This window comes from Schistocerca americana, chromosome 1, assembly GCF_021461395.2.
Source record: "Schistocerca americana isolate TAMUIC-IGC-003095 chromosome 1, iqSchAmer2.1, whole genome shotgun sequence".
Taxonomy (NCBI): Eukaryota; Metazoa; Arthropoda; class Insecta; order Orthoptera; family Acrididae; genus Schistocerca; species Schistocerca americana.
Window position 1 is genome coordinate 705,806,171 of NC_060119.1, and position 139,121 is coordinate 705,945,291.

The 139,121-nt window shown below is 39.9% G+C and overlaps 1 protein-coding gene across 1 annotated transcript; it reads left to right on the forward strand.

Moving 5' to 3' along the window:
* The first annotated feature begins 60,107 nt into the window (after positions 1 to 60,107).
* Positions 60,108 to 120,018, forward strand: LOC124609813 (adenylosuccinate synthetase). The gene is made up of 11 exons (XM_047140104.1): positions 60,108 to 60,234; positions 60,344 to 60,545; positions 67,006 to 67,108; positions 68,828 to 68,958; positions 85,363 to 85,511; positions 91,715 to 91,920; positions 101,450 to 101,604; positions 107,597 to 107,721; positions 109,742 to 109,868; positions 114,594 to 114,714; positions 117,539 to 120,018. Exons 2-11 carry the CDS (start codon positions 60,366 to 60,368, stop codon positions 117,589 to 117,591), a joined length of 1,350 nt encoding a protein of 449 aa, XP_046996060.1. The 5' UTR covers positions 60,108 to 60,234; positions 60,344 to 60,365; the 3' UTR covers positions 117,592 to 120,018.
* Positions 120,019 to 139,121: the final 19,103 nt, after the last annotated feature.

Genomic DNA, 139,121 nt, shown 5'->3' on the forward strand with positions numbered 1-139,121 from the left:
AACTCCCGCTTTTATCACACTACTTCTGAAATCCAAGTGTCAAGGCAGTTAGGTAGATTCGGTATTTCTTCATTTCTGAAAAGCATTGTACTCAGTTCTAGACTAACGTTTTTTAATGAAATTACTATCTGTGATTTATTAAGGGGGGTAGGACGTCAAAAGGGCCGACTTGGAGCAGGAGAGGCACCACAGAACATTTTAATTTCCACTGTCTATACTTTTACAAGTAAATTCATAAAACTTTGTTAGCATGACCAGGAAGGATTCTGGATTCACACTCGTAGCATCGGAAGTTCAAAAACATAACAAAATAATATTTTTAACATGTGAAATTTCATCATTTTTTTCGCTTACTATTGGCTGCATTTGTTCCTATAGGTAAACTTTTCTTCATAAGTAAGAGAGACTGTTCGATGAATTTTGCACAGCATACAAACCATACTTACAGATGTCTGGAACTCTAGAATCTATTTAATTTATGAAAAAATGAATGAGCTGTTACGTTTCAAACTTTTTGTTTAGAAAAAAATCAAATTTTGTAGTTAATTATCTCAGTTTTTATCATAGTTTTTAATAGATTTGGAAAATTCTAGAGTTTCATACACCTGTAAGTATGGTTTGTATGCTGTGCAAAATTCATCAAAGAATCTCTCTTACTTGTGAAGAAAAATGTACCTTTAGCAACAAATGCAGCGAACAGTAAGTGAAAAAATGATGAAATTTCATATCTAAAAAAAATAATTTTGTTATGTTTTTGCACTTCCACTGGTATGAGTGAATCCTGAATCCTTCCTGGTCATGCTGACTGTGGTGTCACCGCCAGACACCACACTTGCTAGGTGGTAGCCTTTAAATCGGCCGCGGTCCATTAGTATACGCCGGACCCGCGTGTCGCCACTGTCAGTGATAGCAGACCGAGCGCCACCACACGGCAGGTCTAGAGAGACTGACTAGCACTCGCCCCAGTTGTACAGCCGACGTTCATAGCAATGGTTCACTGGCAAATACGCTCTCATTTGCCGAGACGATAGTTAGCATAGCCTTCAGCTACATTTGCTACGACCTAGCAAGGCGCCGTATTCAATTGATATTTATTATATGAAGCATGTATCATCAAGAGCGATGTTCAACAATTGTGGATTAAAGTTAAGTATTATATCAACTACGTACTTTATTTGCAATTCTCAAGATATTGTCCTGTTCCAGATCTCACGCCAGTCAGCGTGTAATTAAACGCGTGCATTTCGGCCTCCTCTAGAAAAACAGTGTTGGCTCTTCTGCCAACACTTCACTGACAAAGTTTTACGAATTTATTTGTGAAAGTATAGACAGTAGAAAATAAAATGTCCTGTGGTGCCACTCCTGCTCCAAGTCGGCCCGTTTGATGTCCTACCCCCCTTAAGCGAAATTTATGACTGGATTGAGAATTTCTTGGTAGAGACTCGTCGAAAGATGTAGAAGTAACGTCTTGCGTGCCCCAGGGAAGAATGTTGCTACACTTGCTCTACACGCTATACGACGATGACCAGCCACGCATTATTAACATAGCGTCAGAATTTTGTAGGTCATGCTGTTATCTATAAAGAAGTGCTCTCTGTAGTAAGCTGCACAAATATTCAATCAAACTTTGACAAGGAATGGTGAAAAAATTGGCAACATGCAGGAATGTAAAACTGTACATTTCACATGACGAAAAACTTGGTTATCCCACGACAATAATATCAACGAGTGTAATTTGGAATCGGTCAACCCACACAAATACCTACCTGTAACACTCTGTACGGATATCAATGGAATAAGCGCATGGGCCAGACTTCGGTTCATTAGCAAGATAACGGGAAAAAATGAAATCAATGTACAAAGGAGATTGCTTACAAAGCACTTATGTGGTCCATCATAGAATACTATTTAATTGTGTGAGACCCCCATCAAGTCAAACTAACATGATACACTCTGCCGGCCACGGTGGCCGAGCGGTTCTAGGCGCTTCAGTCCGGAACCGCGCTGCTGCTACGGTCGCAGGTTCGAATCCTGTCTCGGGAATGGATGTATGTGATGTCCTTAGGTTAGTTAGATTTAAGTAGTTCTAAGTCTAGGGGACTGATGACCTCAGATGTTAAGTCCCATAGTGCTCAGAGCCATTTGACCATTTGAACCATGATACACTCTAAGATAGAAAAAAAGAAACACAACAAAGGAATTATCTGAATCGGACGGAAATATATAGATGTGATGTACACGTACAGACAAACAAATGATTACAATTTCAGAAAAAATGAGAAAAAATTGGATAATTTATTCAAGAGAAAGAGCTTCACAAATTGAGCAAGTAAGTAACGCAACGTTCCACCTCTGGCCCTTAAGGAAGCAGTTATTCAGCTTGGCATTGATTGACAGAGTTCCTGGATGTCCTCCTAAGCGATATCGTGTCAAATTCTGTACAACTGGAGTGTTAGACCATTAAAGCTCGAGCTGGTTGGAGGGCCGTGTCCGTGATGCTCCAAAGGTCTTCAATTGAGGAGACCTTGCTGGCCAAGGAAGGGTTTGGCAAACACAGAGACAAGCATTAGACAAGACAAGATGAAATGTAAGCCCAGGATGGGTAGCCACGAAGGGCAACAAAACGGGGCGTAGAATATCGTCGACATACCGCTGTGCTGCAGGGTGCCGCCGATGACAACCAGAGGAGTCCTACTGAAATGAAACGACACCCCAGACCATCTCTCCTGGGTGGGGACCGTATGGCGGGCGACAATCAGGTTGTTATCCCACCTCTCTCCGAGGCGTTTCCACACACGTCTTCACTGGTCATCGGAGCTCATTTCGGATCGTGTCCGCCACGATAGCCGAGTGGTCAGAGTGACGGATTGCCGTCCTATGGGCCCGGGTTCGATTCCTGCCTCGGTCGGGGATTTTCTCCTTTCAGGGACTGGGTGTTGTGCTGTCTTCATCATCATGTCATCCCCATCCAGCCCGCAGGTCGCCCAATGTGCCGTCGATTGTAATAAGACCTACATCAAGGCGGCCGGCACTGCCCCGCAAGGCCGGCCACGGTGGCTTAGCGGTTCTAGGCGCTTCAGTCCGGAACCACGCTACTGCTACGGTCGCAGGTTAAAATCCTGCGTCGGGCATGGATGTGTGTAATGTCCTTAGGTTAGTTGGGTTTAAGTAGTTCTAAGTCCTAGGGGACTGATGACGTCAAATGTTAAGTCCCAAAGCGCTCAGAGCCATTCGAACAATTGGCCCCGCAAGGGGCCTCCCGGCCAATGTCGCCAAACGTTCATATCCATTTCCATGTCAGGTCGAGACTCATGACTGTATCTTGCCGCATACACCGTATGAGAGCGGAATGCATTCTTTTTACCCTCCCTATACACAATGAGGACGTTGGCTTTCGCTGCACTGATAAATCCCATCGTCCATTCACGATCTCCTAATATACTCTACTTTTAGTCTGTTAATGCCAATACACAGACAGCAAGGGACCTAGAAGAGCAGCTGAACGGAATGGACAGTGTCTTGAAAGGAGGATATAAGATGAACATCAACAAAAGCAAAACGAGGCTAATAGAATGTAGTCGAATTAAATCGGGTGATGCTGAGGCAATTAGAATAGGAAATGAGACGCTTAAAGTAGTAAATGAGTTTTGCTATTTGGGGAGCAAAATAAGTGATGATGGTCGAAGTAGAGAGGATATAAAATGTAGACTGGCTATGGCAAGGAAAGCGTATCTGAAGAAGAGAAATTTGTTAACATCGAGTATAGATTTAAGTGCCAGGAAGTCGTATCTGAAAGTATTTGTGTGGAGTATGTATTGAAGTGAAACGTGGACGATAAATAGTTTAGACAAGAAGAGAATAGAAGCTTTCGAAATGTTGTGCTACAGAAGAATGCTGAAGATTAGATAGGTAGATCACATAACTAATGAGGAGGTATTGAATAGAATTGGGGAGAAGAGAAATTTGTGGCACAACTTGACTATAAGAAGGGATCGGTTGGTAGGACATGTAATGAGGCATCAAGAAATCACCAATTTAGTATTGGAGGGCAGCGTAGAGGGTAAAAATCGTAGAGGGAGGCCAAGAGATGAATACCCTAAACAGATTCAGAAGGATGTAGTTTGCAGTAGGTAGGCCTACTCGGAGATGAAGAAGCTTGCACAGGATAGAGTAGCATGGAGAGCTGCATCCAACCAGTCTATGGACTGAAGACCACAACAACAGCAATTCCAATAGGCACTGTTCCATTTTAAAAGTGTATGTTTAAAAAATGTATGTTTGCACAAAAAATACACTTTCTTATTACTGTTTGTTTATTGGCTAACAATACGAGCTCCTGATACCAAACATTCTGTGAAAGTGGAACATCAATAGCACTTTCCATTTCCTCAATATTTGGAGTGCAGGTTTTAGTTGATTCGCCTTGTATATTCAATTCTTTGAAGCGAGTCTACGTGAAGAGCACAACTGAAAAGAAAACTTTCGGATTGTTTCCTTCACTTTGGTATTCATTTCACCTCTTCTTTGAGTATCGGTCACCTTATAGTTTTCTTCTCTGCTTTCAGCTATTCTAATTAATGTGGTTATATCTGGGATGTCGTGACAAACTAAGAGATTCTGCAAACAAAGACCTTTTCCTATCAGATCAGTGTTTCCCTTCTATATTTCCTTCAGTGATGAGTAACATGAAGTCGTGCTACACACCTCGGAGGATATGTCCAAAATACGCTGCCTTCCAGTGGTTGATGGTTCCAACTTCCGTATCTTTACTATTATTATAAAGCACATCATCAGGAGTCACATTTTATTGTATTACATGTTAACTGGGGCCTAGAAACGTCCCCGCAGCCGCAGTGGTCCACAATCCCACGACGACTACCGCAATCCACTTCACCCCTCCGCCGCCCCACACCGAACCCAGGGTTATTGTGCGGTTCGGCCCCCAGTGGACCCCCCAGGGAACGTCTCACACCAGAAGAGTGTAACCCCTATGTTTGTGTGGTAGAATAATGGTGGTGTACGCGTACGTAGAGAGCTTGTTTGTGCAGCAGTCGCTGACATAGTGTAGCTGAGGCGGAATAAGGGGAACCAGCGCGCATCCGACGAGGAGATGGAAAACCACCCAAAAACCATCCACAGACTGGCCAGCTCACAGGACCTCGACACAAGTCCGCCGGGCGGATTCGTGCCGGGGACCACGCGCTCTTCCCAATCCGGAAAGCCGTGCATTAGACCGCACGGCTAACCGGGAGGGCTAAGGGTCACAATTTATCCATAGAGTATTTAGCTTGCGACGGTACATCCGTATCACAAAAGCGTTCACAGGGTCCAAGGTTCTATTCCATATAGCAGTACTGAAATTCGCCGGCGTATAGGAAATTGAATATTGCATCTACAGCCATAATCCTTGATGTCCTTCGCAAACAGGGACGAAACTTCGAATTTTTCAACCCATCAGACTATAGCATATTAGCCAGGAAAATTTTAATACGTTTTACAGTGTTTCTTGTAGCCGCGGTCGTCTCGCTAGTAGCATGACAGCTTGTGTGATCGATCGCCAGCCCACTTTCGTATTATCGTCCGCCAGTATATCAACAGTATCGTCGCAAGAAAATGGATAGGAGCAGGAGGTACTATTTTAGAGCCCGCCCGATCGCCGTTCTTAAACCCTCTGAGCAAGGATGGGGGGGGGTGGGGAGGGGGGGAGTGGAGAGAGGGGAAAGCACCAACCAAAAATCTTGTGTATTCTGGCTCGGTTCCTGATGTGCAGGCATTTGAAGTATGTCTGTTTGGCCTGCATATTCTGAGTCATACTAGAATATATGGACGAGAGAGACTGCCCTTGATGCTATCTATAGAAGTTCATACCACATAGCATGAATGGCATTTCGAACATCTATATCCAAGTCTGTACTCTTCAGACGATTGTGAAGTGCATGGCAGACGATACTTCCCACTGTACCACTTATTAGGGCTTCTTCCCGTTGCACTGATGTATGGAATGCGGGAAAAAATGATTGATTAAATCACTCTGCACCACTGCAATCTTACCTTCGAGGGGTTGTAGTATATTTACATATTCATTACGTAATGCTGATTCATGTGCCTTTGTATGCAGGTTTTCGAAGATTATTCTATCTGTAAGCGCCTGCCAGTTCAGGTTCTTCAACATTACCGTAATGCTCTCAACCAAACATGTGATCATTCGCGTTCCATTTCTGTGTACATGTTCAATATACACTGTAATACAAAACAAATAGATGCCGGCCGGGGTGGCCGAGCGGTCCTAGGCGGTACAGTCTGGAACCGTGCGACCGCTACGGTCGCAGGTTCGAATCTTGCCTCGGGCATGGACGTGTGTGATGTCCTTAGGTTAGTTAGGTTTAAGTAGTTCTAAGTTCTAGGGGACTGATGGCCTTAGAAGTTAAGTCCCATAGTGCTCAGAGCCATTTGAATCAAAACAAATAGATAAATAAATAAACGACGCATCACGAAGGACTTATCCAAATGGGACGGAAATCGGTAGATGTGATGTACATGTACAGACAAACAAAAGATTACGATTGCATAAAAACTAGATGATTCATTCAAGAGAAAGAGCTTCACAAACTGGTCAGCATCCACGTAGCTGCCGCGCGGCATTAGCCGAGCGGTCTTAGGCGCAGCAGTCATGGAGTGTGCGGCTGGTCCCGGCGGAGGTTCGAGTCCTCCCTCGGGCATGGGTGTGTGTGTTTGTCCTTAGGATCATTTAGGTTAAGTAGTGTGTAAGCTTAGGGACTGATGACCTTAGCAGTTACGTCCCATAAGATTTCACACACATTTGAACATTCTACGTAGCTACTGTATGAACTTGGGTTATTCCTTAACGCTTGCTATCACAGGTATTGTAGAAGTGTCCGTGTGGGAAATTTTCAAAATACGATGTATCGTAAACGACTCGCACTAGAATCCTGCAACGAACACAACTGACAGTGTAATTTACCCTTCTTTTAGTCTGTTAATGTCTATAGGCATTGTCCCGTTTAAAAAAAGTGTATGTTTGCGCAAAAAATACACTTTATAAGTATTATTACTATCTGTTGATTGGCTAACAAAACGAACCGATGGCCTCCAATCCATATATATGGTCAGCGAGAATCTGATGCCAAAGGAAGAGATGCAGGGAGAACTGTACAAAGAATGACCCTGAACGCTATTGAGTCGTCAAAGATTCAACAATTGGCGTACGCAGTTTTTTGACATGGAACTTAGATTGAGTAACCGTGTTTGAGAAAGCCGTGGTGCAGAATGGGACTTAGTCTAAAGTAATTCAGAGAAACTGGAAATAAGGAAAAAAAAAACCGGGATGGCCAGAGGAGGAATGAGATCTACCCATCGTCGCAACTAAAATCCACTATATCTCTTCCATTTGCAACTGAAAGCTTCAACCCACTCTTTACCTGCATAACTCCTACTCTACGCGCCTCCTACCACGTACTACCTACCGCTATCTCTTGATTCATACTGATCCATCTCACATACTTCCTCATGGAGCTTCCTTTCCAATCTACATCTACATCTACATCTATACTCCGCGAGCCACCTTACGGTGTGTGGCGGAGGGTACTTATTGTACCACTATCTGATCCCCCCTTCCCTGTTCCATTCACGAATTGTGCGTGGGAAGAACGACTGCTTGTAAGTCTCCGTATTTGCTCTAATTTCTCGGATCTTTTCGTTGTGATCATTACGCGAGATATATGTGGGCGGTAGTAATATGTTGCCCATCTCTTCCCGGAATGTGCTCTCTCGTAATTTCGATAATAAACCTCTCCGTATTGCGTAACGCCTTTCTCGAAGTGTCCGCCACTGGAGCTTGTTCAGCATCTCCGTAACGCTCTCGCGCTGACTAAATGTCCCCATGACGAATCGCGCTGCTTTTCGCTGGATCATGTCTATCTCTTCTATTAATCCAGCCTGGTAAGGGTCCCATACTGATGAGCAATACTCAAGAATCGGACGAACAAGCGTTTTGTAAGCTACTTCTTTCGTCGATGAGTCACATTTTCTTAGAATTCTTCCTATGAATCTCAACCTGGCGCCTGCTTTTCCCACTATGTTTTATGTGATCATTCCACTTCAGATCGCTCCGGATAGTAACTCCTAAGTATTTTACGGTCGTTACCGCTTCCAATGATTTACCACCTATGGCATAATCGTACTGGAATGGATTTCTGCCCCTATGTATGCGCATTATATTACATTTATCTACGTTTAGGGAAAGCTGCCAGCTGTCGCACCATGCATTAATCCTCTGCAGGTCCTCCTGGAGTACGTACGAGTCTTCTGATGTTGCTACTTTCTTGTAGACAACCGTGTCATCTGCAAATAGCCTCACGGAGCTACCGATGTTGTCAACTAAGTCATTTATGTATATTGTAAACAATAAAGGTCCTATCACGCTTCCCTGTGGTACTCCCGAAATTACCTCTACATCTGCAGATTTTGAACCGTTAAGAATGACATGTTGTGTTCTTTCTTCTAGGAAATCCTGAATCCAATCACAAACCTGGTCCGATATTCCGTAAGCTCGTATTTTTTTCACTAAACGTAAGTGCGGAACCGTGTCAAATGCCTTCCTGAAGTCCAGGAATACGGCATCAATCTGCTCGCCAGTGTCTACGGCACTGTGAATTTCTTGGGCAAATAGGGCGAGCTGAGTTTCACATGATCTCTGTTTGCGGAATCCATGTTGGTTATGATGAAGGAGATTTGTATTATCTAAGAACGTCATAATACGAGAACACAAAACATGTTCCATTATTCTACAACAGATTGACGTAAGCGAAATAGGCCTATAATTATTCGCATCTGATTTATGCCCCTTCTTGAAAATGGGAACGACCTGCGCTTTCTTCCAGTCGCTAGGTACTTTACGTTCTTCCAGCGATCTACGATAAATTGCTGATAGAAAGGGGGCAAGTTCTTTAGCATAATCACTGTAGAATCTTAAGGGTATCTCGTCTGGTCCGGATGCTTTTCCGCTACTAAGTGATAGCAGTTGTTTTTCAATTCCGATATCGTTTATTTCAATATTTTCCATTTTGGCGTCCGTGCGACGGCTGAAGTCAGGGACCGTGTTACGATTTTCCGCAGTGAAACAGTTTCGGAACACTGAATTCAGTATTTCTGCCTTTCTTCGGTCGTCCTCTGTTTCGGTGCCATCGTGGTCAACGAGTGACTGAATAGGGGATTTAGATCCGCTTACCGATTTTACATATGACCAAAACTTTTTAGGGTTCTTGTTTAGATTGTTTGCCAATGTTTTATGTTCGAATTCGTTGAATGCTTCTCTCATTGCTCTCTTTACGCTCTTTTTCGCTTCGTTCAGCTTTTCCTTATCAGCTATGATTCGACTACTCTTAAACCTATGATGAAGCTTTCTTTGTTTCCGTAGTACCTTTCGTACATGATTGTTATACCACGGTGGATCTTTCCCCTCGCTTTGGACCTTAGTCGGTACGAACTTATCTAAGGCGTACTGGACGATGTTTCTGAATTTTTTTCATTTTTGTTCCACATCCTCTTCCTCAGAAATGAACGTTTGATGGTGGTCACTCAGATATTCTGCGATTTGTGCCCTATCACTCTTGTTAAGCAAATATATTTTCCTTCCTTTCTTGGCATTTCTTATTACACTTGTAGTCATTGATGCAACCACTGACTTATGATCACTGATACCCTCTTCTACATTCACGGAGTCGAAAAGTTCCGGTCTGTTTGTTGCTATGAGGTCTAAAACGTTAGCTTCACGAGTTGGTTCTCTAACTATCTGCTCGAAGTAATTCTCGGACAAGGCAGTCAGGATAATGTCACAAGAGTCTCTGTCCCTGGCTCCAGTTCTGATTGTGTGACTATCCCATTCTATACCTGGTAGATTGAAGTCTCCCCCTATTACAATAGTATGATCACGAAACTTCTTCACGACGTTCTGCAGGTTCTCTCTGAGGCGCTCAACTACTACGGTTGCTGATGCAGGTGGTCTATAGAAGCATCCGACTATCATATCTGACCCACCTTTGATACTTAACTTAACCCAGATTATTTCACATTCGCATTCGCTAATAACTTCACTGGATATTATTGAATTCTTTACTGCTATAAATACTCCTCCACCATTGGCGTTTATCCTATCCTTGCGGTATATATTCCATTCTGTGTCTAGGATTTCGTTACTGTTCACTTCCGGTTTTAACCAACTTTCCGTTCCTAATACTATATGCGCACTATTTCCTTCAATAAGAGATACTAATTCAGGAACCTTGCCCTGGATACTCCTGCAGTTTACCAATATTACGTTAACTTTTCCTGTTTTTGGTCTCTGAGGACGGACGTTCTTTATCAACGATGATAATGTCCTCTCTGGTAAGCCGTCAGGTATTTTATCGTTTCGCCCAAGGGGGGGTCCCTCTAACCTAAAAAACCCCCGTGTGCACGCCACACGTACTCTGCTACCCTAGTAGCTGCTTCCGGTGTGTAGTGCACGCCTGACCTGTCTAGGGGGGCCCTACAGTTCTCCACCCAATAACGGAGGTCGATGAATTTGCAACCATTATAGTCGCAGAGTCGTCTGAGCCTCTGGTTTAGACCCTCCACACGGCTCCAAACCAGAGGACCGCGATCGACTCTGGGCACTGTGCTGCAGATATTAAGCTCAGCTTGCACTCCGCGTGCGATGCTGGTTGTCTTCACCAAATCAGCCAGTCGCCGGAAGGAACCAAGGATGGCCTCAGAACCCAAGCGGCAGGCGTCATTCGTGTGCTACTATCTGCAGCCGGTCACACCCAGTGCGTTCAATAGCTGCTGGAAGGGCCTCCTCCACATTACGGACGAGACCCCCCGGCAAGCACACCGAGTGCACACTGGCATTCTTCCCCGACCTACCCGCTATTTTCCTGAGGGGCTCCATAACCCGCCTAACGTTGGAGCTCCCTATAACTAATAGGCCCGCCCTCTGTGACTGTCGGGACCTTGCCGGAGAATCGGCCACTGGCCCAACAGGCGAGGCATCCTGTGGTGGCTCGGAAACGATGTCATCACCACTAGGAAGCACCCCGTACCTGTTGGAAAGGGGTAAGGCAGCTGCCACGCGGCCAGATCCCACCTTCGCCTTTCGGCCAGGCACGCGCGAGCCCACCACTGTCCGCCATTCACCCTGGAGTGATGGCTGACCGGTATGATGCTCACTGCCGGAAGACGCAGCGACATCAGGGGTTCCATGTGATTCCAAGGCCACCGAAGTAGGCATAGGTCTCACCACAGTTGCCCCAACGCCACTACGAGCCGACGCCTGCGCCTCGAGCTCGATGAGCCTAACAGACAAAGCCTCCACCTGCCCCCGAAGAGTGGCCAATTCTCCTTGCGTCCGCTCACAACAACCACAGTCCCTACACATGACTATGTTTACCCTACTCTATACGGTGACAAATTCCCAAGATAATCTTCTGATGAGCTACTCTGATAATCAAGAAACACTCACTGAAATACGAGACGCGAAAACTACGCTAGGTTTTCCCAGAAAAACTATTTAAAAGCAAAGCGCAGCAAATAAGTACAAAAACGCTTTATACAAACAGTACTCGCTGCTGCTGGTGCTCTCGCTCTGGCTGTCACAAGACAACTGCTGATTCAAGTGACTAGTGGCTAACGGCCGCGAAACAAACAAAAGACGGTTTTAGGGCGCTTTCTGTTCTAAACGATCAAGAAAACACTAAGAAATCTATCACGAAAACTACGTAAAGTTTTATCAAGAACTGTTAGTTACTATGCAGAGCAGATAAACACAAATAGAATCCCTTCCTTAGTGGAAGGTCGTAAACAAAATGCAAAATAAACGCTTTATACAAACAGTACTCGCTGCTGCTGGTGCTCTCGCTCTGGCTGTCACAAGACAACTGCTGATTCAAGTGACTAGTGGCTAACGGCCGCGAAACAAACAAAAGACGGTTTTAGGGCGCTTTCTGTTCTAAACGATCAAGAAAACACTAAGAAATCTAACACGAAAACTACGTAAAGTTTTATCAAGAACTGTTAGTTACTATGCAGAGCAGATAAACACAAATAGAATCCCTTCCTTAGTGGAAGGTCGTAAACAAAATGCAAAATAAACGCTTTATACAAACAGTACTCGCTGCTGCTGGTGCTCTCGCTCTGGCTGTCACAAGACAACTCGCTCTCTATCCAAATCCCTCACCTGGGAGGGGCCCACAGTACTATCATCCACGCAGTTTCAATATACACACATAATCTCATTAAGATAATTGCTTGTATTTTTATGAATGAATATTTTTGTATTTAATTGTTTTAATTGAAGGCTGAAATGCGGCGTACGTCTGTTGCGGAACGCAAAAACCGATAAATAAATAACTTCATATATACAGGGTGCGTCAAAAAAATGTATACACACTTTGAACTGTCATAGACAATTTATTTCCCGTTCTACAAGGTTAAATATCTGTGAGAAAGTAATGTTATGTTTCTTCAACAGGTGGCGGCAGTGGCAAGGAAGTAACTGCAACATGGCGGACGTGCGTTTGAGCTTTGAAGCGCGGAAGCAGATAATTAAGTGGTACTGGAAGTTTGAGATTGTAGCTGCGGTTCGAAGACAGTGGAAAAGTGAGTATGGTACAGAACCACCTTCAGGGTTAACAATTACACGTCTACGAGACAAATTCGAAACTCATGGAACAGTGGGTGATGTGCATAAAGGTCGATTAGGGCGACCTCGTACAGCTACAAGTGATGATTCCACAGCTGCGGTCTTGGAACTGTTTCAGCGTTCGCCCCAAAAATCTTCAAGGCAAGTGGCACATGAGAGTAATGTAAGTGCTAGTAGTGTGCTACGCATTCCGAAGAAAGGCAAGTTTCGTGTGTACATTCGAAGGCTGGTGCAACAGCTAAGTGACGACGATCCGGATCGAAGGTTAGAATTTTGTGAATGGGTTCAGGAGATGGTGAGACGTGAACTGGGATTTATGCGTAACATAATTTGGTGGGATGAAGCCCAATTCAAACTCAATGGAACTGTCAATAGGCACAATTGCGTGTACTGGGCTGAAGATAATCCTCACAGTACATTTCAAAAGTCTGTGAATTTGCTTGGTGTAAATGTGTGGTGTGGTCTATCTGGAAGGGGACTCATTGGGCCTTTTGCGCTTTGAAGGTACTGTTACTGGAGAAACGTACCTAACAATGCTTGGTGACTCCATATTCCCTGCCATTCGTGCATTATACGGTAATGATGAGTTTTATTTCCAACAAGATGGTGCCCGCCGCACTATCATAGGGACGTACGAGCATACCTGGATCACAATGTGCCAGGCCAGTGGATAGGATGCAGGGGACCAATCGAGTTTCCTGCACGCTCTCTAGACCTCACGCCGCTGGATTTCTTCTTATGGGGCACAGTAAAAGATGAGGTGTACAAACGTAAACCACGTAACCTGGACGCACTTTGGAATGAGATTCAGGCAGTGGGCGCAGAAATCTCATTGGACACTTTGGTACGATGTACGGAATCAGTAGTGACTTAAACTCAGAAATGTATTGATGCTGAAGGCCACCAGTTTGAACATTAATCACATTTGCAAAGCACATTTATTTTTCCAATTGGACTTAAAGCTTTCCATTTCCAGAAATTTAATATTGTAGAATGGGAAATACATTTTCTATGACGCTTCAAAGTGTGTATACTTTTTTTTGACGCACCCTGTATAATGTATAAAACGGAACATGTCGAAAATAGAGTTTTTAAAGCATTTCTACCGGTAACGTGACATGGTTTCCCTGTCTTAAGTGACCACTGATGAGAGGTTTCTGTATTTGTGAAGCAGCGTGGTTGACTAGGGTCGTCCGTGCACTGTCATTAAACAAGGCAAAAATAAAGTTAATTAAAATAAAATGAAGGCAGGAGACGGAATGGAACCGTTACAGCCGGTACCGCGTACCAGCTCGCTCTGGTCGAACGGAACAAATCAGATTACGGCCTCCTGGCCCCAACTGCAGAAGAACGTCTCAAGGCCACACGCGTTCGGCTCAAGTTCGCTGCACAAACCTCTGACCTTCCGGCTTATTGTCCGCCATAAATATGGGAAATTAAGCAGCCTGTCACAGGGCAGCCGACATCGATAAAGCACAGATTGCAGAAGTGCTGTGCGCATAGTAGGGGGTAGGGGAGTGAGTCGAAGGGTTACAAAAGGGAGGGGGGGTGGGGGTGTCTTGCAGTGAGAGGTGGAGACGGCGCGGTTCCCAGCACGGCACGCGACCACGCCGCTGCCACCGCGCACAGTTCCGTCGCAACGTTTGCAATCTTGTCCATCAGCGCCGGGCGCTGTCGCAGCAACGTACAGCGTTTCTCCCGCTTGCGCGTCACGACCTTCTCCGATACGCGCGCTAACGACCGTTGTCTTCTTCTCCGAAATTAACGGCAACTTAATTGTTGGGTACACCTCATGCAAAACGCGGTGTCTTATATGAGTTCAGCCTAAAGTATTCCGTCACTGTATCGGCGACGTCAGACTGTTTGCAGTAGCCTCCCACGGTGCTGCCCGCTTGTTAAAACGACCACCATCTTACATCTCCCTGTCCTGGCAGTGAAAAAGATATCAGGTTTCTCTCGAACTGGCGGGCGCTATTTACCTTGACCTCTAACTCAGTCACTCTGGTTATGATGAAGCTACAACAGAAATTTATGACAGAGGAGGAGATTACACAGCTACGTATATAAGAGTCTTCTTGTTGAGATCTTCAGTCCAAAGACCGGTTTGATGCAGCTCACCATGCTACACTACTGGCCATTAAAACTGCTACACCACGAAGATGACGTGCTACAGACGCGAAATTTAACCGACAGGAAGAAGATGCTGTGATATGCAAATGATTAGCTTTTCAGAGCATTCACACAAGGTTGGCGCCGGTGGCGACACCTACAACGTGCTGACATAAGGAAAGTTTCCAAACGATTTCTCATACACAAAGAGCAGTTGACCGGCGTTGCCTGGTGAAACGTTGGTGATGCCTCGTGTAAGGAGGAGAAATGCGTACCATCACGTTTCCGACTTTGATAAACGTCGGATTGTAGCCTATCGCGATTGCGATTTATCGTATCGCGGTATTGCTGCTCGCGTTGGTCGAGATCCAATGACTGTTAGCAGAATATGGAATCGGTGGGTTAAGGAGAGTAATACGGAACGTCGTGCTGGATCCCAACGGCCTCGTATCACTAGCAGTCGAGATGACAGGCATCTTATCCGCATGGCTGTAACGGATCGTGCAGCCACGTCTCGATCCCTGAGTCGACAGATGGGGACGTTTGCAAGACAACAACCATCTACACGCACAGTTCGACGACGTTTGCAGCAGCAAGGACTATCAGCTCGGAGACCATGGCTGCAGTTACCGTTGACGCTGCATCACAGACATGAGCGTCTGCGATGGTGTACTCAACGACGAATCTGGGTGCACGAATGGCAAAACGTCATTTTTTCGGATGAAACCAGGTTCTGTTTACAGCATCATGATGGTAGTATCCGTGTTTGGCGACATCGCGGTGAACGCACATTGGAAGCGTGTATTCGTCATCGCCATACTGGCGTATCACCCGGCGTGATGGTATGGGGTGCCATTGGTTACGCGTCTCAGTCACCTCTTGTTGGCATTGACGGCACTTTGAACAGTGGACGTTACAATTCAGATGTGTTACGACCCGTGGCTCTACCCTTCATTCGATCCCTGCGAAACCCTACATTTCAGCAGGATAACGCACGATCGCATTTTGCAGGTCCTTTACGGGCCTTTCTGGATGCAGAAAATGTTCGACTGCTGCCCTGGCCAGCACATTCTCCAGATCTCTCACCAATTGGAAACGTCTGGTCAATGGTGGCCGAGCAACTGGCTCGTCACAATACACCAGTCACTACTCTTGATGAACTGTGGTATCGTGTTGAAGCTGCATGGGCAGCTCTACCTGTACACGCCATCCAAGCTCTGTTTGACTCAATGCCCAGGCGTATCAAGGCCCTTATTACGGCCAGAGGTGGTTGTTCTGGGTACTGATTTCTCAAGATCTATGCACCCAAATTGCGTGAAAATGTAATCACATGTCAGTTCTAGTATAATATGTTTGTCCCATGAATACCCGTTTATCATCTACATTTCTTCTCGGTGTAGCAATTTTAATGGCCAGTAGAGTACTTTATCCTGTACAAGCCTCTTCATCTCCTAGTTACAACTGCAACGTACTTCCTTCTGTATCTGTTTAGTGTATTCATCTCTTGGACCCCCTCTACCATTTTACCCTCCACTCTTCCCTCCAATGCCGGCCGGAGTGGCCGTGCGGTTCTAGGCGCTACAGTCTGGAACCGAGCGACCGCTACGTCGCAGGTTCGAATCCTGCCTCGGGTACGGATGTGTGTGATGTCCTTAGGTTAGTTAGGTTTAATTAGTTCTACGTTCTAGGCGACTGATGACCTCTGAAGTTAAGTCGCATAGTGCTCAGAGCCATTTGAACAATCTTCCCTCCAATATAAAATTCGTGATTCTTTGAGGCCTCAGAACGTGTCCTACCAACCGATCCCTTCTTATAGTCATGTTGTGCGACAAATTCCTCTTCACCCAAATTCTATTCAGTACCTCCTCATTAGTTGCGTGCTCTACCCATCTCATCTTCAGCGTTCTTCTGTGACACCACATTTCAAAAGCTTCTGTTATCTTCTTGTCTAAACTGTTTATTGTCCGTGTCTCACTTTCATACACGGCTACACTCCATACAAATACTTTCAAAAAAGACTTCCTGAAAATTAACAAATTCCTCTTCTTCAGAAACGCTTTCCTTGCCATCGCCAATCTACATTTTATACCCTCTCTATTTCGACTATCATGAGTTTTTTGCTGCCCAAGTCGCAAAATTCATCTACTACTTTAAGTGTCATTTCCTAATGAAATTCTCTCAGCATCAACTGATTTAATTCGATTACATTCCATTACCCTCGTTTTGCTTTAGTTGATGTTGATCTTATATCATCCTTTCAAGATACTGTTCATTCCATTCAACTGCTCTTCCAAGTCCTTTGCCGTCTCTGACAGAACTAGAATGTCATCGGCAAACCTCAAGGTTTTTATTTCTTCCCCATGGATTTTAATCCCCTACTCTAAATTTCAAGCTATAAAGGGAGATGCTGTCGATGTTACGAAGGCAGCAGAAGTTTTAGTGTTACAAGAGCGGTAGTGACTCTGAGACTCTGTTGAGGTCAAACTTTCGAGCTATCGTCGGAATGTTAATCAATCAAGAGATGGCGGCTAATAGGCACAACATACTTCCGAAGCTTCAGCACTCAAGGACACTGCTCCAACATGGCTCCTAAACTGTTCGTGCAAGTGGCCTCAGGAACAGTGTTCCAGCACGGCGCCAAAGTGTTACTCCAAGTGGCCTGGAGCTTGATTGTATCTTCCACTGAAACGTATGTTGTCTCCTTTATGGCAGGCTGAAAAAGTGAGGACCACTGACCACTTTAATTGCTGTCTAAAACCTCGGCTCTCAAAGAAAACAGCAGACGGACGAAAGTGGCACCACGTTTTATGCCTGAACAAATTGTGAATTTTGTAGCAGTTTTGGAAAGACCATTCTGGAATACTGTGCTGTCAGGCACTGGCATCTCCCTAACCCTCAACTTCACTTTGCAGGTCTTCTCCTATACGTGAACACACAGACTTTCTTGTAACGGGAATCGCCATCTTGGCGATATTTCATACATTTTAATACATCTAGTTACCGACTTCTAAAAATTAGAGTAAACACACCTGTACCCATGTGTCATCATTATCTGTTTCTCATCTAGCGCTTGAATCACAAGTAAAATTAATATGCACCTTTCCCCACTCTTTGACTACTGAAGTTTCTGAGTTAACTTTCAGCCTCTTTAGTCTAGCTATTATAATTGTATAGACTTATCTCCATCCTTTGTGATTCTGACTTCGTAGGTTGTTTCTACTTGTTTTGAAATCGATGTTAATATTTGTTAGATACCTCACACTGCTTGGTTTCATAAATGTTCTACTTCCCTATTACACGACTATACGGGGAGATAAGTGGGTAGTAGATTTCTAATGTATAAATACACAGCTACTGAGTGTCACCTTCAGCAAATAGGCATCTTAAGAAGCAGTTCGAAAAATGCATACCTAATTTTGCTATCATTTCTTGACGATAGGATATGGGGAAGTTACCATTACTTATGACATGGCCAGAATGTCTGTAGAATATAGTTAGGATCAATGATGTGTAAATAAGATAGATGAAAAACTGGATATATTGTTATACTGAAATAAAAAATGTTTCCAAAAAGATTTAAAGATACTCAAGATAGTAAAAAAATAGCACCATCAATGGAATCGTTCATCCTACCGAGCGAGCAGGCACACTCAATAAGACACGACAGGAGTATTAGGCAGAAGCAGGTTTCAGATCCCTGCTCGTCTATCCTGACCTAGATGTCGTGTTGTACTGCTGCCCCGCAGATGTCTCCATAATGCATCTGCATCAACCGACTGCCAGCATCAGTAGCAACAGGAGTAGTGCGTCCACTGCAGTTCCGCCATCTCTACCAGCAACAGATCCTGACAAACACGATAAAATCTCACTATCGAGTCAGTCTGGTGAAGCGGTAGGTGACGACTCAGTCTTAAAACCAAGAAAATTTCGGAAGTTAATTAGGTTAGTTTCTATGTGGGGTTCTCTGTAAGGACAGTCAGTTTACGAAGAGACATCTTGTACCACAAAACATGATAACGCCAGATTTCTTATTAAGACTGTTTAGTGGTTGTACGCTACATACTTCAGCACCAGTGCTGCCGTACTCGAGCCGGAGGCAGCCGGTTTAAACCGTGGAGGTGTTGGATATTTTCACGGCAGCATTGGTCGCCTGTCGCCTGTGCTGTGTCCTATACTGCTTTTTCCGCAGTGTCTTATGGCGTGAGAAAATTTGACACTGCCTAACAAGAAGAGGGGGCAGGATGACAGAACATCTGTTAAGACCTCAGGGAGTAACTTCCATGGTATTAGATGGAGCCACAGAGGGTAAAAACTGTAGGGGAAGACAGAGATACAGAGACTGGAAAACATACAGCAAATAATTAAGGACATAGGTTGCAATTGCTGCTCTGACAGGCAATTGCTGGCACAGGAGAGGTATTTGTGGTGGCGCGTCAGACCTGTCAGAGGACTGATGACTCATAAAAAAAAGAAAAGAAAAAGAAAGAAATCATTGTGTCTGTAGAAAATTTGAGCTTAGAGGTGCCCTGACGCTGTCTGAGATGGTACTCCTACTCTTTTTCATTCAATACTCATCGATAACAAGACAATAGTACACTGCATAATCACTTATGACAGTCACACACACCTCTTACCGGTAGTTAAACTGTTGACACTTCATAAGACGTTAGTGGAAGAAAACTAAACGCTACCTCTACGAGGTAACGGTTATCCGTGGCAATCAGACGCTTTAATGCACCAAGGGCAACACATAATATGTCAGTGAAGCATTGCGTGATATACAGTGTGTCGAGTCTTTATACGTAGTAGAAAGTATAATTGACACTTGTGTTTCCCCGAATCATATGGTTTCCAGTTGATCTAACACCGATAACGGAGCGGTATTTCTTTACATAGCAACTGACTTTTGTAATTAACTTGAAACCGGTAGACCTTCAAGGGAAATAGGAAGTACCCCAAGTCTAATGGCTAAAACGGAATGAAATTTGTTTTAAAATACGGAGATGTGTCTCTTCTACCACCAATCAAGATCACTTATCTCTAAACCTACGTACTGAATGCGTTAACGTAGACTGTATCAAGCAAATGTTTATCTCATTTTCCGTAACTGTCGTAACAGTCTGAACAAGACTTTGTTCCTTCATTGACCTGTGATTGTGTATTCTATTGAACACTGCACCTTCAAACAGGGCCATACCGTGGGCATGGGGCTTCCGCCAATGGAGCAGGCACGGAGGCGGCGCAGATCTGACAGCACAAAATAAGACACAAACAAGACGGTTTAAGACTTGACCTGGAGAGATATGTGAGTTGTCCACCCCTTGTATTCACATCTTCTGCTAACGGGAAGGGGCTTTAGACTTGGCTTGCGACTGTAAACGCATCCAAAAACATTTTCACGATCATAAAGAGAATATCTATGATGCCTTGCTGAAATCTGACTGGAAAATATCGTATTCGAGGCTCTTCTTTATTTATGGAACAAGTGAAAATCGCAGTGCCACTTTCCTAATCTTTTTTTAAAGAAAACTTTGTTGACTTCTTAAGGTTTCGCTCGGAAATGAGTTTACATTCCAGTTATGTACTGTATTGATAAAAATGTAGTATCATTTCAACTGAACCATGGTAAAACAAACCTTTTACTGGAAGATGTCCCAGGATAGAGAAGTTGTAACCATGCGTTGCTAACAACAGCTGGCCACAAGAGAGTATCAGTATTAGCCTCGTTAAAAATACTGTATGCCTTTAATGAGTATGCGAACCGATTCCATTCGTATCTACATCCGTTATCTTCGTAGAGCACTTTGGCACACTTACAGAGAACGCGGAGGCGGGCAAGGCTAGCCTTTAGTCGACTGAAGTTTCTATAAGTACCTGACACGCTTAAAGTAGACGAACGTTACTCGCCAGTCCTTTGGATTCATCCTTCGGACAAATTATTAGGCATCTACCAAACAAAGGTAGCTACGCCCAATCCGTGCGAAAGGATTTTCATTACAGAAGAATTTTCCCCTTACCGTTCTTAGGTACTCGTCCACACACGGCCATTTGCGTTCTGATAGTAATGTCGCTCTATAGTCTGGAAAATCAGCCACACACCATTCCGTGTAAGTAAACAGCCTGTAAAAAAATCCTGCAGCATCTTCAGTGTTTCAAGGAATCTTAGGTTTTGGATTATGCATCAAAGCTGTTACAAGTGCCGTAGACACACAAATGAAATTGACAGGAATGCTTGCACTGTACTCTGACTTGGTAGCCGAGTGGCTCTCAATATTATCACAACTACTATTATTATCTTTATTATTTTATTATTACTCTGTCTTTACTTCCAATATTCGCCGTTTTTTGGTTTTGTTATTGCTCTGCTTTTTTTTAAACTGTTGTTGTGGTGGTAGACATCAATCTGAAGACTGGTTTGATACACCCGTCCAACCTAATATATCCCTGCCAAGCCTCTTCAGCTTTGCATAAATACTGCAATCAACATTCTCTTGAACCTGTTTACAGTACTCAAGCGTTGGTCTCTCTACATGCCTCCACATTTCTATTTATTACCAATTTTGTACCTCCTTTATTCTTTACTATGCGTCATGTCAACTAATCCCTTCAATTGCTCAACTTGTGCCATAAACATTTTTTATTCCCAGTTCAGTGCCTGCTTATTGGTTACTGGAACTAATCTTCAGCATCTTTCTAGAGGACCCCATTTCAAAAGCTTGTACTCTCTTCTTGTTTGAACTGTTTATACTTCACATTTCACTTCTTTTTCAGGAACATTTGTCTTGCTGTTGCAGGGCTGCGTTTTATTTTGCCTCTACTTAGGTGATCGTCATTTATTTTGCTGCTCGTATAACGAAACTAATTTATCACTTTTCGTGTTTGTTTCCTAATCTAATTCTATCAGTATCAGCTGATTTAATTCTACCATATTCCATTTGTATAGTTTTATTTTTGTTGATGTTCGTCTTATAACCTCCGTTCAGTACACAATCTATTTCGTTCAGCGTCTCTTCCAAGTTTTTCGCCGTCTCTGATGAATTATTGTTTACGTTTAGTGTCCTTCGACTCTTGGAAGTGCAATCTGGTTTCTGCGCAAGTTGTAGGTAAGCTTTCCTTGCTACCTTCGGAATTCCAAGAGTATATTCCAGTGAACATTTTCAAAAGCTTTCTTTTAATCTACGAATGCTATAAATACAGGATTGCCTTTCTTCCATCTGTCTTCTAAGATAAGTCGTAGGATCAGTGTTGCCCTGCGTGTTCCTACATTCCTCCGGAACACAAACAGATCTTTACCAAAGTAAGCTTATACCGGTCTCACAAGTCTTCTTTAAATAATTTGCATTACTGTGTTACAACCACAACTTTTGGAATAATTAGATTCTTCTCGAAGTCTGAGGATATTTCGCCTTCCTCGCATATCTCGCATACACAGGAGGGATAGTTTTGTCACGGTTAGCTGTCCCAAGGGTCTCAATAATACTGTGGGTATGTCGTCTACTTCAGATTCTCTGTTTCGACTTAGTTTTTGTAATCGTAATTAAATGTGAAAAACTGTTACTGGATCAGTTTCTGATGTACTGTAGTTGGATCATCCGTCTAAGTGATATAATATCACCGTTTATAATTACCTTTGAGCGAAGAATGAACGAGTTCATGACGAGGGGAGAGAGCGACGAGTGACAAATGCGCCATTCGTCTTGCGCATCGAAATATCCAGAGAAGGGCCCTGCCGAGGCTGTACTGGATCGCTTTACCGATCTCTCCACTCAGATGATACAATTACTGAGAAGTTCAAAGAAAACTTAAGTTTAATTTTAAACATGTGCCCGACTCATACAATTATAGTTGCTGGTGACTTCAATTTACCCTCGATAAGCTGGCGAAAATCCGGAGGTACGCGTAAAACATCATCCGAAATTGTGCTAAGCGCATTCTCTGAAAATTATTTCGAGCTGTTATTTGATGAAAAAACATGTATAGTAAACGGTTGTGAAAAACTCACTTGAACTTTTAGCAACAAATCATCGTGAGATGATAATGAGATCAAAATGGATACAGGGATTGGTGAATACAGGGTTGTCGTAGCGAGACTGAACAACGTAACTCCCAAATCCATCAAAAATATACGAAAAATATATCTATAAACGAAAAGCAGACAAAAATTCACTTGATGCCATCCTGGAAGACAATATCGACTACATCCAAATTAGCATTGTAAGTGTAGATCAGATGCGTCTTGATTTCAAACAACTAGTATCGACAGCAACTGAAAGATTTATACCAAATAAATTATCAAACGTCAGAGCTAATCCTCCATGGTACAAATAAAAGGGTCAGACACTGTTGCAGAAACATCGAAAAATGCATACCAAATTCAAAAGAACGCAAAACCGCGAGATTCACGACCTTTTATACAAGCTCGAAGTTTAGCGTGGACTCAAATGCGAGATTCTTATAATAGTTTCCACAACAAAGCTTTGTCTCGAAACGTGGTGGAAAATCCGGAGAAATTCTGGTCGTATATAAAGTATTCTAGCGGCAAGAAACAAATGCCTTCTCTGCGCAATAGCAATGGAAATACTATCGATGACAGTGCTGCTAAAGCAAAGTTAATAAACACAGCATTCCGAAATTCATTCACTAAAGAAGACGAACGAAATATCCTGAATTTGAATGAAGAACATGAGTAAAGTAGATATCTACATCTACATTTATACTCCGCAAGCCACCCAACGGTGTGTGGCGGAGGGCACTTTACGTGCCACTGTCATTACCTCCCTTTCCTGTTCCAGTCGCGTATGGTTCGCGGGAAGAACGACTGTCTGAAAGCCTCCGTGCGCGCTCTAATCTCTCTAATTTTACATTCGTGATCTCCTCGGGAGGTATAAGTAGGGGGAAGCAATATATTCGATACCTCATCCAGAAACGCACCCTCTCGAAACCTGGCGAGCAAGCTACACCGCGATGCAGAGCGCCTCTCTTGCAGAGTCTGCCACTTGAGTTTGTTAAACATCTCCGTAACGCTATCACGGTTACCAAATAACCCTGTGACGAAACGCGCCGCTCTTCTTTGGATCTTCTCTATCTCCTCCGTCATCCCGATCTGGTACGGATCCCACACTGATGAGCAATACTCAAGTATAGGTCGAACGAGTGTTTTGTAAGCCACCTCCTTTGTTGATGGACTACATTTTCTAAGGACTCTCCCAGTGAATCTCAACCTGGTACCCGCCTTACCAACAATTAATTTTATATGATCATTCCACTTCAAATCGTTCCGCACGCATACTCCCAGATATTTTACAGAAGTAACTGCTACCAGTGTTTGTTCCGCTATCATATAATCATACAATAAAGGATCCTTCTTTCTATGTATTCGCAATACATTACATTTGTCTATGTTAAGGGTCAGTTGCCACTCCCTGCACCAAGTGCCTATCCGCTGAAGATCTTCCTGCATTTCGCTACAATTTTCTAATGCTGCAACTTCTCTGTATACTAGAGTATCATCCGCGAAAAGCCGCATGGGACTTCCGACACTATCTACTAGGTCATTTATATATATTGTGAAAAGCAATGGTCCCATAACACTCCCCTGTGGCACGTCAGAGGTTACTTTAACGTCTGTAGACGTCTCTCCATTGATAACAACATGCTGTGTTCTGTTTGCTAAAAACTCTTCAATCCAGCCACACAGCTGGTCTGATATTCCGTAGGCTCTTACTTTGTTTATCAGGCGACAGTGCGGAACTGTATCGAACGCCTTCCGGAAGTCAAGAAAAATAGCATCTACCTGAGAGCCTGTATCTAATATTTTCTGGGTCTCATGAACAAATAAAGCGAGTTGGGTCTCACACGATCGCTGTTTCCGGAATCCATGTTGATTCCTACATAGTAGATTCTGGGTTTCCAAAAACGACATGATACTCGAGCAAAAAACATGTTCTAAAATTCTACAACAGATCGACGTCAGAGATATAGGTCTATAGTTTTGCGCATCTGCTCGACGACCCTTCTTGAAGACTGGGACTACCTGTGCTCTTTTCCAATCATTTGGAACCTTCCGTTCCTCTAGAGACTTGCGGTACACGGCTGTTAGAAGGGGGGCAAGTTCTTTCGCGTACTCTGTGTAGAATCGAATTGGTATCTCGTCAGGTCCAGTGGACTTTCCTCTGTTGAGTGATTCCAGTTGCTTTTCTATTCCTTGGACACTTATTTCGATGTCAGCCATTTTTTCGTTTGTGCGAGGATTTAGAGAAGGAACTGCAGTGCGGTCTTCCTCTGTGAAACAGCTTTGGAAAAAGGTGTTTAGTATTTCAGCTTTACGCGTGTCATCCTATGTTTCAATGCCATCATCATCCCGGAGTGTCTGGATATGCTGTTTCGAGCCACTTACTGATTTAACGTAAGACCAGAACTTCCTAGGATTTTCTGTCAAGTCGGTACATAGAATTTTACTTTCGAATTCACTGAACGCTTCACGCATAGCCCTCCTTACGCTAACTTTGACATCGTTTAGCTTCTGTTTGTCTGAGAGGTTTTGGCTGCGTTTAAACTTAGAGTGAAGCTCTCTTTGCTTTCGCAGTAGTTTCCTAACTTTGTTGTTGTACCACGGTGGGTTTTTCCCGTCCCTCACAGTTTTACTCGGCACGTACCTGTCTAAAACGCATTTTACGATTGCCTTGAACTTTTTCCATAAACACTCAACATTGTCAGTGTCGGAACAGAAATTTTCATTTTGATCTGTTAGATAGTCTGAAATCTGCCTTCTATTACTCTTTTTTTATATTCCTACTAACTTCCATATTCAGGGATGCTGCAACGGCCTTATGATCACTGATTCCCTGTTCTGTACATACAGAGTCGAAAAGTTCGGGTCTGTTTGTTATCAGTAGGTCCAAGATGTAATCTCCACGAGTCGGTTCTCTGTTTAATTGCTCGAGGTAATTTTCGGATAGTGCACTCAGTATAATATCACACGATGCTCTGTCCCTACCACCCGTCCTAAACATCTGAGTGTCCCAGTCTATATCTGGTAAATTGAAATCTCCACCTAAGACTATAACATGCTGAGAAAATTTATGTGAAACGTATTCCAAATTTTCTCTCAGTTGTTCTGCCACTAATGCTGCTGAGTCGGGAGAGGTCGGTAAAAGGAGCCAATTATTAACCTAGCTCGGTTGTTGAGTCTAACCTCCACCCATAATAATTCACAGGAACTATCCACTTCTATTTCATTACAGGATAAACTACTACTAACAGCGACGAACACTCCACCACCGGTTCCATGCAATCTATCCTTTCTAAACACCGTCTGTACCTTTGTAAAAATTTCGGCAGAATTTATCTCTGGCTTCAACCAGCTTTCTGTACCTATAACGATTTCGGATTCGGTGCTTTCTATCAGCGATTGAAGTTCCAGTACTTTACCAACGCAGCTTCAACAGTTTACAATTACAATACCGATTGCTGCTTGGTCCCCGCATGTCCTGACTTTGCCCTGCACCCGTTGAGGCTGTTGCCCTTTCTGTACTTGCCCAAGGCCATCTAACCTAAAAAACCGCCCAGCCCACGCCACACAACCCCTGCTACCCGTGTAGCCGCTTGTTGCGTGTAGTGGACTCCTGACCTATCCAGCGGAACCCGAAACCCCACCACCCTATGGCGCAAGTCGAGGAATCTGCAGCCCACACGGTCGCAGAACCGTCTCAGCCTCTGATTCAGACCCTCCATTCGGCTCTGTACCAAAGGTCCGCAGTCAGTCCTGTCGACGATGCTGCAGATGGTGAGCTCTGCATTCATCCCGCTAGCGAGACTGGCAGTCTTCACCAAATCAGATAGCCGCCGGAAGCCAGAGAGGATTTCCTCCGATCCATAGCGACACACATCATTGGTGCCGACATGAGCGACCACCTGCAGATGGGTGCACCCTGTACCCTTCATGGCATCCGGAAGGACCCTTTCCACATCTGGAATGACCCCCCCCCCCCCCCCCCCCGGTATGAACACGGAGTGCACATTTGTTTTATTCCCCTCTCTTGCTGCCATATCCCTAAGGGGCCCCATTACGCGCCTGACGTTGGAGCTCCCAACTACCAGTAAGCCCACACTCTGCGACCGCCCGGATCTTGCAGACTGAGGGGCAGCCTCTGGAACAGGACAAGCAGCCATGTCAGGCCGAGGATCAGTATCAGTCTGAGACAGAGCCTGAAACCGGTTCGTCAGACAAACTGGAGAGGCCTTCCGTTCAGCCCTCCGGAATGTCTTTCGCCCCCTGCCACACCCTGAGACGACCTCCCACTCTACCACAGGTGAGGGATCAGCCTCAATGCGGGCAGTATCCCGGGCAACCACAGTCGTAGTCCGATCGGGGGATGCGTGGGACGAGCTGGCCGTCCCCGACAAACCCCCATCCGGAACCCCACAGTGACGCCCATTGGCAACAGCCTCAAGCTGTGTGACCGAAGCCAACACTGCCTGAAGCTGGGAGCGAAGGGATGCCAACTCAGCCTGCATCCGATCACAGCAGTTGCAGTCCCTATCCATGCTAAAAACTGTTTTGCAAAGAACGTCTGAACTAATCTACAGAGAGCGCAAACAAATTGACACAAAATTTAAACTGTTATTAAAATACAAGATTGTCTAGTAAATGCAGTAATGCTGCTACTTGCGCACTGCTGACACACTGCTCGGCGGCGGAAGGAGACTACGCGATTTTACACTATTCAGGTACTAAAACGCGATGCTACAACTCTCAAATACTATAAAACGCCCGAAATTTATGAATTAAACAATGCAAGTACCAAAAACACGCAAAGAAATTAAGAATTAAACTATGTAACAAATGAGTGAGCTAGGAGTATACGACTTGCTGCTGCAGCTGCTTATCCAACGACGGCAGGGAGCACACTGACTGTGACCAACCGACACTGGCCGTTCAAAACAAAAACAGAAGACAAACGACTACGCGAATTTACACTATTCGGGTACTAAAACGCGATGCTACAACTCTCAAATACTATAAAACGCCCGAAATTTATGAATTAAACAATGCAAGTACCAAATACACGCAAAGAAATTAAGAATTAAACTATGTAACAAATGAGTGAGCTAGGAGTATACGACTTGCTGCTGCAGCTGCTTATCAAACGACGGCAGGGGGCACACTGACTGTGACCAACCGACACTGGCCGTTCAAAACAAAAACAGAAGACAAACGACTACGCGAATTTACACTTTTCAGGTACTAAAACGCGATGCTACAACTCTCAAATACTATAATACGCCCGAAATTTATGAATTAAGCAATGCAAGTACCAAAAACACGCCGTTCAAAACAAAAACAGAAGACAAACGACTACGCGAATTTACACTTTTCAGGTACTAAAACGCGATGCTACAACTCTCAAATACTATAATACGCCCGAAATTTATGAATTAAGCAATGCAAGTACCAAAAACACGCAGAGAAATTAAGAATTAAACTATGTAACAAATGAGTGAGCTAGGAGTATACGACTTGCTGCTGCAGCTGCTTATCCAACGACGGCAGGGAGCACACTCCCTCGGAGAAGTGAAGCAACTAAAATCACTTAATAAAAGCAAGTCTTCCGATCCATATAATTAATGGCCCATATAATTAACGTCGATATGCAGCAGGATTTTGGAACATGTATTGCGTTCGAACATTATGAATTACTTTGAACAGAACGGTCTATTGAAACACAGTCAAGACGAATGTAGAAAACAAAATCAAATGGCTCTGAGCACTATGGGACTCAACTGCTGAGGTCATTAGGCCCCTAGAACTTAGAACTAGTTAAACCTAACTAACCTAAGGACATCACAAACATCCATGCCCGAGGCAGGGTTAGAACCTGCGACCGTAGCGGTCTTGCGGTTCCAGACTGCAGCGCCTTTAACCGCACGGCCACTTCGGCTGTAGAAAACATCGTTCTTTTGAAACACAACTGGCTCTTTACTCACACGAAGAGTTAAGTGCTGTCGATAAGGAATTTCAAATTTATTCCGTATTTCTAGATTTACAGAAGGCTTTTGGCATCGTACTTCACAAGCTGCTTGTAATCAACTTGCGTGCTCATGGAATATTGTCTCAGTTATGTATCTGGATTCGTGATTTCCTGTCAGAGAGGTCACAGTTCGTAGTAACTGACGGAAAGTCATCGAGTAAAACAGAAGTGATTTCTAGCATTCCTCAAGGTAGTGTTATAGGCCCTCTGTTATTCCTCATCTGTATAAACGATTTAGGAGACTGTATGAGTAGCCAAGTTGTTTGCAGATGATGCTGTCGTTTATCGTCTAGTAAAGTCATCAGAAGATCAAAGCCAATTTCAAAACGATTTAGGTAAGATATATGTATGGCGTGAAAATTGGCAACTGACCCTCCATAATGAAAAATGTGAGTGCATCCACATGAATGTTAAAAGGAATCTGTTAAACTTCGGTTACACGACAAATCAGTCAAATTTAATGGCCATAAATTCAAGTAAATAGTTAGGAATTACAATTACGAACAACTTAAATTGGAAAGAACACATAGAAAATGTTATGGGGAGTGCGAATGGAAGACTACGTTCTATTGGCAGGACACTTAGAAGATGCAACAGATCTACTAAAGAGACTGCCTACACTACGCTTGCCCGTCCTCTTTTGGAGTACTGCTGCGCGGTGTGGTATCCTTACCAGGTAGGATTAACGCCGTAGCGCGAGAAAGTTCAAAGAATGGCAGCATGTTCTGTATTATCGAGAAAAAGGGGAGAAAGTGTCACGGACATGGTATAGGATTTGGGGTGGACATCATCAAACCAAAGGTGTTTCTCGTTGCGGCAGGATATTCTCACGAAATCTGTCTGCAACTTTCTCCTCCGAATGCAAAAATATTTTGTTGGCGCTGACCTAATAGGGAGGAACGATCATCATAATAAAATGACGGAAATCAGAGATTGCACGGAAAAATATAGGTGTTCGATAGTGGAATAAGAGAGAATTATTGTGAAGGTGGTTCGATGAACCTTCTGTCAGGAAATTATGTGCGATTTACAGAGTAAGCATGTAGATGTAGATGTAACGTAGCAGCAATTTGCAACTGGTCGAAGGCAGCGCCGGGATTTCCTTATCAGGAGAGGGGAGTTCACAGTCTCACGGAAAGTAAGACAGAACATGCTTCTCGTCACGTCATGCAATAACGAAGAAGTTGTGACTCCAAAATGTACTGTAATTGTGAAGCAAATGTTCTCCACATTACTCTCTTTTGTTTTGCGTATTCTATAGAGCACCAGGAAAGTTCGTTACCACAACAATAGTAAAAAAAACATTTCATAACTTTGTAGTTAATGTATTTCTCATTTACCACCTTGTTCCTTGGCAAAAAAGAGTCACCCTTTAGCGTCCCCTAAATTTGGGAAACCTCGTTAACTACTCCGTGTGTGGATAACGGTCAGCGAATTATCATGTTCTCATATATCGCACTGCTAGTGTGGTTACGACGTAGGACCTGCCTTCGGCAGAAACTTGGTAAATTCCTCGCCAGGACATTCTTGTTTTGGTTTCCCTTGATTTCACTATACTATTGTAGGCGAAAAAAAATGTGTGTGAAATCTTATGGGACCTAACTGCTAAGGTTATTAGTCCCTAAGTTTACACACTACTTAACCGAAATTATCCTAAGGACAAACACACACACCCATGCCCGAGGGAGGACTCGAACCTCCGCCGGGATCAGCCGCACAGTCCATGACTGCAGCGCCTGAGACCGCTCGGCTAATCCCGCGCGGCTATTTCAGGCGAAAGTTGTCAACAAGGTCACAGCCAGTTTTCATCTTTTCATGCTGTTCAACTATGCCTCTAATTATTCTACCCTTACTTCTCTCAGGTGTTACTTAGACTTTGATGAAGCCTCGTCGTTGAGGATAACGTGCTTAGATATAAATTGCCAATAAATGTTCAGTAGTGAACTTCGTCGAAAGAAATGGGACAATATAGAAAGCCAAAGGATAAATCACCTGTGCGGCTCCAGCTGGCCTGGTCTAACGTGGAAGGGCTGATATCGGCCGTGGGATATCGCACGCCATGCAGCGATAGCCCCCCCAAGCAGGCGCGCATCAGTATCAGGTGACCAAAGCGGAGCAGTTTGCATGCCACGACAGCATCACCGCTATCTTCTGGGCCGATGCCGTCAGAGACTAAGAACGCAGACTGCGGTGCAGAACAACGGTGTCGAAATGGAATGAAGAAAGTGGTCTAGCGGCCACTGTTATTAACGGTTCACTAAAGAGATCTCCCTCGGCAGTTAGTGCATTTACACCTAACTCATTAACGCTAAATTTCGCGCGCTTTCTACATCTACATTTATACTCCGCAAGCCACCAAACGGTGTGTGGCGGAGGGCACTTTACGTGCCACTGTCATTATCTCCCTTTCCTGTTCCAGTCGCGAATGATTCGCGGAAAGAACGACTGCCGGAAAGCCTCCGTGCGCGCTCGAATCTCTCTAATTTTGCATTCGTGACCTCCTCGGGAGGTATAAGTAGGGGGAAGCAATATATTCGATACCTTATTCAGAAACGCACCCTCTCGGAACCTGGACAGCAAGCTACACCGCGATGCAGAGCGCCTCTCTTGCGGAGTCTGCCACTTGAGTTTGCTAGCCGGCCGAAGTGGCCGTGCGGTTAAGGTGCTGCAGTCTGGAACCGCAAGACCGCAACGATCGCAGGTTCGAATCCTGCCTCGGGCATGGATGTTTGTGATGTCCTTAGGTTAGTTAGGTTTAACTAGTTCTAAGTTCTAGGGGACTAATGACCTCAGCAGTTGAGTCCCATAGTACTCAGAGCCATTTGAACCATTTTTTTGAGTTTGCTAATCATCTCCGTAACGCTATCACGCTTACCAAATAACCCTGTGACGAAACGCGTTGCTCTTCTTTGGATCTTCTCTATCTCCTCTGTCAACCCGACCTGGTACACTTCCCACACTGATGAGCAATACTCAAGTATAGGTCGAACGAGTGTTTTGTAAGCCACCTCCTTTGTTGATGGACTACATTTTCTAAGGACTCTCCCAATGAATCTCAACCTGGCACCCGCCTTACCAACAATTAATTTTATATGATCATTCCACTTCAAATCGTTCCGTACGCATACTCCCAGATATTTTACAGAAGTAACTGCTACCAGTGATTGTTCCGCTCTCATACAATCATACAATAAAGGATCCTTCTTTCTATGTATTCGCAATACATTACATTTGTCTATGTTAAGGGTCAGTTGCCACGCCCTGCACCAAGTGGCTATCCGCTGCAGATCTTCCTGCATTTCGCTGCAATTTTCTTACGCTGCAACTTCTCTGTATACTACAGCATCATCCGCGAAAAGCCGCATGGGACTTCCGACGCTATCTACTAGGTCATTTATATATATTGTGAAAAGCAATGAGCCAGCCGGTATGGCCGTGCTGTTCTAGGCGCTTCAGTCTGGAACCGCGTGACAGCTACGGTCGCAGGTTCGAATCCTGCCTCGGGCATAGACGTGTGTGATGTCCTTAGGTTAGTTAGGTTTAAGTAGTTCTAAGTTCTAGGGGACTGATGACCACAGATGTCAAGTCCCATAGTGCTCAGAGCCATTTGAACCATTTTTTTCAAAAGCAATGGTCCCATAACACTCCCCTGTGGCACGCCAGAGGTTACTTTAACGTCTGTAGACGTCTCTCCATTGAGAACAACATGCTGTGTTCTGTTTGCTAAAAACTCTTCAGCCACACAGGTGGTCTGATATTCCGTAGGCTCTTACTTTGTTTATCAGGCGACAGTGCGGAACTGTATCGAACGCCTTCCGGAAGTCAAGGAAAATCGCATCTACCTGGGAGCCTGTATCTAATTTTTTCTGAGTCTCATGAACAAATAAAGCGAGTTGGGTCTCACACGATCGCTGTTTCCGGCATCCATGTTGATTCCTACAGAGTAGATTCTGGGTTTCCAGAAATGAGATGATGCGCGAGCGGCACACTCTTCCTAAGGGATACGTTGATCGCACGTCCCACATTGATTTTTGTTATACGTAGTGCTGTGAGACAACTCTATGCAAATGCTGCAGTTCTCGTTCGTTAAGTGAAGGCAGTCGGCCTCTGCGCTCTCTGTGGTGACAGGTAATCCATTAAATTTGATATTTTCGGCACAGTCTTGACATCTCGGATCTCGGAATATTGAATCGATTTCCGAAGTGGAATGTCCCATGCATCTAGCTCCAACTACCATTATGCGTTCAGAATCTGTCAATTCCCATTGTGCGGCGGTAATCATGTCGGGAACCTTTTCACATGAGTTACCTGAGTACAAATGACACCTCCGCCGGTGCACTGCCCATTCATACATTGTGTACGAGATACTACCGCCGTATATGAGCATGAATCTTGTCACCTCAGCGTAGCTGGCGAAACGTGGGTGCGTCAGTTCGAGCCAGAAACAAAAACACTGTATTGGCACCACATGCCGCCACCAAAAAAGTAGAAATTGAAGGCAACTCTCTCTGCTGGCAATCATGATGACAGTCTTCTGGGATACTGATGTTGTCACTGTCGTGCATGTATTGTGAAAAGAATCAACCATTGTTTTAGAGGCGTATTTGAAGTCTCTGAATGAACTCAAGAATCGCTTTCAACCTCTTCTGTCCCACAATAATCCAAGAGAAATCTTTCTCCAAGACGACAATGCACACCCACACACAAGTCTCAGAACTTGGAAACACATCACTAAACTAAGATGGAGATAATTTCCTAATCCACTCTACAGCGCAAGTGTGGTGCCCTCTGACATCCTTCTGTTTTGGGCCGTGTAAGGATTCTCAGCGTGGGAGACGATGAGAGCATAATTCATGCAGTTACAACAAGGGTACGAGCACAGGACAAGATCTCTTGCCAACAGAGAATACATGTTCTTAAACAGCGCTGGTGTAAGCCGTAGAATGTGATGGATACTACGTAGGAAAACAGCACCTGGAAAAAAATGTTGATTGATATATTGTCACCAAACCGTAACTCTTAAGAAAATGATCGAAGGGCATAGTTTATTGAACGGCCCTCGTATTACATACTTGTTCTTATTTCTTTTACATACAATCACAGATTACGGTTTCAATTATGCCCATTTTCGGTTCTGCATTGGTGTCTTCAGAATCCATCAGTTTCACATGGGTAATGGTGAACATAATATCCATAAAATGCTTTGAGTACGACAGTGCATGTCGTGGACACTGTGTCAGAGTCAGAGACATACTATCTAATCAAAAATATACAGACACCTGTTAGTGGCCCTTAATATGAGATGCGTCCACCCTTCATCTTTATGACGGTTTGAACTCTGCTAGGAACATTTTCAGTAAGGTGTCTGAATGTCTGTGAATGGAATATAATGGCAGAAGTTTGGATCTAAGTCGACGTTCTCACTCATCCCAAAGGTGTTCCACTGGGTTCAGGTCAGGACTCCGGGCAGGCGAGTCCTTTTCACGAGTGCCACTGTCCACAAATCGTTGTCACGCAGATGCTGGTCTATGACAGGGAGCATCCTCATGCTGATACAGACAATAATCGTCTCCGGACTGTTCCTCTACTGTACGCAGTACACAGTGTTGTAAAATATCGTCACACAATTCCGAATTTGGCGTTTTATTAATTCCAATAAGGGGACCACACCCTACCTTCGTTAAGCATCCCCGCACGTAGAAAAAGAAATCCACTGCTGTGCAACTACACTATACGTGACAAATTACTGGAAACAGTATTTACATTGAAGTACCTAGGAGTAACTATCTAGAGCCATCTTAAGTGGAATGACCACATAAAACAGATAGTAGGAAAAGCATGTGCCGGACTAAGGTTCATAGGAAGAATTTTAAGGAAGTGTATCTCATCCACGAAGGAAGTGGCTTACGAGGAGCCTGTTCTATCGATTCTTGAGATTCTTCATCTATCCTTATCAGGACTGATTGAAGAGATAGAGAAGATCCAACGAAGAGCGGCGCGTTCGCCACGGGATCGTTTAGTCGGTGCGAGATACTCAACAAAATTCAGTTGCAGACATTACAACAATGTCGTAATGCATCACGGACAAGTTTGGTATCAAAATTTCGAACGAGCACTTCCCAGGAAGAGTTGTACAACATATACTTCCTCCCATATACATCTCACGAAATGGCCCGACAAGAAAATTCGAGAAATTAACGCTAATACAGAGGATTACCGACAGTTGTTCTTTCCATGCGCCATTCACGAGCGGAACAGGAAAGGGGAGATCAGTTAGTTGTACCACAAGTACCGTCGCCCACATACCGTTCGGTGGCTTGCAGAGTACGATTTTGCAGATGTACCATAACACCACCTTCTCCGTACCTCACTGTTAGCACTGCACATTATGGCAGGTAACATTCTCTAGGCCTTGCCAAATCGAAACCCTTCCATCGGTCTGTCACAGGGAATAATGTGATTCATCACTCCAAATGACTCATTTCCTGTCACCTGCTGTCTAGTGGCGTAGCTCTTTAAACATTTTTAAGCATAAACGCTGAAGTCCATTGTGCTAGCTGGACTGCTCAAGAGCGATTCCTTCCATTGACTTCATGCCATTCTCTACAACCACATTCCGCAACGTCCGTTAGTACAAGAGTTCTGCTTGGTCTTGGTTTAGGTGTACTTCTTCCTTTGCGTTTCCATTTCACCATCCCATCACCAGCAGCCGACTAGGCAGCTTTAGCAGGGGTGCAATGTCCCTGGTGGATTCGTTACTCAGGAGCTATCCTCTGATTAGTCCACATTCGAAGTCGCTGAGCTCTCCTGAGCGACGCATTGTGCTGTCCCTGCATCTCTACTGCTGAAGCTCACCGCCGCGTATTAAACTGACGGGTCCGCCATTCGTGACGTCCAGTGGCCAAGTCCGCGTTACAAAGAGTTTTTCGGATACCGTTAATCAGATAGCGCATATGCAATTTTGGAGATCTGATCTTTCGTGCGTTTCTCATGTACCTACCCAATGGCGTAAAGTTTACGTCATATTTAGTTTTTGGTTTTACAATTTTCACGTAAAACGGTGTCGTAAACTGTAAACGGTGAATATTAGACTCAATTTCGATAAAAAAGCAAAAAATGGTGAGATTATGAAAGCGCAAAATCACCAGCAGCTTAAGAATGTATGAGACGATGTTAAACTCCCGTGAGCAGTGATCACTGTTTAGAGAAAAAACTCGTACTTTATTTCAGTAGAAAAGGAGTGTAATAAAATAAAGGAGGGGGTACCGTTCTGACGACTAAATTGTGGACAACTGATGAAATACTTCAACTTACAAATCAGAGCAGAAATTACAAGAAAGTAAAGAATGCAATAGAAAGCCAACATTACATTAGAATAGGATATCGTAATGGATAAGGTTGACAACAAAGGAATTGAAAAATATATGGTCATGGCAAAAAGTCATCTTGTTTACAGGTAAATAAATGTGGTTTCAAGCAAATGAAACGTAACTTCATTAAGATCTATCATAATCAGCGGACACTGGACATCGATCTTAAAATCAGAACAATAGAGTAGTAAATGGCAGGAGTACATCGAAAAATCGAAAGCCTTATAAGAGAACGACTGTCCAACACCGTGCCTTGTGTGGGGGAAGGAGAGGTCACAGTAAGCGTGGCGCTGAATGATTTGATATCAAAGAAGTCTGCAGGCCTGTATGAGAAATTGCCGGAATTATTGAAGTGATAAAGAAATTAAGGGAATTTAAATTATTGTACTGTGGATAACAATCAAAATGTTCTGAACGAAATATTTACCATAAAATGACGAGAAAATCATTATCATGCTAAAACGCTTCTGAAGAGATACGAAAGGAGAGATGCAACAGTAACTGAACATCCAGTCTGACAATTCACGCTTATAAATTAGTGATTACAACAATGTACAACACCATAGAAGCAAAATTAGAAGACATCGACTAGCAAAGAAGCAATTCGCACCTTGCTCGCTAATCTATGGAAAGAAAAAAAGAAAAGAATTGGTGATTTTATGCTTAAACGTTGTCTTCGACAATGTTTATTTGGATAAAACGCTTAAATCCTAAAAAGAATTATGATGCAGTTTAGAGAATGAGTAAATATAATACCATTAAAAAACACCAAGGTCAGGGATAAAAATATAAAAATCAAGATGGAGAAGGTCTTGTACGACATTAATGCAGAAGGCAGGGCTGTAGCTTATGGTACGCTGTTTCCTGACACGTACTCCTCATGGCTAGAAGTGTCTGGACAGTCAGTCATGTTGCTTCCAAGAACACTAGGTAATTTGTGATACCTTTTCTAGTTATTAGATTCTGATACAATGAATGCATTTGTTTTTGTGTACACACTGAGGTAAGCTAAATAGATGCTAGGTTCTTAAGCTACAAGAGACGCTCTAATTCATCCGAGAGATTGTCTGTATAATCGCTCTTTGCGTTAATAAAATTGTTTGAATGTTGTTTGTACAGGATTGGATGAGAAAAAGAGAGAAAGGGCAATTAAAATGATGAGAGGAGGAATTGAATCAGCGGATCCTGTGTTGTTGGCCTGTCTTTAACAAGATGATGCGTCACCGTGGAAAGATAATTGAAAAGCTTTTTGTCAGCATGAACCTTGTAACAAAATGACTCTAAAAAAACTGGAACGGACTTCCTAATCTGGCTACTGAATTAGGATAGGTTCGGTGCTTGAACGTGCTATAATCATTTAAGGTTGCAACAAAGGGGATGATCCATTGCATCATTGTATTAGAACGACCGACAACGAATATTTGCTAAAAGACATTAAAAATTAGATTAGGACAAGAAATAAATTAAGCAATGTGAAGTGAATAAACTAAATATTCATGACATTATAACTAAACTCAAACAGTATATCAGTACAGGACACCCGCTTTTAATCCACCCAACAGGCAAGAGCCTCAAGAAAAAACGAGTCTAAGAAAGTGCTCAGATACCAGAATCTATCCTTCTAGAAAACAAATTCAGACCAAAATAAAGCTAGAGGGTGAGCTACGATGCAGCTCACTATATCCTTCATATCAGGAAGCTGTGTAGATCATGTTAAATGTGGTATCATATCTGTCAGGCACAGCCTGCAGCTTTGAAAAGACCAGTAAGATACTTCCTATACAGTTCCTCGAACTGTGACGCAATGGTTCCTCCCTTGGGAATTAGAATATTATCACATCGATACAGAAAATGCCCGAATTCAAACTGTCTTCACAGTGCGATAAGCATCTTGTTGAGCAAAATATTTTCCAAAATACTTGCGTTCGCTTTTTCATGGATCAAACTAAGTGGTCCAAATCCTAACCAATAAAAACAGTCCCAGATTGTCACACCATCTCCACCGAGGTCCACCGTCGGCAGGACACGCTCAGGTAAGTACTGTTAGCCTATCCTCCGTTCTCATCCACATTCGCACATCAGTGTCGTATCACGCATAATTTCTCGCCAGCCCGCAAACCTCCTATCGCTAAAAATGCCAGTAACAGCGCTTTCGTTCCACCCCGACAAAATCTTGGTATTAGTGGCTTCTAGGTGGGTGGATGGCCGTGGCAACTGCGTTCTTTAACGCCTCAGATGATCATTCTGCCACTGATTGCAACGTAAGTCGCCTGCAACAGATGACAAAGAAGACTAACAATTGTTTCGCACAGTAACCTTCTTTGTAAAGTCTGATACTGGGCGGCTTTTGTCGCTTATTCTTCGGTCTCACAGAGCGATGATTGCGCTTAATGCTTTTCTGACACGCTGTTCGACAACTGCAGCGGATTTGTGCACGATTACCCTGTGACATCTCTGATGGAAAGGCCACACTCGTGAACCTGGTTCCAATTTACTCACTTCTCTTCGTTGACTCGCACTGATAAAACACGACTACGACGATGCCACGATGCGCACACGTTTGATGCGCAGCCTGCCGCAAAACTGAGGCGTGCCAGCAGTCTCTTGGCTACGTAAAAAGTGAGAATTCGAGACGTTCTGCTATCTATGAAATAAGGTGGCCGAAGTACAGAAGGTATTCAAGTACTGGCGTAGGATTGACGAAGACGTTATTGATAATACGCGTGTGTATCGTAGCTATATGTGGGAAAGAAGTGTGTACACAGTAGAACCTACATTCATTTGAAGTGTGATGCTAGAGAAGAATGATAAAATTAATGACAGATAAAGTAAGAAATGAACAAATGAAGCCAATGGAAACGCTTACCTGGGGAAGGAGAAATTAATGGAGAATGAGATTGGGACTGGGCAGCCAAGTATGATTAACTTTTTACTCTAAGAAGTGGAGTAGAAAATTTGTAGAGCAAATGCGGAGACATGTTCCTCAAACTTTTTATGGAAGCATTTGGTGTAGCGAGGAACAAATTATCATAAGATATGAAGGGGTGGTGGACGACTTCCTCCCGCCAAAAAATTGATTTTGCTCTGAAGTAAATGTAAGGTGACATATTTTTCAGACATAGAGAACTGTCTCATGGATTAGCAGATCTAAATATGAAACATAAAACTTCAAGTGTGTGTTTGCGCTATTCCAATAACATGACACCGTTTCTTCCTCATGAGATACGTTAATTGCTTCCCGTCGCTAAGGCTTCTGTTATAGCGAGATGGCCTAAGTGCTGTTTCTGTCTGTGGAACGTGAGATAGCGGAGGCCTCGAGTGACTTGCGATATCACATGGCTTGCACAAAAGTGAATGAGCTCCTCAGAGAACCTTAAACACAGGAATTTACGCACTTGTATATGTCTCAGACTATAGTCATGCTATTTGCAAGAGTTTTCAAGGTTTGAACAAGTTACTAAGAATTCTGAGCAAAAGCAATGCTCTCAACTTGGGGGCGAGACCCTGACTGTCCATTTCATTACTGTAGCCCTTCACTTTATTTTTTTCTCGCAGATCTCTTTCAGGTTTTGCACGGTACTCAAAATTTATTCTGTGGTGGAAGATGGGTTAGATGAGTTGTAAGATCGAAATGGACACGTACGTCAGAAAGTAATCGACAGTTGCCTTATTCAAGGAAACATACGACACTGTAAAGCGATCATAACCTCAGACATCTCGGAAGCAAAGTGACGATAATTATTTACAGTAAAAAACGACTAATAGTGGCTTTACACTTTAATTTAACCATTTCCGCATAAAAATTAGAGCAGCAAACATGTACGGCGACGTCGCCGTGAAAGGAGCGACACGCTCAAGCAGGATTCGCTACCATGATGCAGTTAAAACAAAGGACATTATTGGCATGTTCTGGAAACTATCACATCAGGCGTAGAAGACAGATCAAAACACACTAACAAAAAGATGGTTGGATTCAGTGCTCAAGAATTGATACTGCATATCGCACATTCTTTCACAAAGATTTTCTTTAGAGATCAGATTAGATCATACAAAAGTAAAACCGCTTGGCAAATAAAAAGTAAAAAAAAATGTGATTTGCAGAGTTATAAGCATCGATAGACCGTTGTTATGCCACAGAACAAACATTCAGAATTGATGCATTTAATTAATTATACACGAACTGCAGAAGAAAGAATGGATTTTAGCAATAGAAGTGGGGAGTTGCGGACTGCTAATCAAAAAGTTGTATTCTTGTTTGAAGAAAACTGGAAGAGGAAACTAAAGTCGTCATGTTTGCGATTTCTGAGAGAAGGCCTTTAAGTTTTATCTGAAGATGTGGGTAGTTCAGGACGAAATACACACAACAAAAAAAGTTTTGCATCACCCCAGTTCCCAGAACTCCTAAAGATAGACGTTGACTGTCGATATTGTATCACAGACACAGTCCCTATGACTGTTCAGAGATGTCACTAAACCCGCTCAAAGATTTAAACAACCTTGCATGAGCAGCGTCTAAAATACGGAGGGGGTCGAACAGCTGATCATTTCCAGTCATTCCACCAGGAAGGAGGTACACGGCTCGTGTTGTCTGTACTTCAACCATGCCTAGATGGTCAATACCGCGGTTCGATCGCGCCCACATTGCTACTTTGTGCCAGGAAGGGCTTTCAACAGGGGAAGTGTCCAGGCGTCTCGGAGTGAACCAAAGCGATGTTGTTCGGACATGGAGGAGATACAGAGAGACAGAAACTGTCGATGACATGCCTCGCTAAGACCGCCAAAGGGCTACTACTGCAGTGGATGACCGCTATCTATGGCCTATGGCTCGGAGAACCCTGACGGCAACGCCACCGTGTAGAATAATGCTTCTCGTGCAGCCACAGGACGTCGTGTTACGACTCAAACTGTGCGCAATAGGCTGCATTATGCGCAACTTCACTCCCGACGTCCATGTTGAGGTCCGTCTTTGCAATGACGACACCATGCAGCGCGTTACAGATGGGCCCAACAACATGCCGAATGGACCGCTCAGGATTGGCATCACGTTCTCTTCACCGATGTGTGTCGCATATGCCTTCAACCAGGAACGTCGGAGACGTGTTTGGAGGCAACCCGGTCAGGTTGTACGCCTTAGACACACCCTCCAGCAAGTGCAGCAAGATGAAGTTTCCCTGCTGTTTTACGGTGGCATATGTGGGGCCGACGTACGCCGCTGGTGGTCATGGAAGGCGCCGTAACAGCTGTACGATACGTAATGCCACCGATAGTGCAACCATATCGGCAGCATAATGGCGAGACATTCGTCTTCATGGACGACAATTCGCACCCCCATCGTGCACATCTTGTGAATGACTTCCTTCAGGATAACGACATCGCTCGACTAGAGTGGCCAGCATGCTCTCCAGACATGAACCCTATCGAACATGCCAGGGGTAGATTGAAGTTTATGGACGACGTGACCCACCAACCACTCTGAGGGATCTTCGCCGAATCGCCGTTGAGGAGTGGGACAATCTGGACCAACAGTTCCTTGGTGAACTTGTGGATGATATGCCACGACGAACACAAGCATGTATCAATGCAAGAGGACATGTTACTGGGTATTAGAGGTACCGGTGTGCACAGCAATCTGGACCACCACCTCTGAAGGTCTCACTGTATGGTGATACAATATGCAATATGTGGTTTTCATAAGCAATAAAAAGGGCGGAAATGATGTTATGTTGAGCTCTATACCAATTTTCTGTACATGTTCCGTAACTCTCGGAACCAAGGTGATGCAAAACTTTTTTTGATCTGTGTAGTTTCCTGAGGACAAGAGGGCAGTTTGCAAATTACCAATGTGGTCGAAGAAAAAGCATGTCCATAGACTGCGATTGGGATGTTGAAGAAGAAGGGATAATGGCGAATCATTATCCTATGCAAGACAGTGAATCAAATTCTCGATGATGTGACGAACTGTTGCACCCTAACGATTTAGCAGAGTACTTGGCGGTACAAAATGTAGAAGGAGCAGAAACTGAACGATATCTCTACAACGATCCAGAAGCAGTCTCAGAACTTCAGGATATGCGCCAGCCGGCCGGAGTGGCCAAGCGGTTCTAGGCGCTATAGTCTGGAACCGCGTTACCGCAACGGTCGCAGTTCGAATCATGCCTCGGGCATGGATGTGTGTGATGTCCTTAGGTTAGTTAGGTGTAAGTAGTTCTAAGTTCTAGGGGGACTGATGACCTCATAAGTTAAGTCCCATAGTGCTCAGAGCCATTGGAACCATTTTTTGATATGCGCCATATTTTGACATCCGATTTACAAATTATCCTGAAGAAGTAAATAACGGAAAAGATGGAATATGGAGAATTATATAAAGAAAACAGACGCTTGACATTCAAATGTTCTGCCATGGAAAAGGAACTGCAAAGTGCTGAAACGACTACAGAGGAAGGTAATAAGGAAAATGTTCACTTCAAAACCTGGTGATTTCAGAGAATGTTAGCACTACTGCTGACCCTATCAGTGGACACTCAGTACAAGAACTATCAAGGGAAGAACAAGAACGTTTTTATACATTTGTACATAGGGAGAACCCTGTACGATGCGACGATCGTTGTGTGACGGATAGGAATTTATATTACAACTTGTCCCATCATAACTATGAATGTGAAGATCATTCACATCAAAGCAGTGGTAGACACGGCAAGTACGGTTTTGGTCGTTTTGGACAAAGCTTTCAGTGAGTGTGAAGCCATTAAGTAGGCCTGCAATAGCGACTCCAGACCAAAAATGACCTTTTAGCCTAGGGTTGTTTACTTATCAGGAGCAAGGATGTCATCAGTTACCTTAGACTTTGACCATATGATGTCATTGACGATCTTGAATGTATGACATCATCACATCCCTTCCGCTCCTATCTCCAGCCAATAACACACCATAGTAAATTTCCTCTCTCTCTTTCTCTGTAAGCCTATTTTAATAAGGCAGCAACATTATAACGTGTTACAGAAGGAATGAAAGGAAAAACCCAAACAAAAAGTCCTATAGACATCAATTTTATTACTTTTTTTTACATTTTCGTTCAATAAATCACAGTAACTTTGACTTGCAGCACAGATCATTTGTTATCTTATGTTGACATACAGTGAAAACATACGAATTTAATCATCATTTTTAACATTTTTAGAATATCATTTATTGTGAACAGTAGTTTGTTACAATTTGGGTAAATATTTTACATATCTCGAATAGATAACCATGTTTTGACAACTGTATCCATCTCAACAAAATCGAAATAACGCTGAATACATTTTGTATGCAGACTGTATACAATATAAATAATATACCCTAATGTAACAGTCAATCTGTTGTACAGAAACAGTTCAGTGTAATAAATACATTCATACGTGTCAATCCACTTAAAAACCAGAAAGTGTTCAGAATCCCTTAAAGCACTCCCTCTCAAGCAAACGTATTGTGTGAATATTTTACATATCTCGAATAGATAACCATGTTTTGACAACTGTATCCATCTCAACAAAATCGAAATAACGCTGAATACATTTTGTATGCAGACTGTATACAATATAAATAATATACCCTAATGTAACAGTCAATCTGTTGTACAGAAACAGTTCAGTGTAATAAATACATTCATACCTGTCAATCCACTTAAAAACCAGAAAGTGTTCAGAATCCCTTAAAGCACTCCCTCTCAAGCAAACGTATTATGTGAGAACTAAATACTGTTCTGCATTAAATAGATAACCACAAAAATCTTCTTTTAGAGGCTGGACATTAATATCTGTTACAGTTCCATTGCGTGCTACGTTATTGATAGGAACTGACACTTTATGTACCTACGAAAAAATACGTCATTTTGTATCACTATTTTCGAAATCATCTGTGTCCTTGTTGTTCTGTATGCCATGATAGATCATGCACATGCAGCTGTTGAGGAAGTCAAGTTCACTGGTAGTTGATAATCTTGACAGCAGATATATTTCGTACTCCTTCAGATAAAACAACAATGCTGCTCCATATTTGGTGTTGACGTGTCTCACACTCAATACTGGGTCCTGTTGTTCCTTCTCCAATGACAATAGTCTTTCAGTGCATATTGTGCTTCTGCCCTCATCCAGGCAGGTCAACTTCTGCAATAGGTAAGCAGAAGAATCCGTGCTTTCTCGCATTATGACAAGCAATTGATAAGCAAAATATAAAATTTTATAGTAGAAGAGATGTGTAGTGCACGCCAGACTTCCATTTTGTGCCTCAAAACGAAGAAATCGTTGAACAATGATGAGCATTATGACTACACTGATGGTGACACTGACAAGCTACTTACCACGAGTTTTCTGGCTTTATAACACACCACCGTACTGAGGCAACAAGTTCCAAGTTATTCCACCCAGCAAAAAATATGATTAGTAGCATTAATCAGTAAATCCTCTCTTGTCAGCACATGTATCATATTTAGTTTCCCTCACTTCAAGCAACAGGATCATGGAGGTTTTCATGCTTTGAGGTGTGTATAATGAAGGAAACTCGATCTCAAAAGCGCGTGTTGCATCTCCACATTATAAGCAACAGGAAACAGATACGCACATTCAAGGAACTCTATTACACATGTTGCCTTTCTTCGTCTCTGTGCTGTGTGGATTACAGTGGCTGGTAATAATCACAATTTTGCTGTAAAATCAACTGCTGCTGTTTACGTCGAGCGTAATAAGCCAAGTCGCCAAGCCACGCACGTCAAAACAGATGACAGCAGTCGCCATCCTCCTCTGGGAGGTAAGGTAGGCGCTCGCTCTTGCTGCGCAGACTGCTGTCAGCCATCGGCCACTGCCCGCCGCTAAATCACACTACAGTGCTAGAAAATAGGGTTGTGTGACGCACCCTCAATTTTATTATTGATCTCTGTTGATGATCTAAAAATAGCCCTGTAAGCAAGATTTTAAGATCTTGGCAGCAACAGTTCAAGAGCTATTTGCAAATGGTCGTTGTTTAAAAATGGATCTAAGATTATATATATGAATAAGCTACAAACACTAAACCTAGTATGAGGATTAAATCGTACATTATGTTCAAATAGTGTGCAGTATTTTGTTTTAGTGCTAATAAACTATCATTTTGAATTACATCGTTCTCGCTCATACCGATACATATGTCTTCATCTGTCAATGATGATTCATCTAATCCCTAGCTATTTAACTGAATCAATAAACTTTAAATTTTTGTGATTTATCGTGTAACTAAATTTTTTAATAAGCACATAAGGACCTTACAAGTTTTTTTTTTTTTTTGGCACTTTTCGCACCCTAGAGATACGGTATCTTGTCTCACAGATCAAAAATGCCAGAGCCAGTTTACATTTTTGGAAAAAATTACTTTTGCATCACAAAATTTATTCCGTATTATTTTATTAGTCGTCTTCCTTAGGGAAGAATCAGCTATTACTTATTTTGCCCCTTCACTATGTGTTTCTTATGTCGTTGTGGCTCTGTTTGTCTTCTTTTTGTATTTTCTCACATTGCCTTCAAAAGGAAAACCTGGTACAGCGATAAGAAATTTCAACAAAACATGATAAATTGCCCATAGTCATAAGTTTATGTTTAGTTACAGATAAGTATTTCCCCATGCATTGCCATTGTTGCCAAGTTGCAGCATAGCTTTAACAAATTGCTCTCCATATTACACCAAAATGCAGCATTGTACATTAAAATGAGGTGTGTCCACGCTTTGCCTTTATTGTGCTGGGCACACATTAAGTGAGGTATCTGAATATCTGTAGAGGAATGACAGCCATTTTATCCTCAAGACTCGAAACCAAATAGGCTACTGACGTTTGACACTGGAGTCTGGAGTGAAGCTGACGTTTTCACTCATCCCAAAATGTTGCATCGAGTTCAGGTCAGGATCAGAGCAGCGTAGTCCACTGCAGGAATGTTATCGTCCACAAACCATTGCCTCACAGATGCTGCTTTATGAGAGGTTGCATTGTCATTGTGATACAAACAGTCATCGCCTCTCAACTCTTCCACTACTGTGTGAAGTACAGAGTGATCTACAATATGTTCATACAGTTCTGAATTTAGTGTTTTCTTAAGCACAAAATGGGAATCATATCGTAACCACAACATACACAGCCATAGTGTAATACCACCACACAGTGAGGCATATTAATGAGAACAGGATACAATTTTCTAAGAGTAACTTAAAACAGTTGGTACAGGATGGGATATATACAGGTGAATCACCTAAAACTTGCTGCGCAAATATTGCAGAAATGCCGTAGGGTACTCTTTGTAAAACCGAATTGGGATTCCATGTGGACGTGGTGATTCAATTGCTTTCAAATCCTTCAGTTGTTTCTCTACGCCAAGGATGCTTATTACTATATCGTCCATATGGGATTCAGTCCCAGGATCAAATGACTGTACGTTTGTACGATTCTCCTGTGTGAACAATTTCCTGAACGAGTAATGTAAAACTTCTGCTTTCCTTTGCTATCTTCAACTGCCAGACCAGACTGGTCACCAAGGAACTGAATGTGCCTTAGACTCACTTAACCATTTTAAATAGGACCAGAATTTTCTCATGTTTTTTGCCAGATCTTTTTCTAAGGTACGATGGTGGTAGTCGTTGTATGCTTCGCACATAGATCTTTTCACAGGAGCACGAATCTCTACTAACCTTTGCTTGTCGTCATTTGTGCGTTTTCTTTTGGACCAAGAGTGCAACAGCCTCTGCTTCCTCAGCATCTACCGAATTTCGTTATTAAACTATGGCGGATCTTTTCCATCCTTTATCCACTTACTAGACACATAACTCTCTAGACCACGATTTAGAGTTTGGTTGAACTTTACCCATAATCCCTCTAGGCCCATCTTGCTGGAAGAAAGTAATGTCAGTTCACTCTCTAAATGGGATACTAACAACGGCTTATCTGCTCTGTTTAGCAGAAACAATCTCCTAGCCTTCCTGACTGATTATTATTAATTTTCAGAACCATAGTTGTTATAATGACATCATTATTGCTAATACCCGTTTCTGTACTGACATTGTCGATAAGATTCAGCCTATTTGTAGCTCAGGGTCTAAGGTATTTCCATTGCCCATTGGCTGCTCAAGGCAGTTTTCAGAAAAAGTGTTCAGAAGTATTATGCATGACTGTCTGTCTGTGGCCCCCACAATGAATCCATAGACGTTCCAGCCAATACTTGGTAGGTTGCAGTTGCCTCCAACCAGTATTGCATGATCAGGGCATTTATGCCATACTGACCGTAGACTTTCTTTGAGTGACTCTAGAACTGTCACTGAGGAATCAGGTGGCCAGTAAAAACATCTAGCAGTTAATTTGGTTTCACCTATACCTGTTATACACGACCAGATAACTTCACTGTCACACTCCAATTCGAGCGCAATAGGGACAATGTTTTTGTTAACTGCAAATGAAACTCATTTTCCTATTGTTTCTAATCTGTCTTTCCGATATATGTAGGTGAGAAAAAATTTACTACCCGTTTTGTCAAGAAAATTGCCCAGATTCCCAACTAGCAGCATGATGCCACCACAATCATATATCTACAAGATAATTAGTGATCAAATAAGCAGTTGGCAGGGGTCTAATGCTATTAAGCTATTTAATACTTCGAGTGGGTCATTGCTGTGGGCTAACGTTTGTGTGTGGCAACAGAGACATACAATAAAAGGTATATTTCATTATTGTGCAATTAAACAGTGATTTAGCTTATGTAATGTTAATTTATTTTATCATTGTTTAATTAAACTAAGGTTAGACTGTAATTTGGTTCAAAGGCCTATATGTTTACCTACATCTACATCTACATCTACATTGATACTCCGCAAGCCACCCAACGGTGTGTGGCGGAGGGCACTTTACGTGCCACTGTCATTACCTCCCTTTCCTGTTCCAGTCGCGTATGGTTCGCGGGAAGAACAACTGTCTGAAAGCCTCCGTGCGCGCTCTAATCTCTCTAATTTTACATTCGTGATCTCCTCGGGAAGTATAAGTAGGGGGAAGCAATATATTCGATACCTCATCCAGAAACGCACCCTCTCGAAACCTGGCGAGCAAGCTACACCGCGATGCAGAGCGCCTCTCTTGCAGAGTCTGCCACTTGAGTTTATTAAACATCTCCGTAACGCTATCACGGTTACCAAATAACCCAGTGACGAAACGCGCCGCTCTTCTTTGGATCTTCTCTATCTCCTCCGTCAACCTGACCTGGTACGGATCCCACACTGATGAGCAATACTCAAGTATAGGTCGAACGAGTGTTTTGTAAGCCACCTCCTTTGTTGATGGACTACATTTTCTAAGCACTCTCCCAATGAATCTCAACCTGGTACCCGCCTTACCAACAATTAGTTTTATATGATCATTCCACTTCAAATCGTTCCGTACGCATACTCCCAGATATTTTACAGAAGTAACTGCTACCAGTGTTTGTTCCGCTATCATATAATCATACAATAAAGGATCCTTCTTTCTATGTATTCGCAATACATTACATTTGTCTATGTTAAGGGTCAGATAAAGACATCTATTCTTCACATATGTACAAAGTGTGCTGCGTGCCCACTCATGTTATCAAAAATGGCGCGCTCACTTGTGGGTTAAGACTGCATGATATGTTGAAGTACTAAATGTTTCACTCGAAAGAAATGTAGGGACTGGCACTTTAATCAGAGAAGGGTTAACTGTATCCAAAATTGAAAGATTAGAATCAAGCAGCGCAATAGATATAAAAGTTTTAATGTTACCCTCTTTAATCTGTATACCCCTCCAGGAACCTCCAACAAAATGGCAGGAAAGATCATTTTTAAAGAAGAAATTATTTATTTGTTATGAAGAAATCTTGAAGACATTTAATTGGAGGTGATCTTAACTGCATTTTCAACAAAAAGAATCAAACTTCGAATTTTAGTGTCTCTAATGAGTAAAGCACCTAGTCACTGACTTAAAACTTAAGGATTCTTGGGAGATTAGATATCTCACATTTTGTTGAGTGTTCACATTAGTGGCTCCACGTCCTTTAGTAGAATCTACAGAACCTGTGTGTCATAGTGTATGGAAAGATCTTTGATTAAAGTTGAAGCAACTCCCATGTATTTCACTGACCACTGCTGCATGTTGGCTTGCATCAATGTTGTGATATATCTGACACGATGGCTTGGAAATCAGTGGATGCTAAACATATCATTGTTACAAGAACATGACTTAGAAGACAGTTTGAAAGAAGCATGGGAATTATTCCTCCATTCAACTGATAGTCATGTAACAATGATGGAATGTTGGTGCAACAAGACAAAACCAAAGTTGAGGAAAGTTACTATCCAATATAAGAAAAATGGTTCAAATGGCTCTGAGCAGTATGGGGCTTAACTTCTGAGGTCATCATTCCCCTAGAACTTAGAATTACTTAAACCTAACTAACCTAAGGACATCACACACATCCATGCCCGAGGCAGGATTCGAACCTGCGACCGTAGCGGTCACACAGTTCCAGACTATAGCGCTTAGAACCGCTCGGCCACTCGAGACGGCTGTCCAATATAATCAGCAACCATACCTAGAATTTCATTAAACACTGTTGAAGAACTTGTACGATCAGACAAATGCATCCAACATTTGCTTGGAAGATATTAAAGAAAAGACAAAGCCAAATTCCTAAACATGAAGAGAAAGCATGTGGAATGACTGAAATTGAAATCCAAGGACAAAACTGTGCTGCAGGGAGAAACTACGTCTCTTTATCATCTCCTGAAGCACACCAAGAATAGACAATAAACCTTCATTCATGAACACCAAACTACGAATGGCACAGTCCTCATATAACAGGAAGAGATAATGACAGAGGTATCTTATTGTTATGAAAAATCTCTATTTTGTGGGTCAGATATGTGATGAGTCTCTTGAACAATTCCTTGACGTCATGGCCCCACAGCAATCAGAAGAGGAAAATGACGATCTTCTTTTAAATTTGTTGAGGAGGAAATATGTGAGACCATATGTAACTCACCAATAAAAAAAGTCTACAGGACCAAATGGCTTGCCCATTGAACTTAATAAGCGGTACTTGGTGATAAGTTTAATCAGTTGATGAATGAAGTTTTGCAGAAAAATCCAAAGAATGAAGCAACCAAAAACTTAAACAGCTTTTCCCCACTTAGTTCCGATTATAAAATAATCTCAAGAATCATAAACAGCAGACTTTTGCATTTGGTCAAAAAGAATGTAAGTAAGCATCAGTCATGTGTACCTGGCAGAACTGTATTTTAAAGCATAGTGGAATATAGAGATATAATGACTGTATTCTCTGTGAAAGCGTAGCAGAGTATAGAGATATAATGACTGTAATCTCTGTGACTGATGTAAAGGGTGCACTCATGTTTATTGATTTTCATAAATCCTTTGACCAGGTGGAGCATAGGTTTCTTACTGAAGTTTGAGAAACAAAATGGGTTTTCATGGACGAATTCTAAATATAATTAAGAACATGGCAACAGGAATCAGTGTTAATATATCAGTAAATATCATAAAATGAAGCGGATACAGTTAAGATTGGAGTTCCTCAAGGAAGCCCTTCCTCTATCCTCTTATCTGTGCTTTATTTAGACCTGTCCTCCTGTAATTTTCATGCCAGAGTGTCAAGAATAACATTATCAAGGCATCAGACAGTCATAAGAGTGTACATCAATATGCTGAGAAATTTTGATGGTACTTCCAAATTAGAAATAATTATTAAAAGGTACTGTCTTGTGTTGGGAGCAAACACCAATGAAAATAAAAGCAAATGTTTAAATCTACTGGGCTTTAAGTAGATTAATATAGAATGGGCCAAGGTAGCTGGTCAGTGTAAAGCATTTGGAACAACTGTCATTACTTGTCCAATGAAAATCTCGAATATTAATTGGAGAAATATGTCAGGGCAAAGAGTGCTGCCACCAACTACTTGCAGAAAGGAGAAGTGTTCAGAGTAGACACAAGAACAGCCCCTCTAAATCTCAGAAATGCAAGTTTAGAATTAGTTGGCATAAAAGACAAGGTTTCCACAGTTTTCCTAAAAATGACTGCTACTATTCTGAAAGAAAAGGCAGACAGTATTATATCTAAATAACTTTAAATTCTAAGGCCCGAAAATCTCCAAGCACCAGTACATGTGTAAAAGAATAAATCAGCAGTTCCAGCATCTAAGGATGCATTTTTTAGAAATAAATTACCTCTCCAGTGAGATCACTACTTTGCAACACACAACGGTCAGAGACATTATACTTCACAGGAAAAACATGAAAGGAGAAACAAAATTGAACGAAAACATTCAAATATCGAATGGGATTCTGTATGAAAAAATATCGACATGGGCAGACTTTCATCTGAAATACTTACAGCATGATACAAGAGTGTAAATATTACAGTCAACACAAATGAAAAGTTGAATACAATTGGGATTAGCCAAACAAACCAGTGTCAGAAAAATAATCTTCTGGATACAGTAGTACATAGATTTACATGTGCTGCCATTACACAAACCTGGAAATGGCTCAGACATTAGATAGCTACTCTTACAAGATCTTCAACTGACGATTTTGTACCAACGATGCTTTACAGGGCACAGACCCATCTCACTCATAATGATTTCTTGCCTTGTGGTGCATCAACCCTTTCATACGTTTCATTCTTGGAATAATACTATAATTCCTTCTCTATACGAGGTGCGGCTAGAAAAAAACCGGACTGATGCTGGAAAAAACATTTATTTACAATTATTTACAATTTCATGTTATCTCCTTCAATGTACTCTCCTCCTCGGTCTCTACACCGCTCCATACGAATTTTCCACTGTTCATAGCAATGCTGCAGATCATTTTCGGTAAGTCCATACATTACTTCCGTCGCTTTTTCTTTTACTGCTTCAACAGTCTCAAATCTAGTTCCTTTCAAAGCTGACTTGACTTTAGGGAAAAGAAAAAACTCACAGGGGGCCAAATCAGGTGAGTAGGGTGGATGATCTAAGATGGGAATGTTGTGTTTTGCCAAAAACGTCTTCACTGACAACGCACTGTGAGCTAGGGCATTGTCTTAGTGAAGGATCCATGACTTTTTTCTCCACAAATCGTTCCGTTTTCTCCGTACTCGCTCATGTAGGGTAGCCAGGACGCTAATGTAGTAATGCTGATTCACTGTTTGTCCCTCTGGTACCCAATCAATGTGCACAATCCCTTTGATGTCAAAAAAAACAATCATCATTGCCTTGAATTTCGATTTTGACATTCGTGCTTTTTTTTTGTCGTGGAGAACCAGGAGTTTTCCAATGCATCGATTGGCGTTTAGTTTCGGGATCGTAAGTAAAAAACCACGATTCATCGCAAGTAATAACATTTTGTAAGAAGGTGGGATCACTTTCAATGTTTTCCAGGATGTCAGAACAAATCATTCTTCGGCGTTCCTTCTGTTCAATTGTGAGACACTTTGGAACCATTTTTGAACACACTTTGTTCATGTTGAAACTTTCATGAAGAATCTGCCTAACACTTTCCTTGCCAACTCCTGTTAACTCAGACACTGCTCTGATTGTTAAACGGCGATCTTGTCGAACAAGTTTACCGATTTTTTCAATGTTTGCATCAGTTTTTGCTGACAATGGTCTGCCAGTGCGAGTGTCATCACTGGTGTCTTCGTGGCCATCTTTAAATCGTTTCAACCACTCAAACACTTGTGTTCGCGATAAACAATCATCGCCGTACACTTGTTGTAACATTACAAACGTTTCACTTGCAGATTTTCCTAGTTTTAAACAAAATTTGATGTTAACACGCTGTTCTTTCTGTACACTCAACATTTTCCGACGCACAGACAAAACGTCAACTACTTAAAACAGACGCCACGGGCAGACGGAGTGCAGGAGGCAGATGAAACTCGAGCAGTAGGCGGAGCGAGAGTCACGTGTCAGGCCACGCGACTTTCAGCCTTATTGCATTCGTTTTATTGTTTCACCAGTACTAGTCCGGTTTTTTTCTAGCCACACCTCGTAGCTTTCTTCCAGCTATCTGCATTTGGGCTGGTCAGGGCTTCTTCAACTAGAGACATCCACTGTTGAATGTTTGTACAGACATATACATCTTATAATCTGCATACAGCTTAGGTTTTATTATATGTGGTGAATGCTGTAAGTATATGTCCTCTGCTGCTGGAGTTTCCTGGATCTCTTGATCCGTTTCATCTACAATAAACATATTTGATTACTGAACAACTTCATCAGGTCCTTTAGTTTCTAAATTTACTTGTAGCTTTACATGTACCTGGGCATCTTCTTCAGGATAAGTATCTACACATACTTTTTCACCATCTGTTAGATATCTGCTAGCTATTACCCTTTTGTAATTAGGATTTATGAATCTGCAACCTTTGGTGTCTTCACAGTATCCAATAAAAATGTGTTTTCCAGGTTTACAGTCCGACTTTCTTGTAAGATGCTCAGGAACTTAAACCATGGCCTTACATCCAAAAATTCTTAGATCAAGTTGAGGATTCCTTCCAGTCCAAACATCATATGGAGTGTCATTTGGTACAGCTTCAGAAAGCGATCTGATATTTATATACGCTGGGGTTCTACTGCTTTTGCTCGATGACATTTTGCTAATCCTGCAGCCTTTAATATCCTCCTTGTTTTCTCTACAGTTTACTCTGTTAACCCATTGTGCTACTCCATGGCCGGCCACCGTGGTCTTGCGGTTCAGGCGCTCAGTCCGGAACTGCGCGACTACTACGGTCGCAGGTTCGAATCCTGCCTCGGGCATGGATGTGTGTGATGTCCTTAGGTTAGTTAGGTTTAAGTAGTTCTAAGTTCTAGGGGACTGATGACCTCAAATGTTAAGTCCCATAGTGCTCAGAGCCATTTGAACCATTTTTTGCTACTCCATTTTGGGCAGAATTATAACAAACTGTTGTTTGATATCTGATTTGAAACTCACTCACTTGTTCCCTAAACTGTTTATTGACATATTCAGTATCATTGTCTGATCTGATAATTTTTATCTTCTTACTAGTCTTTCAGCCATGGCTATGGAAACTGACAAATATTTCGCTCACTTCGTCTCTGTGTGTGTCGGCTGTAAGCTCATTAGATCTATTTTTATTTGTTTTAAACGGTAATCTGGCTGGTGTTTTGTACACAGATTTCACAAAGTAGGTTACAACTGGTACATTCCTTTGTCCCCATTGACGTAAGCTGTAACAAGACTATACTTTTCATATTAAGATGTCTGAGTCTTCAACATCATAAAAACTTTTCATACATTATACTGGACAATTATTTCCAACTTGAAGAACATCTAATTTATAAATATCCTTTTCTTTACTTGCTGTGGCTATCACACTGCCATTCTGATCAATTATTTATGCATCGTTCAAAGCAAAAATTATCTTGTTGCCTTCATTCACTATGTCACCGACTGAAAGCAAATTTGTAGCAATATTCTTTATATAATGTGCTGTAGTATCTTATGATTCTTCTTTAACATTCAAATTAATCTTTCCTACCAGTTCACATTGTAATTGATAATCATCCACTGTTGAAATTCCAAAGTTTGTTTTTGGAGAAACATCATATGAAGGTGATTGATCTTTGTTAATATGCATAGACACTCCAGAATCCAGGAACCAATTTGTACTATTAATTTCAGTTTTACTTGAGGAATAATTTGCAGTAACTGCCTTAACTTTATTGCTTGGATTGCTTGCCTTCCTTCTTGGACTTTTGATAACTGACTTTTTTCTTTTGTATGTGTATTTTTTGTGCCATGCAATGCATATTGTCCCACAAAACAAAGTTCTTCCTTTTGTAGTTTGAATATAAAGCCGCTTCGTCCTGGATAGGATATTCTTGTACATTCTTAAGATCTTGTAATGTCTTGACTTTTATACTGTCATCTGTGATTGGTATCCCTGAACTCTCTAAGCCGATTAACATGGGGTAATACATATTATGTAGTCCTGCTACTAACAGTGTACCAATTCGTTCTTCTGCAATGTCGAATCCAATATTTCGTGGGTGAATCGAAGTGGAGGTGATTTTGTTTACATATTCATCAACATTTTTACATTCATCTAAATGTGTGATGATAAACTCTCTTTACTCATCTGCTTCCGTAGTTAAACCTCCATTTTCAAAAGCTCTTCTTAGACTGTTCCATTCGTCCTTCGCTGTACTCGCCTTTTCTGTATTAATGTAATTTACATGATCAACTGGAAGAATTAATTTGGATTTTGCCTTACAATCTTTTTTCTGGAAATCTGAATCCATGGACTTCAAGGTTCGATCAATGACATCCAAAAGGTCGTCCAATTGTAGACAAGCTTTTACTGCAAATTTCTGAGCTGCATATTTCTCTCAGTCCATGAGCTTCTCAATCTGTAGCTCGGCAGAAGCCATTCATGTAGTTACAATATAATTACTGTAAATTATAAACTGATCACAAACAATGTTTTCCACCAATCAGTAGTCAAACTTTTCCAATTCCGTCTTTCTGGATCCATAACCATTTAGATTACATATGTCCACAGTAAAATAATGTTGATGGAGATACACTATTTAGCAACATATGTTTTACTGTTTTTAACATGTTCCCAGCACTTTACAAAGACTTACAGTATATAACACAGAATATCAAGGCATAGATACCTATAAATACATGTAACAAGTAAGGAGATCTGTACACATTAACTCACTGCCAATATAATAAATATTTTTTCCACCAGTTCCAAAATTCCCTAATTAAAACACAATGCCACCCATTGGTTAATGGGATAGTACATGAGCTAAGTCATTAATGGTCTGGTAGCTGACAACATGACTGAGTTCCTTATGTACATAAAATTGCCAATACTTAATTTTTTTTTGAAAGAGTGGGCATAGGATTCCAACAGCAACCATTAAACAAAAGAAATATTATGTGAGATGTTCTGTGGCATTTTTAATCCTGTTTTTTTTTAAATTTATATCTAAATGTACTTCAAGCAATACATCAATATAATTCCTGGCATTATTCCTATCACCACCTACATATGGAAGCATTAACTTACTTTTCTTTATGCATTGAGAGAAGATCCCTTCAATCATGATTTAATTATATAATCAAACAGAGACCTCACCAACCAGTGAGAACATTGTTTAATTTTCTAGTAGATCATCCAGTCCGTTTTTAAGATTTTGTATTACATTTAACAACTCTGATTTATTTATGAGAAATGAAAAAAGACGTTGTGCTACCCTTGGAAATTTCAGTGAGATTCTTATTTTTGAGTTTTCTCGATTTATCAGTTTGTGTGCTACATCCACACAGTGGTGATAAAAAAATAATAAAAATTTCATTTAGATTTTTACATTCCCTTTTTCTCTCTTGAGTATTGCATTTCCACTTTGAATTGATTATTTTCTATTTTCGTTTACATTGAATCACACTTTATTAGAAAATTTGTTTGAAGTAGCACTTTCATTATGAAAAAGGGCAGATTTATTTTCTGTTGTCTTCTTTCCTTGATGAGAATTGTAGCTTGTATGTCATCAATTTATTCCACAATTTTCAGGTAACAGTTTAACAGATGGAGGGCGCCACGAATTTCTAAGTAATTTTCAGCTAGGTGTCCGGATACTTTTGATCTCACAGTGTACTAGTAATTGAAATTCATTTATTGTATTTTGTCAGACTTCTGTAATTTGGTTTCCTGGTTTTCTAATGTTAGCCTCTTTCTTTCCTTTTCAGCATATTATCGGATGACGATTTTCTAACAAGTCTGAACTGGTTATGATACCACTTCTACAGGATGAGGATGGAAAAATGCAATAAAAGAATATTGTTTACAAGATAGTGGCTGTTACTTCATTAGGGAACTTGCTGAATCTATGTACACTTGCTACACCTGTTTTATCATACAACTCAAAATACTATATTTGTACATGACCTATCTATCTTGCTTATACTGACTGGTTCTGCCTCCTTAACTCTACAAATACTTTTTCTGTGTCTCTTTCTGCTACTTCAATCATTTGACCAAAATAGCAAGCTACCCCTGTTATTAACATCTGTATTTTTTTGTGTACTCTCAGGAATATCAGTATAGTTAAGCACAGATATTAAATGGTATATTAGTGTGCCTGATGCTTTTTCACATCCTGTGCAACTGCTTACTCTGAACTTCAATCCCTAAGTGTTGATAAATGAATGAAAATGACTTGTATTGCAACTAGCTTTCAGTGTACTGAATTTATATCTACACTCACAGATATTCCAGTATGACGGGTTTGTATAATAGTATGGTACTCTGTGTGATCGAAAGTATCCGTACACCCCCAAAACCATACGTTTTTCATATTAGGTGCATTGTGCTGCCACCTACTGCCAGGTACTCCATATCAGCAACCTCAGTAGTCATTAGACATCGTGAGAGACCAGAATGGGGCACTCCGTGAAACTCACAGACTTCGAATGTGGAAGGGGTGATTGGCTGTCACTTCTGTCACACGTCTGTACGCGAAATTTTCACACTCCTAACCATCCCTAGGTCCCCTGTTTTCGATGTGATAGCGAAGGGACACATACAGCACAAAAGCATACAGGCTGACCTCGTCTGTTGACTGACAGAGACCAACGACAATTGAAGAGGGTCATAATATGTAAGACACAGACACCTATCCAGACCATCACACAGGAATTCCAAACTGCATCAGGATCCACTGCAAGTTCTATGACAGTTAGGCAGGAAGTGAGAAAATTTGAATTTCATGGTCTAGCGGCTGCTCATAATCCACACACCATGCCTGTAAATGCCAAACCATGCCTCGCTTGGTGTAAGGAGCGTAAACATTGGATGATTGAACAGTGGAAAAACTTTGAGTGGAGTGACGAATCACAGTACACAATGTGGCGATCAGGTGGCAAGGTGTAGGTATGGCGAATGCCCAGTGAACATCATCTGCCAGCGTGTGTAGTGCCACTCTTCATAATGCATAGCGTGTGGCTGAGTGGTTACATGACAATAACATCCCTGTAATGAACTGCCCTGCACGGAGTCCTGACCTGAATCCTATAGAATACCTTTGGGATATTTTGGAACGCCGACTTCGTGCCAGGCCTCACTGACTGACATTGATACCTCTCCTCAGTGCAGCACTCCGTGAAGAATGGGCTACCATTCCTCAAGAAACCTTCCAGCACCTCACTGAACGTATGCCTGCGAGAGTGGAAGCTTTCATTAAGGCTAAGGGTGGGCCAACATCATACTGAATTTCAGCATTACAGATGGAGGGCGCCACGAATTTCTAAGTAATTTTCAGCTAGGTGTCCGGATACTTTTGATCTCACAGTGTACTAGTAATTGAAATTCATTTATTGTATTTTGTCAGACTTCTGTAATTTGGTTTCCTGGTTTTCTAATGTTAGCCTCTTTCTTTCCTTTTCAGCATATTATCGGATGACGATTTTCTAACAAGTCTGAACTGGTTATGATACCACTTCTACAGGATGAGGATGGAAAAATGCAATAAAAGAATATTGTTTACAAGATAGTGGCTGTTACTTCATTAGGGAACTTGCTGAATCTATGTACACTTTTAATTCTTCTAAAATATAATATTACAATAATTTGACAATTGTTAAAGCTTGTGATTATATATCCTGTTAACATATAAATGTGAGGGAGGAGGAAGGTGAGAATGAAATTTGGTGAACAGGACTATTGATCCAACGTGGTTTAAACATTCAGTGCCATGTAATCGTTGTATTGGATTAATTGAGTCAATAGACCTGTAATCCATATTCAGTATATTTCCTTCGTTTTTTAAAAAAGATTTTTCTGCAACTTTTTAACCAGAATTACTCTTTTCCATAGAAAAGGAAATAATTCAGTATCTCAGTAAATAAAAGGTTGCCAGTATGAACACCACAACAAACTAGCCTACTTTGCTCTTTGTGTGCTGTTTCTTATCTAAAGCACTGTTTGGATATTTTGAACCATTGTAACACCAAACCTAGGTGGCTTGCAATGAGCATGAATAAATTTCTATATTCCTTGTAGGCATGGATAAGGCGTGGGGAGTGAATCGTTAAGACAAAAAACTGGTGCAAATTCTTTAGTAATCTGCCAACGAGGTATTCTTTTTTTGTAATAAAGGCATATGGTTTCGTCCGTTCATTCAAAATCGTTTCTGTGGCACGAAAACAGAAAGCAGTTTTAGGCAACAATGCATGAAAATGGTGCGTGCGTATGTCACGATTCGTTAGCAGAAATAAACTTTTCTGTCTAGATTATGTTTTTTTTATACAATGGCTTCAGGATTACACCGAAAAATTAAAGTGTTAATATTGTGAAACATTTTATAGCCATCTAATTGTTTTGCGAAAGGGAACTAAGACACAATGAATGATCACATGGTATTATATTTTATGACGGAAAAATGCAATTTCAGAGTGGATTTCTTATTTCATTGTGTCAGATCAATAAATGAATTTATTTGGTATAGTAATTATCTCCGCAATAAAACGACGCTAATGGAATGAGCAGCTCCAATATAAATGATTCGATTCAGCTGATAAATGAACTCACGCAAAGGAATGCGGGTGAGCTGCTTCCTGCCGGGAACAAATCTGTCTTCAGATTTAAGCAGTATATAAGCATCTTGAATAAGATTTAGAAGCACAAGATTGGCGAATAATGGTATCTACAGTCTGATGACCATTCTAGAGCGACCCATCAAACAAAAGTGAGATACTCTCAAGGTCGGCCAATTAAGAACCAAAATTAGACTCACATACAGCAACGACCACCAATTTACTGCGGCGCTCGGCCGTGCGCATGACAGAAATCTGTGGTGAGTGCCAACACTGCTGCAACTGAACAGACATCTCATTTGGCCTGCCACCGCAGAGCAGTGTATTCGCGAGTGTGGTTGGTATAAAAGTACAAATTCAAATTTCATTCGTATAAAATTTTACGTGTTAATTCGTAAATAAGGTACAATATTATCAATTGTGTAAGAGATAGCTACTACCTCTGCTTGTTGGTACGTCTGATAACGTAAAAATCATATCTTTGGTAAAGTTACCTCTTGGGGCCTAAACAGGCGCAGTCGGGTTTCTTTGGCCATGATGGATGGTGTGGTAGCAGAAGTAAATGGTGGAGGTCTTCCTTCGCCGCGAAAAAAATTTCGTTTGCAGAATATTCCTAAAGTGACAGTTGTGTTGGGCGCTCAGTGGGGCGATGAAGGGAAAGGAAAAGTGGTGGATATGCTTGCAACAGGGGCAGACATAGTTTGTAGATGTCAGGTAAGACTTGTATTATACTACTGTTTTCGCGGGTTTCCCTTTGCGAGCATGATATAAACTGATGCGTTTGAGTGGAGATTCGGCCCAAGTTCTTGTAACAAATTATCAACGGTGACCTGTTATGTATCTGAGGTGGTAAAACTGTGCAGGTGTTCTGGTAAGTTAATAAAGCTATTTTTACGTGTCTGTTTAGGAGGCCATACACGAAACTATTGTAAGTTTCTGTAAACTGCATTAAAAAATACATTGTGCAGGTTATTTGTTAGACTAGACATTTTCGCTACAGAATCAAGTGTCACGCGAACATATAACAGAATTTCTCAAACATAAGTGCTGCTTAGAAGACAGAGTTGCTCTACAGGTACGGGCTCGAAGTTACACTAACATTAACTATGCGCGTTCATAAATATGTTTACTTAGAGGCATATACTCGCTATGCTAGATGAGTCTGAGTAAACTCCACGGATTCGCTAGTAGCCCGTACTGACAAACATGTAAATATCACTACTAGTTGTTCACGAGACGCAAATATCAGCAATGTTTGCTCGAAGTGCTGTGGCGTGAATCATATTTGCCATTCAGTCAGTTTGTTCTGGATCTTAAATCTTGATACAGAACTGGGATGGTTGCTTGTGATAATTAACCAATAAAGTCGGTTTTAACATGTCTCAGTAAGAAGTCTGATTTTGTTGTTTATGCAGAAAGTTACCAATGTGGTTAGCTACTGGCCACTGAATTGTCACTGCAGATATTTGTACATTAGTTTGTTACAAAACTGAAGAACATGTACTAAGAAAATGTCGGTTGATGGAAATTGACGTGTTCTAAGAAAATGTCGGTTGATGGAAATTGACGTGTTCAGTGTTGCATTGTTAGTGCTATAGGCCCAATTTATATGAAGATTATGTAGACAAATGCTACACAATTTTTATGTATGTCTGTTGTTGAGGATACTATTTCCCTTCTGTGGAGCTTGGCCTTTTGTCAATGGTGCAGCATTTTTTTTCTCTCTAGAGGTGAACAGCAACATTGGATTTAGTAAGTCATTCTGATGTCAAGTCTCGGAACTGATATATCAGTCCACACTTGTGTGTGTGTGTGTGTGTGTGTGTGTGTGTGTGTGTGTGTGTGTGTACTCTTTACATGTACCTACAGAGCTTTGAAGATAGGTACGAGTCTTTGACAGTTTGAAGTTTTTGACAGTCCATACGCTGGACCAATTATTCCATTCATTTATGCTACCACTAATGTATTTCCGAGTCCTAAAACTTATTGCTGTTGTGCTAAAGTTGTAGGCCTACGTTTTGCTGCTTTTATGGCATACTATTTAAAGGCACACTGTAATATGACCTGGATGTACATGTCAATTTCAAAATCATTAGCTGTCTGATGGTGTGGTTTCATTTAAAATTTCTGTTTTTGCAAGTAGTTGACACATCAGAATTGGTGGATATTACCGCAAACTGTTTCCCAGTATCTGTCTACGGTTTTTTGGGTTTTTAAAGAGCTGTGAAGGCATCCATAGATGTAATTTATTGACAATGTGGTGTAACAGGATAATTTTAAAGATTTGAGAATGACTGGATTACTATTGACTGCCACCGCTCTGACACAACAGCAGCATACAGCTTAATCTGTTGTCCCAAGTTTTAACAAAGAGAGGGTAGTGGGTAAGTGACAGGAGATTCCATTTTAACTTCTGGTGCAGTATTCATTTCCTGCCATCTACATTTTCAAAAGAAGTGGATTTGATTACAGAATAGTACCATAAGCAATTGTATTTGGGACTTTCTCATTACATGGACGCATACTTATGCAATTCCATGAATTCAGGTGTAAGACCATCTCCAATAAATGTGTCAGACCACACCCCCTCCCCCTTCTAGTAAGAGTCATAGTGCTGCAAATGGTAACACATTTCACACACATGTTCATGGAATTGGGACATTTTTCTAAAACCACTTGTCAGGATATATGACACTTAGTGGATACGCTATGAAGTGTTTGTAATTTTCAGAAGATATTTTTATACATTCTTAATTTGTCTGGCATAATGCCTGTAGTTGCTATATAATCCAGGAATTTCAAATCTATCATAACTACTAATAACATTATTTAAAACAAGTGAATTGTTTCTATTTGCAGCTTAGACAGATTAGAAATATTTTAATTCGGTAGATCCAAGTTTATATTAAATGTTAGAAGTAGTGGCAGCACAGCTGTATCAGTTTGAACAAGAGGCAAATTATCAGCTACACATGTAAATATTCCCAATATTGCTCATCTGACAAAAGTGAGCAGCACTGAGTGTCTGCACTTATCAATGGTGTGTATTTTTTAATCAGTATCACACTTGAAGCAGGCAGCAAGTATGCCTAAAAACTGATTTTCCAATGTTCGATATGTGACTACCTCACTTGCCATTCCTTGCTATTAGGCGATTAATGTGCACAGCAAGAGGACACATTTTACAAGTCCTGTTCTTGCAGTATTTTTGTTTCAGCACATATGCTACAGTGCCCTTAAAAAATTAAAAATGTACTTCAGTCCATTACTTGCTTTAAATCGACTTTTTTACCTCTAAATGATAAATGATAGTTATTAGCAATGGAACCTGTTAGATGTATGGATTGAAGGTGTACTGGAATTATTTGAGATTCTCATGTGTTTTTGTATGTGAATCTACTGTAGTTTCTCATAAGATGTATTTTATCCGCATCTCAACTTTGTTTGTAGAAATGCTGTTTTGTCAAACACTCAGATATTGTAGTCAAAGTATAAGAATGAAAACTTATCAAGAGCAGTCGGCCACGAGTAAGGTTTAAATATTGTCATAACTGGTAGCAGATTAACTGTAGTGTTTGATATTGCTTTGTCAAGTCACAATCACACTTGCCTCTTAACCTAATATCTCTGGATATGATATGGATCAATATCTCACCATATCTAAGAATTTATGTTCGCATTTACTGGCTGTGACAACTTGCATCCAAAGTAAAGCAGGCTTCGGGCTAAGCTCCAGACCAGGCTGTCATCACAATTTAAACTTCAAAAACCAATATAGCTCCAAATAAAATATTTTCATTGTTCTGTTATCTTAATGTTTGTGCATGAATATCACGACACATTACCTTTACGTTACAAGGTGAAGTTATAATCCGATATTGATAATTTTAGTTTACCAGCAGTAGTTGATTTGATAAGTGCATCTTCGCTCAATGGCGTCTGTCTATTGCGACCCCATCTTGGTGTCTTTTAGTGGTGCCACTTGACTCAGGGCATTCCACAAGTTGTGTATTATGATACAGCTCCTCAGTATGTATTTATAATATGACAGTTGTGGCCTCTCAGAATGTTTGTCCTTGAATCACACCACAAAAGACCACAAGGTGAGGCAAAATAAGGCTAATTTTGAAGGTGGTTGTGATCAAATGAATAGAAAGTCTAGACCTTGCTTGTATTTGGTTATTGTTACTAAGTTAAAACCATTTTGTTACTTGTATCAGTCCGGAAGCTTTAAGTGAAGATAGTATCGGCCGTGATAGCCTACATTGTATGGTTGTAGTTCTTTTCTTTCTGCTGTTAATTCTGGATATCATTGGTTTATGATATCTAAATTGGCTCTTATTTGTTGCGCAGTTAGGGAAAGTAATCTGTTTTATGTATTGGTAGGTGTACAATAACAATAGTTACTAACTGATGCTGTGTAGGAACAAGCTTATAGTTTATGTAGTCAGGGGACCAGTGTTACCCAGACTGATATCTTAATTGGCCCATGACTCCAGATATTTAATTACTACAATTAATGTAGGGCAACATTGAACATTATCTGGAGGGGGGGGGGGAAATTCATATTCAATGCTCGTAACTGAGGCAGAACATGGCAACACAAGATTTTACTAAAATTAATTAGTTTTGAGCTTGTTTGCAAATATGATGTACAGTACAATGATAATAAAGGTGGTTCGTTTAGTGAATTTTTAGATGAATTAAACTGTTAGGCTCACTCGATAATAAAAGCCCCAAAATATATCTACCGATTAAACTAATTGATCCAAGCCTGCTTACAAACCATTCTGTCACCTTTGTTGTTCTGCAGTAACAAGACTGCTGAATCATACTGTATAATTGATCCAAAACCAGATAATTTAGTGTCTATAACATAGAAGTTGGATTTGCCAAGTTATAGTATGAGTTTATGTAGTTTTCTGTATCAGTGTGTAGCATAGTATATATTTCTCAGTATTCATTCAGTAGTTCAGTTCTTCTCATTATTAGCTTTAGTTTTATATGAGGGGAACATTAATAAAACTGACAAACTGCAGGGATGGAATTCCTGTTTAGAAATAGAGGAAAAGGTCCTATGAAAATGTTCCCAGAAATGTGTCGTCACCACAGTAGACGACACAGACGAATGAAACTCATTGTGACAACATGCCATGTGGTCCTTGTGTGTTGCAGGCTGTGTGATTAATGCAGTGTAGTGTAAACAGCAGAGTAGTCTGGTATTCCTGTTGGGAACGCGCTGAGATGATGTTTGTGTATGGCCAAGCAGATATAAACAGCCGAGAGTGAGCACGGCTATACCAAAAGAAGTATCCTCACAGAAAGCAACCACATCACACAGCATTTCAAGCTCTTTTTGGGCATCTGTGTGACTGTGGGTTCTTTCAGACACATGAACATGCATGGAGGTGGAGGACTGTGCATACACCAGATTTGGAGGATCAGGTTCTACAGGATATTGATACGAACCCTAGTACAAGCTCTTGGCAAGTGGCCTGCCGATGTGGTGTAAGGGAAGGAGTGCAGCAATCCATAATGTGACATGTGAATGCATGCATTGCATACCATGGAGGCAACTTTGAACATCTGTTGTGACGTGGATGTGATGCAGCTCTGTACTGTGTTCTGGGATGATTTGTTGTTGTTGCAGGCCCACTATCCATTTATGGACACGTGTTCATAGGACCTTTTTTCCTCCATTTCCACATTTCCAGTCAGGAATCCATCCTTGGAGTTTGTTGGTTTTATTAATTCTTACCCATGTATATGCAATAAATAAATCTTTTTAACTCAATAAGGAAAACGTAGTACTCACGGAGAACACCATGTCACATCCATAGTAACTGAACTGGGGATACTTTAACTTCATTATGTAAATTGGACTAATTGTCTGACTCAATCATTCCATTGAATATAATATTTGTTCACTTCCTCTTTTGCTTAGGGCTCTTTAGATCTGAACGGACAAAAGTCCCAAGTATTCAGGTGATATGCCTTACTAGCCTTTAAAAATAATATTGTGGCAAGATAGCATTCTTAATAACATTATAGAATAATTTGTTGTTATTTTGTAGTGTTAGAATATTGAAGTTTGTTTACCTGAAGTACTTACTTTTTGCTGCCTACTCAAGCAATTTGAAGTTTGTAGTCACACTTTATGAAGAAAACAAGTTTCCATTTCTTATATTGGGTTAGCATCACTTAGAGTTGTATGAAGTTTAATAGCCTCCTGCCCCACACACAGTGCATAAGTGGCAGCAGACTTCCTTAGTCCCTACACTCCATGTTGAGAGGGCTAAAGTACATGTAAACAAATTGTATTTCTCTGTGTGGAGAGTGAGGGAGAATAAACTTTTTATATGCCATTGACATCTTCCGTCATATTTCAGCACAGATGCAATTTGTATTTACATATTTTTTATAAATCATGCTTTTACGTTTGAAATACAGTATTCAGTTTCTCTGATGATCTTGTATATTTCTATCATATGCTCTGATTGTTTTACTGTAGCAGCTTGCTTGACTGTTAAAGAAAATGAAATTCATTATCTTGAGGTTGGAGAGAAACTATTCTCGTGAAACTCTTTTGGCCCGTTTCACTCTGCGGTACAAACATGTCAGTTGTAACTCGCGCAAATAAATTACTGCAAATCTGAACCTTCTTAATTAAATTCACAGTAATTGCCCAAACTAATTGAATGAGGTAATATTTGGGAACTTATGATATATCTCTTAAATTTGTCAGACTTTTATTAATTTTCTTTTAATTTTAAGCCAATTTCAGTTTGATGCAATGTGTGTGTAATCCAGTATTGAAATTAAGCTATTGAACTTTACTGTAAATGTTCATATGTATATGTTATGGTTGCCATTGTGGAATCATGTAGTGAGCTGAACCTGTAATGACAGTATAACTGCTGATTCAAAATTTTCAGTATCTCAGTATATTCTTTGGGGGTGTAACATACTATTTTAAATTCCATTAGTCTCAGATATCGAAAAAGCTATCAAAATATATTTTGGCAGAAACTATTTAAGCGGATAAAGAACATTGTCTAAGCCTTTCAATTGAAGCTGGGAGTTTATTAGAACATTGAAGTAACTAAACCACTACTCATCAATAACTCGTATTTTTTGTCTTCCATTTTTATGGAATTAATGTAGCTGTTTTCAGGGTGGAAATAATGCTGGCCATACAGTGGTTGTTGATGAACGAGAGTATGATTTTCATCTGTTACCAAGTGGAATAATCAACCCCGAATGCAAATCCTTAATTGGTAAGCTATTTTCAGGGTTCCTTAAACCATCGCGTATTGTAATGAGAGCTATTGCTTCGCACAATCTGTTCCATTTTCTACTAGACAAAAGTATTTTAATACTTCAGAAATTGACAATTTTGCAGAAAAACAAAAGCATTACAGTGCATCAGCTTGTAATAAAGTAAATATTATCCCTTCAGTTTCACTTGATGTGAAAACATATTTAAGAAGTTTAAGTGAATTTGTTATCATATTCTTTTTTGTTAAATTAAAAAAACAGTGTTTTAAGTCATGTACTACCTATGTGTGCCCCAAAGTTATTCTTGGTTTGCTCCTCTGTATTGTCCTTTGTAGCAGGTGTCATTCACAGTTCTGTTTTCTTAGTTTAAATTTTATTGAAACGTAAGTTAACAACCATCTCTACTGTTGTGCTGTTTGAGGGAAGAATGATGCAATTTGTATTTTCTTTAAGCACACTATTTTTATAGGATTTATGCAAAAAAAAATACTGAAAATTATTATTCATGGGGACTTTTTATTTTCCTTCTTGTATTCACGAAGAATTCATTATGGCTGTCTTTGTTAATGTGTTCAGTTATGTCATTATTCATGTTGTTGTGTATTGTTTTGGTGGTGGGATGTAAAAGTGCTTACAGCTGTGATTTTCTTAGTGATTTGTACGTCCAGGGGATGTATTTGTAATTTTTCTTTATTGTTCTGTCAGTGTACTAGCCTTCAAAGGAAGAAATGCATGTTGCATGTTTCGACTAAAACAATAGCTGTCTGTGCTTCTGATTCAGAATATATTGTGTATTGAATGTATTGTTATCTACTTGTATCATTATTTAACTCTACAGAAAACTTCAAGGTTTAAATACCACGATTGAGTTGGATTTCATGTTATTAGTTTAGCTGTATGCTAAACTGGTCAACAGCTTGACATTACTTTTAAAACGAGTATAGTAGTATTGCATATGTGATGATAGAGATACAGAATCAAAATCAAAGTATTAGTGATATACGCATCTTGTGGGAATGTTAGTGTCATTAAACGATATATTCATTACCACCTTCACCCCTCTCTCTCCCCCCTCCCCCCTCTCTCCCCCTCTCCCCCCCCCTCTCCCCCCCTCTCCCCCTCTCCCCCCCCTCTCTCTCCCCCCCTCTCTCTCCCCCCCTCTCTCTCCCCCCTCTCTCTCTCCCCCTCTCTCTCTCTCCCCCTCTCTCTCTCCCCCCCTCTCTCTCCCCCCCCCTCTCTCTCTCCCCCCCCCCCTCTCTCTCTCCCCCCCTCTCTCTCTCCCCCCCCTCTCTCTCTCCCCCCCTCTCTCTCTCTCTCTCCCCCCCTCTCTCTCTCTCCCCCCCCCTCTCTCTCTCCCCCCCTCTCTCTCTCTCCCCCCCTCTCTCTCCCCCCCCTCTGTACTAGTGATTAGGACTTCGTGTTTAACTAAGAATTTTTGTGGATTTCTGTAGCTGTATTGGACTGTGTTCATGTGTGTATTCATCTGCTTTCATATTCACTTACGACCATTTAAAAATTTGGTGACATGTAAAGGTAACAAACATATTTATAGTATAATGCTGTTTGATTATCTTTGTGATATTTTTAAGGCTTTGTTTGTCTCGTAGGAGGATTCAAGAGGTAAGATTTCCTTTGCTAACTAATAACACAAAGAAATGTTTCATTCTAAAGGAATAAAGCCATGCTTATGTTTCTCATGAATGTAACTCAAATTATAGGTAATGGTGTGGTCATTCATCTACCTGGTTTATTTGAGGAGTTAGAGAAGAATGCTGCAAAAGGCCTGTCAAGATGGGAGGACCGGTTGCTGGTATCGGATCGGTCTCATCTAGTCTTCGACTTCCATCAGGTACTGTACTGTTGATGAAATAATATTCGTTTTATTGTAACACTGATAAATATTTCTTATGATGATGACATATAGAGGCAATTTACATTCACCAAGAATAAAATCCCCATAAGGTAAACATGTCAAGAACCTTTAATTCCATAGTGCTTTACAAGGCATGTTTCTGTTAAAGGTGATATGCCTTGTCTTCCTCTGACCTTCCAGCTGACTTACCCAGCCAGTCTTTTATCTAAAATTTAAAATTTAATGTGTATTCTGAACCTTGGTGCAGCTTGGCATTTCCACATTAACAAACCATGTAACTGTCCTGATATTTGCGAGGATGTCTCAACACTGTAACTCATTCTGGTCTAGAATTCATATCTCCTCCCTGCGAACAACCAAAGAGTACTTTGTTGGTGAAAGTAAGGAAAGGTTATGGAAGTGGTTAAGAGGAGTGCTAAGATGATACTTGAAGGTTGGCATTCCATACACTAAAATAAGTTCTGTTGCACATGATCTGACTTAATCTGATGTAGAGTTCCTTATGTTGAAAATGATTTTCTGTAGTTTTGATTAACAACAGGTCTATAGTTATTGAATAGTATTTAGTTCCATGAAGTTCTTCATTGTGACAGGCCAAATCTGTTGGACTTCTCCTCTGCAGTCTGGAATATTGCTGGATGTAAAATACTTTAACATCTCATCAAATTCTATGGAATAAATACACAAGATGTTCATACAGGAACATCACATACACTGCTATCTCTAGATCTGACGTAAGACTACAGCTATCAACTCGATATTTCTAAGTTCGACCATAGAAAAGAATACATTTAAATTATTCACTTGTTCCCTTCCAATACCATTGACATAGTCAACTGTGGCTATTGCCTCAGGGGCGATTTGCTTCTTTGACCTGGGATGAAGAACCATGAAACATGCACAAATATCCCCCTAGGCACTTCCTCTTACAAAGTTAATGCTGTTGTCGTCCCACCTTGAAGGCAAGCATCATCCCTCAAGATGCTGCGGTATACTTAAATTCATAACAAATCAACACAACAGTTGTGCTCTGCCAAACATTAAGTCATTGTCATTTACATTTCAGGTTTCGTTTGTCAGCAAGGTATATGCATGGTTACATATTACTCTACTGGAGGAATATGTATAACCTCACTCCTTGTGCATTTCAGCAGAGTTGTGTATTTCCAACTACAATGAAATGTCTTTCGACAGCAAAGCCGCATGTAACTGTCTTCAGGCTATAACACTGCTACAGAGTAGCAAGAATTTTATGCATGTTAATAATTGTGTTACCATGACTTTTGAAATACAGGTAATCTACCGATCCCTATTTCAGTAGTTGGTGCAGGTATTGCACATTTAAGTCTGTCAGAAAATATTACCAATTCTACATCATTGACTGATTACAAATGTAACCCAAGGTTGATTAAGTTAGTACCCTTCCATAAGTACTGTTATAGGTGGAAGAATTTCCACTATCAGCTGAAAATAGTGATTTACATCTGTGTTTAATTGTAATGGGGGATTGGAATTTGACTGTAGCGAAAAGGAAAAATAACAGAACATGGACTGGGGGAAGGAATGCAAGGGGAAGTTGCCTGGCAGAGTTTCGAACAGTGCTCAGTTTGATCATTGTTGATGCTTATTTCAAAAATAATGGAAGAGGGTTATACGCATGGAAGAGATCTGGAAACACTCAAAGGTTCAGGACAGATTGCATAATGGGAAGACAACTTCAAAATAATAATTGATGTGCTCCCTGTTTGTTAAATACAGTGGTCACAATAAAGTATTTTGTTCCAGTAAACCTCCAGCCTGTGTTTCCACATTTTGCGAAGGTCAGACAGCCCAAATTGAGCTGTATGCTGCAGCTGGTAACCTTGACGTGATGTGAGCTACAGAAGGTTGACCTACCACCACCACTGGGTTTAACTATAATGCAAGATGACTGATGCACCAACAGGTCCAGGCTAGCAATCCATTTGCCTCCATTTTGGGTGAACAGCATGATTCTGTGGTTTGTGCAAGTAGGAACCCAGTGTTTGCTGTGCAAGAATTTCAGCCGACTTGACAATATTCATTCTCATTGTGAGTCAGTTTGATCACCTCTATGCCATGGTAGTAAAAGACGTGATTACTGCACCGCTTCTAGAGAATTCATAAGAAAGGCTTAAATGGGAATTGATCCAGAGTCGCAGTGTCGCATGAGGAGTGGATCGGGCAAGTGTTGACACAAAACAGGCAGTCATAAGCTGTTGCAATATCTGCACCAGTTGTCGAGTAAGGTGGATACAGTTGCTGTTCCTGACAATCTACTGTGCACACTGTGGAGCAGCTGACTACCACTACAGGTCAAAGCAATCCTGGTATCACCAACAGAAATGACGTTGGACTCGGTGACAGAGCTCAATGACTGAATTAGAGGCCATTGCACCTTCCCAGGTTAGTGCAGTGACCGTGTTGGGCAGTATTATGACACTGGCAGCAACAGTCACATGCACACAGATTGGAGTGCTGCCGCAGATTGGTAAGCTGCTGTCGCAAGGTGGTGCTGGGAATAGTAGAGGACATTATCATTGGAGATCCAGAAGCTGGTTGTCGACTAATCTTGTTGTCTAGTGCAGAATGACCTGTGTGGTGGTTCTACTATAGGTTCAGTGTATAAGCACAAAAATGGGCAACACCGTGGTCATACTCAAATGCCAGTGGCAGTTGGTGCTTGGTGCAGCCAACTCCCCCACAGTCCAGTGCCTGTTCATTAATGATAGGACTAGTCAGAAGTATTTGAGAAGACACTTGGCCAGATTTAAGCATCCTACTGAGAACTTAAGTGCTCTGCCATAGACAGCAGATGGCATTCTGTGTATCTGCCACTAATAGCTCGTGCATCTCAACATATGGAACACAACATATCAAGTTGAATATGGGAGTGTGCTGCCTGTTCATTGAGCTGATTATAGGAGGTGACCTCTTGGCATGTTGTGTATTAGTGGATGTAGCCAACACTTGTCTGGTCAACAGTATTACTGGACTGGCAGCAGGCTTTCACTGTGATACATCAGCTGATACAGGTGTGTGACGAGGTGTATGACTCTCTGCTAAGACAAATTTCGACTCTCTGCTAAGACAGATTTCGACTTTGAGCAGACCTCCCAGTGCACATAAAGCATGTGTCACACATTATTGAAACTATATATTATCCTTTGTTATCCTGTAGACCCAGGCATTTGACATCCATGCATATGGCCATTGCTAGAGCGGAATTTGATGCAATGCTTAAAGAAGGAATACCGTATTTACTCGAATCCAAGCCGCCCTTTTTTTCCGGTTTTTGTAATCCAAAAAACCACCTGCGGCTTAGAATCGAGTGCAAAGCCAGCGAAAATTCGGAATTCTGCCGTCGAATATATGTAGCGCTACACAGGCATGGTATGTACACACAAAGATAAATACTGGCGCCAAAACCTGTGCGTCAGTAAATAAATTAAAAAAAAGGTGGAAGACGAGCTATTTTCTCCGCCCCGAGTTTCGACCACTGCATTTTCATACATTATCCAACGAAGTAAATAAAAATTCCGCATGGTAATCTTCGAACGTAGCAGCATTTCAATGAACTACGAAAATCCGACTGGAAAGACCGTTTGGGATGTTTGTCAATATGGCCAACTCGTTCTGAATTTTTTCCTATCTGTGAGAAGAGATGGTTGCTATAATAGGAACTTTTATAAATTGTGAATCACATGCAGTATTCTCGTCACCATAAGAATAATACGCAAATAAACATTTTGCCATGTATTGTTTCATGTTTGCTGCTATCTCATTTAAATCCGGTCTGCCTAATAAACTACGAAACTAGAGTGAGACAACAGCAAACGTGGAAGAATATACATATCATGTCATGTTTATATTCGTAATATTCTTATGCTTAATAGTGATACAGTCAGAACTGGAGCACGGCAATTGACTTGATTTTTAAATCTAAGATGACTCTAATTTCTGTGTAGAATGTAATGTACTAAAGAGGCGCCTGCAAAGATTTTCAAACGGAGAAAATTTTTCGCTAAACTCTCGTTCAGAACATCATCATACGCAGTCTATTATTTGGTTCTTGTTGATCATTATCAAAGAAAGCAGCAGTGTAAGTAACAACAAATAGCAGTTTCTTGCCATTGTTTCGCTAATGAGACGATTCCTCTTTTTTTTAAAAAAAAAAAAAAAAAAAAAAAAAAAAAAGGCGGCGGTAGCGCGCACAAAAGCAAGCCATGCCGCGAGCGGCGACAGGTCGTAAACACGTACTATCGGAATGCGACAAACAATGCATGACACAGTACAGTAACGCATTTTCAGCTTACAGTGACGTAAACACCTTTAACAAAGAAAACTGCGCTTATCAGATCAAAGAAAAATAAGCTATCAATTCAAACCAGACGAAGCACGTGGAAAAGGAAGGGTACCCGTATAAATACGGACGGAGCGCCTGACGCATAGCAATGCCTACCTGGTAAAGCTTAACGGCTAACTTACGACTCGAACCAAACTACTGTGGCTGTATCGTCATTCATTCGACCTAAATTGTGCGTCATATTACAATGGACCAACTTCGTTTCGTTTTGGAGATGCGGCCTATAATTTTTCTCTCCCCTTGAATTTTCAGTCTCAAATTTCAGGTGCGGCTTAGATTCGGGAAAATATTTTTTCCTTGATTTCGAGTCTCATTTTTCAGGTGGGGCTTAGATTCGAGTGCGGCTTAGATTCGAGTAAATACGGTAATCTGGCAATCACATAGCCCGTTGTCATCCACATTGCATCTCATCCTGAAGAGAAGAGGAGCCTTGCACCCGTGCGGTGATTATTGTCCACTTGACTCCAGAACAGTATCTGACGCTCGCCTACATCTTTGTAACACGACTATAATTACACGCTACTTGGCACAACAGTATCCAGCATTTTGGACTGTACCAAAACCTACACGCAGATACTTGTGGTAGAATTAAGACATCCCCAAGGTGGTAGTAATTACTCCATTCATGACTGAATTACAAACCAGTGCTGAAATCTGGGGAAGGTTTATTGATTCTATTCTGCGAGGCCTGCCATTTTGCTTTGCCTACTTGGATGATATATTTTCAGCAACCAGGGAGTAACACCACCACTTCAAAGGGGATTTAAATGTCTGATGTAGTTTGGTGTGATGCTAAATATGGCCAAATGCATGTTTCGGCAACTTGAGGTAACATTTCTAGGCCACCCAATATCTTCTGCAGGCACACCACTGCTAACCAAGAAGATTGAAGTATTTCTACAGATGTCAAGACCAAACACAATCAAGAAGTTAAGCCAATTTTTAGGAATGTTAAACTTGTACCACCAACACCTATCCCACCCAGCAGGTATGCAAGAAGCATTGAATGCAGCACTCACCAGCCCGAAGGTTTCATGCAGGATTCCAATGCATTGGAATGAAGCACTGAGCTCTGCTTTCGAGGCTATAAAACGAAGTATGACAAACACAGCATTCCTTCTGTACACTACATGTGATGCACCTTTGGCATTAGTTGTAGACGTGGGTCACACTGCTGTTGGCACAGTACTGCAGCATCGATCAGTGATGTATGGCAACCACTTGCATACTTCTCACACAAATTGTCACTGTCACAATGTAATGGGGGTGCATGCAACTGTGAACTCCTGGCTGTGTGTGTGATACAGTTAAATACTTCTGGCTGCAAACAGAAGCAAGGATGTTCACGATTGACACACATCACAAGCTGCTAATTTATGCTTCAAACAGAATACTATTAGGTGCTCTCCCATCAGTACCACCAACCTCAAATTTGAGCCAATTAAGCACAGGCATAAAGCATATTCCTGACATCGACAGTGTGGTGGCAAACTCTTTCGCACGTCAGCAGTGTGTCATGACCAGTAGATTTTTTGTTACTGGCCAAGGCACAGCAGAATGACAGAGTTTTCCAGACCTTCATTGACAGTACCACTTTGGCATTAAACTTTCAGCTAGTCAACATTCCAGTGAAGAGGCTCAATTGTATTGACGTTTCACAGGGAAGACCACAACCATTCCCATCGAGTGCATTTCGGTGGCAAGTCTTCGTCACTCTGGCTGCCATATGCATTTTGCTTCCCAGAGCCGTGACATTACTCCACTTCCATAGTGGGGGCTCATGTAACTTCGTCTGCGCAGTTGCTTGTTGTCATCGCAGTCGACTGTGAAGCCAAGCTTGTGTCAACTAGTGATGCTCGTACGTTTAGTAATGCAGTGCCATATTGCGTGGTAACAAGTGAATTGCAGCTGTCTAGTAGATTCCACATCAGCTGCTAGGAGCACTGCGTTTTGCAATAGGTTTTTACATTGCTTTGTACTGTTTATCCCTCGCTGTGCATCTTTGTGCTTTTTATGTTCTTTGTTCCCTTCCTGATCCTGTCACGCTGGGTTACAATAGTAATCGTGTACTGACTTCCTCTGGAGTGTTTGTACATTCAAGAATGATTCACCTCAGAATGTACATTCCGATCAATACTTGGTGCACAGTAATATTTGTTATACTCTCTGTTCACTCTGTTCATTAAATACAGTTACCGCAGTAAAGTATATTCCAGTAAGCCTCTAGTCTGTGTGTTCATGTTTTGCAAAGGTCAGACAGCCCTAATTAAGCTGTACTCAGCGAACCAGAGGTTGTTAAACATTTCAAAGGGAGCATTAGGCAATGATTGGCTGAAACTGAGGTGGAACATGATATTAGAGAAATTGGTAGCTTAATGAGATGAACTATCAAATAGGCAAAATGACAAGGTCCAGTAGAAATCCCTGTATAACACTGGGTTTCTTTGATGAAAGAACAACATAAAAATACAACAATGGAGTATGGAAAAAGAAAGAAAAAGATTTCTAAATAATGAGAGTGAGTGAGTGCAGACCCTCCCAGGGGACACTGCCTTATCACAGGCACCTTCAGTGCCAGGTGGGGGGGTTTGTGTGCTCCATTGAAGCCTAGAGCTGTGCTGGCAGTAGCATAGCTACTGGCAGGGTCACCCAAGCCGGATTGGCTTCGACGGAGGGGAGTGAACCCTAAAAAAATCCAGGTCCTCCAACATGAACATTGGGTGTGAGGCACGCAACTTCACCCTGGAAGAAAGAGCTTGTTACAGAACCGAAGGACAAAGAAATCCGGATGGATGCAGTGGATAAACGGCCTTGTCAATGGAAACGGCCCACGAATTATTTAGCGACATGGAATGTGAGATCACTGAACAAGCCTGGAGGACTACAGAACCTGAAAAAGGAAATGAAGAAATATAATGGGACAATGGCAGCAGTACAAAGAAGTGAAATGGAAAGGAAGTGGAATATTAGTATCTGGGACACACACACACACACACTGTTTCACAGCTGTGGAAGCAGAGGATATGGAGGCACAGGTTTTCTGATTGCTAATGCTCAAAAGGCTGCCACATTGAACTTTAAGCCTGTTAGCGAAAGAATCTGCATACTACGAATGAAAGCCCTTTTCTTCAATATATCCTTCATATGTACATATGCACCAAAAGACGATGCAGAGTCGATGGAAAAAGATGTATTCTATTTTAAACTTGAGCAGGAAATAGCAAGTGGAAAGCATGATATTAAGGTGGTTGTGGGGGACGTCAGTGCTAAAGTAGAGAAAGAAATTACATACAGGAAAACAGCTGGTGAGGAGAAGCTACATGAAGTTTCTAATGATAATGGTATTAGACAAACTGATTTTGCCATGAGCAATAACATGATTATTAAAAGCACATGGATGCAAAGGAAGGATATAAGGAAAGTTACATGGAGCTCCCAAGGTGGGATTGCAAAAAATCAGATTGATCGCATACTCATAGATAGATGCATGCGTCAGATATATTAGAGGTGGATAGCTGTCATGGTGCAGATGGTGATAGTGATCATTATTTGTTAAGAATCAAATACAGACTGAGGATAGCCAATTATAGATTGACCAAGAGAGCTATTGCACCAAGGTTTGATGATACCAAGTTAAGAAATGATGAAAATGCAGTACAACAGTATAAAACTGACTTGACAGATAGACTTAATGAAGCCGAAGAGCGGGCAGGAGAGGATATTGAAGAAAGATGGGAAATGTTAAAGGAATAATGCATGGGACAGCTGAAATTGTACTGGGCAGAAAGAAGCAATCAAGAACCCATAGCTGGTTTGATGAAGACTGTAGGAGGAAGACAGAAGAAAGAATTGAAAGAATTGAGGCAAGGAAAAGAATGCTGCAGAGGAGAACTAGAGGTACTACAGAATAATACCCCTAGGAGAAGATAAGGGATGTAGGAGGGGAAAAAGAGAAAATTAGAAAAATGGATTGATGAGTTAAGAGAGGGAGATACTGCTTAAGAAAAAAGGAAATTCTGTATGAGGGTTAAAGAAATAAGGGAAGGATTCCAACCCAGAGCAGTTTTCTGTAAAGATAGGGAGGGAAATCTGTTTGGAGGAAAAGATCAAATTTTAGACAGATGGGTGGAGTATTTTAGTGAGCTACTGAATGCGGAATTGGAAAACAAAGGTGGAGTTGATGCCGGTATGGCAGAAGAGGTGGAGCAGGAAGTAAGCAGAGGTGAAGAGAACCAGAAATCAGTGGCAGAACCCACACTGGATGAAGTTAGTATCAAGACACTTAAAAACAATAAAGCTCCAGGAGAAGACAACATTACAGCAGATATGATAAAATACGGTGGAGAAAAACTAGTAAGGGTCTTGCATGAGATTATAGTGGGAATATGGCGGAAAGAAAATATGCCGAAACAGTGGAGTACAGAAATACTCTGCCCTATAAATAAGAAACATGACAAAACTGACGGCGTGAATTATAGAGGAATTGCACTGCTCTGTGTAGTATAAAGGTATTAGGAAAAATCATGGCTAGACAGTTAAGAACATACATAGAAGAGTATCTAGGAGACTACTGGTGTGGTTTCAGAACTAATATACCCACTACAGATGAGATTTTCACTATCAGACAGATCCTTGAAAAATCTTAGGAGTATTACCTCAATGTCTACCAGCTGTTCATTGATTTCAAACAAGCTTATGATAGGATCAAAAGGGATCAATTTTGGAAGGCAATGCAAGAGACAGGAGTCAGATTGGTTCAAATGAATTTGAGAACAATAATATGCAAAGTAAAGATCGAGGTCTCTTTATCAAAGGACTAAGGAAGGGTGATGTGCTCTCCACTATTCTGTTTAATGTTGTCTTGGAGAGCGTAATGCGAAAGACATAAAGCAACAAACCTGGGGGAATACTGTTTAATAGAGTGACTCAGGAGCTTGCATATGTGGATGATATTGACCTGGACTATGACACAAAATGATGATGAGTTGTTGCTGAGATGGGAAAGAAGATACTTAGGAAAATCTACGGGCCAGTGAATTATAGGGGCTTTTGGAGAATCAAAAAATAATGTGATCATAGAGTTGTACAACAAACCAGATATTGTGACAGAAATAAAGAGTAATAGACTACATTGGTTGGGACATGTAGAAAGAATGGTGGAGAACAGCATAGTCAGGAAAGTTTTCAAAGGAAAACTCGGTGGACATTGTTTAAGGGGCAGACCAAGGACCAGATGGCTAGACAAGGTGGAGGAGGACTCGAGGAGGGTGGGAGTTAGGAGATGGAGAGTCAAGGCAGCCAGCAGAGAAGAGTGGACGGAGATTCTCTGGGAGACCAAGGCCCTACAAGGGCTGTAGTGCCAAGGAGTAAGAAAGACTGAGCGCAGAATGTCTTAAGTGGGTATGGTTAGAGGAGAAATGCAAAACTGTAGCCTACAGGAAATTTAAAGACACTTTTGGAGAAATGAGGAGCAATTGTATGAATGTTAAGAGCTCAGTTCATGAGTACTAAGAAAAGAAGGAGAAGTCTGAAAGTGGAAGAAATATATGTCCTGTACAAGGGAAACAAATTTGATGACAGTGTTATATAAATGGAAGTAGTAGCAGATTATCAGACGAGACACACATTATAGTGTGTGGCAAAACACAAATGTAAAGCAAAACAAAACTTCGAAAGTAGATGACATTCTCTCAGAATTTTTGGAACTTGGGGAGAGCTAGTCATGAGAAAACTATTGTACCTGCTATGAAAAACGTTAGACATGTTAAATAACTTCAGACTTTAAGAAGCATCTGATAATTCAAATTTTAAAAGGTCAGGTTCTGACATATGTAGTACTAGTGAACCATCAGTTTAATTACTCGTGACTGCCAAATACTGACATGAATTATTTACAGAAAAATGGAAAAAGCTGGCGGAAGCCAGTGTTACGGAAAACCAGTTTTTATTCCAGAGAAATGTTGGAACAAGCCAGACAATAGCCCTACGGCTACCGGTGTCAAAAGACCAACCTATGTTCATAGCATGTGCAGGGTTAAAGAAAGCTTTGTATAATGTTGACTGGAATATGACTTAAGAAATTCTGAAGGGTTAAGGGATACAATATGTGGAGCAAAAGTTATCTACAACTTGTGCAGAAACCGAACTGCACTTACAAGACTTGAAGGACATGAAAGGGAAGCAGTGGTTAAGAAGGGAGTGAGACAGTAGCCTGTTCTTTGTGTTGTTCAGTGTGCATATTGAGCAAAAGAACTTCGATGATTAGTTGAATGGGATGGGTCGTGTCCTGAAAAGAGGTTATGAGATGAATATCAACAAAATTGAATGATTGAATGAGGTTAATGAAATGTAGTAACATTGTGAGGTGACGCTGAGGGAATTTGGTTAAGAAATTGCACTAAAATGAATAGAACGTGTTATTTGGGCAGCAAAGTTACTGAGTGAGGCTGAGATGCTGAGTCACAGATAGGCACAACAAAATACTGCCACAAATATATTTTCGGCCGAGGTGGCCCCAGCTGCCAGAGACTGCAGTTTGTTTGTGTGTGTGTGTGTGTGTGTGTGTGTGTGTGTGTGTGTGTGTGTGTGTGTGTGTGTCTGTCTTTGATCTTTGACAAAGGCCTTATTGGCCGTTATTTGTGACAGTCTTTTTGTTGTGCTCTTCGTTACAATGCTGGATTTTCCATTGTTTGACTCGGGCTCAGATAGAGATGATTTAAAATGCAGATTGGCAGTCATAAGAAAGGCATTTCTGAAAAAAGAAATTTAACAGTGAATATAAATTTGAGTATTTTCTAAAGGTATTTATCTGGTGAGAACCGGGGACGATAAATGATTCATAAAGGAAGAGAATAGATTTTGAAATGTGATGCTGCAGAAGAATACCAAAGATTGGGAAGTAAATCAAGCAACTAATGATGATGATGATGTACTGAATCAGGTTGAGAAGAAAAAATTTTATGGTGCAATGTAACTAAAATTAAGGATTGATTCATAAAATACATCCTGAGATATCAAAGATTAGTTTTTGGTAATGGAGGAAAGTGTAGGAGGGATAAAAATTGTAGGGGAAGATCTAGGCTTGACTGCAGTAAACACCTTCGAATGGGTGTAGGTTGCAGTAGTTGTACAGAGAGTAATAGGCTCTCACAAGACAGGCTAGTGTGGAGAGCGGGTGCAAGTCAGTCTTAAAGCTGGATGTTACAACAGCAGTTAGTAGATTTTTGAATTTTCTTAGGGGATATGTTTTTTAAACTTGTCTATCACTGGTATATATTGTCCATGGAGTAATAAATCTAATGCATTGTATAGACCACAAAATATTTAGGGCTCACTTGATTGGAAACTGTTGGTCCTCCTCCTTATCTTATTTGGCAGCAAGCTATACCTGAGCTCTAAATATCTTACATGTTTTAAAGTAAACTTCATGGGGAGCAGATCAGAAAATTTTCCTCCACTTATACCAATCCCTTGTCCAGTCAAAAATGGACTATGGGGGCCTTGTTTACTCATCTGCTCGACCATCTGTTTTACACCATCCCAACACAATCCACCTTTGAGGCATAAATTTGGCCACTGGGGCTGTCTGCAGTAGCCCAGTTGAGTCTCTATGTAGACACTGCCAAACTCCTGCTGTGATACCTACATGATTTTCTCTTCAGCAGATAAGTGTGCCGTCTATCCCATATGCCCAACCATCCAGCCTAAGTGTCCTTTTTGATGACTCTGTCTTATCATTGACAACAAACATTTTAGATAGTGGCTTCTAGAACAGTGCTTCAGTTTTTACTGCGGAGCTTTCTGCCCTATATCAGGGCACCCAGTACATCCAGCATTACAGGCTTCGTAATTTTTTATTATGATTAGATTCACTTAGTGCCCTCCAGAGTTGTCTGCTATACAAATACATTCTCTTAATACAAAGAATCCAAGAATGCCTCCATTTGCTCATTGATGTTGTAGCCAATGTGATGTCCATGTTGGTGCCTGGTCACGTTGGAGTGCTGGGGAATGAAGCTGCTGATGCTGTTGCTTAGGCTACAGTCTACCTAGCTATTGTCTCTCTTTAGATCTGTGTTGCTGCATGTCAGAACATCATGTCACTCTGGCATGAACATTGGTTGTCTCTAAGTAGGAACAAACTCTGGAAAATTAAACACATTCCAACGCCTTGGATGACTTCCCCTCACCTCGAGAACATACTTTTAGCTAAGCTGCATATAGAGCACTGTTGTTTCAACCATTGTTATCTAAGTTAAGACTCCACACCACTCTGTGCTTACTGCAAGCAACCCTTGGCAGTGCGCCATTTTGTGACCGAATGCTGGTTTTATAACCGTTCACATCTCAATTTATGTTTGCCATTTGTATTTTAGCAGGAACAGCATGAGCTGTAGATATGTTTAACTTTTTATTTGTCATGGTAGTATGGTGAAGGGGAGATAATTTTCGACCGATTGAGTTACATCCTCCAAGGGGAAGTGATCCTTTTGAGCCAACCATCTTCTCCAGTCTTTCAGGCTCCGAGTGTTACCGACTTCAACTTCATTCGGTAATTGACCATTTTAAGTTATTACGCAGGTGATTATGCTCTCAGTTGTTTTGTGCCCTAAAGCAACAACAAACAAATAATGCATTTTATTGAATAGTTTGTTCATATATGCAATATTTGCAATTGCTGCTGCTGTTGGGAAACAGTAATGGAGTAAGGTGAGCAGTAATTTATATTATGCTGTCATTGCTGTTTATTTCTGAGATAGATTTAGTTGTTTTTATAGATCTCAGTGTTAATGCAATTTTAAACTGAGTTGTCAAGTGTATTCTCTTGATTCAGTATGCTATTGCATGACTTATGACCTAAATCATTAACTAAATGAAACACATTCTTGCCTTGTTTCACAATGTTTATTATGATTGTACGACCCAAGTTTTGGTTATGAGCCCAGTTTCTAGTACAAAACTGATTGCAACCAAGCAAAGAGAAACACACAAACTTTTTAATCTATTAATTCTTGACTTAAACAAGAAAATCTCTGTTGTAAATTTTGACAGTTGCATTTGTATTCCACAAAATTCATTAGGAAAACATTTACTATGACTGTGAATAAACTTACATTGGAGTAGTGATGTACACAGCAATGAAGCACAGAAATAATGGCACAAATTCCCATTTGAGTTCGAAATAATTTTCTTAATGAACACCGAGCGAGGTGGCGCAGTGGTTAGCACACTGGACTCGCATTCGGGAGGACGACGGTTCAATCCCGTCTCCAGCCATCCTGATTTAGGTTTTCCGTGATTTCCCTAAATCGTTTCAGGCAAATGCCGGGATGGTTCCTTTGAAAGGGCACGGCCGATTTCCTTCCCCATCCTTCCCTAACCTGAGCTTGCGCTCCGTCTCTCATGACCTCGTTGTCGACGGGACGTTAAACAACACTAACCTAACCTAACCTTAATGAACATGATGAAGCTCATAAAGAATGTCTACGTCAATGGCAGATCTGAAGTTATACATTGTCTTCTTATTTCCAGTGATCCTGAAACTCCACTCAGCTACCACAGTGTCATCTTAGTGTGTGCATATAGTATTAAGGAAGAGTATATTGACAGTATACAGGGTGGTCCATTGATCGTGACCGGGCCAAATATCTCACGAAATAAGCGTCAAACGAAAAAACTACAAAGAACAAAACTTGTCTAGCTTGAAGGGGGAAATCAGGTGGTGCTATGGTTGGCCCGCTAGATGGCACTGCCATAGGTCAAACGGATATCAACTGCATTTTTTAAATAGGAACTCCATTTTCTATTACATATTTATGTAGTACGCAAAGAAATTTGAATGTTTTAGTTGGACCACTTTTTTTGCTTTGTGATAGATGGCGCTGTAATAGTCACAAACATATGGCTCACAATTTTAGATGAACATTTGGTAACAGGTAGGTTTTTTAGATTAAAATACAGAACTTAGGTATGTTTGAACATTTTATTTCGGTTGTTCCAATGTGATACATGTACCTTTGTGAACTTATCATTTCTGAGATTGCATGCTGTTACAGCATGATTTCCTGTAAATACCACATTAATGCAATAAATGCTCAAAATGATGTCACCCTCAGTGCATTTGGCAATACGTGTAATGACATTCCTCTCAACAGTGAGTAGTTCGCCTTCCGTAATGTTCGCACGTGCATTAACAATGCGCTGCCGCATGTTGTCAGGCGTTGTCAGTGGATCACGATAGCAAATATCCTTCAGCTTTCCCCACAGAAAGAAATCGTGGGACGTCAGATCTGGTGAACGTGCGGACCTTGGTATGGTGCTTCGACGACCAATCCACCTGTCATAAAATATGCTATTCAATACTGCTTCAACCACACGCGAGCTATGTGCCGGACATCCATCATGTTGGAAGTACATCGCCATTCCGTAATGCAGTGAAACATCTTGCAGTAAAATCGGTAAAACATTATGTAAGAAATCAGCATACATTGCACTATTTAGATTACCATCGATAAAATGGGGGCCAGTTATCCTTCCTCCCACAACGCCGCGCCATACATTAACCCACCAAGGTCGCTGATGTTCCACTTGTTGCAGCCATCATGATTTTTCCGGATTTTCTGTTGCCCAATAGTGCATATTACGCCGGTTTATGTTGCTGCTTTTGGTGAATGACGCTTAGTCACTAAATAGAACGCGTGCAAAAAATTTATCATCCTGTAATGTCTCTTGTGCCCAGTGGCAGAACTGTGCATGACGTTCAAAGTCGTTGCCATGCAATTCCTGGTGCATAGAAATATGGTATGGGTGCAGTTGATGTTGATGTAGCATTCTCAACACAGACTTTTTGAGATTCCCCATTCTCGTGCAATTTGTCGGCTACTGATGTGCGGATTAGCTGTGACAGCAGTTAAAACACCTAATTGGGCATCATAATTTGTTGCAGGTCATGGTTGACGTTTCACATGTGGCTGAACACTTCCTGTTTCCTTAAATAACGTAACTATCTGGCGAACTGTCCAGACACTTGGATGTCGTCGTCCAGGTTACCGAGTAGCATACATTGCACACGCCCGTTGGGCATTTTGATCACAATAGCCATACATCAACACGATATTGACCTTTTCTGCAGTTGGTAAATGGTCCATTTTAACACGGGTAATGTATCACAAAGCAAATACCGTCCGCACTGGCAGAATGTTACGTGATACTACGTACTTATACGATTGTGACTATTACAGCGTCATAACATAGTGAAAATAGTGATCCAACTAAAACATTCATATTTCTTTACGCACTACATGAATATGTAATAAAAAATGGGGATTCCGATTTTAAAAAATGCAGTTGATATGTTTGACCTATGGCAGTGCCATCTGGTTTACCCCTTCAAGCTAGAAGAGAGTCATTCTTAATACTTTTTTCATTTGATGCTTATTTTGTGAGATATTTGGTCCGGTCACTATCAGTGGACCACCCTGTATACTGATGTCAAATAAACTAGTGTGCTCTATATAGTAGATTTCCCCCAACCCCCCTTTTTATAATTTTTGCCTCAAAATAGTTGTTGGTGGAGACTTGTCCATTATCTATTAAACATTTTCTGAACTTATGTTGCAGATTTTATGTTGGAAACTGCATTAAATTAAATGTGGCATACAGGCTAGGCTACACTAAAAGTCAAACATTTACCAAAACCATTTGTTGGCTTCAACAGATTGCAACCGTTCAACATAAGTTAGACTTCATGCTTTGTGACTGGTTAGTCTTTCACCACAGCCAAGATTTCAGTGGGAGGAGAGGGGGCAATTCATTATAACACTCCAGTCAGTTGTTCACAGTGCTGTTGAAACAGCAGTAGGGAGGTAAGATGGTTCAGTGAAATTTGAGTGAGACATTGCCTTTTGTCAGACATTGCTGTGGGTTGTTATTAAGACATTGTTAGCACAGATCTGTATTTATTTATTTATTTCACTTTTATTTCTTTTTGTCTGCAGCAAGTCGATGGACTCCAAGAACAAGAAAAAGGAAAACAGTCCCTTGGTACAACGAAGAAGGGAATTGGGCCAACATATTCATCGAAAGCAACACGCAATGGAATTCGTGTTGCTGATTTAATAGGAGATTTTGAAATATTTGCTGAAAAGTAAGTAAATAAATTCACCAACTATACCTCCAAACAGAACTGTAGATAGATGTCCATACCCACCAAAGTCTTGTTTAACTTAAAGTATCAATTGAACCTTAAAGAAACTGTATGATAGTGGTTAACGTTTTATTCCTAGCATGACTAGTTGTACAAGGCAAATCATAGAAATGGTGTATACACAATTCTGTTTTGAGAAACTATAAAATTGGTTTTTTTTTTGTACATTTATCAGCTTAATAGAGTTCTAAATATTAATATGATAAATAGAAATCTAAACTGTAAATCAGTAAGAGAAGATTCTTGCAGCACTTTCCACTGCGGTGCATGAAAGAGCTTCAAGTTTCTTCACTGCTACTGTCCTTGCCTGACAAACTACTTTATTTGCTACTTTGTTTCATCTGTCCTATTCTTTGATCTTTGTCTCTTTTCCACACCATGGTTCAAAATTTTTTAAAGTCTGATGTTACTAATTTAACAGGCTCAACCATGTCTCATTCTATAAGTGTTCATTTTGATCAGTGATACATGTTTCAGTTCGTGCCCATACACGTTAAGTGGCATTGAAGTGGCAGATGAAATTGTTGGGGATGATGTGTCTGTGGTTTTGTGCTATGGAATCAGTTACATACTGTATTCTGTGATTAATATCTTCCTCTTGATTCTAAAACTTTCATTTCATTCAACCAGACCAAAATTTATTCGTTTCTTAGAGAAAAGCATCCATTTCTTGTAATACTTTGTAGTTAATTTTTTAAATTGTTGGTGGCTGAAAAGATCAGCATAGTTTCAGGCAGAAACACTAAAAGTTAGCTGCAATTGATAGTTCTGTGTGTGGAGTTGCTCCGAAGCTTACAAATTTACTGCATTGTCCTCAGAACTGATCGTGGCCATTTGGTTCCTAGTCCAGTGGACGGACTGAACCAGAGACATCGAAGATTGTGGCAAGCTAGGCTGTGATTTCCTGGACTTGCACTGCAGGGCAGAGAACTGTAGAGCCCCTAAATAGGTCAGATGTGCAATAAACATCAGATGTTGCTACCCAGATAGCTGACTGTGCCAGGTACACACAAGGGTTTTTAGATTGGGCAACCCTCCATCCAATACAGATAATGACAGCTGTAGGAAACCAAGAAATATCAGTGTAAGATCGAAAGAAATGGCTCGCATTAAAGTCTTAAACTGCTGAAGCACTTGCAACAAAGTGCCAGAGTTTGAAGTGCTCATGAAAAGCAGTTAAGCTCTCATAATACTAGGTACAGAAAGCTGGTTGAAACCCGAAATTGAGAGCAGTGAATTTTTTGGGGAAATTTAAGTGTGTATTGAAAGGACAGGCAATTGGGAAGTGGGGGTGGTGTATTTGTCACAGTAGACAAGAAACTCAAGTACACCGAGATAGAAAAGCTGCATGTGAGATTGTTTGCGAATAATCAGTGTCAGGGGTGGGCATAAAGTAATTGGATCCTTCTATCACTCATCAGTCTCATTTCCTGATTTAATTGAAATTTTTGGAGAAAACCTCATTTCACTTGTACATAGGTTCCATAATCGTGCTGAAATCATCGGTGGAGACTTTAATCATTCAACATTTGGGAAAATTACAGTTTTGTTAGTGGTGGGCTTGATAAGACATTTTGTGAAACTTCACTAAATGCCTTCTCTGAAAATTACCTAGAACAGATAGTTAGGAACCCCACTCATGATGGAAATATATTGGGTTTAATGGCAACAAACTGACCGGACATCTTTGAAAATGTCCACATCGAAACTGGTATCAGTGGTCATGATGCAGTAGAGGCAACAATGATTATGAGACTACATGTGACAACTAAACGAAGCAGAAAGATATATATGATCAGTAAACAATATAAAAAATCAGTAATGCCATATCTCAATGAGGAACTTTCAGCACAGATCAGAAGCATGTAGAGGCTCTCGCGTCCGTCGGTCGTCGTAATTTAATGTATATATTATTATTGTTATTATTATTTTTTGATTGTTGCCGACTTACGTGGTGGGCCTTAATAAAAATGATATTTAAGTTGAACAATGTAATAAACTTTTCATATAAATTTTCTCGGCTAGTCAGTTGACGTTAAAGCAAAAGATCTTTAGTTATTAATTACAATTGCGGCCCACACACACGCGCGAGAGTATTTTCTTACCTCCGTTAACCATTGTATTGTAGTCAGAGTCCTGGCTCTGGGTCTCGGCTATGCTACTGAAAATAAGAATCTTAAAGCTAAGTATTTCTGCAACTTCGTGCGGCTGTGGAGAAAAATTAATATTATGCTAATAGCGGGCGAGTTTTCCGCTTCCGCTAATTTTTCATAAGTTAATATCGCCACGTAATGGCGTCGTTGGCTGCATCGGCCGTTGCGATTGTTGAGCTGTAAATTACTTGAATGCAGGTTAATTCAAGGAAGGCGGACATGAAATCGGGATCACCTCTTACAAATTAAAAGTGCACAATAATATTAAATAGTTATATTATATGTTTAACTCATACAAATATGCTTACATTTGTCAGCACACGCAAGATGTCCCTCTAGACACATTCAAGACAAAAGAGGAAGTGAAGTCGACTAAAAAATTAACAAAAGAGCGTATCTTGTCGTCTCTTTAGATCATTCTGTCATAAATTATTTCTTTGCAATCTAAACCTACACAGAGAAATTATTGTTTTACGGCTACATGATAAAAAAAATCTCTTACAAATTATGAATGTCTTCTTTATAAATATTGTCTTTTCGTAATATGGCACTGGGGACGCTATAAGGCTAAAGGAACAGATAGCTGCATAATAGGTGTAAAACAGTGTAGGGCTATAAATAATGAGATGCTGAATGAAACGTAATTGGCTGTCAAGAGAGCAATGCATGATGTGATGCCTTCAGTGACTACTGTAGCAGAATATTGTCAAGTGATCGTTCACAGAACCAAAAGAAATTCTGGCTGTATGTAAAGGCTGTTAATGGCATCAAAGTTAGTGCCCAGTCCATAACAAATGAGACAGGAAATGAAGTTGAGGATAGCAAAGTAAAATCTGAACTGCGTAACTCCATTTTCAGATGTTCCAATTGCACCAGTTTAATTCTCATGCCACTAAAAAGATAAATGCAGTAAGGGTTAGTGTTGAGAAACAGCTGAAATAATTGAAACTGAACAAAGCTCCATGCCCTGACGGAATCCCTGTCAGATTCCATCCTGAATTTGTGGCCAAGTGAGCCGTTCTTCTAACTGTAGTGCATCAGAGATCCCTGGACAAAAAATTGTGTCCAGTTCTTGGAAAAAGGCAGTGGTCACATCTGTCTACAAGAAGGGTAGTAGAAGTGATCCATAAAATTACAGGCCCATACCATTAATGTCGATATGCAGCAGGATTTTGGATATTGTGTTCAAACATTATGAATTATCTCGAAGAAAATGGTCTGTTGACACACAGTCAACGTGGGTCCAGAAAACATCATTCCTACAAAACACAACTAGCTCTTTTTTCACATGAAGTGTTGAGTGTTATTGACAAGGGATTTCAGATTGATTCCGTATTTCTGGATGGCTTTTGACACTGTACCACACAAGCGGCTCATAGTGGAATTACGTGCTTAAGGAATATCTTCTCAGTTATGTGAGTGGATTTGTGATTTCCTGTCAGGCGTCACAGTTTGTAGTAATTGATGGGAAGTCATCGAGAAAAACAGAAGTGATTTCTGGCATTTCCCAAGGTAGTGTTATAGGTCCTTTGCTGTTCCTTATCTATATAAATGATTTGGGAGACAATTTGAGCAGCTGTCTTTGGTTGTTTGCAGATGGCGCTGTCGTTTATCGACTAATAAAGTCATCAGAAGATCAAAACAAACTGAAAAATATTTAGAAAAGATATCTGAATGGTGTGAAAAGTGGCAGTTGACCCTAAATAACGAAAAGTGTGAGTGCTAAAAGGAACTCGTTAAACTTCAGTTAGACGATTAATCAGTCTAATCTAAAAGCCGTAAATTTAACCAAATGCCCAGGTATTACAATTACAAAAAACTTAAATTGGAAGGAACACACAGAAAATGTTGTGGGGAAAGCTAACCAAAGACTGTGTTTTATTGACAGGACACTTAGAAAATGCAACAGACCTACTAAGGAGACTGCCTACACTATGCTTGTCAGTCCTCTTTTAGAATACTGCAGTGTGGTGTGGGATCCTTACCAGATAGGACTGACGGAGTACATCGAAAAAGTTCAAAGAAAGGCAGCATGTTATGTATTATCGCGAAATATGGAGGAGACTGTCACAGAAATGCTACAGGATTTGGACTGGAAATCATTAAAAGAAAGGCGTTTTTCGTTGCGACGGAATCTTCCCACGAAATTCCAATCACCAATTTTCTCCTCCAAGTGCGAAAATATTTTGTTGACACTGACCTACATAGGGAGGAACGATCACCATGATAAATAAGGGAAATCAGAGCTCGTATGGAAAGATATAGGTTTTCATTCTTTCCGCACGCTATAAGAGATTGGAATAATAGAGAATCGTGAAGGTGGTTCGATGAACCCTCTGCTAGGCATTTAAATGTGATTTGCAGAGTATCCATGTAGATGTAAATGACTATAATATCAGTGAGTCACCATTGGAATCAGCCGGCTCAAAAATACTTGGGTGTAACTGTTTGCAGGGATATGAAATAGAACAATCGTATAGGCTCCGTTGTGCGTAAAGCAGGTGCTAGACCTCAGTTTATTGGTAGAATACTGGAGAAGTGCATTTGCAAAGGAGATTTCTTACAAGTCACTCGTGTGAGCTGTTCTAGGATATTGCTCGAGTGTGTGGGACCCATATCAGATAGGACTAAAGGGGGATATTGAACGTATACAGAGAAGGGCAGCATGAGTGGTCACAGGTTTGTTTAATCTGTGGGAGAGTGTCACAGAGATTCTGAAGTGGGCAGACTCTTGAAGACAGATGGAAACTATCCTGAGAAAGTCTATGAACAAAGTTTCAAGAACCAGCTTTAAATGATTACTCCAGGGATATGCTACAAGCCCCTAAGTATTGCTCACTTAAGGATCGTAAGGATAAGATTAGAATAATTACTGTATGCACAGAGTCATTCAAACAGTCATTATTTCCATGGTCCATATGTGAATGGAACAGGAAGAAAGCATAATAACTGGTACAATGGGGCACACTCTCTGTCATGCACCTCATGGTGGTTTGCAAAGTATAGATGTAAATGTAAACATTAACTCATCTTCCAAATTGTTAAAAGAAGCTCGTACTTGAGAGGGAAAACATTGTAAGATATTCAGTGTTGGACATGTTTCTAGTACCATGAGATGTCATGTTTGTAGTATGCAGAAGTTTTGTTAAAGTCATATCAATAACTTCGTGGTGAGTTAGATTATGATGATCAAGGTTTTAGTACTTCTGAATGTTGATGTTGTGTTTTACAAGTCTATTATAGTCCATCTCAAAAGTCTTTTGGAAAATGTCACTCATCAATTCTCACACTGCTGTATTGTTAAATTAAAGGAGGTTATCTCAAATATATAATAAGCATTACATACTAGATCAATTTCTGTATTTGAAAGATTTTACCGTAAAGTATTAAGATCTCTGTAAAAGGAGCACTGTACAGAAATTCACAATTTGATGTAGTAAATTTTTGTATCCTAAGTAAATGTTGCTACTTTGTTTTGTGAAGATGATGGCCACCTAGTAATGTTTCTCTAAATTTCTGAAGATATGATAAAAAACTTATGATTCTATGGAAAATGAAAGAGGGAATGACAGTGTTACGAAAATGATAGATTGCTAATCACCATATAATGGAGACATTGACCCACAGGCAGGCACAACAGAAAGACTGCTAAACAAGTAAACTTTTGGCCAAAAGCTTACTTGTTTAGCAGTCTTTTTGTTGTGTCTGCTTCATGACTCAACATCTCCACTGTGTGGTGAGCAGCAGTCTATCCTTTTCATAATATTGTCTTTAAACTTATCATTCTTATACTTTCAGATTTGTTAACCATGTTAAGGTAAAGAAGTTAGTTTAGCCAGAGAGTTTTTCAGTATTACTAATTTTCATTGTCATTTGGTGTTCATTCCAAATATCAAAATATAATACTGGTGAATTCAACTTCACAATTAATTATTTACAAACGAACACAGTAAGGAGAGTAGCCTGCTTAAAAAATATTTTTTGTTGCAGACTGAAATCTTTAGTAAGAATGTACCAGAGAATGTTTCCTGAGCTTAAGGTTGATGTTGAGTCTGAATTAGTAAGGTACAAAAAATATGCTGAGCGAATTCGTCCATTTGTTGTTGAATCTGTTTCGTACCTGCATACAGCTTTGCGTATGGGGAAAAAGGTTTTAGTAGAAGGTGCAAATGCAGCAATGCTGGACATTGATTTTGGTAAGTCATTTCTGCATTATCTTTGTCTTGTAACAAAACTAACAGGGCACATTTTTTAGTTTATGTATGAAATAAACTGTGTACTTCTTAATGAGGCAGTATACATTTGTTTTAATTTTTATGAAATATGTTCCAATCTTACATTTATTTAATCATATTTAAGGCTTTGACAATCCTGTTTCATACGTGTAATTTGAAGAATTGAGGCATATCCAACTTAAAAGGAATAGTCCAATCTGACTTCCTGAAGCCGGCTGCTGTGGTCGAGTGGTTCTAGGCGCTTCAGTCCGGAACCACGCGGTTGCTAAGGTCGCAGGTTCAAATCCTGCCTTGGGCATTGATGTGTGTGATGTCCTTAGGTTAGTTAGGTTTAAGTAGTTCTAAGTCTAGGGGACTGATGACCCCAGATGTTAAGTCCCATAGTGCTTAGAGCCATTTGAACTTGCCATTCTATATTCACGAAGATGCAAAGCTGGTACTTTTGCCGGTGATACAAGTATAGCTATCACACCCAGCAGACAAGAATTAACTGGTGAAATTGTAAAGGATGTTTTTCAGAAAATCATTAAGTGGTTCTCTGCAAATGGGCTGTCATTAAACTTCGACAAAACGCAGTACATACAGTTCCACACAGTAAATGGAATGACACCATTAATAAATGTAGACTCTGATCAGAAATCGGTAGCTAAGGTAGAATATTCAAAATTTCTAGGTGTATGCATTGGGGGGTTGAACTGGGAAAAACACATGGAAGATCTGCTGAAACGTTTGCAAATTTTGATGATTTACATCTCAGTAAATTAGCTTACCACGCCTGTTTTCATTCTCTGCTTTCGTATGGCATCATATTCTGGGGTAGCTCATCATTGAGTAAAAGTGTGTTCATTGCACAAAAATGTGTAATCAGAATAATTGCTGGAGCTCATCAAAATCATCCTGCAGACACTTACTTAAAGAGCTAGAGATCTTCACTGTAGCCTCACAAAAAAAAAAAAAAAAAAAAAAAAAAAATATATATATATATATATATATATATATATATATATATATATATTTTTTTCACTTATGAAATTTGTTATTAACAATCCGAACGAATTCAAAAGTAATAGCAGTGTACATATTTCAATGTCTTCTTAGGTGAAAAATTACTTTCATAAATAAAAAGTAATTCTCAGAAAAATCGGGCGAACATATTGTGTGTTTACGATAAGTTGAGCTTCAGCACAGGGAAAGCAGGAAATGGAGGAGGAGGTCACTTCGTTAAATATTGGTGCAAGAGGGGAAATGTTTTGCTATGCTCGTTTTGTATTATCACGTAATAGGGGAGAGAGTGTGGCAGATATGATACGCGAGTTGGGATGGAAGTCATTAAAGCAAAGACGTTTTTCGTTGCGGCGAGATATATTTACGAAATTTCAGTCACCAACTGTCTCTTCCAAATGCGAAAATGTTTTGTTGAGCCCAACCTACATAGGTAGGAATGATCATCAAAATAAAATAAGAGAAATCAGAGCTCGAACAGAAAGGTTTAGGTGTTCGTTTTTCCCGCACGCTGTTTGGGAGTGGAATGGTAGAGATATACTATGATTGTGGTTCGATGAACCCTCTGCCAAGCACTTAAATGTGAATTGCAGAGTAATCATGTAGATGTAGATGTATGCTGTATTAATTTTGGTTCAGATGGTGTTAGGATTTCCATTCGTTTCTCGTAAGTTACTTTATTGTTATACAAACTTGAAATGCATCTCTAAAGTGTATACCTTTGGTGGTCCACTATAAGTGGCATGTGGAAATAACAATGTATGAGAAAGCGTATTGTAAACACATCTGCGTTCAAACATGGTGCTTATTTGTGGTAATGAGTAAGAAAATAAATTAAATTAAGCCTGTTATAACACAATTATTCAGTGATTTGTTAAGGTTTGTGGTGTCAGTAAACAGAACAAAAATGACATAACGTCTTCAGATTTCTACCTACAAGAGGGGAGGTGGGGGGAGGTGAAGCTGTTAAGAACAACCTTAAAAGCTCTACCAACTTGAACTGTACATACATGTACCACTCAAGAGAATGAACCGAAACTCAGCATGGCATTGAAAAGGTAATAAAGGAAACATTTAAAAAATATATTACGTATGTGTGCCATACATTCTGTATAGTGATGACCTGCAATTTTGGTCACTTTAACATCAGTGAAACTAATTTTTTGTTCATTATAAAGTGGCAAGTCAGTGCCAGTTTGTCTTCACTTGTGTTGCTTGTCCACATGTCCATTGCAACACTCAATCAGTTACATTTTGTAATGACTTCTTCTAATAATTTATTTTTTATCTCATATATTTGGATCAGCGTCTATGGCATGAACAGATTTTGTAAAACCTTGATGGCCGAAGTTCTGTATGGCAGCATTTCGGTAGCGATCATTTGTGCATAAAGAGAATAAAGTTCTTTTTTTACTTTTGAAATAGTGTTGTACAACTGACTTGTGTTAAAATTATTTTTTAAAGAGCTTCTCAATTTTTTTATTTTTTTAGTTTTTTTTCACTTGCTCTAGCTCATAATTTGATCCCTCACCTTTCATTTTTATTACTAATCCATGCTTCTCTAGTTTTTTACCATGCTTCCTTTTTAAGTGGCCTTTTAAATTAGTCGTATTCCCTGAATTTTTTTAATTCTGTACTACTGATGGTACTCTTCACAAACTGACTGTTATCTGCCACTTTCTTGAAAAAAGTTCACACAGATAATTGTTTTTTTTGGTATTCATTTTCAAAACAATAAGAAAAAGGAAATGTTTCCATGAACCATGGACCTTGCCGTTGGTGGGGAGGCTTGCGTGCCTCAGCGATACAGATAGCCGTACTGTAGGTGCAACCACAACGGAGGGGTATCTGTTGAGAGGCCAGACAAACGTGTGGTTCCTGAAGAGGGGCAGCAGCCTTTTCAGTAGTTGCAAGGGCAACAGTCTGGATGACTGACTGATCTGGCCTTGTAACAATAACCAAAACGGCCTTGCTGTGCTGGTACTGCGAATGGCTGAAAGCAAGGGGAAACTACAGCCGTAATTTTTCCCGAGGGCATGCAGCTTTACTGTATGATTAAATGATGATGGCGTCCTCTTGGGTAAAATATTCCGGAGGTAAAATAGTCCCCCATTCGGATCTGCAGGTGGGGACTACTCAAGAGGACGTCGTTATCAGGAGAAAGAAAACTGGCGTTCTACGGTTTGGAGTGTGGAATGTCAGATCCCTTAATCGGGCAGGTAGGTTAGAAAATTTAAAAAGGGAAATGGATAGATTAAAGTTAGATATAGTGGGAATTAGTGAAGTTCGGTGGCAGGAGGAACAAGACTTCTGGTCAGGTGACTACAGGGTTATAAACACAAAATCAAATAGGGGTAATGCAGGAGTAGGTTTAATAATGAATAGGTAAATAGGAATGTAGGTAAGCTGCTACAAACTGCATAGTGAACGCATTATTGTGGCCAAGATAGATAAGAAGCCCACACCTTCTACAGTAGTACAAGTTTATATGCCAACTAGCTCTGCAGATGACGAAGAAATTGAAGAAATGTATGATGAAATAAAACAAATTATTCAGATAGTGAAGGGAGACGAATATTTAATAGTCATGGGTGACTGGAATTAGAGTGTAGGAAAAGGGAGAGAAGGAAACGTAGTAGGTGAATATGGATTGGGGCTAAGAAATGAAAGGGGAAGCTGCCTGGTAGAATTTTGCACAGAGCACAACATAATCATAGCTAACACTTGGTTTAAGAACCATGAAAGAAGGTTGTATACATGGAAGAACCCTGGAGATACTAAAAGGTATCAGATAGATTATATAATGGTAAGACAGAGATTTAGGAACCAGGTTTTAAATTGTAAGACATTTCCAGGGGCAGATGTTGACTCTGACCACAATCTATTGGTTAGGACCTGTAGATTAAAACTGAAGAAACTGAAAAAAGGTGGGAATTTAAGGAGATGGGACCTGGATAAACTGAAAGAACCAGAGGTTGTACAGAGTTTCAGGGAGAGCATAAGGGAACAATTGACAGGAATGGTGGAAAGAAATACAGTAGAAGAAGAATGGGTAGCTTTGAGGGATGAAGTAGTGAAGGCAGCAGAGGATCAAGTAGGTAAAAAGACGAGGACTAGCAGAAATCCTTGGGTAACAGAAGAAATATTGAATTTAATTGATGAAAGGAGAAAATATAAAAATGCAGTAAATGAAGCAGGCAAAAAGGAATACAAACGTCTCAAAAATGAGATCGACAGGAAGTGCAAAACGGCTAAGCAGGGATGGCTAGCGGACAAATGTAAGGATGTAGAGGCTTATCTCACTAGGGGTAAGATAGATACTGCCTACAGGAAAATTAAAGAGACCTTTGGAGATAAGAGAACGACTTGTATGAATATCAAGAGCTCATATGGAAACCCAGTTCTAAGCAAAGAAGGGAAAGCAGAAAGATGGAAGGAGTATATAGAGGGTCTATACAAGGGCGATGTACTTGAGGACAATGTTATGGAAATGGAAGAGGATGTAGATGAAGATGAAATGGGAGATAGGAAACTGCGTGAAGAATTTGACAGAGCACTGAAAGACCTGAGTCGAAACAAGGCCCCTGGAGTAGACAACATTCCATTGGAACTACTGACGGCCTTGGGAGAGCCAGTCCTGACAAAACTCTACCATCTGGTGAGCAAGATGTATGAAACAGGCGAAATACCCTCAGACTTCAAGAAGAATATAATTCCGATCCCAAAGAAAGCAGGTGTTGACAGATGTGAAAATTACCGAACAATCAGTTTAATAAGCCACAGCTGCAAAATACTAACACGAATTCTTTACAGACGAATGGAAAAACCAGTAGAAGCCGACCTCGGCGAAGATCAGTTTGGATTCCGTAGAAACACTGGAACACGTGAGGCAATACTGACCTTGCGACTTATCGTAGAAGAAAGATTAAGGAAAGGCAAACCTACGTTTCTAGCATTTGTAGACTTAGAGAAAGCTTTTGACAATGTTGACTGGGATACTCTCTTTCAAACTCTAAAGGTGGCAGGGGTAAAATACAGGGAGCGGCAGGCTATTTACAATTTGTACAGAAACCAGATGGCAGTTATAAGAGTCGAGGGACATGAAAGGGAAGCTGTGGTTGGGAAGGGAGTAAGACAGGGTTGTAGCCTCTCCCCGATGTTATTCAATCTGTATATTGAGCAAGCAGTAAAGGAAACAAAAGAAAAATTCTGAGTAGGTATTAAAACCCGTGGAGACGAATTAAAAACTTTGAGGTTTGCCGATGACATTGTAATTCTGTCAGAGACAGCAAAGGACTTGGAAGAGCAGTTGAATGGAATGGACAGTGTCTTGAAAGGAGGATATAAGATGAACATCAACAAAAGCAAAACGAGGATAATGGAATGTAGTCGAATTAAGTCGGGTGATGCTGAGGGAATTAGATTAGGAAATGAGACACTTAAAGTAGTAAATGAGTTTTGCTATTTGGGGAGCAAAATAACTGATGGTGGTCGAAGTAGAGAGGATATAAAATGTAGGCTGGCAATGGCAAGGAAAGCGTTTCTGAAGAAGAGAGATTTGTTAACATCGAGTGTAGATGTGTCAGGAAGTCATTTCTGAAAGTATTTGTATGGAGTGTAGCCATGTATGGAAGTGAAACATGGACGATAAATAGTTTGGACAAGAAGAGAATAGAAGCTTTCGAAATGTGGTGCTACAGGAGAATGCTGAAGATTAGATGGGTAGACCACATAACTAATGAGGAAGTATTGAATAGGATTGGGGAGAAAAGAAGTTTGTGGCACAACTTGACCAGAAGAAGGGATCGGTTGGTAGGACATGTTCTGAGGCATCAAGGGATCACCAATTTAGTATTGGAGGGCAGCGTGGAGGGTAAAAATCATAGAGGGAGACCAAGAGATGAATACACTAAGCAGATTCAGAAGGATGTAGGTTGCAGTAGGTACTGGGAGATGAAGAGGCCTGCACAGGATAGAGTAGCATGGAGAGCTGCATCAAACCAGTCTCAGGACTGAAGACCACAACAACAACAACAAACAAAAATCTCTATTTATGCACTTCTCACATAAACAAAGTAATCTTCAAAGTGCGGGATTTCCTTTGCCAACAGACTTTCGGCACCACACAAGAAGTCCTGATCGTTTCATGTCAGCACCATTCGGAGCACTTCGTGGCGACTGTGCTCTTTATCTCACTGCTGCCAACAGCAATTCAACAGTTGTGGCTTTATAGTTGTGTGACAAAGAATAATCATGTTGTTGTGTGATGTTTAAATACTGAAATGAGTGAAGAAGCCTTTGTTGGCACACTGAGGTCACTTCCTTTGATATCTTAAAGAACTAGAACTTTCGGGGCAGCATTCTTCCTCATGACACTTGAAAAATTATTAATCAGGTCACAGGATGCTGTAAACTTGAAAACACAAAAATGAAAATGGTGAGTTACTTCACTCACTTCACAAGTTTCAAACAAGGGGTTTCATTATTATTGGGCAAGAGCTTAAGAAATATGTACAGGATTACTAGTTTTTACAGAAACATTCCAAGACGTTCACTGTCGACTCTGGCAAGAAGAGATCAGTTTTATCTCACATCCATTGAAACATTCACGTTTTGCCTGAATTACTTATGAATATGCATTGCAACACTGTGAAAGCAGATAGCATATAAGTATAGTTGTTTATTTTAGTGTTTATGTCCAGCCACCATACAAATACAAACTTTGACATTCGATACATTGTGCTTTTACTGTATTAAGTTTTGCGGGAACTAGTGCGTCCTTGAAGGAGCAAGATCTGCAAATTGAACACAACACAGGTAACCAACATAAGGACAATATTTGTGCTTCTACAAAGGCAGAAGTGATGCGGGGGTTAGGATTGTGTTGATGTTTTGTGTTTTCAAATATCCTTACACATTAACATGTAAGATTAAAATCACTTCTAAGTTTACTATGAGGACTCAGAAACATAAGAGGATAACAGCAGTGTGTTTAATAACAATAATAATCATATTTGTTTTAAAATGCCTTGTGCAGTACAATCACAAACACTTGACAAATCTTTAAGATGTAATTTTTTTCCTGTACTAACTGCATTGTATTACAGCAACCTTTTTTACATTTCTATTCCTTGCTACAAGTAAGAATGCTCACACATTTAAAGATGATAATCTGCATAATGTGCATTCATGAATCCATTTGATTCATGTGTGTAATTTTCACCATAAGCATGTGGTCAGTACAACAGGCTTACTACCATGAGTTATCGCTGGAAGACAAACAAGGAAATTTGCTCTCTTACGACCCCTCCCCCCATATTGACCAATCTATTAACATATGGGCCCCATCATATTTGTTGCTGGTTAACTACCTCTATGTAATGTACTTCCCCTATGCACTCCACATGCCATGGAGGTAATAGAATCAAACAATTTTTTATGTGTCAATCAAAGAAGAATTACATTATAAACAATATGACTATTAGTAGTTAAACCAGACAACTGGTAGTGATGATACTGCCGACATCATTGATTAATCGATTGTTTACTGATGTTTAAGAAACTCTATCTAGATACTTAACATGTGGCCTTTGTTTTTGCCTAAGTTTCTGGGTAGGTCAGTGACAAAATGCCCCTGGTTTTGAAAGTGGGTACTGAAGGCAGATTTAGGGGCAGAAATCCTGAGGTGTTCTTTGAACCTAGTAGAAAATCCCATCAGTTTGTCCAGTGTATCACATGGGGCAATCACGATGAGTAGTGTAATATACCTAGTTGTGTTGCATTTGTGTGTTCCCTGTGCTTGTACTTTGTATTGGCGTTACTGGGAATGAAAAGCTGTTCATTGGTTTTGGAGGATTAGTATCTTCTGACCCTCTTGGAAATAGTGCCAAATTTTATGATGTGTGTTACAAATTCCCCCTCCTCCCTCTCCCCCCCCCTCCCCCCCTTTCCTCCAAATATTGGAACTGATACAATTCTTGGCCAGTAGGTTAGCTTTCTATCTTATCTTTCTGACGATACCCCAAGTGATACTATTGCTGAACTCACTATTGTAACCATTTATATAGGCTATGCTCTGTATAATTTGAAATTTGTTATTGAAATCTTTCCTTGACAACAGGACCTGTGGAGGCTTTATAGTAAAGACCTGAAAGCTGACTTCTTGTACTTCATCAGGTGGTTGGAGGAACTGTGGTTCACTATATCAGTGGTAGTTTCATTTCTGTAAATATAAGATCCAATCTTGGTTCTGCATAAGGTAGTATTAAGATTTAAATAGGCCAACATTCTCTTCTCATTGTGAAATGAGTCCTCTTGTGTAAGCCATTTAACTCATTTATGAACTAACAGCATTCCTCGTGCAACCCACCGAAGGCACTTTCTGGTGCCTCAGAAGAAAGGAATATTGTTACATTGACAGTAATAGTAGTAAAAAATAATCTACCACTGGAAAATCCAGGATAGAATGTAACAATATTGTGAAAGGGATAGTTGCTACTCACCATATAGCGGAGATGCGGAGTTGGAGATAGGCACAACAGAAAGACTGTCGCACAAGAAGCTTTTGCAAGGGCCCCCCCCCCCCTCTCTCTCTCTCTCTCTCTCACTCTCTCTCTCTCTCTCTCTCTCTCTCTCTCTCTCTCTCTCTCTCACTCACACACACACACACACACACACACACACACCAGTCTCTGTCAGCTGAAGCCATACACTTACAAAAAAAATAAGTAATAAAAATTAATTTTTTGTCTTGGGCCCTGAAGTTGCAGTTTTTTCCTTCTAAGCACTGTTAGTCTGCAATCTGTTTGCTGCATGTGTATTGTGGTGCAAAAAGGATGATTTGTTGGATGTGTTGCATGTCCCATTTCACATAATAAGTCTGCCTATTCTTTGTCATTGGTTAATAGTCTGAGGGATCTGGAAGATCCAACTACTACTTTAGCATACGATTTATCTAATTCATATATGCATCCTAATATGTAATGCTTTCGAATGCCGTTAGTTGTCAGATTACTTAGGTTTGTGCATACGGAGCTGAAAAGTTAACAGCCTTTTGGGGCTAGTGCTCAGTTTGGACGGAGAAAGAGGAATGGAGACCTTTCTCTCATTCAGTCATGGCTTCTTTTATGCTTACGTGAGGTCTTGCTTGATACTGTGTTGAATTATGAATTACTTCCAAAAAAATGAAATAGTTACTACTCATAGCCTCTCTCTCTCTCTCTCTCTCTCTCTCTCTCTCTCTCTCTCTCTCTCTCTCTGTCTCTATCTCCCTCTACCCCCCCCCCTCCCGCCCCCCTCTCACCCTCCCCTCTCCCTCCCCACCACTAAATGTTAAATTTTTGACATCCTTAAACTTATGATGAAATAATGGCACAAATAGAGCTCTAAAGTAGTTTGGAGAATAATAGCAAAATATGTACAAAATAGGGCTTCCTTAGGATATAGACATTATTGTTTTCTCAAACTTTTTGTTTGTTGAATTATTCAGGGACCTACCCGTATGTGACATCATCAAACTGCAGCATAGGTGGTGTGTGTACTGGACTAGGTCTTCCACCTTGTAATATTGGAGATGTAATTGGAGTGGTTAAAGCTTACACAACAAGAGTTGGAGATGGACCCTTTCCAACAGAGCTATTAGATGTAAGTAGAAATTTTAGTTTAGCTTTTTTCATGTAATATATTGTAAAGAAAGTATTAATGGTCATTTCACATCAGTGGCCTTCTTTAAAAGATAGTAGTAGCATTATGCCATGATTTGGATATATTCAAATAAGGTTTAGTATGTATCTGTTTACTAGCACTGAAAAATGAATCTTACTATAATTACACTAAAGTGCTATATATTAACAATGTGATTGTCTCCCTGTAGTGATAACATGAGGCCAGTAATTAGCAGAAGACTCATGTCAGAATTGTCCTGAGTTAAATCCATGTTACACCACCTAATTTTGTGATTACTGATGCCCTTTCAGAACCATAGTGAAAAAAGTTTCTTAAGTATAATTTTATAGATCTCTCATATACCAACAAGCATGTGGGAGCACATTTTGAGTGATTTTCTGTAATCTACTTTGGCCGTGCCATAACCCTTCAAATTCTTGTTCACTCACTTTTTTATGCTCATAACTGTTAAGTAGATTAGAGATTTGTGATCAAGCAATAGGTGGCAGCTTGTTATAGGTTCAGCTGGAAATGAAATTAGTGTTTCCATCAGCAAATAAATCACTCCAAAGTCTGTAAAAATTGAATTAATTTAAACAGTTCACATACTTAATACATTCCTCATCCAGTTTAAGAATTTCAACTTAAATTAATTCGTTCCAAATTGCAGTGTCCTTGTCAGAAATTTACTGTCCCCGTAATAACACAACTTGTGACCTTCCATTTACTTTATTATTTTTGCTCATATGAAAGCCCACAAAGTCATACACTGGTGGACCCACCAGAATGACAAGGAAAAGTGTAGACTATAGTAAATGAAAACTGTATAACATTTTTTCAAGTCAGTCATCGGTCCTTCATAATAAAACAAGTTTTCCTTCATAGCTTACAGATGCAGTCCATGTTTACATTTGCAAAACAGTCCAACATCATCTGTTGTGTAACTGCAAAGGCCATAGGCCATAAAATACTTTATTGCAGTACTTCCCTTCTCATGATTGAATGTTTCTTTGCACATCATCTACTCTGTATTTTACACTCACAGAGTTAAATTGTGCTCAGTTCCAGAGGTACAAATGATTTCTACAGTCAACAGGGAAAACACATCATTTTTGAGAAATGGGCTGCCTTTGAATTTGGAGGGTTTTGGGCGGTAATAAGTCTTTCTTGCTCTGCTCTGTTCTAGGCCTCTAAACATCTAGGTAACCTAGGCACTGCTACTTAAACTGTGAGTAAGATAGTGTTTTATTTTCTTTAAAAAATCAGATTTTGATCAACTTCAATATCACTGGGCGTGTGCCCTGTTCTGATCGATGGGAACTCTATCAGATATACCCTTCCTTGTGTGTTCTGTAGCACAGTTGATAGCTATCGAAACAAAACTAATGCCACAAGCATTATCGGATGGCTACCAAAGATCTTGGAAGTTGTAAGGATCATAGAAGATTTGGATCGAAAACATGATGTGTTTGTTACTGTTCAGGAAAAATTTTCTACTGTCTAAATGGCAGCTACTTCTTTGTGATCTTCGTAGTGAACATTTACAAGGTACGTGACACACATTTGCAGTATGCAGGCTGAACATCTGTTAAATATGAGGTTGCCTCTGTCTCGGCAGACCACACCATGCACCATCAGCTCTGGCAGGCTAACTCCCAACAGTGAACCCTGGCCTAGGATGTTGTACAAATTGTAGTCTTTCTCCAATATGCTAGTCATTTGTGTCCAGACAAAACCTAAATTCATCATTGAACTATATTCTTTGTCAGTTCACAAGCAGCTGCCCTAATTGCTCACATGCTCACAACATTACTCCCAGCAAACGTACTTCATATGGCATGTTAATTGGGAGCATTGTGATTTAAGGGCACGTGAAGAGATTGTAGGCCATATGATATTAGAGCACTGTTCTGACTGACAGAGTGTACATGGTGTGTCTTAATGGCAGGCAACGTGGGATAGGATCAAGAAATGTTTGGCAGACGAGATGGTCTGTCAGCCCGTAGACAATTGCTACAACCTTACTGAAATTTCTGTACCTTACCAGTTTTTAAATTGCCCAAGAATGCTACTGATACATCCAAAGAAATTTCCACTTGTGAGATAAGACACAAAATGAGTGACACTGATGCTAGCTTTTTGCCTCAAAAAGTTAATTTGTTCAGCAAGATATTGATTGTTTAAAGCAGAGGTTCTTAAAATGTATTATGCCCCCACCAGGGAAAATGTTAAGTGCCTCATGGTGTGGAGGTGAAGGGGGAGGAGGGTAAATCAGCATGAGGTGTTCATATAAATCAGGTTTAAAACTCTGTTCATTCATAAATATACATAAGTACTGTACTTCCAAAAAAATTTTTGAGTGGAATAAACATCGGTTCCAGCCAGTGATATGAAGAAAGGACCTGGTTTAAAGAACATAAGCAGATTAAGTAATTACACTACTGGCCATTAAAATTGCTACACCAAGAAGAAATGCAGATGATAAACAGGTATTCATTGGACAAATATATTATACTAGAACTGACATGTGATTACATTTTCACGCAATTTGGGTGCGTAGATCCTGAGAAATCAGTACCCAGAACAACCACCTCTGGCCGTAATAATGGCCTTGATACGCCTGGGCATTGAGTCAAACAGAGCTTGGATGGCATGTACAGGTACAGCTGCCCATGCAGCTTCAACACGATACCGCAGTTCATCAAGAGTAGTGACTGGCATATTGTGACGAGCCAGTTGCTCGGCCATCATTGACAAGACGTTTTCAATTGGTGAGAGATCTGGAGAATGTGCTGGCCAGGGCAGCAGTCGAACATTGTTGTGAAAATAGCGAATTCTACATACAAATTGCCCAGAAATTATATTCGACATAATGTGGTACCCTATGAAATCACCCAGAAAGAGCTGAACTCTTTAAGTTCGCATTGCCTGCAGCTTTAGGGTTAACTGACAATTAAGTTGGCTTTCTAATTAGTATGCTTGCTGTGGTTATATCTGGTACTATGATAGATGACAAGCAATTTAGGACCTGAATGTAGAAGAGTGAGTCGTATATTTTACTGAAATAGAGCTGATTATCCAATGTAAAGTCGCAGATTGGTATGCTCTAGTCAGATGTTTGTGATTACGATTTAGGTGGTGATGAGAAAATGGGAGTAGCTGATGGATGAGACAGTGGCTGAACTTTCACAATCATTGTTCCAATGTACTTTGTGCCAAATAGAAAATAATGCTGTCGAATTAAAAAAAAATCTATTGTTATATGTCCAAACAAAAATTAGATGTACTTTTTTCTTCCTTTCCATTCTTTATGTATTCTTTGAGTTTAAGGATTAAAAAAGTAGTTCTGTAATATAGTTTATTAGAATATTTATTTCATTCATAAATTGTTTTTCTGTGTGCCTTTTTTCAGTATTTGTTCTCCATTTTCCATGCAGAAAATAACTGTTTTCCTGTTTTTTTTTTTTTTTTTTTTTTTTTTTTTTTTTTTTTTTTTTTTTTTTTTTTTAACTTAATTGTGATCAAGAGTTCTTTCCACTCATTTCCAAGCAATTTAAGCCTCTTACAAAACAAAAACTTAATGTCCTGTAATAAAAACCAAAAAAATTTATACAGAAGGCATAGTTATAGAATTAGGCATTCCTCTCTCTCTCTCTCTCTCTCTCTCTCTCTCTCTCTCTGTCTGTGTGTGTGTGTGTGTGTGTGTGTGTGTGTGTGTGTGTGTGTGTGCACGAGATAGAGAGAGGATAGTTTTACACAAATGTATCCAAGACTTTGACCGAAATAGAAGGCAGGCAGCTCTGTCTGAATAGTCCAAATACTTCATGTTACTGCACGGATGTTGAATCAGCAGACTGAAATGATTAGAAAACTTTGCCTCTGGGCAAACTGTTCCTGCTCCATGGCCAGCACCAATTCTGGTACCTCAGAGAACTGGTTTTAATTAATACTTTGTGACATTGTTTGACTTCAGTCCCTGACTAATAAAAGTATGTATATAGAGGATGGCCCGAGGGAAATAGTATATTTACAACTGACTGCCCTGCTAAGATGTAGATGTGCTCATGCCATTGACTACACTTCATTAGATCCACATAGTGTATCATTCATATCATAATGGCCAGCACAGGTGCGTATTGAGACACACAATTCCTTCACTGTCCAACACAGAATGTACCTTGGAAGAGATGGCCATTTCCTTGTTCTAAACAGAAAGACAATGTCCAGATGGATAAAACAATAGCATAAGATGGGCTCTGAAACTAGTATAAAGCATAAGGGACCCGAAATGACTGTTCAGTTGCTGGATAATATCTGACAATCTTGTGAAGCTTTGCAATAAAAGCCACAGTGATCTGTCAGTCAACATTTCAGGTCATCACAAATCTGTAGCATCTCTCTGTGAAGAATTTTGAAACAGGATGTAAAGTTTCATCTTTATAAGCTGCAAGTGGTTAAACAGTTAAGGCTGGGAAATAGAGTAGGAGCAATTTATGCACGATGTTATTAGACAAAATTGGCCAAGATGTTGTGATTCTGATATCTTGTGATGTTTTATGAGGTGAATTTTGATTTGGGTCAGTTTGTCAGTAAACAAAACCAAATTACTTGGATGCAGCTTGACAGCTTGTACATAAAAAGGACTGTTATAGACCAGAGGTTGGCATCTTGGGTGCTGCTTTTTTTAAATAGGCTACAATGGCCAGCCAGTGGTGGTCAATTCTGAGCTGTTATGCGGCCATTATTAACAATTTTTTCATTTCACAACTGCAGTGATATTGCAGTTTAAATGCAATATGGTTTCAGCAAGATAGGGTTCTGGCTATATGGCCCATAATTCAAATGCCTAATCTAATCCATATCAAATACTCTCACGATTTGGTGGTACCTGTGACTGACGAGGTCACTTGCTCTTTCAGTCCCCAATTTCTTTCTGAAAGGTCAGTTCAAGAACAGATTTTTCACAGTGACACAACAATAGTGAAGAGTTGAAAGCTACAATCCAGGAAGAGATAGTGGTCACTCCTCAAGAAATAATTGAGAACATAATGGGGAGATAATTCCTCAAGAAATGATTGAGAACATAATGGAGAACATCTGTGGACATCTTCAGCAGTGCTTCATATTTTTCACTTTTCAGTAATGGCAGTGTTTGTGTATATTGGTGTAAATATACATAAATCTGATAATAACCAAGTGAAAATATTCTACCTCCCACGGGCCAGCATTTATAATTTCAATTAAAAATAATAAAGAATGCTGCACGGTATTAGAAGGAAATATGTGATGAATCCAAGAAAATAAAAGTTTGCTTAGAAAATCTCATAAATTCATTATCTATGGCTCTGGAAACATCCAGATATTTGTTTTGCTGAAATTGCAATAAGGAATATTTGAGTTTAATACTATTTTGGAACCACCAGCAAAATTTTGTCGTATGGAATTTAATATTTCACTGTCAACAATCTTGTATATGCATGCAAAATTTGTTTGTTCAAATGTTTGGCGGTTAAATATATATTGATCAAGAATTTTGAACTATGAAGGCACAGTAATATTAAGCTAATGAAGCTTGTAAAAGAGCAGAAGTACAGTGCAGTGTCTCTGTCAGGTCAAAGAGGATGCAGTACAAAAACATTTGAGAACTTCTCAGTTAAAAGTAACAAAATTGTAATTCTTAGGAATTCCAGCTATGTTAAATCTCTGAATGCACATTACTTTTTTCAGCCTTTTTTGTGTTTGCTAATCCACCACCTGCTGCGAAAAACCAGCATTTATTTTTTCTTGTGCCATTGTCTGCTGACACCTGGCAACAAATTTTTTTGTCATTGTGGTCCACTTCCAAACATCAAAGACAGGACATCACACATGTTACAAGCTTAAGATTTTATTACCAAATATATTAACAAATTATATCACCTTCTTTGACACATTTCATGCACTTACAGAAAGTTTGTGGTATTTATTTTAGGCAAATGGTGAGCTCCTCCAAGAACGTGGTAGTGAAGTAGGTGTTACAACAAAGAGGAAAAGAAGATGTGGCTGGCTGGACCTGCCACTTTTACGATATACCACTTTAGTTAATGGCTATAGTTTGTAAGTAAGAGAAAATTTTTATTAATATTCATATTCTGTTGTCATGATATTTGTTTGTTGCTTATCAGTTGGTCATATTAAACATAATTGTACTGCAGCACAAGATTGATCTGTTGCATTATCTGTTGTGAAGTATATAGTTTGTGCTGCAAATGAAAATAGATTTTTATGTTCCTTCTGTGATTCTGTAACATGTTGGAAATGACATCTTTGACACGTGAAATAGCTTTCAAATTTCATAATCTCCTGATAACAACTGCTTAGGCCACGTGAAACATCCTTGCAATGTTTCATAACTGATGCGACACAAGTGTCAGCTGTGTTGTGATACCATTATAGCTTGTCAGATTATGGGATATCAAAAATGAGCTACTCAGAGTTGTATGTAATAGAGTTTACTAAAAATAACCTGCTGTGAAGGCAGCTGTGCAACAGTTAGTTTGTTGATAGCTTGAAAGATATTGGCTCTCTAGTATGGCTGTCTAGATAAAAATCATTTTTTAATATTGTTCAGAATTAACTTAGGGTAAAAATGCAATGAATGTTGGGTAGGTTATATAATGTAATTGTCTTTAAATATCATGATTGTTGGACTGTGTGTAATCCATCTCACACCAGAAAATATTTTTTCTATGGAATGCTTGGCTTAATTTCGCCATGGGACCCAAACTGTGTCATAAAAACACACACTATAGGGCAAAGTAACCACCTATATAGCACAGTGCATTGGTGGTAATAATGGATATGTTAAATTACTGAACTTACTTACCAAAACTAGATCCTAATCTGTCTTGTCTGGAGTCTGTTTAGTAAAATTTGTCTGCGTATACCAGGCAGGGCAACTTTTGGTGATTGATGGTTGCTGCTTTATATGTGTTATGGCATCCCAATTTCAAGTATGCTAGCATAACTAAGCATTATAGTGTTTAAAGGGGGGGGGGGGGGAAGTCTACTCTAAGAAAAAAAAATTGTAATAATTTTTGGTAAAATATATACATGCTGCCCTTTGGCCATCTAATGCACAGATTTATGTTCATCTATAATCCAGAAGGTACATGCTACCTGTATTATTCTGTTGTACTATGCTGCATATCAGAACTGCAAATTTTGTAATTTTGAATTCTGGACTGTGATATGTTCATGCCAATTCTTAATCAACATTTGGTTTGTTCTTTTCTCTAGATAACGAACTAAAAGAGAAAGCAAATAAAGAAAATATATTGAATCCTTATATCTTCAGTTGAAAGTGATTGGAAGTCCTGGTATGCTGCATGTTGATTAGATCAGTGGGTTAAGGCATTGGGGGTGTCATATGCTTATTGCAATGACTATTTTATATTAATTTGTGGAGCAGCACTGTCACATACTGTAGTCATCACATTGCATGCAACAGGGATCAGACAGATCCTAGCAACCACTGGCTCACACACATAAGTAGCAGTACATCATTTTGGTAGCATCCACTGAATTACGTACAACAAAAGTTAGTGTTAAATATTGACAGCAATAAGCATTTCACATCCCGACTTGTGGCTTCTCATCCAGTTAACATCCATTATGCCAGGGTGTCTGGATATAGTGATGCCTGTTGGCTGAGGATGACACAGTGGTCGATCGGTACTGCTGGGCTTTCCAGGGCCTGTTTGGATGGAAGAGGAGGATGCCAGGGTGTAAAGTCCTTTTCAACTGAAAGCGTAGTGACACAATTGTACATATGAAGCAGTAACCACAAATTACCAAGTATTCACCTGACGAGGCCTACCTGCAATGGTAGCCAAAATGTTTGCAGTTTTTCTCGTATAATCATGTAGTCACACACCCAGAAGAATCATATTGAAATTACCACTGCATTATATTTACTTAAATTGCCATTTCTATGCACATCTCAACAATCTTTCTTAGTTCTTGCTCCCATATGCCTAGTCTAATTAAATATGTGAAATTGCAAACTAAAAATTATCAAAGCTTGCTTCAGAACTTTTTAGTATTTATTTTAACTTGGAATGTCTTTCTTTTGCAGAATATGTGTAACAAAATTAGATATACTCGATACATTACCAGAAATAAAGATTGCTGTAGCATACAAGAAGAAAGGCAAAGAGCTAAACTACTTCCCTTCAAGCATCAGCGAACTTGCTTCAGTAGAGGTGGGTAGAATCAACAATCGTGTAATCGTCTTCTATGTAAAGTAAATAAGAACAATACCTTTTTATGGATTATAAGATGCACTTTTTTCTGTGAAAGCGTACCTCTAAAATTCAGGTGTGTCTTACACTCGAAATTAATATATAAAGTCCAGTGTTTGATTTAAAAGTCCTACCATTCTTAAAAATAGTCATATGTTTGATGCTGCAGAGAATCTGAGTTTGGGGGGGGGGGGGGGGATTCACGAGCTTGCTAACACAGTCTCTCCCACCCCACCGTCATAAACCCAGGACACAGTCTAGCCTGTGGTGCATCATTGCAGTTTGCAGTGTCAGTGAACTTGAATTGAAAGTGATTTGTGTGACCAGTAACAGTACATAAATTTTGTTAGTAGCTACTTTCATAATGGAAAAAAAGGTATTCATATGATGTGGGCTATAAATTGAAAGTAATGACATATGCAGAACAATGTGGAAACACAGCAGCTGAGCAGAATTTCAGCCCTCCAACAGAAAAATCCATTTGCAGTTGGTGGGCTTGTAAAGAAGAACTGAAAAAAATCAGGAAGACTAAATGTGCAAATAGAGGACTGAATGCAAAGTGACTAAAACTTGATGACGGCATACCGAAAGGGATTGAGGGACACTGTCAAAATGGCATTGGAATTAATACAAAAATTATTCAGATACACACTCGTAAACTATACCTACAGTGAAGCTTAACAGACTTTAAGAATGGAGTTGGTTGGTGCTACAGGCTTACAAAGCATCATGGACCTTGCATGTGAACCAAACCCAAAACATCTCAGGAAATGCCACAAGAATATGAAGAGAAAATATGTTTCCATCACTTTGTTATTCAACATTCAAAAGAAGACCAGTGCAGAACTAAGCCAAATAGTGAATATGGATGAAACTCGTCTGACATTTGATGTGCCAAGTAACAGAACTGTGTAATTAGAAAAATAAGTGTACATGAAAAAATGCACTACACTGTTGTTCTTCCCTGTTGTGCTTGGTCTAAACTTAATCCAGTGTTCATTTTCAAGTGCAAAACAATGCCAGAGTCTTCTGAAATACTGCCAGCTCTTGTTGCTCATGTACATGACAAAGGTTGGGTGGATGAGGCTGGTATGAAATTATGCATTAACAGAGTGTGGGAGAGGGGGAAAGGTGCTTTATTGGAGAATAATTCTCTTGTGCTAGATCGGTTTAGAGGTCATTTGAAAAAGTCTTTGAACGATAAATTGAGACAGGTAAATACAGAGCTTTCTGTTATTGTGGGAGGACTTACTCCACAAGTGCAACCTCTTGATGTCTCAATAAATAAACCGTTGGAAGTGTATATGAGAGAGGTATAGGGAGCTTTAAAATGACCTCCATACAAACAAGTGTGTCAGAATATAAAACTGTCATGGTCTAGAGTGAGAGAAGACATTATTGTTAAACCTTTCAAGAAGTGTAGCATAAGTAACACTCTTGATGGCAGTGAAGACCATCTCATACATGAAGAGGACAACGATGACGACGAATAGGGGGAGGAGGAGGAGGAAAAGAAGTAGTTCTGATGATTTTCAGGAATTTTTTATCTGGCCTTGCGATCTAGTAATAAAATGGTAAAAATCTGTTTAAAAAAGTTACTTGAAAATTAAGGTCCGACTTGTAGTCTGGAAAATGCATATGGAAAACATTCAGCCAAAAACGTGATCATATCTTTGAGATTTGCAGCAGTGCCATTATTGATAGATATTGATACAGCAGTCATGTTCCACAATACTTGTTTAAAATTGTCAGTTCCAGAAAAAAATTCTTTAAATTGCCATTGTTTTTCATTATTTGCTTTCATATTATTACTTTCCATTTATCTCAATTGATAGTACACAAGCACTGGAGTGATTAAAAATAACCATTCATTGTACGAAGGCAACATTGAGCAGTGGATGAAGGTGGTGGTGGTTCTGAAATAGGTGATAAAATTAACATAGAAGCGACAAATTTTCCGTTTGAAAGTTGCTTCAGTGAAGACCACAGAGCAGTTCCTAATTTTAATCACCGAGATGTGAAAATGATAAAGATATACAGTTATACTATGCAAACCATTGTGAAGTGCATGACAGAGGGTGCCTTGTTTAGGATTCTTCCCATTCCATTCACATGTGGAAATTGGGAACAATGATGCTTAAACACCTCTGTGCAGACTGTCATTAGTCTGTTATATCTGTGATCCATTCGAGGGCAGTACATAGTGGGTTATGGTACATTCCTAGATTCTGCATTTACACTGGTTCTTGAAAGTGCTGTAGAACTTCGTAGAGACTAAAATCTCCTCTGTTGGAATTAACACAGATACTGCAAACACTGATGATGTGATAAGCAGGCTTGTCTGTTCATTCTTGATATCTAGAAGGCCGTATACTTCAGAGCTCAGGTTGATGCCACATATTTTTCCCCCCTCCCCCATATGCATTTGGTAGAGTTCTGCATGATTACAGATTATTGAAAGATGTATGCTATTTGATTGATGATGTCTTTGCTAACGAACCCAGTACAATCTCTTCAAAAAGGAGATACTATCAGAAGCAAAAGTAGTGTCCCCTGTACTTGAATGACTGATAGCACCTTTTGTTTTCCCAATACATATAAACAATGTGACAGGCAGCGTTAAGGCTCACTGAGACTGCCCAACAGTACAGTGGTATACGGGGAAGTCTCATTGTTAACAAATTTTTACATAAGGAAAACTCGGATATGATCACCATTCGGTGCAAAGAGTTCTTATTACAGGGCAGCTGCAACTGTACAAGTCCATGTTAAAAATGAAGAAAACTGCTGGACAGTTGCTTAATCCACAGTTTGTAATTGGGTTCATGACGGGTCTCGGAACAATTACAGTTCCATCATCTGATGTAAATAATAAAAATCACTTAATCATCTGAGGTCATCCTGACCCAATACTGTTACCCAGTGCCACGGAACACAACTTGTACGTAGGAATGGGTGATATGGAATTTTTGTCCCTTTTCCTCTTTTGACACAGACAGAACCTTCGGTTCCATGACAGCATTGGGATGAGGATGACCTCAGATGATTAAGCGATTTTAGTTTGTACACCAGATGATGGAACTGTAACTGTTCCGAAACCGATTGTGTGCCCAATAAAAGATTGTGGATTAAACAGCTATCCTGCAGTTTTCTTCATTTTTTAAAATGCACTTGGTACGAAGGTTGACAGTCGGCCCTGTACATAAATAAATGTTGTGTAATGTAAGTAAATAGACAAAAAGACCACACATTATATGATTACACAGTTGGTGCTCAGTCTCTGAAATCGGCCACAGTTTTCAAGTACCTGAGAGTACATGTTCAGAGAGATTAAAACCAGAATGGCCATATGAGTGTATCATATGGGGAGGGCAGACACTACATTGTTTATTGCTGGAATCTCAAAGAAGTGCATTTCACCCACAAAGGAGGGTGCTTACAAACCCTCATCGAACCAGATCTTGAGTATTGTCTGTCACTTTTCACCAGTTGCTGATTTTGTTCCACAAGTATTTTCTTATGCACTATATTTCATGACAGTTTCCATCTTGCTGCTGAAACATTCAGTATGATATTGTAATAAGAACTAGTCAGTTTTATCCTTTTCCAAATTGACGACCACCTGGGAGGCCAGACCCATTGCATTTACCATTCCAAGTAACAAATGATTTTTCTTCTGCTGTGCACATTTGTCTTCACCAACACACTGTTCAGATTGTAGTTTTGTCTGTAAGATACACTGCAGAATCCAGATTTGATATTTGATCTACAGTCACTCATTGATACCAGAATTTCTCTGGATTATGTGTAAAGTTTTCGAAAAACACATTTAGAATGTTTCTTCCATGAGAATTTTTGGTGGGAACTTAATTAGTATTGTACCAATTGTGCATTCAGATCCTCCTCCTGTACAACTTCGGATGTTAACATACCCAACTGTGAGAGATGCCTACTATCTCAGCTGCCTTGTAAATTTTATTAGTACATTTTTCTATTACAAAACTGTGGATTTCTCCAGAAGAAACTGTGTTTGCAAATGTTAATTTCTTGTATGACCACATTTAAATTAATTTGTTGAGTAATAAGTGCCAAAATGGCACAGAGACCCATGTACTTACCTCACCTCAATTTGAATCTATGCCACAGTACATTTTTAAAAAAATAAATATGTGATGTCACCCCATCATACTCATCTTCACCCATTCCTACAAACTTTGTGATGTAGTCAATGATGAGGTGGATAATACTTATGTCATTTACATGTAATTGTCAGTTATGTTTAGAAAGCAGTTAGTGACAGTGTGATGTTTTGGGACTAATTAACAAAGGCTTGGGTTTAATCCCTGTCTCACAATTTTCATCTATCTGTAGACTTATGATCATGTGTTGCAGGCTTTCTGTTAAATTGGTGTTTACTGCAAGTTTGTTATGTCATACGAGTGCACTGATAGTTTTCTGGTTGTTAGCATTAACTGCTTGCTCATATATATTCCACAAGATACACAGAGATCTGATAAAAAGATAATTAATAATTAGCCAGTATCATAGTGATTTCTTTTTTTAAATTTCCTCACATAAATTGTTTGCCCTCCCTATTTCATTTGAAGTGAAGCAATAGTAATTTATTGGGGTAGGTCAGAACAAAGCTTGGCCCAATTTTGAATCTCATATCCTCAACTTATGCAGGTCGAGTATGAAACTCTTCCAGGATGGCAAAAGAGTATTGAAGATGTCCGAGAATATGATAAATTGCCACTAAATGCCAAGAGGTATATTGAAAGAATTGAAGAGTGTCTTGGAGTTCCAAGTAAGTACATATTTATTCAAGAATAACTATTGTTGTTGGTATCTTTGTATATTTTTACTTGTTAAACTACTCATAAATAAATTAGAGATACTTGTCTGTTCCAGCTGTGTGAATAATTTGATTTCCGTTATGATGAAAGCAATGGTTTATTGCTTCACACTTGTAGATGGTAATCTTTTTATTCCATTGGTCAAAAAATGTAATGTTAGTTGACACAAAGTATTGAATGTATGAAGTCCTATGTAACAAGTTAATGAAAACTGCACGAGATCATTATAGTGTCATGTTTTCTTAAACTGTGTTAGACAGGAAGTCAACCCTGAAAAGATAGCAATTTTATATTTAAGTAAATTTAAAATCGGCAGATAGTGGTTAAAGTAAATCTGTCACCATAAGACATGATTAAAGTTTCGTAAGGAAAGCCAACAAAATTGAAAAAGTCCAGATTGATCTTCCATTGCAGCATTTTAGCAGATAGCACAGTATAATCTAAATGTCAAAAGGTAACATGGAATGAAAGTAAAGGAGAAAGGTGTTGGAAGTAGCACAGAAGTAAATGAAACACTGAATTGTAAGTATATTGTAAGTAAGGTTCCAGTATCACTGCTCAAAACATTTATTGTTTGTTATGTCATCCTTTCAGAAGATTTCTAGTTGTCTTGACACATATGTAACGTCGGTGTGCCTGTATCTGGCGACTGTTCTCGTTACATTTACATGAAATTCTAAAATACTGATTTCATGTTGATTTTGTGCTGTTTCATGCAGTGTGGCATAATATCTTGATATAATGTAATATTTCCTGTAATTTCTGACAGCTTACACCATAGATGTTTTATGTTTACACTGTAGACGTACTTGAAAATGAAAGTTTTCTGGAACAGCTGTTGCAATAATCAATAAATGATTTAAGCAGTGATACTGGAAACTTACTTACAATGTTCTTTCAAGACATATTTCACTGCAGGCCCAATTATCAAGAAACTAGAAACATAGAATACCAAAAGACAGATTCTTCAGGGTAATATTAAAAAATTATGTGGAATTATCAATTTCATAGTTGACTAGCATTTGTACTTAACTGTTGGCAGCTGCCACTATTCTCTCTGTTGTATCATTCCACTTCGTCCTAGTGACATACATTACATTATAATTTAATACAACTTTTGAACAAATCTGCCAACATTAACAAAAAGGTTTTTCTAATAAATTGCATTCAGACTTGGATCAAAAGGTTATAAAAATATATACAATGGTCACACCAAAAGAAATGCACACTATTTTTTTTAAAAAATCCATCTTTTATTCTACATGTTTGAAAGTTTTACAGTGTGTAGATACATCCTTTAGGAACAATATTTTCATTTCTCCACATAATTTCCATCCCTCTCAACTGCCTTAAGCCATCTTGGAATCAGTGCCTGTATACCCACATGGTAAAATTCTGGACCAGCCTGTTGGAGCCACTGTTTGGCAGCGTGCACAAGGGAGTTATCATCTTCAAACCTTCTTCCACGAAGAGTCTTTCAGTTTCCCGAAGAGATGATAGTCACATGGAGCCAGGTCAGGACTGTAAGGCAGGTGTTTCAGTATTGTCCATCAGAGTTTTGTGATCGCTTCCTTAGTATTTTGACTGAGATGTGGCCGTTCATTGTCGCGCAACAGCAAAACATCCTGCTTTTGCCGATGTGGTCAAGCACTACTCAGTCGAGCTTGAAGTTTCTTCAGTGTCGTCACATATGCATTAGAATTTATGGTGGTTCCATTTGGCATGATATCCACAAGCAAGAGTCGTTCTGAATCCAAAAACACTGTAGCCATAACTTTTTCGGCAGAAGGTGTGGTTTTGAATTTTTTTTCCTTGGGCGAATTTTCATGATTCCACTCCATTGATTGCCCCTTCGTCTCTTCCCTGTCCGGTCCTTCCCCCGTGTCCAGTCCTTCCCATGCAGCAGGCCTGGTTTCAGTTCCCAGCCATGTTGGGATTTTCTCCGCTCGTGGACTGGGTGTTGTGTTGCCCCCCCCCCCCCCCCCCCGGATGGGGCCTCCTGGCCATCGATGCCATACGCTCATTTTCACTTTGAAAATAACTTAATTCTTCCTCTTAAGGCTCTATATTCAGTAATTCCTATCCGGGATTGTGTTAACATATTGAAACGACCCAGTAGTGCCCTGTTGACCACTTGTGTGGCTTGGAACAAATCTTTTAAACAGTTGGAAAATGGAAGAGATGTAATAATAAAATCTCACTCTCAGAGAAAAGTATTAATTTAACAGTTTTTTATATTTGGTAAATAGAAATTGCAGTTCTTGCAGTGTGTTGATAGACTTGAATGTGTTGTTTAAACATCATGACAGCATCACAAATAACTTACCATGTAGTAGATTATGCTTATCGGAAAATCTAACAGAAAATGATCTTTACTTTGTTTGAAAGTTTCAAGTCTGTATTTATTTCGTATATGTGTGTTTTCTCATCCTAAATTTTGAATTAGCCTCTGACATCAGAAAATCAAGATTGTGTATGTATGTTGAACATTGGGTTAAAACGAAATTAATTTAATCCATATTACCACTTAGATGTATTAATTTACTCTGTAATACTTAAGAATTTGTAATAGCTTAATAACAATATACAGATGTCAGTTTATTAATATATTTTTAAGGACATAACAGTGATTGACCTAGTCTCATTTTTCTCTGAAATAGTAAGTACATCACATTGTGCAGAATCCTGTATTGATATGATATTGCTCTCCAGTGTAAATGTATACAAATCACTTGTTCTTGGTGTATTTATAAACAATATGTTTTTGTTTTGCAGTTAAGTGGATTGGCGTTGGCAAAGGAAGAGAATCCATCATCAATGTCTTCTAGTAACCATCAGTGAAGTGATCACATATTGCGGAACATTATCTTTCTTCATATTAACTGTAGTATGGCTCCCACCTTCTCTAGGTCTAGTCAGGACAGAAGTTCTTTGCACATAAACTGCATCAGTCACATAAAATATGCCAAAAGTGTTCTGTTGTCTTCTTTTCTGTTATGTTGAAGATACTACAGAGTCCTTATTTCAGTATTCGTGTATGTTATGTGACCAGTTTTAAAAATCTGTTATGGTGGAAATAGTACCTTTTTAAAATGTAAATGGAGCAATTTTTATCTTTTGGAATCTCACTTTATTGCAGCAGCTCACAGATGTTTGTCTTTTGAAACGTGGTGACTGGGTGCTTATTATTCTTTTAATAGTTCATATTCGCACAAACTGAGGCAGATGATAGGCTCAATCTTTAACACAAATTTTACTGTAGGAAGAACTTATTCAGCAAAGGTGTGCATATTTGTGTTACTTCACAATCTGTGATAATACAGACCAGCAACATAAATTCATCATACAGTAGGACTTAACTTTTGAATATTGTCGAATTTCATCAAGTACTTATGCAGTTGATTTCTGAAAGAGGGAAGAGACTGTAGATTATGATTAAAATGTTTATTGTAATTGTGATCCACGAGAGCAGCATCTTGTATGCATGTAGCTTTGGTCACGACTGTATTTTTATTCTGCTCCATAGCTCTAATACAATTGTATATCATATTGTGCTGTGGACGTTAATGTTGAAGACACCAACAGACTGCAGATTTTGTAATGGCATAAAGAAGTGTGTTTGACACTAATCAGTCAGCACTAATTAATCCTAGAAAATCATTCCAAAAGAGCGAAAGTCACATGAGTGCAATCTCTCTTCACACTCTTTTTGAAATTATATCAGACATAATTAATTTTGCGTTATCAATTCAAATAATTTGCTTCCATATTTTATGAATTATTTTGGATGTCTGTCACTTATTTGGTATTTATTAGTGATTGAAATTAATGTTCGCTTGTAGTCGCCTTTCTGTGTAATCTTTAGTATTTGGCGTGTCTTATCAAGTGAGTAGTAAAAATGTAGAATATTTGTAAACCAGTGTAAGACATCATTAACCTGTTGTCTTTTTTGAATATGTTTCTCCTTTAAGGCAGAAACCAAAAAACAGTTTTTCTTGTCATTGTTAAAGATTGCAAACAACCCACATGGGAAAAATCATTTAAAATTTGATTGTAAATTGGAGCTCTTTATAATCGTCATTCACGTTTACAGTTCTAAAAAGTCTATCTTTAACATAATGCTGTTCGGTCACTTTCGAATGAAGTGAGCTGAAAACATTGGGTGAAACCAGTGTGGACACTACTTGACTAGTGTCCTGTTAATGTAAATGTGGTTTGCTTGAAACAGTGTGCAAGACACACAGATATATTCTCTGTTCAGTGAACATAAATCAAGTTCCTAATATACCTTTCTGTGCTTAATACCCTGACATGACATAAAGGAAGTTATAAATGTCATGAATGTGTGCATTCAGCTGCAAAATTTCATAAATTGTTATAACTCAGAAAGCAGGAAGAGAAGTTCAGTTAAATAATGAATCATGAAGATTTATGCTAACACAGAAATGAAATTTTCTGTGTTAATAGTAGTCTTATTTATATATGCAAGTAATGTTATCAAAAGACAGCCTTAAATATCTGACACCTACTTGATTGATACATCAGCGAATGAAAGGTGCTATTAGCTGTATGAGGTGTATATCTGAAATGAACCTTTTGGATCCTGTGTTAAGGCACAGGTGTTGAAATTTAAGATTTTTAGAGCTTGCTTTGTTACATTGTATAATTGTCATTTACATTTTAATTTTTGCACAGTTTGTTAGATTGATCTCTATTGCCCAGTATTAGGTTAAAAAAGAATTTGTGGTTGAAACAATGCAACAAATCTCTCAGATGAATTCTGAGTATCTTTAGAGTAGAAAATCTAATAAGGGTGCTATTAACATAGTACCTTATATACTACTTAAAATGTGAAATTGCTGTTACATGTATTTAAAATAGAAGCTTCTTTTAGAGATAAAATTTAAAGGCTGTGTTGTCATGATATAGTCCAGTTAAGTGGAGAGCATTTGAATTAAATGACTTTTGGACTTTGTAATGAAAGGAATGGTGTTACATTGTAAGATGGGGACCTTATCATACACATTTAGCAACATCATTCATCATGGAAAATGTCAGTGTTCCCCTTTCATTTCCATGTAGAAAGGAAATTTATTTAATCATCAGAACTTATTTTGATACTTATTTTTATTGTTGGAAGAAAATGATCACTTGTCTATGGTAAGAGACTGTGCCTCTCCTCAAAAACTGTGTTAAATCAAGATGTTAATATTCATGGAAGTATCAAAGCAATAAAATCTTTTCTGGTCTCTGAATAGTGACTGTTTTTTGTGTGTGTGTGTTGTGTGTGTGTGTGTGTGTGTGTGTGTGTGTGTGTGTGTGTGTGTGTGTGTGTGTTTTTACTTGAAGTTACATGCCTCTCTACTGCTCAGTACGATGACTGTGTTCATTCTAAGAATTTCTATTCTTATGAGATTATCCACTGGAAGTAAAAAGAAATGGAGATAGAAAGATGGGGAATTGAAATGTCTCTAAAAACTTAAAAGCGGTAGAGTGCTTGTCGTGATATAAAACGCCTGTTCAAAAAATTGCGGAACATTTGTAACTTCGCGCCAATGATGTGTTGGAGCGAAATGTGGTTGGCATTCCTGCACATGCCTATGTTCAATATGTAACTGCCAGAGGTTTCATTGTTGTATGTCTGTTAGTTATTGTTCGGTGCCATATTGAGTAGAATGTTGCACAGTTTGCAAATTTTGAGATGGCAGAGTTAGAGGAGCATTACATCTGCATTATATTTTGTGTGAAACTCAAGAAAACCTTTACAGAGACACACTAAATAATGCAGGACAGAAGTTAAAGATTACCCCTGTTCAGGACGCCCTTCAACATCTACCAACAACTTTAAAGGATTAGTTCATCATGAATTTGTGCCACGGGGACAAACTGGTAATTGATGGTACTGTCAGGACGTGTTGTGATGCCTGTGACAATATGAGGAGGAAACGGCTTGAAATTTTGCGAGACAATTCATGGCGGCTCTTGCATCACGATACTGCATCCACACATTCATCCCTGTTGGTGCATGATAGTTGCACAAAAAATGAAATCACAGTGCTGCCTCATCCTCTGAACTCTCCAGACTTGGCCCCTGCAGACTATTTTTTTTTTTTTATTTAGAAAGTTGAAAACCCACTGACAGCACGAAGATTTGCAAAAACAGATGAGACAAAATTAGCAGATGGTGCTTTGCATGATCCAGCAAGAAGCGTACCACGACTACTTCCAGGAGTGGAAACGGCATTGGGACCAATGTATCAGATGTGGAGGAGAGTATTTTGGAGAAGACCATTCACAATAAGTAAAAGGTGTCAAAAATTTTGTGGACAAAGTTCTGGAATTTCTTGAACAGACTTCATAAATGTGAAGTATGTAAAATTAGAAGTAAGTTATGTCCAATGTAAAAGACAATGTGGATACAAAGTCTTGAAATTTAAGTCACTTGAAAATTAAGATAAGTTATATGCACCACTCAGATTTAAAAGTTGGCATAATTAGCATCCCACTATTCCTTTCCTCTTAAAATAAAAACACTGACATTCTAATCTGAGCAAGGAGTATGTACTGTGAGACTAAAACACTAATAGCTGTCATGACTAAAAAAAATAAAACACTGTGCTCACTAAATGGAAAAGGTAATTTTTATGAAGATAGGTTTAGTCATCAAACTCTGGTGCTGCACTTTCTAATTTTGAACTGAATCTTTTTCACAGTCTGAGAACATCCATTGAAAATTGACGATCAACAAGAAATATGCACATAATAATCTCGTATGGGACTGTTGTGATGCCTCTGGGATCGCATACTGAAGGCCCAGTTTTTGTTCTGCAAGAGAATTTTGTTGTCAGGATGATGTAACTTCTCATTTAGACCTCTTTCTTCGCCACCTACTTTATTGTGGGCATGGAACATTTTCACATTGTAAGGATGCAGGAGCCATTGACAGTATTTCCTTCTGCTTCATCTAACCTATTTGGCAGTGCATGCACCCTTCAGAATCCACTTTTGACTCCCCTTCGAAATTGATCATATTTGCCAGTCCATGAGGTAGCAGCCAGGTTCACTTGACCTCAATACAACTGTTTAGTCAAATAAATCATTAATTTTACCGTTGTTATTGTTCATTTGCTTAAAAGGCTAATACATTTGATTAAAATGCATTATCATGGTAAGTCGTCTTCTACAACTGCTACCGCATTTCACTCTTTTACAACTTCCTTCAGATATCCTGTTAAATTATTCTACAGGTGTCCTTGTACTCTTATTCCAACTCTGTACTGTGATACAGATCTACTCATGTCTGGTATCACCTTTCACTATTGATCTCCATCCTCTATGCCATTTTAAATAGTGCATTCATAGAGAAACAAAGATACATGCCCACTAACCTACTCAACTTAGTTGTGAATGGTATAATTCTACTGTTGTGGAATGTGAATAACTGCCACTGTTGTATTTGGCGCCATAGATCCACTAGATAAATTTTGCTGTAACTATCCTTAGTTGTCTGCGAGTATATTGGATGGCAGTTGATTCCAACTTTGCAGACAAGGATATCTTACTTCCTCCTCCACAGTCAATGCCAGCTCCTACCTGTGTTCCCTCATAAGCATTTCACATGCATCAGTCTCAGGTACAGAAGTCAGGACATAATCTTCACAACAATATCCCGGAATGTTGCATTCGCGGAAATATCAGTTTTGCTAGTGTATTGTTCGTCTGGAACAATGTCACCTTCAGTAGCAATTGATGTACAATGGCCAATCTTCGTTAAACAATTTAACACAGTCTGTTGTGTTACAGAATTCCAGGCAGCAACAAACATACTCAAAGTCTGTAAAATGCTGAGTTTCATCTCCTTCCTCTCAAAGAACAAAATTGACTTCCACACAGTTGCTACCCCGTATCTGGCATTAATAGTGTATTATGTCCAGGTCCAGAGGCTGGAGATAATTTTGCAGTTCAGAGGAAGGAACAGTAGTCTTACATTCCTCAGAAATCCTGTTTCCTTGTAATGTGTGGACATAGATCAATAATTAGTCCAATTCCTTTCTGCTGCACCCATCTTGGCACTTAAATGTATGAGAAACTGTAAAGATTTCTGATATCTCCAGGGTTTGCTGGTGTGCTCTGAGTACACAGTAGTGTTTCTGTTTTGGAAACATCTGGGAATTAATAGTGGAGGCACCTTTTCACTTCCACCATTAATTATGCACAGTGGTGTCCTAATCATTTCTTTACTCTTTTCCTCCATGGCATTTTTCTTCCTTAACGAAATATGTTTTGTGGGAAGTAAATTATAATAGACGCCAGTTTCATCATTGTTACAAATGTATGTTGGCTGATTGCTCTGTATCAGTGTATGTAATGTTCTTCCAATAATATACACCTATGACCAGAGCCTCACTACTACATTTACTCTTTGAAGTGAAAGATTATGATGTTTTTTTAAAACAATTCAACCAGCAGTTCGATACAGTAAAAGTTTCCATGTCCATCTTAAGAGTGATTTCACAAACTTGCTCTTGCAGTATGTTTCTGCTTATAGGAATGATTCTGATATTCAGTCTTTGGGATTAGATTAGAAGAGTATTTTCCACTGTGTTGAATGTAGAAATATGGATGTTCATCCTTTTTGAATTCCTAGGAATTGTTAGCTTCGGCTCTTAAGAATGCTTTCTTATTTCTGAACATGCCACACATGTAGACGGCACTAAATTGTATTTCTTTGCCATGTAGGAAACATTTACGCTAAAACTGCCATTGATGTAATGTATGCTGAACTGTGGCATTAAAGTTCTGCAGGCTGTAACTCCACAAGAGTAAAATTGATAACTGTGGTACTTCAGTAAACAAACTACTACACTTTTTGTGCTTTGTAGTTCGTAGACTCAGTGACTGTGATGTGACATCACGTGCTCAAGTTGCATGGAATAATTTTGATTCTTTCAACACATCTGCTTGTGTATTGCTACAAGGGATGTCGAATTATTGACTACAATCTACATGTGTGTCAACTGGTTGAATTGATTACCGTGTACTGCATCACATAACAAAAATACAACCTGTGTGAAATGAAATTAAAAATTCATTCGAACATGTTAGGAAGTACATAAAAATTGGATTTCAGTTTGCTAAATGTTTCATTTTTATTCCTTAAAAGTGGAATTTTTCTTAAAATGGGGTGAAATAACATTATTCTTGTGGGGAATTTTGTCAGGACAGACAGAAATTTTCATTAAAAATGGGATTTCCTTAAAAGTGGGTTTGTTAATTTGGGGTTTTACAGTAGCTGTCACAACTGTTACCACTTGGCCACTGGCTGTGAGCAGGCTTTGGCCTGATGACACAGATAGAAAGGAGAGGTTACTGCCTATCTACATAAAGCTGATGACCCTTTTGCTGCCTGTGTGTCTCAGCCTAGGCTGTCTAGCTGTGTACCCCCCCTCCCCTCCCCTTTCCTGCTTTCCATTGACAAAGCTGTTTTATAATACTACTGTTAAGGTCTTGAAAGGTCCTGTTAGAGCTCAGGTTACAGTTCTAGGCATGGCTGTATCTTAACCTGATGGTAATGCTTCTCATAACTTTATTGTTCAAGGATAATTTTCTTCTGTGTTTGGTGGTAGTGCTGATCACTCCTTAAGAGCCCTTTATTTCAGTTTCAGCTCCTCAGAAATGGGCTAGAGCAACAAGTCCTGTATACCAGTCTCATTGCTTCGTTGATAGGCTTTTTGGTAACCAACTTGTTCTCTGAAATTGATTATCACACAAAATATAACAGATGTTCAATAAACTTCAGTTCCAGTTATTTCTTGTTCTGAGTTAAATTTTGCCCACAATAACATCTTGATCTTGTAGTATTAATATGGGTGATCTGAAAAGTTGTCATTTAAACATGCCAAATATCTCCAGTAATTGTCATTCTTTGTCTTCAGCACACTCACCATGCGAAGGCGGTGTCTGTCTTTCTTGTTTTCTTTCTAATCACTGTAGATATACCAATCAAACTCTTAGTAATTGTCCCATGCATCCTGGAGTCTGAGTGATCTGCACTGCCTTTTTAACCTTTCCTAACCTATTTCTGTCTCTCCCCAGAGGCAGGATCTGATAGTTATAAAAGGTGGGATAGTGCTGTCACTTTTACTTGTATACCTCTGTTGGCAGTAACAAACATTTCAACTCATGAAGTAAGTACTGCCAGCAATTCTGTCTCATAATTTATTTTCTCGATTTAATTTTCCTTTGATACAATAAAATCTGTTGCTGGCATCCTGTTTTGTTATGTTTGTGCGGCATTTGCAATTTTTGTCGTTTGGGATTTTTTGTACTACTTCAGTAATCATTCTTTTGTATTCATATACTATTCTGCCTTTAGTGACCTTTCTCCCTACATTTAGTGATCCCTTTTCTTTGTTAGTTGTCTTTCTTTTTTATGACCTTATGTCTGTATCCAGTGACAATTTTTCTTTATTTGGCGAATTTTTAATTTGCAACTTTTTTCTTTGTGGTATACTTTTTTGATGTATTTTTGTTTGGTTATCTGTTTTCGTTATTGACTACCCATTTCCCTTGTTGAATAGTGTTTCCCTGTTCTGCAATAGCATAAATTTGTTGTGCATGAGTTAAGGTGTTTTTGAAACTTGCCAGCATATTACAATTGTGCCAGCCGGGACTTCAATATGAGACCTGTGCCTTTCATAAGCAAGTGCTCTACTTACCAAGCTATCAAAGTTGACTCATGACTGGGCCATGAGTCGTGATTGGGTAGCTCAGTCATTAGAACACATGCCTGTGAAAGGCAAAGGTCCCAGGATTGAATGTAACACTTTCTAGAAATAGCAAATGCTCACTGCTTCTGGTTTATTAGAAATGTATTTCAATAAATATCAAATTTATTTACAGTGCAGAAGTGACTTCTTTTATTGACATACTTCAACATCCACCAGATATGTGTAAGTGTTAATTCCCAGTACAGGCTGCAAACCTTAGTACTTAAAACAGAACAGGGTACAGTATTCTCTCTGTGTAACTCCACTCAAAAACTAAGTATGTTCTTGTTCCTTTTATCAAACAAAAGGCTGGTGAAATTAATTTTCACACCTATGGCATGAGATTATGTGCTTGAAATCCAGTGATTAAACTGATCATTTTATTCAAAAAAACCTCACTGACAGCCATAATAGTGGATTATTTTAGCTGTTTTACATCCCCGCAGGATCTGGGATCATCAGATTTCGTTCCATTTCCTTGCCATCTTATTTGCTTTTCAGTGATAATTTTACATTCGTGGCTATCTCCTGTTTCAGTTTACTGTCTGTTTTCTGCATAATCTTTCAGCAGCCATTTGTGCTCTTCATCTGTCAGCATTTCTATCACAACTTCAGATCAATTCCAAAGTGAATTACAGTATACTGCTAGAGCTTTTGGAGCAGGATGTAGGCTTTTAAAGGACAGGTGTGTAGCAGTAAGCCAAAGTGCACCTATGATACATAACTGACAGTGTCTCTCTAACATTGTCTTTCATTCTGAGATATTTCTGATCTTAACATTAATAATTCATTTCTGTTAGTATTGACTGCATGGCAATCATTCTGTTACTTAGTGTTGTTGGCAAGAAATAGAAAGCAAACATACCAAGCAATACACAAAAGAGATAATATGCTGTGTAGATTAATTATGTGATAGGCAATCAAAAGCTGGCACTGAGATGCTCGCCAGAACTTGGACCATACTTGGAAAGAACTATTACTGTATGGCAAAGAAGGTAAATGAAAAAAATGTACAATTAGATGAATAAAATTGACATGCTTATTCAAAGACAATAATTACATTGCAGTCACTGTGATTCCTGATGATCCTTTGGACATAAAAGAACCTTCAGCATGATTCTTAATAGGGTGTGTGATCTCCACAGACAGAAAAGCATGCTCTGCAACATACTCCAAAGTTGCTAACAAGGTTCGTAAGGAGTTCTTGTGGTGGACACTTCCAATCCTCTACCCACGTGGTTGACAGCTGCTGGATCGTTGCTGGTGTATGTGGATGTGCTGCAGTATGGCTCCAGCACATCCCACAAGTGCCTGCTGGGATTTTAGTCGAGGCAAGAGGCAGGGCTGTCCATTCGTCGAATATCCTTTCAGTCAAAGAGCTGCTCCACTTGCACCATTTGATGTGAACACATACTGTAATCCATCAGGATGAAGTTAGGATCAAATGTAACCCTGAAAAAGGTGCACTTGAGGCTGTTGTAAAGTGTCCTGTTAACATTCACAGGTGAGTATGTGTGTTCAGAGTTGGTCACTATGCTTATGCAACGTTATTCCTCCCCACACCTAAAACCTGGACCACTAAAAAAAATCATGTTCAACAAGCTTCCTGGATGTATCACGTGTATCCAACCCTCGCTATATGAAAATGTTAGTTAGACTTGGTTGTTACCTACTTTCAGCATTTGGCTAGGATATGGACTTGCTGTCCGCTAGATACGGTACTGTTTTCACTTGCTGCTCAAGAAACAGCTGTATTTTCAGGGAATGAGCCAAGGCCATATGGGTGTACCGAGAGCGTTGTTCATCTTTGAGTGCTTCTCAGTCACACATACAAACGTAGTTCTGCTGCACTACCAGTGAGTTATCCAACAGACTTTAAGAGTCTTTTTTTCACCAAGAAGTATCCACCTCCAGAAGTAGTGTGTCTTGTACATTTCCAGAAGACTTAGGAACTATCACTTTTTGTGATGTTACTTATAATCAGTCTTGATTGCAAAATTTTTTATTCATATGACCGGGTTCGGTTCATTCAGAACGATCTTCAGATCTGTAACAATAATGATACTAATTTACTATTTTCCGGAAGCAAATCTTTTTCATCGTATTTAATCAACATCAAATGTACCAGAACGTACCTGATATTTCAGTTACAGGAGCAACCCGTCCAAATCAATGAGCGCTCTTGTCACCTACCACAATACAAATGGGCATATTTTACTTAGATGGTATACAGGCTACTAAGAGTGCCACTAAACCAACAGGAAGTAGAAAAGGAGCTAAGTATTTTAAAACAAGTGGCCGTAGCGAACAGATATACGTGTAAGCAAGTGATGAATATTTATAGGAAGATAAAGAAGAGGCAAATGAAACAAATAGAAGGAAGTCAAGTCGCAGTTAAGAGGAACAATAAGAAAAATATGTGGCTCTCACTTACAATGGAAGAACTACAGATAAAATTGAAAGATGCTTTCGTAAATCTGACGTTAAAATAGAGTTCCGAACAAATAACACGTAAAATTGAAGCTCCGTCACAGAATATGTAATACTAGGAAAAAATTTCAGGATTCAGGTGTATATAAGATCAAATGTAATGACTGCTGTAAACAATATATAGGGCAGACTGGTAGGAACCTTGAAACCAGATTCAGGGAGCACACCTACTCTCAAAACAGAACAGCTTTTGGGGCGCATATGGCTGCGTCAAAGCACTCAGTCACGGACATTGAACACAATTTAGACATCCTGCATAGAGCTCATAAGGGACGGTTTCTTAATATTTTGGAAGAAATTGAAATATACGCCCACAAAAATAAAGATCCAGATTTAATCCTCAACGAGCAAATCAAATTCAATCATAACACCTATTTTAGCATTTATGACAACTTACTAAGATGACAACTGTTGCGTGTGGAGATCCAGACCGAGGGATGAGAAGTGGTGCATGGTGGAGAAGCCGGAAGATGCGTGCAGCGCCTGGCGTCGTTGACGGGGCCCTCCTGCGCGGCCCTCTCACCCACGGCGATGGACATCAGATGACTGAGCGGATCATGGCACAACAACGAAATGGCAGGAAGCACGGAAGCAGACCGTAGAGGAAAAAGAGTCCACACCAGCACCATAGATATATAAATCGCCCTATGTTTTTTAGATCGTATAAAAATGATAATTTTACTGTTTTTTAATTTTGATAAGTACAGATTTTAACCTTGACATCTACGTATTTTAATTAAGTATTTTTTAATAAAAAAATCTACTGAATATAGTAGGTGCAAATGGAATGTAACAAATGTACTAGACGCCACCTGTTGGTAATAGTGTTATAATTAATATAAATGACGTGCACTCTGCCAACCAATTTTATGTGACGCAGTATGTGAAATTTGCTGGATTTGGACAGGTTACTCGTGTAACTGAAATATCAGGTACGTTCTGGTAAATTTGATGTTGATTAAATAGGATGAAAAAGATTTGCTTCCGGAAAATAGTAAATTAGTATCATAATGATTAATGGAAAATCTCATATAAAGATGTGAAACAAATACTAACAAAGAGAGAGAGGGGCTGGCCAGTACTTAGCTCAGTACAGCCGATAGATACACAAAAAACAGAACCGAAAATTTACGTTCCTAGCTTTCGGAACAAATGTTCCTTCATCAGGGAGGGGAGAGGGGAAAGAAAGGTAAGAAGGGAAAAGAGATTGTTACTCACAACCCAGGTTATGAAGAAACAGGGAAAGGAAAATAGGGAGGGTAGCAAGGATGGAGGCATGGTTGTCAGAGGGAAGCCTAAGATATTCTACTGTAAGTACTGTGCCAGCTTCAAACCAAAGAGGATGCATACAGAAGTAAACAGGTATATAGTATAAACACAACTATGTAGGATGAAAAGATGCGTGAATGGCTAAAAGAGGAAAGGGAAAGAGGAGAAGACTGAAGAGTAAATGGGAGTGAGGTTGTTTAACGTAGGTTCAGTCCAGGGGGATGGCGGGATGAAAGGATGTGGTGGAGTGCAAGTTCCCATCTCCGCAGTTCAGAGGGACTGGTGTTGGGTGGGAGAAGCCAAATGGCACATACGGTGTAGCAGGTTCCTAGGTCCCTAGAATTATGCTGGAGGGCATGCTTCGCTACTGGGTATTGGGCATCTCCTAGGCGGACAGTTCGTCTGTGTCCGTTCATGCGCTCAGCCAGTTTAGTTGTTGTCATACCGATGTAAAAGGCTGTGCAGTGCAGGCGTGTCAGTTGATAAATGACGTGTAGTTTCACACGTGGCCCTGCCTTGAATTGTGTATGGTTTACCAGTAGCGGGGCTGGAGTAGATGGTTGTGGGGGGTATGCATGGGGCAGGTTTTGCAGCGGGGTTGGTTACAGGGGTAGGAACCGCTGGGTAGGGAAGGTAGTCTGGGAATATTGTAGGGGCGACCCTGCTCCCAAACCTGCCCCATGCATCCCCCCACAACCACCTACTCCAGCCCCGCTACTGGTAAAACATGCACAATTCAAGGCAGGGCCACGTGTGAAACTACACGTCATTTATCAACTGACATGCCTGCACTGCACAGCCTTTTACATCGGTATGACAACAACTAAACTGGCTGAGCGCATGAACGGACACAGACGAACTGTCCGCCTAGGAGATGCCCTCCAGCATAATTCTAGGAACCTAGGAACCTGCTACACCGTATGTGCCATTTGGCTTCTCCCACCCAACACCAGTCCCTCTGAACTGCGGAGATGGGAACTTGCACTCCAACACATCCTTTCATCCCGCCATCCCCCTGGACTGAACCTACGTTAAACCACCTCACTCCCATTTACTCTTCAGTCTTCTCCTCTTTCCCTTTCCTCTTTTAGCCATTCACGCATCTTTTCATCCTACATAGTTGTGTTTATCTTTATACTATATACCTATTTACTTCTGTATACATCCTCTTTGGTTTGAAACTGGCACTGTACTTACATTAGAATATCTATGGCTTCCCTCTGACAACCATGCCTCCATCCTTGCTACCCTCCCTATTTTCCTTTCCCTGTTGCTTCATAACCTGGGTTGTGAGTAACTGAATCTCCTTTCCCTTCTTCCCTTTCTTTCCCCTCTCTCCACCCTGATGAAATAACATTTGTTCCGAAAGCTAGTTCTGTTTTTTGTGTATCTATCGGCTGTACTGAGCTGAGGTAAGTACTGGCCAGCCCCTCTATCTCTTTGTTAAATTAGTATCATTATTGTTACAGATCTGAAGATGGTTCTGAATGAACCAAAACCGGTGATATGAATAAAAAAATTTTGCAATCAAGACTGATTATAAGTAACATTATAAAATCACTGATTGCTGTTATCCCAATCAGACATTACCGTATTTACTCGAATTTAAGCCGCACTCGAATCTAAGCCGCACCTGAAAAATGAGACTCGAAGTCGAGGGAAAAAATTTTCCCGAATCTAAGCCGCACCTGAAATCTGAGACTCGAAATTCAAGGGGAGAGAAAAGTTTTTGGCCGCACCTCTAAATCGAAACAAAGTTGGTCCATTGTAATATGAGACACAGTTTAGGTCGAATGAATGACGATACAGCTGCAGTAGTTTGGTTCGAGTCGTAAGCTTAGCAGTTACAGTTTACCAGGTAGCCATTGCTATGCGTCAGGCGCTTCGTCCGTATTTATACGGGTACCCTTCCTTTTTCACGTGCGTCGTCTGGTTTGAATTGATTGCTTATTTTTCTTTGATCTGATAAGTGCCGTTCTCTTTGTTATAGGTGTTTACGTCACTCAAAGCTGAAAATGCATTACTGTACTGTGTCATGCATTGTTTGTTGCATTCTGATAGTGAGTGTTTACGACCTGTCGCCGCTCGCGGCATGGCTTGCTTTTGTGCGCGCTACCGCCGCTTACAATTAAAAAAAAGGGAGAAATCGTCTCATTAGCGAAACAATGGCAAGAGACTGCTTTCTTTGATAATGATCAACAAGAACCAAATAATAGACTGCGTATGATAGAAGATGTTCTGAACGAGAGTTTAGCGAAAATTTTTCTCCGTTTGAAAATCTTTGCAGACGCCTCTTTAGTACATTACATTCTGCACAGAAATTAGTCATCTTAGATTTAAAAATCTAATCAATTGCCGTGCTTCATTTCTGACTGTATCACTATTCGGCATAAGAATAATACGAATATAAACATGATATGATATGTATATTCTTCCGCGTTTGCTGTTGTCTCACTCTAGCTTCGTTGTTTATTAGGCAGCCGGGATTTAAATGAGGTAGCAGCAAACACGAAAGAATACATGGCAAAATGTTTATATTCGTATTATTTAATTATGGTGGAGAGAATACTGCATGTGATTCACAATTCATAAAAGTTCCCATTAGCAACCATCTCTTCTCACAGGTAGGCAAAATTCAGAACTCAGAGTTGGCCATATTGGGAAACATCCCAAACAGTCTTGCCAGTCGGATTTTCGTAGTGCATTGAAATGCTGCTACATTCGAAGATGAACAATACGGAATTTGTATTTACTTCGTTGGATATGTATGAAAATGCAGTGGTCGTAACTCAGGGCGGAGAAAAAAAGCTCGTCTTCCGCCTTTTTTTTAAATTTATTTACTGACGCAGAGGTTTTGGTGCCAGTATTTATGTTTGTGCCTGCGAAGCGCTACATATATTCGACGACTGAAGTTAGTTCTGGCTGCACCTACCAACATTTTTCAGAACTTCCGCGTTGCACTCGATTCTAAGCCGCAGGTGGTTTTTGGGAATACAAAAACCGGATAAAAGTGCGGCTTAGATTCGAGTAAATACGGTATGTCTGTTTTTGCAGAACTTTTTGTGTAATTTTTCTAGTTGTCTTGACAGAATTATGATGTTATCAGCTAACCTCAGTTTTTATTTCTTCTTAGTGAACTTAAATTCTGTTTCCAGATTTCCCCTTCGAAATTGAGTAACATCAGGGACAGGTCCTTTCTCACTCTTCTTGACCACTTCTTCTATACCGTGCTGTTCCTGTCTTATAACTGCTTGCTGGTTTCTGTAAAAGTTGTAAATAACCTCTCAATTCCAATATTTGAGACTTTTGTTCTTCAGAATTTCAAAGAGTGTATTCCAGTCAACATTATCAAAAGCTTTCTCTAAATTTGCACCTGCTATGAACATAGATTTGCAATTTTTTTTTTAATTCCCTCTTTTCTCTCTCTCTCTATAACAGTATCCTCAAGTTCAGGAACTGACGAGGGATGATCTATCTTTCCTGTAGGTATGCATGCTTGTACATCTTTGATCCTTGCATTTATTCTCTAGTTATTCCTGCTTAGCCATTTAGCACTTTTTGTGTCTCATTTTTTAGGAGTCTATTCCACTTCATCTGCTTCATTTGCTGCACTTCTGTATTTTCTCCTATCGTTAATTAAAGGTAATCTCCTGTTTTATGCAAGTACATCTGGTAGTACTTTCTTTTATTTATTTGATTCTTTGCTGCTTTCGCTGTTTTATCTCCCATAGCTACCCATTCATCTTCTGTTGTATTCCGTTCCCCTGTTTGTTCATCGTTGCCTAATACTCCTTCTGAAACACTCGGCAACCTCTGGTTTTTCAGTTTATACATGTCCTGTCACCTCAACTTCATACCTTTTTACAGTTTTTCCAGTTTTAATCTGCAGTTCATAACCAATAAAGTGTCTCAATACGGCGTTCTTAGTAAGTTATTAATAGCCAACGATTTATCTTTAAATTTGTGAAAATGTTGTTTTTTGATCACACAAATTCTATTCTATGTAAATACTAAAAAAGATTATATGTAGAATATTATATAGTTGATACTATGAGCAGGTTGCACAACAATACAAAATTAACTCTTTGTAGCTCACTTCAACTTTATATATATATGTATACAGGGTGACCAAAAAGTCAGTATAAATTTGAAAACTTAATAAACCACAGAATAATGTAGATAGAGAGGTAAAAATGGACACACATGCTTAGAATGACATGGGGTTTTATTAGAACAAAAAAAAAAAAAAAAAAAAATAAATAAATAAAAACACACACACACAAAAAAGTTCACAAAATGTCCGACAGATGGCGCTGGATAGCAAAACTGCTACCATGATTGGTGAGAGGTACGCCGATATGTTACAGAATCGCATCATCCCCAGCCTGGCTGATAAACACCTGCTGGAACATACGATGTTTATGCAGGATGACGCTCCACCCCATATTGCTGGATGCATGAAAGATCTCTTGCGCACATCGTTTGGTGATGATCGTGTGCTCAGTGGCCACTTCCTTCATGCTTGGCCTCCCAGGGACCTCAGTTCGTCTGATTATTGGCTTTGGGGTTACCTGAAGTCACTAGTGTATCATGATCGACCGACATCTCTAGGGATACTGAAAGCCAACATCTGATGCCAATGCCTCACCATAACTCCTGACATGCTTTACAGTTCTGTTCACATTATTCCTCGACTACGGCTATTGTTGAGGAATGATGGTGGACATATTGAGCATTTTCTGTAAAGAACATCATCTTTGCTTCGTCTTACTTCGTTATACTAATTATTGCTATTCTGATCAGATGAAGCGCCATCTGTCGGACATTTTTTGAACGTTTGTATTTTTTGGTTCTAATAAAACCCCATGTCATTCCAAGCATGTGTGTCAATTTGTACCCCTCTATCTACATTATTCTGTGATTTATTCAGTTTTCAAATTTATACTGACTTCAGGTTAGTCAGTTTTACAGTTTAAAAAAACTAAATAATGCTAGTATCTAATGTGTGTAATGTGTATGGTACTATATTGTGTATGTTTCAAAGACTAAGGAAAACAGCAAGAAAGGAAGAATAACGAATAACTAAGTCGTAGGAAGTGATAGGGATGGGAAATGAGAGTGCAGGCCTCATGAGAATCTCAAGAATATAACCATTCACATTAAGTTATGGTAATGAAACTCGGAGATAAAGTACAAGCATTGAATTCTGCCCACTGGAGAAATAAGTTGTTGCAAACATGCCTGCCCTATCACTCCCAGAGAATAACAGCGGAGTAAGTTGGGCAGTCTACATTACATTATAATTCACAAGGGAAAAATTCTGTAGTCTTGCTCCACTTAACCACTCAATTAGTGCCAATAAGAAATGTGTGTTTGAGTGTATCTGTTGGTTAGTATCACACCACTGATTTCATATCAAGAATGAAAAGTATTAAGGATTAGTCTAAAGGTAGGAGGACTAGTATATGACAGAAAAGAGATGAGTGTCAAACTGTAGCTGCTTACAAGGTTGGAGACTACTAATATCTAAGGGCGATAAGAGAGAGGTTGACAAGAAAATAGAAACCAAGTGACAGGAATCCCTGGTATTAAATAGTGCAGAGAATTTAACATACAAAATATTGTTACATCAGCACCCGGAATTTTTTCCCGCAAAACCAGGGGCATTCAAGGCCTGTCAACATTGCATGAAAATTAACAACCATCAAATCACCTACTTGACTGCTCTCAAAGATGCAGTTGAGCAGAAATACAGAAACTGTGTGAATGGTATGTTATGCACTCACAGACGGGTTATAACAATCCATTACCTGTGCTGAATGAGGTGTTCTTGACTGTAACTGCTTTAACAGCTATTTGGTACTATTCAATGTTGTAGTAACTGCATATTTCTTGTGAGGCAGTTCTTGTCACATACGGGTGCTGATGCGGCATATTACCGTAGAACTACAGTACAATTAACATCATCTGACACTTTGCCAAAAACCCATATAAACATACCAGTAGCTGTTGTAAGGAAAATTGGAGGATCAGACTGGTCCCAGTCATACAGACTTAAAAAAAAAAAAAGTGTCGATACTGAAGGATACCAACCTATAATGATAGCTGAATTGTTAGTAAACTTCCCAGTAGCATGACATTTAAAATCACTTTAGTTAAGGAATGAAGTTCGTATACATTTATTTTGTTAACTTGAGGCTTTAACTGATCTGTTGTTGACTTAAGTTCTCTTGATCAGTCGTCGGGGGAAGGCTTTTGACAAAAGCTCACAGATTGTCGAAGGAACTGAGTGACAGTTTTTTTGAAATTTTCTGAAATATTTATTGCAGCCTTAAGCCAGACCCATCCAGAATAGATGTTAATTCTGAAGTGTATTGATCCAATGAACGAGAAAGTTATGAGCTTTCTTCTGGTTAGCAGTAGTTTGTAGGTGGTTTGCAAAGAGACTGTGTTTTAATTTTTAGCATTTATTGGAAATTTTTAGCACTTATTGGAATTCATCAAGAAACAAGTAAAATGGGATTGGGACAATAACTAAATGGGATAAGGAGCAGGTACTATGGGCAGCCATTTCACGTCTCATGCAAAATTTTGCATGCCACTGACATTTCAGAATATGTCTTAGAGTGAGAGATACTTTGGAAGAGAGAGAGCTATGAAGAGGAACAATACTGTACTGTTTCCATTGCCATTTGAGCACTGATAAAGTATGAACTAAATCAAGCATTTACCAAAAAGGGACTCTTAATTGTTGTGTCTTTAAAAAAAGCCAAAAAAGCTGCTGAAAGCATGATAAAGGAGACCAGAATAACAAAGAAAAGAAAGAAAACTAAAGAAGATGAAAAGGATACTCAAATTAACAAGATTATGGTGCTGAAATGTTTCGACATGTCCTCACTGAGAAGAAAAATACAAGCAAATCTTAAAAGTTTGTTTCCCGTAATCAACGTTTTTGCGTACTTAGGGATCACAATCACATCCAGTATTAAAGCTACAAAAGCAAAATTTTGCATCAATTATAATGCAGTGGTTGCCCACACAGTGAACTAGATCATTATGTTGAATGCTCCATCTTAAAATATTTAATACATGGTTATGTATTAAATAGTGGGTGGTTCTAATTAAACTTTCCATGCTTAACACATTGTTACAAAGAAACTAATTACTATATGAGTTCCAAACTTGGTAGGTTTAATGTCCAGAGTATGGGGTGCAGGATTTTCATGCGTCACAGCGCCACCATCCAGCCATTGGCTGCCGTGATCAGTCGTCATGATTCATAGTCTCTCTCACCTGACAAGTCGCAGTGCACTTGTTGACATGTCAACATGAGTGAATAGTAATTCTGCAGGTGCACTTCGAGAATATCACTGGCTGGAAGGATTATGGAAGGATCCTCTTTCTCCACCTGCTGGCAGAGCGCGATAAAGTAGTTCAAATCAAGTGGATAACTGGGGTCACTCCAGGAATAGGCCAACAACTGGTACCACCACACGTGGTTGAAGAAATCGCTGTTGCTGTGGCAGATAATGCTGTGTGCAATTCCTGATCATCAGGCACTGCGATTGCTGTGTTACAACAGTTGAACATCCTGTGGTCCACTGTCCAAAAGATACTTCAAACCATTCTCAAATAGTACCCATTCAAGGTCCATATCATATACAGTAGCTTGCACCACGGGATGCACGACAACATGTTGACTTTGCTCTCCACTTTGGTGTAAAGGATTAAAGTTGACAAGGGCTAGACCATCCTATGGATAGACAAAGCTCATTTTTCTTTGATGGGTGAGGTGAACATACAGAATTGGCGAGAGTGGGGATCTTCACCTCCAGTCACTGTGCATAAAGTCCCTCTGTATGGTGTGGCTTCACAGCTACATCCGTCATTGGCCCATTCTTTTTGAACAAGTTGGCACTCAAGGATGAAAGACTTGCAGTGTGACTGGCCAGCACTATTGGGATATGCTCAGCATATTGAGAGATAGCCAGCATATCTATAGACATGCTTTGTTCTACTGTGACGAATGCAATCCTGCACTTTCAGACACTGATGGGCGCCATGTTGTGCCCCTCTGTAGCAGTAATGGTAGTGGTATATAATGGTATGATGTACCATATCAGCACATTAAAAGTGTTTCAATTGAACTGATTCTGCATTATTTCTCTTCCCAAGACCTTAACATTAATGCTGCCAAGTCTGGTCCTTGTATGGTAATTAGTTTCCTTGTTATAACGTGTTAAATATGGAAAGTTTATTATAACCCCACAGTACTTCAAGCTAGGGCATGTCATATGTTGTTACATTAATAGGAGAAAAAACTGACTTAAAAAACATTTATTAAATATGTAGAACAAGAAATTGATAAATATTTCTGCTTTTTTTCTTTTAACAAGTTAATAACTTAAAAAAATAAAATTTATTTATACACTATTTTGAATAGTGTGGAAGAACAGTTTATCTAATTTAAAACTGAACATAATTCAGTATTTTCAAGACACAAACGAAATTAAAGACATTAGCCACCCGAGGGCATAGATTTATATCAATGGGGCAAGCTGAAAATTTGTGCTGGACCAGGATTCAAACCAGATTCTCCTGCTTGCTAGGCAGATGTGCTGACCAATACATCATTTGGATACAGTGGTCACCACAACCACATGGACTACCCTAGCATGCCTCTTGTCAGACCCAAATCCTCAACTTGTAGCACAAACAACTGATGTAGTGCCCCTGCTCATTGGCCTCATTACTTGCAGCATTACGTCGATTCCCAGAATGGTTCGAGCTAGGTCTGCTTCTGCACTCAAGGGATCATTGGCCATCACTGCCTTAATTATATCTGTGGTGTATTTTCATGCCATTATGATTCCTCAGTATTTAAATTTTTATCACATAGAGGTCATAACATACTAATTATTTGGTTAAAGTTTCATTTCAATATCTGCTAAAGTTTTTCTGTTGTTATATTCAAAATACTAGTATAATGTACAGACCATAATGTCCAGGTCTCCTTAAATAGTAGTAGCATCTGTCCAATATTCTTGTGAAAGTGATTCACATATGAAAAATAATTCTTCTATTATTATTAGCCAGGGCAATGGTAGATGGACAAAGGAAGGTCTTTTTGCTGGGTATCAAAGAGAAATAAGACAGAAGACGACCTAATGGAAGGCGAGTGGATAAAATTAGAAAACATGGATGAGAATAGTTGAAGGCCCTATCATGGACAAGTCTAGAGGAGCTGTTTATCAAGCAGTGGATGCACGACGACCATCCCATTTTGGCACTGTGATAGTGCTGAAGCATGTAATGGGTTGCCAGATACTTGGAGAGCTTTGTTATGATATGTGGGAAAACAGAGGAATTTCACTGTTAAACACATTGGAGAGATCACGTGGTGGAAAGAGTACATTGATGACCTCTAGGATGGGGAGGAACTGTCTGATGTTATAACAAAAGAGATGAGAGTCGATATGGAAGACCAAGGGGCATCAAGTATTAGTCAGAATCTAATAGAACTTTGGAAAATGTGGTCAAATAAGGCAGAAGTCACAGATAACATTCCTTTTGAATTTCTAAAATCACAAGGGAAAGTGTCAACTTCTATTATCTTCTGCTTCTCATTATTTAATGTTGTAAACAGTTATTCAATAAATAATTTACTTTCCATTATATTTATAATCGCTTCTAAACCATAACCAAGCCCAAACCCAAAGACAGGATTGTCAATAAAGTTAAATGTGCTTTCAGTATTAAGTGTTGATTACTAACACCAATGTACATGCGGAACATAACTGACCTACTAGATGGAGAGTGCAGCTACACTG

Coding starts and splice junctions, on each gene's coding strand:
- LOC124609813 (XM_047140104.1), top strand. CDS start 60,366: ATGATGGATGGTGTGGTAGCAGAAGTAAATGGTGGAGGTCTTCCTTCG. Junction 107,722..109,741: donor TTAGTTAATGGCTATAGTTT/GTAAGTAAGAGA, acceptor TTTCTTTTGCAG/AATATGTGTAACAAAATTAG. Junction 114,715..117,538: donor AGAGTGTCTTGGAGTTCCAA/GTAAGTACATAT, acceptor TTTGTTTTGCAG/TTAAGTGGATTGGCGTTGGC.